At 43.6% G+C, this 144,179-nt stretch overlaps 1 long non-coding RNA gene across 1 annotated transcript; it reads right to left on the bottom strand.

Moving 5' to 3' along the window:
• Positions 1–75,823: 75,823 nt before the first annotated feature.
• On the bottom strand, positions 75,824–140,460 carry LOC102131647 (uncharacterized). The gene is made up of 3 exons (XR_006691060.3): positions 140,274–140,460; positions 93,759–93,901; positions 75,824–75,970 (listed from the first exon to the last, which is right to left on the bottom strand). It is a non-coding gene; the product is annotated as an uncharacterized lncRNA (long non-coding RNA).
• Positions 140,461–144,179: the final 3,719 nt, after the last annotated feature.

Here is a 144,179-nt window from a genome sequence, read left to right as displayed (position 1 = left end):
TGCTCCTCTGAGAATCTAAAGCTACTCTTGATCTGATAGGAGGCAGAGCTCAGCTTTGCTTGCTGGCCTGCCCGCTGCTTACCTCCTGCTGTGTGGCCTGGTTCCTAACAGGCCATGGACCGGTACTGGTGGTTGGGGACCCCTGCTACAGTGGACAAGTTTTGGTTTTGCCTACTTTGCATCTGTATTAGTTCATTCTTGCATTGCCATAAAAAACTACCGAAGACTGGGTAATTTATAAAGAAGACAGATTTAATTGACTCACAGTTCTGTGGGCTGTACAGGAAGGATGGCTGAGGAGGCCTCAGGAAACTTACAATCGTGGTGGAAGGCTAAGAGAAAAGAGTCATGTCTTACATGGCTGTAGCAGGAGGAAGGGCAAACTTAAGGGAAGTGCTACACACTTTCAAACAACCAGATCTCGTGAGAACTCTATCACAAGATAGCACTAGGGGGATGGTGCTAAACCATTAGAAACTACCCCCATTATCCCATCACCTCCCACCAGGCCCCACCTCCAACACTGGGCATTACAATTCAACATGAAATTTGGGTGAGGACACAGAGTCAAACCATATCAGCATCCATTTCCTTTCTAGGAGAAAGCCTCCCCAGTTTTGTTCTGGGAAACCTCTGCTCTCTGGCTGTGTATAGTCTTAGAGGGACAATCTACCCAGTCCCTTGCTCTCCCAAGCGAAGGGGTGGGTGTTGGACTCAAGCTCAGAGAGACCAGTAGATCTCTCTGCCTGGAATTTGCAAGAATGGAAGAGTGTTGGAGTTCCTCCAGCCCACTGTAGCAGTGTCGATTCAGGGCTGATACCTAGAGCTCACAGCTACTCTGGCTCTGTGCAGTCCAAGCCTTGGTCTAGAGTGTTTCCTTATACTCTCTGAGCTACCTCATTGCATTCAGCTAAATTCCCTTTGATTCAAGTTAGTAGGGTTAGTTTCTTTGTTTGCAATCAAATAATTCTATTAAACATAGACAGGCACACTTTGGAGATATGGTGGATTTGGTTCCAGACTAAATACTAATATTAAATACTAATTACTAATACTAATAATAAATAGTAATATTAATTCTAAAGCAAATATTGCAATAAAGGGAATATCTCAATAAAGCAAGTCACACAATTTTTTGGGTTTCCCAGTGCATCTAAAAGTTATTTACAGCTGGGTGTGGTGGCTCACACCTGCAATCCCAGCACTTTGGGAGGCTGAGGTGGGAGCATTGCTTGAGCCCAGGAGTTCAAGACCAGCCTGGGAATATGGCAAAACCTTGCCTCTACAAAAAAAATACAAAAATAAGCCAGGCCTGATGGCACATACCTGTAGTTGTAACTACTCAGGAGGCTGAGGCAGGAGAATCACATGAGCCCAGGAAGCAGAGTGAACCAAGATCACGCCACTGCACTCCAGCCTGAGTGACAGAACGAGACCCTGTCTCAAAAAAGAAGTTGTTTACATTATACTCTAGTCTATTAAGTATGCAATAGCATTTTGTCTAAAAAATGTACACATTTTAATTTAAAATACTTTATTGCTAAAAAGTGTTAACAATCATCTGAGCCTTCAGTGAATCATGTTTTTGCTGGTGGAGGATTTTACCTGAATGTTGACGGCTGCTGACTGATCAGAGTGGTGGTTGCTGAAAATTGGGGTGGATATGGCAATTTCTTAAAACCAGGTAACAATGAAGTTTGCCACACTGACTGACTCTTCCTTCCATGAAAGATTTATCTGTAGCATGCATGGTGTTTTATAGCATTTTGCCCACAGTAGAACTTCTTTGAAAATTGGAATCAATTCTGTCAAACACTGGAGCTATTTTATCAACTAAGTTTATGTAATATTCTAAATCCTTTGTTGTCATCTCAACAATGCATTCACAGCATTTTCACCAGAAACAGATTATATATCAAGAAACCAACTTTCTTTGTTCATCCATAAGAAACAGCTCTTCATTTGTTAAAGTTTTATCATGAGATTGCAGCAATTTAATCACATCTTCAGGGTCCCTTTCTAATTCAAGTTCTCTTGCTATTTCTACCACATCTGTAGTTATTTTCTCCACTGAAATCTTGAACCCCCCTCAGCCATCTATCAGGGTTGAAATCAACTTCTTCCAAACTCCTATTAATGCAGATATTTTGACTTTCCATGTATCATGAATGTTCTTAATTGCATCTAGAACTGTAAATCCTCTCCAGAAGGTTTTCAAATTTACTTTGCCCAGATATATCAGATAAATGTCTGTAACAGCTATAGCCTTACAAAATGTGTTTCTTGAGTAATAAGTCAAATTAACTCCTTGATCCACGGTCCATGGAATGGATGTTGTGTTAGCAAGCATTAAAACAATATTAATCTCCTTGTACATATCCATTAAGCTCTTGGGTGACTAGGTAAATTGTCAGTGAGCAGTAATATTCTGAAAGGAATCTTTCTTTCTGAGCGGTAGATCTCAACAGTGGGCTTAAAATATTCAGCTAACCATGCTTTAAACAGATGTGCTGTCATCAGGCTTTGTTGTTCCATTTATAGAGCACAGGCAGAGGAGTTTCAGCATAATTCTTAAGAGCTCAAAAATTTTCACAATGGTCATGAGCATTGGCTTCAACTTAAAGTACCCAATTGCATTAACTCCTAACTATAGAGTCAGCATGTCTTTTGAAGCTTTGAAACCAGGCTTTGACTTCTCTTTGGCTATGAAAGTCCTAGATGACATCTTCTTCCAGTGAAAGGCAATTTCTTCTATTAGGCTGGTATAAAAGTAATTGCAGTTTTTGCCATTGAAAGTCTATTGTTTAGTATAGCCACCTTCATCTTAGCTAGATCTTCTGGATCACTTGCTGCTTCACTTTGCGCTATTATGTTATGGAAATGGCTTCTTTCCTTAAACCTCTGCTACCTTGTAACTTTTCTTCTGTAGCTTCCTCACTTCTCTCAGCTTTCATAGAATTGAAGAGAGTTAGGGCCTTGCACTGGATTATTAGGCTTTGGCTTAAGGGAATGTTGTGGCTGGTTAGATCTTCTATTCAGACCATGAAAACTTTCTCCATATCAGCAATAAGCCTGTTTTGCTTTCTTATCATTTGTGTGTTTGCTTAAGTAGCCCTTTTAATTTCCCTCAAGAATTTTTCCTTTGCATTCACAGCTTGTCTGTTTAGTGCAAAAGGCCTAACTTTTAGCCTTTTCAGCTTTTGACATGTCTTCCTCACTAAGCATAATCATTTCTAGTTTTTGATTTAAAATGAGAGATATGTGACTCTTCTTTTCACTCAAATACTCAGAGGCCATTGTAGGATTATTAATTAGCCTAATTGCTAATTAGGGAATAGGGAGGCCTGAGGAGAGGAAGAGATATAGTGGGGGGGTGGGGGTGGGGGACAGCCTATTGATGGAGGAGTCAGAAAACACACACGACATTCATCAATTAAGTTTGCCATCTTATATGGTCACAGGTCTTGGCACCCCCAAACGATTACAATAGTAACAACAAAGACATGATCACAGATCACCATAGTAGATATAACAATAATGAAAAGTTCGAAATATTGAGAAAGTTATCAAAATGTGACTCAGAGACATGAAGTGAACCCAGGCTGTTGGGAAAATGGCACCGATAGACTTGCTCCGCAAAGCGTTGCCCAAACAGTCCTTTTGCAAAAAAACACAGCATCTGTGAAGCACAGTAAAGCAAAAGGTAGTAAAACGAGGAATGCCTATAGGTAGTTTCTTTGCAATTTCCTCCTCGTAAAGAGAGAATGATAAAAAGCACCTACCTCACAGAATTATTGTGAGGATTAAATGAGATCACACAGGTAAAGTGCTCAGAATGGTGCCTGGCACACAGCAAGTGCTGTAGGAGCTTTTTGCCATCCTTCCTGTTTTCTGGCTGGAGCCCTGGACTAGAACATTATGCAGCTCTGGCCCCCGGGTTTTTTCTCTGTCAACTCAGTGATGGGAGATCATGGGTTCCTAGTCCAGGACTCCAGCAGTGTGAGATTCAGTCACTCACTCTGTCTCTACTTTTATTCAGTTTTGTTTGCTTTACGGGTGCTTTACTACATTCAAATCCTGAGAGAAAGGGCTTTGATTGGTCCAGCTGGTTTCTATCCTTATCCCTATTGGGTGAATGCTGTTGACAGGCCAGCCAATAGATCAGCGACCCTTTTGTTAGGTCTTCTCCTCGTCCAATCAGCTCTCAGGAGCCACAGAGTGATCAGTAAGGGGCAAGGAATCACCCTGGGCTGCCTCCCTCCTTATGCAGAGGTATTTGTCGGGTGACTAGGACATCTCCAGGACCGCAAGGACTAGAGTTCCCATTGCTGCACCATCAGCCCCCAAGAAACAACCCACTTTCTTCTGCTTCCTCCGGTACCGCCCAGAATCATCAGAGGAAGCCAACCCATAGGGTTGTCTGAAAGCCAGATTCCAGGAGTTTCTTCCAAAACGCTTATAGAAGGCACCGACAGCAGGGCTGCTTCTCGACTCCCTGTTCCTGGCATAGCTGCAGGCACATTATGTCAGGGGGAACTTTTCCAAAAATTCACATGGAAAATGAGCTTTCATGTAGAAGATAATGTGCTTAAAAGGAGTTTTTATTTTCCCCATTTGCTTAATGTCGCTGGCTTAGCATACTGAAGATTGGGCAGTTTTATAAGTGTTGAGAAGATGAGTTTAGGAATCCTGAGTGATAGTATCCGGACTTCATGCTGATGGTTGCAAATGTTGGGACATCTGCAATTTATCAGGCCCTAAGTGAAGCAGACGCGTCGCAGCACCTGCCTGATAGAATTCTTTCAGCATTGGGACATCTGGGACTAGGTTCTGCTGACACCACATAAATTTCATCTCTCCATAAAGCCCTGCCCTGTGGAGAGCTCTTGAAAGGAATAAAGACCAGGAAGCCACATAAAATGTGAGCTTCAGCTTCTGTTAGCCAGGGCTGAGAAAGGAAGCAAGCAGAAACAGAGAGTTCAAAACAGACAAGGCCCATCATAATGAACTTATCAAGAGACAGGGCTAATATCTAATAATGGACTAGAGAGTTCATCCATCCCCCTGTCCAGGACATGATTCCCAGATAATGAACCCCAAATAGCAGGCTGCATTATAGCATTTCTACAATTCAACAATTAAGGTGTTGAAAATTATAATCTCCATTTCTTGGTCTAGGGTAATCTTTTGACTTTGTTTAGTTTCTGCATGGAAGTTAGGAGCTAGAGAAGTGAGGAGAAAAATGTATGTGCTTCCCAGATAGCATTTGGAGAAGGGAAGGTGGAAGTTTGAATTGGCAATGCAGAAAGTTGGAAAAGGTGCACTACAGTTCCTGAAGCTGCAGGAATGAGGACCATGTCAAAGACATGGGGGCACCCAGGTGGGAGCACATGCCCACCTCCCATTTCCTAGGAGAAAACCAGTCAGATAGAACAGAGAAGGCACACATAACCAGCTCTGGCACATTGTAAAACTTATGCCTCAGTTCTATTTTTTTTCTGTAACTATGTAAAGATCATAAAGATCTATCAGGATAGAAAGTCAAGTAAAACAAACTATGTGCCCTCTCAGCTGCCCAAATGTCTTAATCATGCTAGGCCTCTGCTTGCGCAGACTCTCCTTCCAGCACCATCGATTCCACTCCAATCACATCAATCTCTTTACTGCCCCCAAACAAGCCATAATTTCCTGTATATTTCTCCCACTTGTGTGCACTGCTCCTTCCGCCTGGAATGCTTCTCCCTGCCTTTTCCACACCCTCGGGCCTCAACCCAAGTATTTTGTTCTTCTGGGAAATGTCTTCTGATGGTCCCTTTCACCTCTGCATTTCGGTCATTGTTTGCATGTAGCACATACTGCTAGCTAGCCCCTAAAATCCATTCTCCCTGGCTGGTTGCCATGGTTCATGCCTGTAATCCCAGCACTTTGGGAGGCTAAGACGAGTGGATCACGAGGTCAAGAGATCGAGACCATCCTGGCCAACATGGTGAAACCCTGTCTCTACTAAAGATACAAAAATTAGCAGTGCATGGTGGCAGGCAACTGTAGTCCCAGTTACTCGGGAGGCTGAGGCAGGAGAATTGCTTGAACCCGGGACATGGAGGTTGCACTGAGCCAAGATCACACCACTACACTCCAGCCTGGTGATAGAGCAAGACTTTGTCTCAGAAAATAAATAAATAAATAAATAAATAAATAAATAAATAAATAAATAAATAATCCATTCTCCCTGTCTTCCATAACAACAGGGAAGTAGCTAAATATATGGCCACACTACCAGAGACTGACTTTCCCACACCACCCCCACTCCCAGCTCTGTGTGACCATGTGGGGAACGTGAGCTGATGTGATTTGTGCCACTCCCACCTCACTGCATTACTTTTCTGCTCTCTGTCCCCTTCCTGTGAGCTGGAACATGCATGTATTATGAAATCCAGTGCTCACCATTGCATCAATGAGCTAGCACTAGGTAACAAGCCACCCTAAAACCCAGGCTTAAAACGAGAATCATTTCTTCTCTTGGAGAGTTGGCTAAGTGGCTCTACTTCAAGCTATGGGTCTGGCAGGGCCTGACTCTTGCTAGGGTTGAGCTCTGATCTGTTCCACAAGTGTTCATTTTGAGACCCAAGCCGAAGGGGCAGCAGCTACCTAGGGGATCTTCTTACTGTGATGGCAGGGATGGCAGAGGATGAGCCTAGCTGTACAAGCACATGCCAAAATTCTGCTTGAGCCACACCTGCTCCCAACCTTGCCTTGGCCAAAGCAAGTCACATGGTGGAGGCCAAATTCAAGGGGAGGAGCAGAAAACATCTTTTATAGAGGTTTAGGGGAGGAAATAACTATTTTTGAGCAATAATCTAATCTACCTCAATCATGCAGAGAAAGACAAAGTCTTCCGGTGGAAGGGAAGCAATATGGATTCCTCAATGACTGTGTACACACAGCATCCTGCCTACCCACCCTCACTGTTAGGCAAGATAAATAAATTCATTGTTTCTTTAAGCCACAGAATTGTTGGGTATGTTTGTTAAAGCTGCTTAGCCTTTTACCCTGATGAATGTAACATAGTTTCCACTATAGCACATATTATTTGTTCTTTCTTTGGTTTGTTTTTCTTTTCCTAGAAGTTTTTTGTTTGTTTGTTTGTTTGTTTGTGTGCTCGTTTGTTTTTGAGATAGGGTCTCCCTGTAGCCCAGGCTGGAATGCAGTGGCACGATCAGGGCTCACTGCATCATCAACTTCCCCTGCTCAAGTGATCCTCCCACTTCAGCCTCCCAAGTAGCTGTGACTATAGGCACGTGCCACCACGCTCAGCTATTTTTTTTAATTTTATTTTAGTAGAGATGAGGTCTTGCTATGTTGCCCACGCTGGTCTCAAACTCCTGAGCTCAAACAATCCTCTTGCCTCAGTCTCCCAAAGTGCTGGGATTACAGGTATGAGCCACCATACCTGTCTCTGAAATCAACAATTATGTCTTAATTTTTGAATCTCTAGACCTACATAGGATCTATTGTAGAATGAGTGAATATTCAATGGAAGTTTGCTAAATGATCAAATGAGTTTCCTATTTTCTGTTACTTTCACCTGGAAATAAATATGTGTTTAAAAAAGCATTGCTTGGGGTAGTTATGAAAATAACAAAAGCATATTACAGGCCCCAGATCATGGGTATCAAACATTTTGGCTTTCCTGGGCCACATTGGAAGAATGTCTTGGGCCACACATAAAATATGCTAACACTAACAATAGCTGATAAGTGGGAGGCCAATGTGGGCAGATTACCTGAGTTCAGGAGTTTGAGACCAGTCTGGCCAACACGGTGAAACCCCATCTCCATTAAAAATACAAAAATTAGCTGGGCATGGTGGCTTGTGTCTGTGGTCCCAGTACTTGGGAGGCTGAGACAGAACTGCTTGAACCCCAGAGGCGGAGGTTGCAGTGAGCTGAGAGTGTGCCACTGCACTCCAGCCTGGATGACAGAGCAAGACCCTGCGCATAATTTTCATCATTTCCTCCACAGAGATAAGCAAAAAATCCTTGCATTCAAAGGGCTGGACATGGTTGCCCTAGATGCTAACTTCCTCAAATGTACAGATGATATGCAGATATGTGATTCCTCACAAGGAAAGTGGCTTTAGGAGGACATTCATTCATTTATCTAGTCATTGCATAAATACTTAGTGCCTACCCTAAGCCTGGCACCAATCTAGGATGAGGATATAGCAGTGAAAAAACAAGATTCCTCAGGAAGCTCACATTTCAGGGGAGAAAGAAAGAGATGATAAATACATAAGTGAAAGATCAAGCAAACTGAGTGGAGGTGTCAGAGAATTGGGGAAGGATGGAACTGTCAGTGATGATAACATTTGAACAAAGACCTAAGGAGGTGATGGAACTGTATATTGCTATCTGAGAGAGAGCTTCTGGATAGAGGGAATGTCAAGTATAGAAGCCCCGGTTGGGAGCCACCCTGGTTATGTTCAAGGAACAGCGAGGATGCTACTACGGCTGGAGCACACAAAAGGGACAGTGGTAGGAAATGTCCTTGGATATTGAATTTACCAGAGAAGGCAGAAAAAGCCCAAATAGGTTTGACCAGCTAGAGGATTCTTAACACATATTTAGTCAATGAATATTCAAACAACAGATTTCTGTGGCTGTCCGTGGTTGTGAAATCCATAGTGTTGAAGTAGTACCTGTCTTTGCCTAGGTGTCTTTGTGACAGTGTCTTTGTGCAGTGTTCAGAAATCAGGTGCCCATAGCTCAAACCCATTGATATCCTTGGGTTCAGCTGGGTGCAGTGGCTCACGCCTGTAATCCTAGCACTTTGGGAGGCCGAGGCGGTTGGATCACCTGAGGTCCACAACTCGAGACCAGCCTGGCCAACATGGTGAAACTCTGTCTCTACTAAAAATACAAAAATTAGCCAGACACGGTGGCATGCGCCTGTAGTCCCAGCTACTCAGGAGGAGGCTGAGGCAAAAGAATTGCTTGAACCTGGGAGGCAGAGGTGGCAGCGACCAGAGATCCTGCCATTGCACTCCAGCCTGGGCAACAGGGCAAGACTCTGTCTCAAAAAAAAAAAAAAAAAAAAAAAGATAAAAAGATATCCTCAGGTGGATTTGTCCACCCTCCTTCTCCAAAAGATAAGTTGGGAAAATTAACATCAATACTCAATCAACATCAAGTTCAGGTTACTGATGGCATTCCTGCCTCTTCCCCACCGCTAGGAGCTAGATGGCACTGAACAGGAGAGATGGGATAGTAGCATATTCCTGGCTGCCCCTCTGTGAGTCCGTATTGGCCACACATGTCTTCACTTAGTTTCAAGCCCACGTGCCTCTCTCTGGCCCGCCCTTGCTCCCACCCCATTCTTTTTCCTTTTCAAAGAAAAGCCATAGCCATAATATAATTGTTGCTTTTCTGTTGGAGAAGTGATATTATAGATTGGGGAGAAAATGTTCAAACAGAATTTTAAAAATTGAAAGCTTCTGAACATACTGTCTTAACACAGCCTCTTGAGACCTATTAACTGACTAGAAAGGAAGGAAATTAGCAATGGGAAGGTGGAGTTGAGTGCAGTTTCTCCTGCATATTTATATATTCTAGATGGAATTGCTTGGATAATAAAAGTTAAATGTTCTAGGGTAATTGCCATTCCAGTCAATCCTATAAAAACATCATCAGAACAAGGGTTCTGACGTTGTTCCAGATATGGTAAATACCAGAACAGAGGAGGAATTTGGGGAAGGGTGAGCGCCCTTTGCTGGATTTTGACCTGTTTGTTATCTGTTGTTATGGATTCTTCAGTGTTCAAATCAGTCTTTCGACTCAGAACTCTGAATCACAGGTCTCTAGACTCCCTAAAGAGAAACAGCCCCATTCCTTTTGGTGTATTAGCCTAGTAAATTATAATTTTATTTGTTCTATTAAGCAGCTGAAGTTCAGCACATTTTTATTCATTTTGTACAATAGGCATTAAATGATTCTGAATGCCAGGCACCTAATCAGATTAAGAAAATCTTCATGTTGGCCAAAGATTTATGCTTTTATACTGCAGTGAATTTCCCCATCACCTAATTCTTTCTATTCTACCCCAGCTCAGGGAAGAGAGCAAAGCAACCCAAGGCTTTCAGAGACGCTTCCTCATACAAGGCCTTATCAGGTGCTCCCCTCCCCTCTCCAATCTTTCATACTGTTAGTGAGGGTGGGAGAATGGGCCCAGTTACACAAGATTAAAATGGAGACTTAATTGACCAGGCGTGGTGGCTCATGCCTGTAATCCCAGCACTTTGGGAGGCCGAGGCAGGCAGATCACCTGAGGTTAGGAGTTCGAGACCAGCCTGACCAATATGGAGGAAACCCCATCTCTACTAAAAATACAAAATTCACCAGGTGTGGTGGCACATGCCCATAATCCCAGCTACTTGGGAGGCTGAGGCAGGAGAATCGCTTGAACCCAGGAGGCGGAGGTTGTGGTGAGCCGAGATTGTGCCTTTGCACTCCAGCCTAGGCAACAAGAGCAAAACTCTGTCTCCAAAAAAAAAAAAAAAAAAAGAAAAAAAGAGACTTAATTTAGAGACCAGTTGGCTCACTTCATAATTGTCATAGTCCTTTCAAGCTCTTATAACAAAATACCATTGGCCAAGTAGCTTATGAAAACAGAAATTTATTTCTCATAGTTATGGAGAAAGTGCCGGCAGATTCTGTGAGGCTACTAATCCCATCGGTGATGGCTTTACCCTCATGACCAAACACCCCCCAAAGACCCTACCTCCTCATACCCAACACCTTAGGAATTAGGATTCATATGAATTTGGGGGGACACATTCAGACCATAGCATTCAGCCAAAAAAGTTTAGCAGCCAAATTATATCTTAATATGGCAAAACTGGGCTTAGCTCTCAAGCAAGCTGGATGCGATGGCAGAATCACCATCTATATTCACTCCACCGAGAGGATACAACTTTAGTCACCTTCTGGAGGGAAGTCAGTTCTAATCCAAGGCTGTTGAACCCAGGCACCCAGGTGACCTGAGACTTGCACTGGTAGCTTCAGTTTTTGCCCTGATCATATGTTAAGGTTGCACTTAGCGATTTATCATATCAGAAAAATAATAGATCTAAAGACACAAAACATTAATAATATAAATTTCAGTAAAGATTTCATAGGAAGACCAAGAAGATTTTCATTTCACACCACACACTGAAACCTTTGTAAGAGTCTTCTTTAAACATCTATAGTTTTGTCTTAAAATTTTTCTCTGAGGACCATCATTTCACTTTCCATTCTCTCTCTCTTTTCCCTACACAGTTCCTAAAATGCCAGAAGAAGTCAGTTCTGGTGCTCAGTTTGCATATCCCACTTGGCAAAGTAAAATAATGGTGGTCTACACTAATGCCATGAAAGATTGCTCAGCTCTAAAAAGGCATGAAGTGCTGATACGTGCTGCAACATGAATGAACCTCCAAAACATTGTGCTAAGTGAAAAAAAGCTAGACACAAAACGTCATACGTAGTATAATTTCATTTGTGTGGAACATCCGGAACCGGTAGATCCATAGAGACAGAATGCAGGTTGGTTGTTGCCAGGGGCTGGGGGAAGGGACAATGGTAGTGGCAGCTTAATGGGTTTGAAGTTTCCTTCTGGAGTGAGGAACATGTTTTAGAATTAGAGGTGGCTGTTGCACAACATTGTAAATGTACTAAACACCACTGAATTATTTAATTTAGAATGGTTAATTTTATGTTATGTAAATTTCACCTCAGTAAAAAAATAGCAAAATAAGAGCATGATGGTAAGTTCCCCCAGCACTTCCCTTAGAAAACAGTTCAATAAACCTATTGTGTGCTCAAACCTATTAGTGCTCAACATCTCTTGGAACTTTACTCCCCATTCTAGATAGCTTATTAGAGTATTTTCTCAACAACACTGGTAAGGGGGAAAGGGGATGTGAATTCTACAGCTAAGAGAATAAGATTTTACTTTCTCCGCTGGGCATGGTGGCTCACGCCTGTAATCCCAGCAATTTGGGAGGCCAAGGCAGGCAGATCACGAGGTCAAGAGATCAAGACCATCCTGTCCAACATGTTGAAACCCCATCTCTAACTGAAAATACAAAAATTAGCTGGGCATGGTGGCATGCGCCTGTAGTCCCAGCTACTCGGGAGGCTGAGGCAGGAGAATCGCTTGAACCCGGGAGGCGGAGGTTGCAGTGAGCCAAGATCACGCCATTGCACTCCAGCCTGCTGACAGGGCAAGATTCCGTCTCAAAAAAAAAAAAAAGAAAAAAGAAAAAAAAAGATTTTACTTTCTCTATCCACTCAACAAAAAATCCTAGGTGGATGCATAACAGAGCAGGCACTGTTGAAAACCCTTGAGTTGGACCATGAGGCTTCTGAGGGGCTGGCTGCAGTCCCTGGGAGGACGTGGGAACAGTCCGAGTTGGGGCACCCATGCTAAGCTGAGTCCCTTTGGTGACGGGCTATGCATGAGGCCACAGGATTTGAGGTCACAGGATTTGGAGAACTGAGCTTATCTTGGCCATGAGCACCAGTCAATGACCCCACACTATGGGGTTAACGAGGTGAGGCAGGCAAGACGGAAGCAAGGGGAATGGGCTAACCCCAAGCACTTTACAACCACATGCCAGCCGAGCCCACCTGCACTCTTTCTTCCTATGTTAAAATCATTATAGGGATCCTACACACTCATCTGTTTCTATAGTTTTGCATAATGGGTTGTCTAACTTTATTCCTGGGCAGATTCTCTTTAGAAAAATCCAATTTTGTCTTAGATTTACATCACACTGCCTGTTTTGGCTACTTCATTGCTGGTGACAGACGCCAGGGACCAGTTAGCATTGTCCCACCTCTTAGGGTGTATGAGGGGCAGGGGTGGTGGTGGGAAGCAATAAGAACACCAGATCATATTGTATAGTCTGGCCTCATATTTACAACACTGTAAAATAAATATCATGGCCCCTATTTTACACTTGAGGAAAGAAAACATAGAGATTTAGAGAAATAAATAGACCATAGATTCCAGGGAAAGTCCAGGGGCACTGGGTCTGACAATGAGGTGAAATGAGAAGGAGGTACTATAGGTGGAATGTGTGTTCCCCACAAAAAGATATATTGAAGCCGTAACCCCTACTACTTAGAATGTGATCTTATTTGGAGATAGGGTCTTTACGGATGTCATCAAATTACAATGAGGTCATTAAAGTGAACCCTAATTCAATATGACTGGTGCCCTTATAAAAAGGGGGAATATATGCCAGGCGCAGTAGCTTACACCTGTAATCCCAGCACTTTGGGAGGCCAAGGCAGGCGGATCACAAGGTCGGGAGATCGAGACCATCCTGGCTAACACAGTGAAACCTCGTCTCTACTAAAAATACAAAAAATTAGCCACGCGTGATGATGGGTACCTATAGTCCCAGCTACTTGGGAAGCTGAGGCAGGAGAATCACTTGAACCTGGGAGGCAGAGGTTGAAGTGAGCCAAGATGACACCACTGCACTCCAGCCTGGGCAACAGAGCAAGACTCTGTCTCAAAAAAAAAAAAAAAAAAAAAAAAAAGAAGCGGGGGTGGAATTTGGACACAGAGATCAACACCCACAGAAGGAAGACTATGTAAAGAGACACTGGGAGAAGAAGGAGAGTGGTGTGGGGCAGATCCTTCCCGCACAGCCCTTGGGAGGAGCCAATGCTCCTGCACCTTGATCCTCCAGCCTGCAGCACTGTGAGGTAAAAAACCTCCTGTTGTTTAAGCCACCCAGTTTGTGGCGTTTTGTCACGGCAGGCCTAGAAAACTAATGCAAGGGGGAAAGAATGGTGGGAATGTGGACACGGATCCTCTGTCGTGGGAAGGGCAGCATGTGGACATTTTTGGGGAAACTTCCCAGCCTCCCAGCCGCAGGGCTCAGATCCGATCACCAGCCAGCACCCTGCGGGAGACTGCACAGGTGGCTCTGAGTTTCACATGGATGAAACGGTTGCCGCCCTGGGAGGGAACTCCAGCTTAAGAGACAGCCCCAGGAGCCCCCTTGTACCTGAAAGGCGCTGGCCATTGTGGGAACAAGGACATAAAGGTGAGCTGCACGAGGGAGGGGTGGGTGTGCTAGGGCCAACTTGACCAGGCATCTTGGCCTCCCACCCTATGACTCCATCCCTTCCCTCACTCCAACTGCCTGGGATCACTTCCCAAACAAACTGGCATGAAACGTGGCTATTCTGAATTGAGCTGTGCTAGAAATAAAAAATATGCAACACATTTCAAAGAATGAACAAAGAACACAAAATCCCTCCTCATATTAGTTTTCCAGGGCTGCTGCAACAACCAGAAATTTGGTAATTTAAAATGAGAAAAGCTTATTCTCTCCCAGTTCTGAAGGCCCAAAGTCTGAAACTAAGATGTTAATAGAGCCTCCTAATTCTTGGACGCCCCCAGGAATTCCTTGGCTTATGGCTGCATAATTCCCATCTCCCCCTCTGTCTTCACGTGGCCTTTGCCCCTCTGTCTCTGTATTTTCTTCTCTTCTTTTACAGGGACACTTGTCATTGGACGTAGGGCCCACCCTGCTAATCCAGGATGATCTCATCTTGAGATCCTAAATTTATTTACAACTGCAAAGACCCTTCTTCTAAATAAGGTCATATTCACTGGTTCCAAGGGTTAGTACATGGACACAACCTTTGGAGGAGCACATTTCAACCCATTATACTCCTTAACATATATATATATATATATATATATATATATTTTTTTTTATGTTGACCACATGTCACATTAGTTTACTAGGACTGCCATAACGAAATACCACTGATTGGCTGGCTTAAACAACAGGAATTTATTTTCTCACTGCTTAGGAGATTGGAAGTCCAAGATCAAGGTGCCAGCAGGGTTGGTGCCCCCTGAGGCCTCCCTTTTTCACCTGCAGATGGCTGTCCTCTTGCTACCTCTTCACATGGTCTTTTCCATGTGTGCGTGCAAGGCTGCTATCTATTGTGTGTCCAAATTTTCTCTTCTTATAAGAACAGCAGACAAATTGGAGCCAGGCCCACCCTAAGAGCCTCATTTTACCTTAATTACCTTTCTAAAGGCCCTATCTCAAATACAGCCACAGTCTGAGGCACTGGGGCTTAGGGCTTCAGCATATGAATCTTGAGGGAACACAATTCAGCCCATAACACATGGTAAAATTATATTTTGATTATGTTGGTTAAATGCAATATATTATTAACTTTTGAATCAAAAAGTGAGGCTGGGGGCATCTTTAACACTCCTTCACAAATTTGCCCAGGGTCTACCCTTATGTTTCCCATTGCTCACTCTCCTCCCCAAACCCTGACCAGGGCAAGGGCTGTTAATGTGAAAACTTGGGATCTGGGTTTTCTGGGCAGTTTTGAGGAGCACCTGGTAAAAGGAAGCTAGGGAGAAGGTCCTGGTGCTGTTATTACTGAGGAGCTTTCCAGGACAGAAAAAGGATACCTAATAATTCGAATATAAGTACCTGTTATGCAACCAAAACTTCGCTCCAAATGCACCCTGTATCTGCAAGTGTTGAGTGAAGTCTGCTACATGCCCACATGTCTTATATGAGCAGTTTCCTTAAAGAAATCAAGGAAAGAGTCTGGTTGGCATGGGCTGAAGAGGAGAGCAGCCAGAGGTGGGGTGTGTGTGAGCCCAAGGCCAGCTGGAGGAGGCCTTGGAACCACAAGTGACCATGAAAGCCCTGAAGCTTTGCAAAGATCTTTGGGAGGAGGCCTCCAACTTCCCACAGGATGTGTGACGGGGGCTTGAGCTAATTTTATTTTAAATCTCAAAGGACAGGGTGACGTCAGCTGACATCTGGGCTGCACTTGTTATCAAGGAGTTGAAATGAAGACACAGGAGGCATGCTTATCAAATTTGGGGAGGACAGGAAGCTGAAAGGAACAGCAAACACCCAATTAGAATCCCCAAAAGTCTCAACAAGCTAGAATGCCAGCCCGAATTTAATAAGAGAAAACTTAATAAGGATGAGGGAATGTCCTGTACTTGAGAGAATAAAATAAATACATAAACCAAAATAAAACAAACTGTCCATGCAAAACACATGAAAAAGGGTCAGGGGTTTAACTCAGATGAGGGCACCTGAAAAGCTAAATCTGAAGCTGTTCGGATAGAAAAATGAGATACAAAGGAGCGAATAGGTAATCAGTTCCATTTTTCGTGGTTAGACTCCTGGAATATCAACTTCAGGTCTGCCTACTTTCCGTTTAGAAGGATGCAAACCAGAGTGCATTCAGAGAATAAATGGCTAGTGTGATTCACAGAGCCCTGGACCGCACAATGTAGGAATAGTGCTGTTTAGCTGGAGAAGACAAGAATATTAGTCTATTTTGCATTGCTAAAAAGGGATGCTTGAAACCAGGTAATTTTAAGGAAAGAAGATTTATTTGGCTCACAGTTTTGCAGACTGTACAAAAAGGATGGCACCAGCATCTGCCTCTGGAGTGAGGGCCTCAGGAAGCTTACAGTCACAGTGAAAGGCAAACAGGGAACAGGTGTGTCACATGGTGAGGAGAAAGCAAGACAGAGGAGGAAATCCCAGACTTTGTAACAATCAAATCTCACACGAAGGGAAGGCATTACCACTGGGAGGGCACACCAAGTCGTTCATGAGGGATCCAACTCCATGAAGCAAATACCTCCCACCAGGCTCCAACGTGACCTCCAACATTTGGGATCACATGTCAACATGAGATTTGGAGGGGACAAATATCCAAACTACATCAGTAAGCTTCATGGTGACTCAAGAATTCTCTATAAACATCTACAATTCTACCGCAATGGAGAAAGACTGGGCTTATAATGTCTGGCTCTGAGGATTGAACTCAGGACAGTGAGTGGATACTTCAGGGATATATTGGAGAAATGTAAAATGTAAAATGTATAATGAAGAAACCCAACGTGCCCATTAGTATTGGTTTAACTGCAAGTAACAGAAAACCTGATTAATAATGACTTCACCAAAGAAAAATTTTTGCTACTTAAAAAGAAGACTGGAAGTAGCCTGTGGTTAAGGTTCTAGGCTTTCTCCAACCTTCTTCTCCACCATCCTCAGTGTTGGCCTCATCATTCTGTCTGTGGCCTCATGGTCACAAGATGGCTGCTGAAGTTCTAACAACACAAGCCTGCACGCAAAGTGAGGGAGGAGGGTGACAGCGAGAGGGTAGCCAATGTAGCAAAGAGGACCTTTTCCTTAATGGTGCTATCATTTTGTCAGAAAAGAAAATAAATGGGCCAGGTGCGGCAGTGGCTCGTGCCTGTAATCCTATCCTTTTGGGAGTCCAAGGCGGGTGGATCATCTGAGCCCAGGAGTTCAAGACCAGCCTGGGCAACATGGCAAAAACTTGTCTCTACACACAATACAAAAATTAGCCAAGTGTGGTGATGTGTGCCTGTAGTCCCAGCTACTGGGGAGCCTAAGGTGGAAGGATTACTTGAGTCCAGCAGTTCAAGGCTGCAGTAAGCTATGACTGGGCCAGTACACTCCAGCCTGGGCAATAATAGGATCCTGTCTCAAAAGAAAAAAAGAAAAGAAAATAATTTCTCAAATGTCCTTGTATATCTCATTGGCCACATTGGGTTATATGGCCAATTCTGGCTGCAAGAGAGGCTAGAAAAAAAATGATCTGGCTTTTCCAGCCTATACAATAGAAGACTAGCAAGGATAAGGAGATGGCTTTTCAGTTGCCCCCAACAGTGTCTACCACAACAAAATTACCTATGATTCAACCCATAGATTAGCTTAGTCTTTTTTTTTTTTTTTTTTTTTTTGAGACAGGATTTCACTGTGCTGCCCAGGCTGGAATGCAATGGCACAACCAAAGCTCACTGCAGCCTCAAACTCCTGGGCTCTAGTGATCCTCCCACCTCAGTGTTCCAAGTGCCATGTGCCATGATGCCCAGCCAATTTTTAAATTTTTTGTAAAGATGGGGTCTTGCTTTTTTGCCCAGGCTCATCTTCAACTCCTGGTCTCAAATGATCCTCCTGCCTCATCCTCCCAAAATGCTGGGATTACAGGCATGAGCCACCACATCCAGCCTGGCTTAGTCTTTCTACTGCAAATATACATATGTTTCTATAAGCCCATATACCCACACACAAATTTTCACAAATGTGGAATTGCGTATTATAAATAGTTTTAGTTCCTGGTTTTCTCATTTAGCATGTATAGTATCTTTACATGTCATTTTCAAACTCCTTGAAGATATTATTTTCAGCAGCTGCATAATATCCCACATGGATATTACACATTCAGCCATTCCCCTACTTTTGGACTTGTAGGTTATTTCCATTTTAACAGAAGCACTTTCTAGCTATTGTCTCCAGAGATAGACGGCTATGGAAGGTATTGAGTTGCCCACCCTGGAAGTATTCCACCACAGGTATGGAATAGATAGGATACAAGTATTGGGTAGGTTATTGGACTATATGACATCTCAAGCCCTTCCCTGCCTCAAGCTGCTGATGATAGGGTATAAAGAGATGGAGGTCATCAGGGAGGATCACTGTGCCCTGACCAACCACATCTTCATCTCTGTTTATCTTCCCTTTGCCTGCTCCTGAGCACACAAGCTGTACAACATTCCTACTCCAGATACCCTCAAGGTCAGCCCTTCACAGTGCCTGCCACACTGTCTTCCTGACAACCTTCTATGAACAGAAAGAGCCTGAATCACTCCTGACTTGCCTTAAAATTGCCGCCATGAAGACAGCAGCACCTCTGGCTCTTATCACTGGGGCCACACTTGAGAATCAGCTTGAAGGACCCAAACCTGGATGGAGGGGCTGAGGATGGAAAGAGCTTGAGACACCAAGAGTGATGACAACATTGCAGTGGCGCTGTTCTGCTGCCTCTTGCTGCTATGAAGGCCTATTTGTGGCTTTCCAGCATGCCTCCAGGACAGGCGGGGGACAAGGATGATGGCCCATCTCCAGGATCAGCAGACACCTCTGAGGTCACTTAGGTGAACAGGGTAGTGGAGTGAGCGAGACGTTGAGCATTTCCTTGGGTTACTGTGCTAGGGGTTCCAGATGCAAGAGTGGTGCTGAGGACAAGACAGACACCTGCCTTATCAGCACAGAGCTTGATATCAGCCTTTTGCTAAATATAGTTATGTTCAGGGGCTGTGATCTGACCTAAGGCTGTCTGAATCTAAATTTGCCTTCTGTGGAACTGATATACATTCATTCTCTTGAACAGGGTCAATAAGCCAAGCCTACAACTCAAATATTAGAATTTGAAACAAAGGTTTTTGACAGAAGCAACCTGCAAGATGACCACCCAATGAAAAAAAAAAATAGCCATCAACACTTTATCAGTGTATTCTCAGTTATATGGAGCTTAACTCATTCCTCTATAGTCTCCTGCTCCTTTAAGTGGTTACAGGGAAAAAATATTTAAGGTCAAATAACTTTGGTCACTTTAGTGATATAATATTACTTGCTGCAATAATTTGGTCTCTTTTCTAAAATGGAACTCTTTTTGCCTGGTGGTTGTATCGTATTGGAAGGGTCACACAGTTTGTAAGAGCGAGTGGCCCCAAAGTTGATTTTCTTGCCTATGAGGGCATTGTGTCTATGAGGAACATCTCACAACACAATCTTGTCTGTGCTGATACCCATAAGGGGCCAACCAGAGGCGAGCACAGGATCTGAGCAGAGGATCTCATTTGTGTCTCAGCTCTGCCAACAATTCCCCCAAAAGCATGTCTCTTAGTTTCTTCATTACTTAATTTCTCCTGGTATAGGTTCTTATGTGAGGTCCTTGAACCTGGCTGCCACAGGGGGAAACTCATAACATTCTTACTACTAATAGCTGCCCTTTTCCCCTAGGTTAGTATCAGAGAAAGCCTCTTACAATATTATTGTACTTTTGGATTAGGAACAAGTCTCACCCTTATGCAAATCGCAAGTCTCTTAAAATTCTACTGACTCTAAATTTTCTAACAGAACAAGATGTGTCTAATCTTGGTGAAGCACAAGTTTGAAAAGATGTTAAATATCCTGCTTATATTCTCTATTGCAAACTCTCATAAGATGCAGAACATTGTATAAGTCAACCTGCTGGTTTCTAGCACTAGACAGACCAAATCCCTGGCCTCCAGGAACTTTCGACATGGAGGAGAAACCAGCTGAACAAATGATTAATGTGGGTATTAAGAGAGAAAGAAAAAGGCACACAGAGGTTACATGTATTTTTGAACAGCTATAAAAGACACATCTGGGATATCTCTCCAGCCCACGGTGACCTGCTTTCTCTGAGAATTACCTCCTCCTCCCACAGCTATGGCAGCCGGTGGCCATATTTACACATCATCACCCATCCACCACTCTGCCAGAGACAGTTGGACCAGGAGTGGACACCTAACCAAGCAGAGCCAAATTGTCTCTCCTGAGAATCGAATTGTGATTCAGAGCACCTGTAAATCCAGGCAATGTAGGCCATCTATATCTCTGAAGAAAAAGGAGGACGAATAGAACAGGAGACAAAGAGTCACCAGACCCTGTGTGTCCCTATCCACAGAGACTGAGAAGATGGCTGCCCTGGCCACGGATGCTCTGACCGTTCTGGTTCCAGACTCCTGTAGGGCCTCGACAACATTCCTCCCGTCATGACACAACCTTGTGTCCTGTGAGACATTCCCCCTTTCTTCTTTCCCTGGCTCAGGTACATTGCTGTTACATCCCAAACAGTTCTGATGAGGACTTGAGCACAAACGTGCCCCGGTTCATATAAAAACAGATGTAGATAATCAAAAACAGTCAATAATCCATAAGCCATTTCTGGCTATGGAAGATATTGTAAAACAAGTATGTTTAAATTGCTGGAGTTCATAACACCTCTGATGAAAGTACAAACCCACAGCAACATTAACCTGATTTGCCCAGATCTGCAAAGCCCGTCCATTACCCTTGTTCTGCCTCAGTCTCTGCTCCTCTCTGCTCTCTGGTCCTTACAAGGCCTGAGTAGCATCGCCTCTCCCCTTCCTCATTCTGCCTCATCTCCCCAGAATGTCCACAGCCACTCCACTGATGCCAAGCTCAGCCTGACACATCGTTCCTGGGAGGTAGTATTTTTAAAGGCCCTTCTTGATAGCAGCAAGCAAAAGAGATGGTAGCCAGAGCAAATAGTCACTAGAAGAGGCAAGACTGCTTTGGGAAGAGTTTACCATTGCACCTCAGATGATGCGGAAACAAACAGAGCCTGCAAAAGAAGCCAGAGGGGCCCTGAGTGGCTTCCTGGCCGATGAGGGCCTCAAGTGTGGTTCCAAGATTTTCATGGAAGAGCCACGAGAAAGGAACCTGTTTGAGTATCCAAAGGAATAAAATTGTTGAGGGGACAAGAGGTAATTGTCTGGGTGACAAGAGTGTGTGAGCAGGGTGGAGGTGGCAGGAACTGGAGCAGGAGCTACAAAGCCTGGGTAAGGCCCTGTATTCCTGGAAACAAAATCCAGCAACTGCACTCAAGCTCTCCTTGTGGCAAAATAATCCTTCCTTCTTCCTATTGGCAGCTCCTCATGAGCAAAACTAGGTTAGAAACACACACACACGTCCACACACACAGTCACACACACTCACAGACACACATAGATTCACAAACAGCACCGCCCACTCTACCGCATGTTCTGAGGGTTGCCCTCATTGCCTCCCAACACGTGTCCAAAGAAGTGTATGGTGCCTATTGCATACCAAGGTGCCCTGAGATCACGTTGGGGACCCAAAAATGTGCACATGAGGAGCAGCTTCCAGTTCACCAAGGACTTTGTCCTGCTTATTTCATTCAATCACAGAACAAGACGGCATGGAGGATCCTCAAGGGCGTTCCCTTCTAATACAGTTCCCTCCGTGTCCATATGAAACCAAGGCCTAGTGTAGTTGTCAAAAAAAATGACCGTAGTCCAAAGTAAGACCTTCTAGCCTTGGCTAGATTTTTCTTTGTCTCCCAATCTGATAGAACAGGCTAGCCTGGCCCAGCTCCCAGCCCCAGCACGTGAGGCTTTGCCAATAGGCCTCATGAGTGCCCAGCAGAGAGGCTGCCAAGCTCAGACCTCATCCTGGCTCATTATCCACAGGCTGGGCTCTCCCATGACTTTCTGGCTGCCCTTGCTGCCACCTCTCTTTGTGGGACAGCTGTACAAGTTCGGCCGCTGGTGACTTCAGTCACAGGTCTTGCTTTTGTTTGGCGGATAAACATGATTGAGTTCCATGTCCTCCTACTAAGACAGAGGGTATTCTGATTCTCTGTGACACCTGCACCATCTTAACATTGTCTGTGTCACCCAGAGCCTGGAGTGGCCCATGCCTCAGGCTTGAGGACAAGGGACCACAGGAGAAGAGGAAGCTGTAGTCATCAGAGAGTCCCAGCACCCTCTTCTCTTTACAGAATCACCTTCCATGTTTGCCTGCCAGTGGATCTTTTCAGTTATTCTTTTTATTTCATTATTATTTTTTTGAGACAGAGTCTTGCTCTGTTGCCCAGGCTAGAGTGTAGTGGCACGATCTTGGCTCACTGCAACCTCTGCCTCCAGGGTTCAAGTGATTTTCATGCCTCAGCCTCTCAAGTAGCTGGGATTACAGGCATGCACCATCATACCTGGCTAATTTTGGTATTTTTAGTAGAAACAGGGTTTCACCACATTGGCCAGGCTGGTCTTGAATTCCTGATCTGCCTGCCTTGGACTCCCAAAGTGCTTAGATTGAAGGTGTGAGCCACTGTGCCCAGCCTCAGTTATTTTTTTGTGCCTCAATTATTACAGTTCTTCCATTTCCTGAAAAGCTTCTCTCCTAGGAAACACTTGGACCATCCAGTAGCGTCACTGACTCTAGCTTAAAAGACCTATGTCAATCTTTCTAAAAGTGAGGTAGACATCAGAAACACTGGGTCTTTGTTAAAAATGAAGGCTGAAGGCCCTATCCCAGCCTTTCTGAATTAGAATCTCTTGGAGTAGTGACCAGAAATCTGATGTTTTACAAAAGTCCCCCAGTGAATGTGATGTACATCAATGTGAGTCTGACTCAATTATGCCTTGCAGTATGGAATAATTGTACTCCCTGTGTCCTCTTGGTCTTGTCTTCTAGATTTCTGTCAAAAAAAGGTAAAAGAGGGGGTGCGCCCAAGATGGCCAAATAGGAACAGCTCCAGCCTCCAGCTCCCAGCGTGAGCGACACAGAAGACGGGCGATTTCTGCATTTTCAACTGAGGTATTGGGTTCATCTCACTGGGGCGTGTCAGACAGTTGGCACTGGTCCGCAGGTGCAGCCTGACCAGCAAGAGCTGAAGCAGGGCGAGGCATCACCTCACCTGGGAAGCACAAGGGGGAAGGGAATTCCTTTTCCTACCCAAAGGAAATTGAGACACACAACACCTGGAAAATTGGGTAACTCCCACCCTAATACTGCGTTTTACCAAGGGTCTTAGCAAATGGCACATCAGGAGATTATATCCTACACCTGGCCCAGAGGGTCCCACGCCCATGGAGCCTCCCTTATTGCTAGCACAGCAGTCTGAGATCTAACTGCAAGGTGGCAGCGAGGCTGGGGGAGGGGCGCCCACCATTGCTGAGGCTTACGTAGGTAAACAAAGCCACCCGGAAGCTTGAATTGGGTGGAGCCCACCACAGCTCAAGGAGGCCAGCCTGCCTCTGTAGACTCCTCCTCTGGGGGACAGGGCATAGCTAAACAAAAAGCAGCAGAAACCTCGGCAGAGGTAAATGTCCCTGTCTGACAGCTTTGAAGAGAGCAGTGGACCTCCCAGCACGGAGGTTGAGACCTGAGAATGGACAGACTGCCTGCTCAAGTGGGTCCCTGACCCCTGAGTAGCCTAACTGGGAGACATCCCCCACTAGGTGCAGACCGACACCTCACACCTCACACGGTGGGGTACACCCCTGAGACGAAGCTTCCAGAGCAAGAATCAGACAGCAGCACTTGCTGTTCAGCAATATTCTATCTTCTGCAGCCTCTGCTGCTGATACCCAGGCAAACAGGGTCTGGAGTGGACCTCAAGTAAACTCCAACAGACCTGCAGCTGAGGGTCCTGACTGTCACAAGGAAAACTAACAAACAGAAAGGACACCCACACCAAAACCCCATCAGTGTGTCACCATCATCAAAGACCAAAGGCAGATAAAACCACAAAGATGGGGAAAAAGCAGTGCAGAAAAGCTGGAAATTCAAAAAATCAGAGCGCATCTCCCCCTCCAAAGGAACGTAGCTCATCGCCAGCAACAGAACAAAACTGGACGGAAAATGACTTCGACAAGTTGAGAGAAGGCTTCAGTCGATCAAACTTCTCAGAGCTAAAGGAGGAACTACGTAACCAGTGCAAAGAAACTAAAAACCTTGAAAAAGGAATGGATGAATGGATAACTAGAATAATCAATGCAGAGAAGACCTTAAAAGAACTGATAGAGATGAAAACCATAACACGAGTACTATGTGACAAATGCACAAGCTTCAGTAACCGACTCAATCGAGTACTATGTGACAAATGCACAAGCCTCAGTAACCTACTCAATCAACTGGAATAAAGAATATTAGCAATTGTAGATCAAATGAATGAAATAAAGTGAGAAGAGAAGTGTAGTGAAAAAAGAGTAAAAAGAAATGAACGAAGCCTCCAAGAAATATGGGATTATGTGAAAAGACCAAATCTACATCTGATTGGTGTGCCTGAAAGTGATGGGGAAAATGGAAGCAAGTTGGAAAACACTCTGCAGGATATCATCCAGGAGAACTTCCCCAACCTAGTAAGGCAGGCCAACATTCAAATTCAGGAAATACAGAGAACACCACAAAGATACTCCTCGAGAAGACCAACTCCAAGACACATAATTGTCAGATTCACCAAAGTTGAAATGAAGGAAAAAATGTTAAGGGCAGCCAGAGAGAAAGGTCGGGTTACACACAAAGGGAAGCCCATCAGACTAACAGCAGATGTCTCAGCAGAAACTCTACAAGCCAGAAGAGAGTGGGGGCCAATATTCAACATTCTTAAAGAAAAGAATTTTCAACCCAGAATTTCATATCCAGCCAAACTAAGCTTCATAAGTGGAGAAATAAAATCCTTTACAGACAAGCAAATGCGTAGAGATTTTGTCACCACCAGGCCTGCCCTACAAGAGATCCTGAAGGAAGCACTAAACATGGAAAGGGACAACAGGTACCAGCAAATGCAAAAACATGTCAAAATGTAAAGTCCATCGATGCTAGGAAGAAACTGCATCAACTAGTGAGCAAAATAACCAGCTAATATCATAATGACAGGATCAAGTTCACACATAACAATATTAACCTTAAATGTAAATGGACTAAATGGTCCAGTTAAAAGACACAGACTGGCAAATTGGATAAAGAGTCAAGACCCATCAGTTTGCTGTATTCAGGAGACCCATCTCACATGCAGAGACACACATAAGCTCAAAATAAAAGGATGGAGGAATATCTACCAAGCAAATGGAAAACAAAAAAAAGCAGGGGTTGCAATCCTAGTCTCTGATAAAACAGACTTTAACCATCAAAGATCAAGAGACAAAGAAGGCCATTACATAATGGTAAAGGGATCAATTCATCAGGAAGAGCTAACTATCCTAAATATATATGCACCTAATACAGGAGCACCCAGATTCATAAAGCAAGTCCTTAGAGACTTACGAAGAGACTGACTTAGACTCCCACACAATAATAATGGGAGACTTTAACACTCCACTGTCAACATTAGACAGATCAACAAGACAGAAAGTTAACAAGGATATCCAGGAATTGAACTCAACTCTGCACCAAGCGGACCTAATAGACATCTACAGAACTCTCCACCCCAAATCAACAGAATATACATTCTTCTCAGCACCATGTGGCACTTATTCCAAAGTTGACCACATAGTTGGAAGTAAAGCACTCCTCAGCAAATGTAATGTCTCTCAGACCACAGTGCAATCAAACTAGAACTCAGGACTAAGAAACTCAATCAAAACCGCTCAACTGCATGGAAACTGAACAACCTACTCCTGAATGACTACTGGGTACATAACGAAATGAAGGCAGAAATAAAGATGTTCTTTGAAACCAATGAGAACAAAGACACAACATACCAGAATCTCTGGGACACATTTAAAGCAGTGTGTAGAGGGAAATTTATAGCACTAAATGCCCACAAGAGAAAGCAGGAAAGATATAAAATTGACATCCTAACATCACAATTAAAAGAACTAGAGAAGCAAGAGCAAACACATTCAAAAGCTAGGAGAAGGCAAGAAATAACTAAGATCAGAGCAGAACTGAAGGAGATAGACACAAAAAACCCTCCAAAAAATCAATGAATCCAGGAGCTGGTTTTTTGAAAAGATCAACAAAATTGATAGACCACTAGCAAGACTAATAAAGAAGAAAAGAGAGAAGAATCAAATAGACGCAATAAAAAATGATAAAGGGATATCACCACTGACCCACAGAAATACAAACTACCATCAGAGAATACTATAAACACCTCTATGCAAATAAGCTAGAAAACCTAGAAGAAATGGATAATTTCCTGGACACTTACACTCTTCCAAGACTAAACCAGGAAGAAGTTGAATCCCTGAATAGACCAATAGCAGGCTCTGAAATTGAGGCAATAATTAATAGCCTACCAACCAAAAAAAATCCAGGACCAGACAGATTTACAGCTGAATTCTACCAGAGGTACAAGGAGGAGTTGGTACCATTCCTTCTGAAACTATTCCAATCAACAGAAAAAGAGGGAATCCTCCCTAACTCATTTTACAAGGCCAACATCATCCTGATACCAAAGCCTGACAGAGATACCACAAAAAAAGAGAATTTTAGACCAATATCCCTGATGAACATCGATGCAAAAATCCTCAATAAAATACTGGCAAACCGAATCCAGCAGCACATCAAAAAGCTTATCCACCATGATCAAGTGGGCTTCATCCCTGGGATGCAAGGCTAGTTCAACATATGCAAATCAATAAACGTAATCCAGCATATTAACAGAACTGAAGACAAAAACCACATGATTATCTCAATAGATGTAGAAAAGGCCTTTGACAAAATTCAACAGCTCGTCATGCTAAAAACTCTCAATAAATTCAGTATTGATAGAATGTATCTCAAAAGAATAAGAGCTATTTATGACAAACCCTCAGACAATATCATACTGAATGGGCAAAAACTGGAAGCATTCCCTTTGAAAACTGGCACAAGACAGGGATGCCCTCTCTCACCACTCCTATTCAACATAGTGTTGGAAGTTCTGGCTAGGGCAATCAGGCAAGAGAAAGAAATAAACAGTATTCAGTTAGGAAAAGAAGAAGTCAAATTGTCCCTGTTTGCAGATGACATGATTGTATATTTAGAAAACCCCACCGTCTCAGCCCAAAATCTCCTTAAGCTGATAAGCAACTTCAGCAAAGTCTCAGGATACAAAATCAATGTGCAAAAATCACAAGCATTCTTATACACCAGTAACAGACAGAGAGCCAAATCATGAATGAACTCCCATTCACAATAGCTTCAAAGAGAATAAATATACCTAGGAATCCAACTTACAAGGAATGTAAAGGACCTCTTCAAGCAGAACTACAAACCACTGCTCAGTGAAATAAAAGAGGACACAAACAAATGGAAGAACATTCCATGCTCATGGATAGGAAGAATCAATATTGTGAAAATGGCCATACTGCCCAAGGTAATTTATAGATTCAGTGCCATCCCCATTAAGCTACCAATGACTTTCTTCACAGAATTGGAAAAAACTGCTTTAAAGTTCATATGGAACCAAAAAAGACCCCACATTGCCAAGACAATCCTAAGCCAAAAGAACAAAGCTGGAGGCATCATGATACCTGACTTCAAACTATATACTACAAGGCTACAGTAACAAAAACAGCATGGTACTGGTACCGAAACAGAGATACAGAGACTGGAACAGAACAGAGCCCTCAGAAATAATACCACACATCTACAGCCATCTGATCCTTGACAAACCTGACAAAAACAAGAAATGGAGAAAGGATTCCCTATTTAATAAATAGTGCTGGGAAAATTGGGGATCCTTTCCTTACTCCTTATACAAAAATTAATTCAAAATGGATTAGAGGCTTAAATATTAGACCTAAAACCATGAAAACCCTAGAAGAAAACCTAGGTAATACCATTCAGGACACAGGCATGGGCAATGACTTCACGTATAAAACACCAAAAGCAACGGCAACAAAAGCCAAAATTGACAAATGGGATCTAATTAAACTAAAGAGCTTCTGCACAGCAAAAGAAACTACCATCAGAGTGAACAGGCAACCTACAGAATGGGAGAAAATTTTTGCAAACTACTCATCTAACAAAGGGCTAATATCCAGAATCTACAAAGAACTCAATCAAATTTACAAGAAAAAAACAAACAACCCCATCAAAAAGTGGGCAAAGGATATGAACAGACACTTCTCAAAAGAAGACATTCATACAGCCAACAGACACATGAAAAAATGCTCATCATCACTCGCCATCAGAGAAATGCAAATCAAAACCACAATGAGATACCATCTCACACCAGTTAGAATGGCAGTCATTAAAAATTCAGGAAACAACAGGTGCTGGAGAGGATGTGGAGAAATAGGAACACTTTTACACTGTTGGTGGGACTGTAAACTAGTTCAACCATTGTGGAAGACAGTGTGGGCAATTCCTCAAGGATCTAGAACTAGAAATGCCATTTGACCCAGCCATCCCATTACTGGGTATATACGCAAAGGATTATAAGTCCTGCTGCTATAAAGACACATGCACACGTATGTTTATTGCGGCACTATTCACAATAGCAAAGACTTGGAATCAACCCAAATGTCCATCAGTGACAGATTGGATTAAGAAAATGTGGCACATATACACCATGGAATACTATGCAGCCATAAAAAAGGATGAATTCATGTCCTTTGTAGGGACATGGATGCAGCTGGAAACCATCATTCTCAGCAAACTATCGCAAGAACAGAAAACCAAATACCACATGTTCTCACTCATAGGTGGGAATTGAACAATGAGATCACTTGGACACAGGAAGGGGAACATCACACACTGGGTCCTATTGTGGGGAGCGGGAGGGAGGGATAGCATTAGAAGATATACCTAATGTAAATGACAAGTTAATGGGTGCAGCACACCAACATGGCACATGTATACATATGTAACAAACCTGCACATTGTGCACATGTACCCTAGAACTTAAAGTATAATAAAAAAAAAAAAGAAAGAAAATTAACACAGGTGTCTGGGTGATCTGACTCTGTAAGGCTCTCTTAGTGGTTGACTATATCGTTAAGACCAAAACAGTGATTCTTAACCCTCATTGACCATCATAAATCTAGAAAACTATTTTAACAAAAAATAATTGTATAGGGAAATTTAATGCCTCTATAAAGTAAATTAAAACAAAACCAAAAAAAAAAAAAAGGTAAAAGATAATGAAAATGCTAACTTACTGACTAAGATTATTATTTCTTGGAGTCAGGGGTCCATTTCTTCTGCCCTGACTTCACCTCACCTCATCAAGCCCCAGTAGTAGATAGGATAATTGCCCACAAAGGATACCTAAAGCCAGAGGCTCAAGGACCACCTTCCACCACCTTTCCATATGGAATTTTAGTCCCCCCAACTCCCACCCCATCAAACCCTGTGAGATGGATTTCAAAGTTTAGTGACCCCTTTGGGAGCACAAATATGGGGTGTTTTTTAAAATTTGTTTTATTTTTATTTATTTATTTTTTTAGACAGAGTTTTACTCTTGTTGCCTAGGCTGGAGTAGAATGGCACCATCTCGGCTCATTGCAACCTCCGCCACCCAGGTTCAAGCAATTCTCCTGCCTCAGCCTCCTGAGTAGCTGAGATTACAGGCACCTGTCACCACACCCAGCTAATTTTTGTATTTTTAGTAGAGACAGGGTTTCACCATGTTGACCAAGCTGGTCTCGAACTCCTGGCCTCAGGTGATCCTCCTGCCTCGGCCTCCCAAAGTGCTTGGATTACAGGCGTGAGCCACTGCACCTGACCAGGTGTTTCCTTTTGTGTGGCAAAGATCCCTGGAGCCATTGACCTCCACTTTACTTGTTTAGAAAACAAAATGACATGAGGATTCTGAGACTTCATTTCAGCTTGACTTTAAGAAAGAAGCCCACAGAAATGAAGAAATCATCCCTTCCTTTAAAAACCAAGTGCCATCTAAAATACCTAGATAACTAAATGAATCTTGTTCTTGTCCCCAAGATGACTCTTCATCCATTGACACAGGGATGAAACTTGATTATTAAGTCTGCAGACTTGTTCCAATCATGAGCAAAAAGCTGACAACGCATCCTATACATATTTTGTGTCTGCATCTTCCTTCTGAAGAATTCAAAGCACTTCCACTTGTCTCTGTGTGTCCTCTGGCATGGAGGATGGCAGACATCCACCCTATTTCATAGATGATCCTTTTTAGGCCAGAGAAGTATGTGATTTGTGAAAGTAGAACATTTCAGTAACAACAGAATTCTAGAAATTGATTAAGGTGATTTACTCCTTGGGTCAGAGACCTGAGCCACCCTCTTTCTGCATAAAGTCATCTTTTGGATGTTCAGGATATTTTAATCTTTTTGGCATTCGGTCTGCAAATAAAGCTGACTCACAGGTAAAGCCATCTCCAGATGCTTTTTCCCCACATTTTATACCCTGCTTACTGACACGAGGATTTTCACCTGTTCCTGTTACTATAGGAGAAAAATAAATCTAAGTAGTTAATTAAAATAGAATGTTAACTTATATTATTTCCCTGAGATGCAACTGGATTATGGAAGAAATGATTAGAAGAGGATTGCTTTACCCAAATAAATGACTAGTTGGTTTTGAAATTTTAGACATCAGCAGGATAGGAAACTTCCAAGTATTCTTTTTAAACTGTGTTTAATGGGTTCACTTGTGAGTCAGCTTTATTTGCAGACTGAATGCCAACAAGATTACAATGTCCTGGGTACCCTAAAGGTGACTTTATGCAGAAGGAGGGTGGCTCAGGTCTCCGACCCAAGGGTCAAGTACCTTAATCAATTTCTAGAATTCTGTTACTACTGAAATATTCTACCTTGATCAAATCATATACTCCTCTCATCTCAGAAGGGTCACCTGTGGAACATGGTGGATGTCTGCCCTCCTCCATGGCAGGGGCACACAGAGACAGGTGGAAGTGCTTTGGATTTTTCTGAAGCAAGCAGAATGCCAAAACCTATCTGTAGGACAGCAGATATTAGAATGAAGAACCTGTCAAACACAAAATTAAAAACATAATTTAAGTAACCAAAGTCTATCTAAAAATCACCCAAAGAAGTTGATTTTGGAGGTTTGGAATCACAATTTGAAATGAACTTGTAAGAATTATCCAATCTGGAGATGTCCATTATAGACCACGATGAGGATCAGAAACTGAATTTATTCTTCTACTCAAAACAACTAAAAAATCAGACAAAATATATGCAACAACAGTTCTCAAAACACCGGACATCAGGCAGTGTAGGGCAGCGATCCCTGAAAGATGGGATAACAGATGAGGTGAGCCCTAAGATTGTCCCAGCTTACTGCATTGAGAGAGTTTCCAGGCCACAGTGCAAGGAGGGGAAATCCAGATAGAGTCAGCTGTCTCTCTGAGTAGAGGAAACTGGGGAGGCCGAGGTAGTTAGAGCTTACAGGGTGTAATACTAGAGAGGAGAGAGCTGCAGAGAGAGGACTCTGGAAATCTGCAGAGGATCCCCCTAAATATTCAGTTGACTGTTTGTTTGATATACATGAGAAGAAACTGCCTGAGAGTAGGAAAGAATTACCTGAAAAAAATTAAGAAATAAGGAGTACAGGGAGCTCACCTAGGGCTGGGAACAATGCCTGTTCTTACCAGCCAGACCTCATAACTCACAGGGTATCAGGTAGACTACTGAAAAGGGCCTTCACTTGGCACTGGGTGAAATTAACCGTAGACGAAATACTGCCCTACTCCCACTTAAAAAAGCTTACTCAAGAAGAAACAGATAACCTGAATAGCCCTGTTAAATAAATTGAATTTGTAATTTAAAATCTTCCCACAAAGAAAGCTCCAGACTCAAATTCCTTCACTTGGGGATTTTACCAAACATTTAAGAAAGAAACAATACCAATTCTACACAAACTCTCCCAGAAAAGTAAAGAGGAGGGAATACTTTCCATTATTCCATGAGGACAGAATTAGTACGATAACAAAATCCAGAAAAAGACATTGCAAGAAAACTACAGACCCATATTCTTTATAAATAAGACTCAAGAATTCTGAACAAAATTTTAGCAAATTGAATCCAACAACATATAAGAAGGACAATGCATTATGACCAAATAGGGTTTATTCTGGACATGCAAACAAGTCATTCAGGCAGTTACTACGAATCAGAGTTAGAGCTGGAGGAAGGAAAAAAAATTTTTTTTTTCATCTCTGATCCAGGTCAAACATCTTGTTTTATTAAGCTGAGGCCAAAGTGCAGAACAAATTGTACTAAACTAAAACTAGTATTAAAGTCTCCTGGTTGCTAATCCAATGTGCTTTCTACAACACAAGTTTAAGAAAAAGTAGAAAACAACAAAAGCTGGAGTCTAATAAAGAGAGGATTGTACAAAACTATGAAGAAAAAAAAAATCAAGAATTTGAACGGGATATCAGATGTGAACTTTTGAAGAATGTCAGTGATGTATCATGGGGCTAGTTCTAAATGCATCTATTTTTCATGAGACTAATAATAGTTTTTGTGCAAAGGAAAGAATTATCCACGATAAAATAGATGAAATACTTATTTTAAAAATATTTTTCATAATAAAAGTGTTAAAATGACTCAAACTGTTTTTGATCTAACACGAACATGATTCTTATGACCAGAAAATTGCCCTATTTACAAAGAAGGCCCAAAAAGCAAGATGATGTAAGATTATACAAAATGTAAGCCAATAACGTCATATGTAGATATACAGAAATATTATTAATCTTGATGAGAAAATACATCATTGGTTTGAAGCACAAATAAATATTTCTCTTAAAAAGCAATGACTTATTTAATAGCTGTCTGTAAGCCATGTGTTCATTTAATAAGAATCACATGTGCCTATTAAAATAAAGATAGACTACCAGCTAATGGCAAACTATGAACAAATCCACAGACTGTGGATCTGCCTACCTTTCTATCCCTATGTGAGTTCCCCATGAGCAGGAGCTAGGTCTTATTCATCGTCATATTGCTGGGGCTAGCAGAATCCCTGGCATGTACTCAATCCTTTCTTGCTCCCAGACTTGTGTCATGTGAGATAATGAACGCCCTTGCTGTTTGAGTTAGTCAAATGGAAGTTTCTTACTTGCAGCCGAGAGCATTAGCATTGAGACAACCACTGCATGAGTCTCCATTTCCTGAATTGTAAAATTGGGAATGGTAACATCTGTCTGATAGGGTTTTGAGAGCAGTAAATGAGATAATCTACTTAGAACCCTTTGCACAGTGCCTGTCTTAGGAAATGTTAAGTAAATGTGAGTTTCCTTTCCTCTCTTATGGAATTTGCCATTTAAATACTAAGGAGACAAAGTTCAACACATTCAAAGTTCATAGAACTGTTCATGATGTCACCTGCTAAACTTGATGCTGCCAATTTTGAGATAATTATTGCATTAACCATGATTTTCTCTCTAATTATTGTTATTGTTAAATTTATCAAAGGATATGCTCCAGGAAATGATTTTAAAAGGGTCTGTGAATGAAAACCTAAATTTGTATCAAGCAAGTAACAAAGAGAATGGCTCAGAACACTCTTCCCTCCCAAAAACAAGCCATCATGCTGGTAGCCCAGCAGCTGTGGCCCACTTTCATTTTATCGTGATTTTTGAAAACTTTTTATTGGAAAATATCAAACTTACAGAAAACTTGCAAGCACAAAGAATAATAGCACTAAGTACACATGTGCACCCTTTCCCAGATTCACCTACCATTAACATTTTGCCCACTTGCTTTCTCATTTCTTTTCCTTTTTTTTTTTTTTTTTGAGACAGCGTCTCACTTTGTCACCCAGGCTGGAGTGCAGTAGTGCCGTCTTGGCTCAATGCAGCCTCCACCTCCTGGGCTCAAGTGATCCTCCTGCCCTCAGCCCTCCGAGTAGCTGGGACTACAGGTATGTGCCACCACACTTGGCTAATTTTTTATACTTTTTGCAAAGATGGCATTTCACCATGTTGTCCAGGCTGGTCTCCAACTCCTGAGCTCAAGCAATCCACCTGCTTCAGCCTTCCAAAGTGTTGGGATTACAGTCATGAGCCACTGCAACCAGCCTCATTCTCTTTCTCTGTGTATGTGTATATGTATCCATAGGTACATAATCTTCATACACATTTACTATTCTTTCTGAATCATTTGAAATTTGCAGCTATCATGCCCATTATGTATAATTTTTATTTAAATTTCATTTTATAATTTAAACACTTAAAAAATAGATACTTGTATATGATTTGTACATGGTGCTAAACCCAAAGTGTACAAAAGGGAATACTGTTAAAAGTAAGTCCTCCTTTCATCCTTAGGGCCTATACACCGGTGTCTTGGAATAAGAAGGGAATGTATCTTGGGATTCTCCGAATCCATTTCTTTCCCAATTATATGAAAACTTTCCTGTATCCAAAACAATTGAGAAAATTATAGATAACTATCTAAAAGAGAAAATTCAAGAAATCTAGTCTAGAATCCCTCAGGAGCCACTGCTCTTTCTGGTGCTGCAAAAGTTTTAGACATTTGGCCTTTTCTCCAGGGATTCTTACTTTTAGAACCCAGACACTACTGTGTGAGGAAGCCCAAGCTGCCCTGTGAAGAAACCCATATAGAGAGAAACTGATAACTTGCAAAAACTTGCTAGCCAGGTGGGTAAGACATTTTGAAAGCAGATACTTCAGCCCTACTGGAGCTGCCCCAGCTGACGCTGCATGGAGCACAGATGAGCCATCCCTGCTGAGCCCTGCCCACATTATAGATTCATGTACCAATTAAATAATATTTTTTGTTTTAGGACACTAAGTTTTGAGTGTTTTTTCCCCCTACAATAATACTTAACCAGAATAGCTAGTTATGGAGGAATGCAATGATAGAGTGATCTATTAGGGTAGGGTGCCTGCCTTCAAAGAGCTCATGCTCTAGTGGAGAAGCCACTAGAAGCCAAACAAAAATTAATTAAATACAGTGCTGTCTATATAAATACCATTTTCACACAAAATTTTAGGAGAAGGGACAAATTAACTGAGTTTGACAGTGTCTCAAAAAAAGTAAAGAAAATAAAAGTTGAGTTCAGTCTTGAGAATGAGTAGGAGTTCACCAGGTAGAAGAAAGAGGGCTCTCATCACTTTAATGACATGTAACTTTGTAGAACATAAGGACGGATGGTAAGATGGGGAGGGCCAGGAGTAGGATGAGATCAGAGAAAAGGAAAGACCCAAGTTAAGGGTTCTTGTTAGACTAAGAACAGGGACCAGGGAGGAAGAAGCAACTGGGAGGCAGGGGCGAGAGGAAGAAAGCAGGAAATAAATGAGGTTGCAGAACAGCCAGAGCTGCTTGGCAGGGCAGGACACCTAGAGGGCCCAGGACCAAAATCTGGGCCTGATTCTGCCTCTGGTGAGCAGCAGGAGCTGTGTGGGCTATAGGAGCCTGGGAGAACCTCTTCAGGTTTCTGGACTAGTCTTCCCTCTGTAGAATGAAGGGTGGGACTCAGGAGCTTCAAGGCCGTTTCCAATTTTGTGACACTTATAAGGGTCAGTGTTTCTCCAAATGGGGTCCTATGGAATCAGGATGCCTGGGCATCCCAGGTAATCCTGATGCCAGTTATGTTTAAGAAATACTATTGTATGAACTGAATGGGATGGAACTTCTCTTGTCCTTGGTTTCTTTACATTAAGTAAGAAACAAGAAAATTTTTGCATTCTGTAAGCAATACTGTAAATGCAACATAAAACTCTGCAAGATGTAAATACCACATTTTCCCCAAACTGCAAACTGAAGATTTATTTTCCCATCAGGTAAGAAAGTGGTGCATTGTTTTTCCTTTTTTCTTAAGGAAGCAAACTTACTTTGACTAGTAAAATACCCTACTTGGCCTCAGAAGCTGAGGTTACTGATAAGAAGATTGGGCAGCCCCAGAGAGAGAAGGTGAACTATAATTCAAGTTGAATTTGTTGAAACTTACTCCAAAACCCCTCTGGGCAGCTGCTGAAAGCATTGGCCTTTTGTTTGTGGTAAACACCACAAAAATACAAGCATCTTCTAGAATCTTCTAGACTGTCAGTGTACAAGAGATGAGGGCAATTAATTTTGTTGGCAGATGCAGAAACAGTCACGAGAGGGGTCTTCTGGAAGAGAAAGTCAGGGCCTGGATAAGCTTCTTGAAATCGGACATGTAGAAGCCCAGTGGAGACATGGATTTGCTTTTCAAATGTTAATGAGTGTTTTTAATCAAATATGGCTTTCACCGCAAGTTCTGCTCCCACACACTCTGGTTTGAGACTGAGCTAGACTGGAGTGCACTTGATTAAACTCAGCAAGGATCTTATCCAAGGGCAGTCTTTGTGTGTTTTTCTTCTCAAGCACCAGGAGGATTGTAAATAAAACATGTTGAGGAAATATAAATTCCCCATCTCCCCCAGTCTCAACAAAACTATAGAGGTATACATCTATTTTCCTTAAAGGATTCAGCAGTTAACTGAAAAATGTATTTATTAGATCTTATAAAAAGCAAGGAGAGGGAGGAGGAGGAGGGGGAGGGAGGGGGAGAGAAAAGGAGGAGGAAAAAGAGGAGGAGGAGGAGGAGGAGCAAGAGGAGGAGGAGAAGGTGGCAGAGGAGAGAGAGGGAGGGAGCTCATGGAGTGGAGCCCAGGCCATTCCTGGGAGGTGCAGCCTGTGAGGGCTCCTTCCCGCCTTGATCAGGTGAAAATGGACTTCAAGCCCTAATGGGAAAAGAAAGGAAGCACCAAGGGGAGGAGAAGGAAGCCGAGGCAGAAGGCAGGGAGCCCTGTGTCCTGGCAGAGGGCCACTCCTTTGCTGGGAGGTCCGTGGCCTCTGCTTCTCCCGAAGGTCACTGATCACTGTTGGCAGCATCATCCTTTCCTCCCTTCAGTAGTGCACACGGCTCCCACCAGATAAAAGGACCAAGGAAGATGACCCTTTTATAAGGCATTCCAGGAATTTGTGATTTACAGGAAGGAGACCCCGCTTGTAGGTTTGGAGATTCTATCTCCAAAGAGAGAGAATTGGCAGCATATATTTTAATTCCTTCTTTTCCCTGAGCTATAGCACTTCTAAGAGGTCTATTAAAATCTAAATTGGAAGATTCTCATAGCTTAGAATTCAAAACACAAACCAAAACAAAACAGCAGTAGAGAACCACAATAGTTCATTGCCTAATCTAGCTTCCCCCACTCATTCACTCCAACTTTTACAAGGATTTATTTCCATTACATTTAACTCCTAAGTTTTCACTCTTCATAATATATTTGTCCCGCATTGATTTTTACAAACCCACGTTCATGTTAATGTCAAGAAAAAAAATCAGCCAGGTGCAGTGGCTCATGCCTGTAATTCCAGCACTTTGGGAGGCAGAGGTGGGTGGATCACTAGGTCAGGAGTTCGAGATCAGCCTGACCAACATGTTACAACCCCGTCTCTACTAAAAGTACAAAAATTAGCCAGGCGTGGTGGCGTGTGCCTGTAATCCCAGCTACTCAGGAGGCTGAGGCAGGAGAATCGCTTGAACCCAGGAGGTGGAGGTCGCAGTGAGCCAAGATTGCACCACTGCACTCCAGCCTGAGCAACAGAGCAAGACTGTCTCAAAAAAAAAAAAAAGAAAGAAAGAAAGAAAGAAAAAAAAAAGAAAAAAAAATCCTTACAACCAGTAGGACACCAAAGGCAAGACTAGCTTTAATCCACTGGACGGTAGACATGGCACGAAAGCTGCTGCTGGGTTACAGGCTCAGGGTGTGTCACCAAGGGAGGGGAACAATGAGATTCAGCCATTACTCACCACCTGAGTCCATTCCGCTTAGAACCCCGGCCAAAAGATAAACAGCAAGAGGGAAAAGAACTCTGTGTAAATATCCCCATGAGAACAATGAACAAAGTTCATGTATTTTATCTGCCCGTGTGAGTGCAGGCATAAAGCTCCATTGGCGTCTTATTTTTCTCATTGTTCCAAGAGACAAGTCCCATACCCCCAAGCGAGGGGAACCCAGATACCCTATTAATGAAGAGGTTGTAAGATAGCAAGGGTCAGTCTGCGTCCTCCAAGAAGTGGAAGCAACCAGATCAGGGAATTAAAGAAAGGAATCTTTTCTTTAAAGTTCTTACAGGGATCTTATCATGTAGTCCATGCAAGTGGCTTAGAAAGTCCAATAATCCAAGTCTTATCACAGAAAAGACAAAGCCAGTCTCCTGCTTTCCTCCCCTGACCTGTCCCCTTTCAGCTGTTTCTTATATTTTCCTTCAAATTTCTAAATAAAATGCTGGTGCTGCTGTTGATTTATCCAGTAGGGACATCAATAAGCTTCCCATTAAGCTATGAGACTCTTTCTTACACTTTCTTCCATATTTTGCCTCCCTCTATTCTCTCGATATAGATAAATTATAATTTTTGGTTAACTCTGTACTCTGTTTCCATTATTAGATAATTGCTCAATGCTGAGGACAGGAGCGCACTATAATTTTACTTCCTTTGTCTTCTGGTGTGCAGGGTTGCTGCTGAGAAATCCTGTGCCCTTCTACTTTCTGTTCCTCTGAACAGAACCTGTTTTATCCCTCTAGGAAAATGTTTAGGGTCTTCTCTTCATTCATGGTTTCTGAAATTTCAAAGTGGTATAAGCTGGCGTGGGTCTTTTCAAATTCACAGGAAATATTCTGGTAATATTTCTTTGCCCATTCACTTTCATTTTCTTTATTCTGTCTTTCTGGAATTCCTCTTAGGGTGAATGTTAGCCCTCCAGGACCAATCCTTTCATTTTCTTATCATTTCTTCCCTGTTGTCCTGTTTTTTGTTCATTTGTACATTTTTCTGGGGGAGTTTTCCTTTTTTTTTTTTTAGGGCTTTTAAGACCTTTCTTTCTTGTTCTTTGATGATTTCTGAATTAAAGCATCCTGTTCTGGATTCACGGGTACAACACCCTCTCTTATCTCCCCACCAATATCAAAGAAGCTTTTGCATGTTTATAAAGGTTAATTCTGTTCCCTTTCATTGCTTGTTCCTCCTAAATATTTTTTCCCAGTTGAATGATTTTGATCTCTTTTATGTTGAAGCCTTTCCTCCAGAATCAGGTGGCCCTCACATGCCATTCATATGGAAGACAAAGATCCAAAACTCTGATTCATGGGTTTGCTTTGAGACACGTGGGCAGGCTTGTCAGCTGGTGAATTTCACTGACAGAAACCTAATACTGAGGCAGTCTTTTCAGAGTAGGGCCCCAAATGGACTTTGGTCAGTGTCTCTGCAGCTCAGTTCCCCCAGAGCAGACAGAAACCCTGCTCTCTGGCTGGAGAGGATGCCTGCCTGGCTGCCAAAGAGTCAGGGGCTGGCTGGTGTCATCACCTCCATTCAATTGTCAGTGTGGACTTTCACTTTCTCCCAGTACCAGCTCCAAACCTCACTCCTGCCCTCCTCTGTGCTAATGGGGCTATGTTCACAGCCTTTTTGGTTCCACATCTCTAGAGAAAAACTTCCAGCCTTATGCAAGCAGGTGGTAGAGGAAGGGGAGGGAGAGGAATTGTGTGGTTGCCCAGTTGGGGAGAACACTTAGGGATCTAATTCCAGACTTCTAAGCAGCCCCCTGCATTCAGTTACCCAACTCCTTCCTGCCTCCTGCAGCATCTGGTGCCCCAGAACCTCAACCTTTCTGGGGTTCTGCTGGGAGGAAAAGGGGTGGGTACAGCGCACTCCTCCTTGGAATGTCCTCTGAAGACTAAACCAATCACCACCCCTCCACCTGCTTTCCATCTGTCTACACCATGGAGCCAATTCAAAATCTGTGTAGCCCCTCTTCCAGTGTATCTGGTTTTGTGCACTGGTACCTTTTTATTCCTCTACTATAATTTTTAGTTGGGGTTTGGGAAGGCAGAAGCTTAGGTCTGCCATGTTTAATCAAAAGCTTTGTCCCACTATGTAGATTTCACACGTGCTCTGCAGAAATCTGCTTGCCTGTAGTCCATAGAGTCCACTGGATTTTCTGGGCTTATACAGGTGGATGGCTCTAACCTTGGATCTGCCAGGCACCAAATGTGTGGCCTTAGGTTAACTGATTCACCTCCCTGGGCCTCATTTCTTCATGTAAAAATTGGGGATAAAGGAGGGCTTCTGTGTATTAATTTTTTTTTTTTTTTGGTAAATTGTTAAATTATCATTAACAGAATCAAATTGCCTATTGTGTTAAAGATAATGTTCATAATAATAAGCAAGTGGCGTAGGCACATAGTACCCCATTTTTCAAATGAATTCTACAAAAAAGGGGCCTAGCCTCTCTAAGGGGGCAGGGGATACTTGTTCGGTGCCTTGTGATTCAATTCTCCACTTATTATGTTTCATCCTCCATGCAAAATTCAGATTTTCCATTAAATGGTTGATTCTCCCATTTGAAAAGTTAAATGTGGTGATTTGGGGTGGGGGGAAGCAAAAGAGTTCTATCTGGTTATTTATGTTATTTATTTTTAGAAATACAGAAAGAAGGAAAACTAAGGTCCCTAACTGTGAAGAGGAGGCATTCTTGGGCCCTTGCCTTACATTTATTTTAGAGGATCTTTCTTTACTTAGATGATCAATCTTTCAGTATCCAGTGTCAAAGGTATTTAAGTTTGTATTTTAAGTCAACAATTATCGGGGGAAGTGAAATATTTTCCTGTAGTGTATTGCCTCTTTGTAAACTAAATAAGGTTGTATGCGTATTTCACCTGCTGAACATTAACCTGTATGAAGGCCTGGGATTGTCCCCACTTTTCTGTTGGCACGATGCCCAGCACATCCTACATCATAGCCCTTAGGAGCTACAGGAGATCTTAAAGTATAGCTACTCCAGCCCCCTTGTTTTACAGATAATCTTAAAAAGCCCAAACAAGATGAAATTATTTGCCTGAGGACTCTGAGGAAGAGGCTAAACCAAAACTTGACATGGGCCTCTCAGCTCAGAATTAGTGCTTTCCACTATACCAGGCTGCCCAGAATAGGTGTTTAGTAGGAATCTGGTGTTCTCAACACAGCCTAATCTTTTGTGTTCTCTCCATTATAGCCCAGCTTTTTCTTTTCTTTAAATGCTGGTGGATTTAAAAACAACAATAACCACAACAAAATAGCCATAAGGCTTAACATAAACCTAATAGCTAATTACATCAAAGGAAAAGAAAGCTGGGACCTTACACAGTAGATGATTTAACTATGTACTCTAATATAATACATAATCAAAACCACTCTCTTTAGTAAAAATATTTCCACTAATTTATTCTTTCACGAAGCATGCACATTTTCTGCCTTGGATACTATTTTGTGTACCTTCAGAGTCTTTACTTCTTTAAACCTGACAAAACCGGCCCCAAGTGACTTCTGCTCTCTGATCTTAATGCTGCCTTCATTAGGGTCACCTGAATGAGTTCAGATGGGCACACCTGACTTAATCAATAATAGGGAGTCATTTATTGTAGGGATACAGGAGTGTATCCTGGAACCTCAGGGCAGGAAGACCAGTCAGATGATCCCAAGGAGCTGAAAACCTAGAACCAGAAAGCCAGCAGGAGGCACGGGAGCTCCCTGCAGCCTTACTCCCGCCCCTCACACCCTCCCTCTTGGTGGGGCCCCGTGGTTTCTATCCCTGCCTGCATGTGCGCCCCCTCTTTTTCTCTCTGCAGACCATCTTTCTTCCCTGGCCATCCATATGGCCTCCTCACCACTCTTGGGCTTACATTCCCTCCACTTCAGCAGTAAGTAGCACCTGAGACTCCTGTTTCTCAGCCTGAATTCCAAACTGGCAGGAGAAAGAACCCATTGCCACTGCTTAGGCCAATATCCCCTTCTGCTCTAAGTAATCACAACTGTGGGACAGTTGCCTATCCAAACATGGCGACCAGGCTGCTGACAACTGACCTACGTCAATTTGGCTATTCACATCTGTCAGGTTCATTTTTGGCAGATAATGGCCATCTTCAATAGCTAGAGGTCTATAAAAGCCACAGTTCCCCTCCCCAATGACCTCCCTGTGAGGAGGTGTGTGAAAATGAAGGCAGATTTCATTCGGAATTCTGCCACACATACCAATATTTATGAATAAGCAGGCGCAAAAACGTATAAGCTCCAGCAGCAGAATCAGTTCAAATTCCAGTTGCATTAGTGACTGAATCCTCTGCTATCTGTTGGGGCACAGAACACAACTAAGGCCCCATCCGCACCACCACTGCAAAGGGGGTTAAGCTGGCCAGCTCATTCTAACACCACATTAATGCAAGGGGAGAGGTGCCTTTCCCTTTACAGTACCTGTAGCCAACCCACATTTTGTCCACGAAAATCTCTTATGTTAATTAACAGACCAAGTGAAGATTCAAGTGGTGGTCTTCAGCCACGTTTGGAGAGTGGACTCCAAGCAGAGCCCTGCAATGTACTCACCATGCCCTGGAAGATAGGCTCCTAACTAGGGACTTCAAAGATTAACCAACCTGCCCTGTGTTTAGATGAAAGCTCACACACACACACACACACACACACACACACACCCAGATGGTGGTGGTAGGTTGGTTGCAAAAGGACCCTGTCAAATGAATAGGCTTCCTTTAAAGAGTGGTCTTGGAAGCCCACATCCCTACTGCTTGGATGTCACTAGCCAGCCCTGCTAGCAAAGGCATCTTGGACTACTCAGGGGTCCTGTTAACAAGGAAAGTACAAACTGGGTGGGCAGCCAGCAGCCTCTTTTGTACTAGCTGGGACTACAGGCGCCTGCCACCATGCCCAACTAATTTTTTTTGTATTTTTAGTAGAGACAGGGTTTCACCGTGTTAGCCAGGATAGTCTTGATCTCCTGACCTCATAATCTTCCTGCCTCAGCCTCCCAAAGTGCTGGGATTACAGGCATGAGCCACTGTGCCCGATCCCAACTGGCACTTATTCTTGATCCCAAAAGCTTACTTCTGTTTTCCAGACCAGCATGAAAGTCATTTTTTTCTTGTCAAGGATCCTATGGAGCACTGACTGGTTTCTATGAGGCTGACTGCACATATCTGGAGGCTGTTAGAAGATTATGTAACATTCATTGCGGCTTGTTCTGTGCCAGGCACTGTTTCATGTGTATCACCCCAGCTAATCCTCACATAAACTCACAGGGCAGGCCGGGCGCGGTGGCTCATGCCTGTAATCCCAGCACTTTGGGAGGCCGTGGTGGGCGGATCACAAGGTCAGGAGATCGAGACCACGGTGAAACGCCGTCTCTACTAAAAAAAAATACAAAAAATTAGCCGGGTGCGGTGGCGGGCACCTGTAGTCCCAGCTACTCAGGAGGCTGAGGCAGGAGAATGGCGGCAACCTGGGAGGCGGAGCTTGCAGTGAGCCGAGATCGCGCCACTGCACTCCAGCCTGGGTGACAGAGCGAGACTCCGCCTCAAAAAAAAAAAAAAAAAAAAAAAAACTCACAGGGCAGGCACTACTGTCCTCCTCACCCTGCTGAGAAGGAAACAGATTGAATGTAATCAGCAACTAACCCAGGAGGGTAGGGAGACAGGATTTGACTCTTGGACACGTTTGAAATTATTCTTCAATTCTAAAATGCCGTGGCTCTTTAGAAATGTTCTGATGTGTGTACTGGGTGTAACTGTCTCCCCCACCCCCCGCCACAAGTTATGTTGACAGCCTAACCCCTGGTAGCTGTGAATATGGCCCTGTCTGGAAATGGGGTCTTTCACATGTGATCAGGTGAATTTGAGATCACACTGGATTAGCATGGGCCCTAGTCCAGTGGCTGGTATTCTCATAAGAGGGAAATTTGTAGAGACGTGTGGAGGAGAAGGCTGTGTGAAGGCAGAAGCAGAGATCAGAGTGGTGCAGCTACAAGCCGGGGAAGGCCAAGGGGTGCCAGCAAACACCAGAATCTGGGAGAGAGGCCTGGGGTGCTTTCTCCCTCAGAGCCTCCAAAAGGAACAAACCCTGCCAATACCTTGATTTCAGACATCTGGCCTCCAGAACTGTGAGAGAAGAAACATCAGTTGTTTTTAAGCCACCAAGTTTGTGGTGACTTGTTATGGTGGCCATAAGGAATGAATCCACTGTGTAAATACGTGAAGTATTTACCCAAGTATGTACCCAAGAGCCTGGTGCGGCCTGCTGCTGCCTCCACCCCGGCGCACACGAGGATGGGCTAAGGTAAATCCAGGAGCCACCAGAAGAGGGGCCTCAGCTCCTGAGTAGACAGTCTTCACAGAACAAGCCAGTCTCTCCCCGGGCATGCAAATGGGGCCTGGGAAGGGATCCCCAACGGTGCTGGGTTTGGCCAGTGTGGCTGAGCCACAGCCATGGGAACTGAGGCACGTGCTCAGGACACAGGATCTGTTAGGGCTGGGCAAAAGGGAACACCTTTGACTTTTCTTTCTATTCGTCTTTTGTTTGGATTGCACTGAAATTTTTGCTTGTGAGGGATTGGATCTCTCTGCTGAGCAAAGAATCACTTTCACTTTCAAAGACCAGGGTTTTCTACACTTTGGTCATTCCATCTTCAAAATGTCAAATGGACATAGCACCGCTGCCTTTTAAAAGGAGTTTTAGCGTCAGGTGCAGTGAGTCATGCCAGTTATCTTAGATCTTTGGGAGGCTGAGGCAGGAGGATTGCTTGAGGCCAGGAGTTCAAGACCAGTCTGGGCAACATGGTGAAACTCCATCTCTACAAAAAGTTAAAAAATTAGTCCAGCATGGTGGCATGCGCCTGTGGTCCCAGCTGCTCAGGAGGCTGAGGCAGGAGGATCGCTTGAGCCCAGGAGTTCGAGGTTGCAGTGAGCCATGATTGCACCACTACACACCAGCCTGGATGACAGAGTAAGACTTTGACACACACACACACACACACACACACACACAAAATAAAAAAGAGTTTTGTGGTCAGGCATGGTGGCACATGCCTGTAATCCCAGCATTTTGGGAGGCTGAGGTAGGAGGGTCACTTGAGTCCAGGAATTCAAGACCAGCCAGGGCAATGTGGTGAGACCCCCATCTCTACAAAAAATAATTTTAAAATTAGCTGGACATGGTGACACATACTTGGAGCCCCAGTTTCTGGGAGGCTGAGACTGGAGGACTGCTTGAGCCCAGGGCTTTGAGATTGCACTGAGCTAGGACTATGCCACTGTAGTCCAGCATGGATGACACAGTGAGATCCTGTCTCAAAAATAAATAAATATATATTTATTATTTTTTAAAATTTATTATTTATCAAAAATAAATATCCATAAATAAATGGAGTGTTATTTACTCTTCAAAATGGAAAGCCAGAATCATCTGCCATAAATAAAAAGTAAAAATAAAAAGTATTTGCCTGGTTATTATGTTTATATTAATATATCAGGGAATGCTTTGGCCAGGGAAAAGCTACCTGGTAAACAGGGACAGGATCAATGCTACTCTGATAGGCAAGAGAGTTTTTATGAATAGAACTATTTTGAAAACTATTAGAAAAGCTGGCTTAAGTCCCAATATGGAAGAAATTTCTATTGTAAACTTTATTGTACTGCTGTGAGGATTCTCCAACCACCACAGACCCACCTGTTTGGCACAACATTCTGTAGACAGAAAGTTCTGGAATGGGATATGTTGAACAGGCTTTTAAATACGAAGTGCCACACACATTTAAAAGAACAGATGGGGCCGAGTGCGGTAGTTCATGCCTGTAATCCCAGCACTTTGGGAGGCCGAGGCGAGCAGATCACAAGGTCAGGAGATCGAGACCATCCTGGCTAACACAGTGAAACCCCGTCTCTACTAAAAATGCAAAAAAATTAGCCAGGCATGGCGGCGGGCACCTGTAGTCCCAGCTACTTGTGAGGCTGAGGCAGGAGAATGGCGTGAACCTGGGAGGCGGAGCTTGCAGTGAGCCGAGATTGCACCACTGCACTCCAGCCTGGGTGACAGAGCGAGACTCCGTCTCAAACAAAAACAAAAACAAACAAACAAACAAAAAGAACAGATGGTGGCATTTCAACTCAGAAAATAAGAGTGTGGACATCTGCCATTTGTATGACCTTGCCCAAGTGTCACTTTATCACCTCTTACATTAACTGGTGATGTGTCTTTTCCTGAGTGGAGAAAATAAATGAGACTACTAAGCTAAGAAGAGATCTTTTCATTCTCTACTGGTCAGAAGAGAAATCTGGAAACCCAGCCAAAGAATACAGTCTAACCTTTGTTCAGACACTAGTGTGAAGGAGAGAGAAAAGGGCTGTGGGATAAAGAGATACTTGTGTTTTCAACTTGCAGGGGCCGTTGGAATGCAACACTCCACAGCATACAACAAGCCCTTCTAATACACTAAGGCTGGACACAGACAAGTGTGTCTAGTTAGATCTAATATTGCTTTTCCTGGAGCTTAAGGTGAAGGCCCCTCCACGGATGTGGTCCCAATATGGAGATGGAAGCACGAGGGCCTAACTTGCCCAGGAAGTCACCCAGACTGTAGGCATTAACGTGCAAGAGTTTCACCACCATGGTAAGCCACGGTAGGGTTGTATGTGTGTTTTCTACTGCCACCTCTTGCTCTGGATTGCTGCCATTTACAGTAGTTGTAGGCTAAAAAAAAAAAAAAAAATGCAAACTGTTCTTTATAATAATACTCCCAAGTTTACATAAACAACAATTCCAATACAAAACAACTCAGATAAGCATATAAAGACCAGGAACATAACATTTCTCATAAGGGAAGACAGGGGCCCACACTGCTCTAGAATGACCTCATCTTAACTAACTACATCTGCAACAACCCTGTTTCCAGATAAGATCACATTCTGAGGTACTGGGGGTTAGTACTTCAACATATGAATTTGGGTGGGACACAATTCAACCCATAACATACCCGTAAGCCTGAGAGGAGATGGAAAAGAAGGTGTTGTGGAGCCTACTTGAGCCCTGAAGCCCAGCAACAGCTGTCATCAGAAACCGCCACAGCTGTGCCAGCACCACACCAAAGCAGGCAGAGGCTGGTGAAATAAACATGACTCCGATCTCTCTCTCATCCCACTCTCCTGGCACCAAACCCAATCAGGACAGAGGACAAGGGGGCCAGCTGATACCACTTGGGATAGTCAGAGAGAAGGGAAGAGAATGCATAGGGTGGGTGTTTGTGTGTGTGTGCGTGTGTGTGTGTGTGTGTGTGTGTGTGTATTTACGGGTGCAATTAGAGGAAACGTTCCAATCTCTTTATTTGAATCAAGAGATACAAATGGATTTGGGATAGAAGTTGATATATTTTGGAAATCAGAGTATTTAGATAAACGAAGAGAGAAAATCAAGATGTACGTTCTTTTCCAGGAAAGCCACCTATAAGAAAATCCTTCTCTTTAATTGAGAAGTCTGGGCAGAGTTGAAGGTCCAAATTTCCAACAAATGCAATGAAGGCCCCCCAAGAACACATCACCCTTGGGGTGCACATAAAGAAAAGCTCTTCCTTAGAGCCCCCTCAGATGACCTGGTCATGTACCTCTCCTCCTGAAACCTAAGACACCCCAGACGTCCCCTTTGCTTCACAGCCAGTTCAACCCCATGCCTCCATCTCCATTCTTGCCACCTTGGTTCAGGACCTCCTCACTTCTGCACTGGGCCCAGTCTTCCAGCTTCAGCACCACCGCATCCATCCTTCACGCCGTGGGCTGCAGAATGAAACTCAGACTCCCCAGCACGGCCAGGGGAGGCTCCTTGTGATTTGGTCCCTGCCCATAGTTCAGGCCTCAACTCCCTCTCATCCCCTCCCCACCCTGCCCTCTGATTCTCCAATATAAAGAACTCACTCTGTCAGGAAAAATCATGGAAGACTTTGAAGTGTGAAATTGAAAAGATTCCTGGGTGTCCGGTCCAATGCTCCCTCCTAGGCCGTCTTCAATTTCCCTTGTTCTGTGCCATTTTATATTTTATTACTAGAAGTTATAAATTAGTGAAAGTGATGCAAATGATTTTTGGCCTTAAATGTGTAAATGCATCCCTCACGATGCAGTAAATTATTGCCCCGTAGATATGGACCACTTTTGCATCTATTTTTAAATTCTGTTCAGCATTTCTGATCACTTATATATGAGCATTCTTTGGATTTTTCTTTGAATTATTTCTAACATCTTACTTCTTTTCTCATGAATTGAGTTAAATAAAATATATGATACACAATTTATAATTCTATGAAAATCACAATTTTATCCTTAAAATTGTTTTCTTCTATCAGTTCCTACAGTTTCCAGATTGGGTCATGCTCTTTCCTGCATCTTTGCCTTTGTAAAAGCTGTTGTCACTGTCCAGAAGGTTCTTTCAGATCTTTTTCCATCTGGTGAACTCCTAAGCACCCTTCAATGTTTAGCTAAAGGTTGCCTCCTCTGTAAATCCCTCCTCGATTTCTCCATGAAGTTGGATACTCAAGTTAGAAGGGATTGTGTACTTGCCTGTATTTCCAGGCTTAGCATCCTGTGTCAATACCTGTTTTTCCCATTAGACTTGGAACACCTGCAGATAGAGACTATATTCTCCTCTACTACTCCTAGCACAGAGTAGGCACTTACCATATTACTGAATAGTCATTCAGTATCTTTTCTTGGGCTTTCTTTTATTCCTCACAATGACCTAATGAGGTTGGTCATATTTGTGTCTCCCGTTTACAGATGCAGAAACCGAGCTTCGAGAAAGTGGAGTAACTTGGCCAAAGTCACACAGCTTTGGGAGGATCTGAACCCAGTTGGTGCATCTCCAGACTGAACTATCTTAACTGCAATATTATACTGTTTGTTAATTCAGCAAATTCATGGTTCTCAGGCCCTCTTTAAGTGATACCTAAACAGACAACTAAGGGTAAACTTTCGGGTTGTGTTTTCTATCAGAGGACAACATATCTTACCAGGCTGGGACAATAAAGAGCAAATGATTGTTAATATCATAATTTCTGTCTCCCCATAAATTAGCCAGTAGGTATCAACCAAAGAGAATTGGCTAGTCAAACAATTTCCTCATTATTCCCATACAATGCAGCTTAAATGAAAAGTATAGTTTCTCGCTCACAAAATGGACACATTACTTGGCACATGTAGGTTGCTTAGCAAACACCTGTCCATGGTGTACAACTTGTTGTACAAGAGTGCTCACAATACAGGCAGCAGCTGCCCTGTAGAGTGGCCAGGGAAGTCCTGCCCTAGTTTTCCCCACCCCATCCATCTCCCTGGGCACACCTGCTCCTGCCATTGGCACTCCTACTATCAGGGCTGCAACTGGGGTTTAGAGTTCACAGAAACCTCTTAAGGCACCCACTTGCTCAACTTTGCTAAGCAGGTGAAGAGTGAAATAAATGTTGCTTCACCAGCTGGGTAAGTGTCTAGCCTCCTGAGGGGTACTGGGGACCATCTGACTTCCTGCCACTCACAGGGTGGAAATAAACAGAGCAAATTGCCATTATAAGGGACATGAGAAGCAGGGTTGGGCTGGGCTTTGATAACTGGAGTGGTGTGATTAGGGTAGCTTTGATGTTGATAAGCTGTTTCGACGGCCTTTCATCCTAGTGCTCCTGCCCTTGGAGTATCAGGCTCCAGTAAGCCAATGTAATCATTACCCAGGCCTCCAGTGCAAAAGCCAGGCTCGCAGAGAGCAGGCTGGCATGGCAGCTTGCCTGGGGAGGCTTGGGGAGCAGTGAGACCAGGCCAGCTGCAGATGCATTTCCTCCCCATGCCAGGAAAGGTTTTAATTCAAAAACAAATGTATTTATCACTTCCAGCCACTCCGCAGGGCAGGGCATCCTGCCTCGGGAGGAGCGACAGTGTGCAGTGGGAACAGTGGCAGGCAGCCAACGGAAACTTCACGTTTCACGAAGGTTCCTGCCACTTCGCAGTGGTTATAAAGGCCAGCATCACATCAGTGGAGACAGTCCAGCCTCCCAGCCAGCCCTAAAGACACAGGCACAAGACGAGGGCCAGGCCCTCCAAGCCCCGGCCAGGCAGCTCTGGCCCCAGTAGGCTGGATGGTGGGATGCAAGGAACCATCCCCACTTGGTGAGTAAGGCTCTTTCTAGCCCTGGAGTGTGGACAAAGGGAGTCTTTTGTGAGCAGACAAAGGGTAATTTGTCTGTGAATCCCAATGACACATGCCCATAGGCTACCTGTTTCAGGAGGTTATTCTGCTCTAAGAATCCCACCTTTGCATTTTGGTCCAAGGGCCATACTGGACATTTTCCAGAGAGAAGGAAGGAATTGCAGACAGTTGTGGTTTCCAGGCTTACCTGGCCCCAGGCTGTTGAGTATTCCTTCCCCTCCAATTTAGGCTTCGGCACTGTTGGCAGTCCTTTCACCCTCCAACTAAAAAGTCTCCTGGAAGAAGCCCACATCCATAGGGATGCCAATCCAGGTTCTTCCCGGCTCTTCCAGCCCCTATCTGTCCAGTCTCATCCCTCAACACTTTATGCACAGGCCCACAACTCCCCAAGCAAGCCCTGTGCTTTCATACCACCTCAGGTAACCTTCTCACCGTGTCTGCCTTCTTCTGCTCATGTTTCAGGACCCAGCTGAAATGTTACCTCCTAGGTGAGAACTCTCCTGCCCTTTCTCCCCCATCCACATGGAATTGAATGTCTTCCTCCCTTGGGCTTGCAGAGCTTGCTGTGCATAACTTTCCTAAAACATTGAACCACACCGTAACCAACTTACTTCATTCTATGTTAGTCTCTCTGACCTGATTATTCACTCAGTGGAGTAAGGGCTCTCCTTTAATTCATCTGTCTATTCTCAGTGACTAGTATAGGCCCTGGCACATAGTAAGTGCTCAATAAATGGGAAGAACAAATGAACAATAGTCTAAAAACTCCCCCTTCCTCTTCTTAGCCAGAAGTAATGCAACTGTGAGCCTTCCAGGGCCAAAGAACATTCATCTGTGGGAAACTGCTCTGGACAAAATCTGCCCTCCCACCTTCCCCCAGAGAAACCCCAAGGCAAGGAAGGCAACGTGCAAACTAACCACTTCCAGACAAGTGAACTCTCAGATGCTAACAATTTTCCTGTGTGTTAAGAGCAAAGCCAAACCACACACAAAAGTGAAACTTCTGAACATCCCACACTCAAGCATTTAGTTTATTACTTGGTTGGAATTTCAATGACTATAGCCATGTGAGTAAAGATGCTCCCTGCAAGAACAGAAAGATTCTGGTGGTTCTTTGATGTATAATCTTTGGCCTTTATCTTCTGGATGCATTGCACCCTAAAATATGATTAAATGGTACAATATCCTTGCTTTATGACCTGGGCTATACTATCCCTAGAGAATTCTGGACCTTAAATGTCTGCCCTGTTACTCCTTTTGGATTCTTTTGCTTCAAAAGGATGATGATGATGAAGATGAAGATGATAATGATGGTAATCCTTGTTAAGAGCATTGTTATTGCAAATCACACCTTCTCTGAAAATAAAATAGGCTAAAATCTGGATATTCCAGATTTTAATTAATTTTAATGAAATAAAATTAATTTAAAATTAATTTGAATTTGAAATTAATTTTAATACCTTATTTAATCTAATATATTCAAAATATTAATATATTTGGAATATTCCAAATATTCCAACTTCCATAAATATAGAATTCATCTCATTGGTAAGAATTGCTCTAACTCATCAGTTCTACCCTTGGAAAAAGGGGCAACAATTTAAACACTTTCAGCCACCCTCAGTACTGCTGAGCATTTCCTCCCCAACTCGGTTGCCCAGGCCAGGTGGAAAGGAAACCAAATATCCATTCATCTCTAACAACTCCAATCCCATTTCCAGGAAAAGGGGATCATAGCTTGCCCCAGCAGAAAGAAACAGAGTTCCCCATCTGCACGACCTGGCCCCTCCTGCCCCTCCAGCCTATTTCTCCCCACTTCCCCTACACTCCATGACAGCCATGCTGAACTGCTTACAGCTCCCCAAACACACTGCATCCCACTGCCTCCTACACTCCTCACCATCTCACTCTTCACTTCACTCCTACTCATCATCTGGAGTAGATATCACCTCTTCACGGAAGCCTCTCCCTAGCTGCCAAGGCTGAGTTAAGGCCCTTTCAAACTGCTCCTAGCTCACCCTCTCCTTCCCTGTCCCAACAGTAATCACATTGCTTCATGACCATCAAGGACTTACCTTTCTCACCCTCTAGACAAGTATGGTCTAATAGTAATATAGTGCCAGTCATATATTAATTTTGAATTTTCCAGTAGTCTCATTAGAGAAGAAAAAAAGATGAAATTATTATTATTATTATTTTTAGATGGAGTTTCACTCTTGTTGCCCAGGCTGGAGTGCAATGGTGTGATCTCAGCTCACTGCAACCTCCACCTCCCTCGCTCAAGGGATTATCCTGCCTCAGCCTCCCAAGTAGCTGGGATTACAGGCATGCACCACCACACCCAGCTAATTTTGTATTTTTAGTAGAGACAGGGTTTCTCCATGTTGGTCAGGCTGCTCTCAAACTCCTGACCTCAGGTGATCTGCCCACCTTGGCCTCCCAAAGTGCTGGAATTACAGGCATAAGCTACCGCACCTGGCCTGAAATTAATTTTAATAAAATATTTTATTTAATCTAGTATATCCAAAATATTATTTCAACATGTAATATAAAACAATTGCTCATGAGATATTATACATGCTTTTTCATCCTACTAGGTCCTCATTATCCAGCGTGTATTTTACCCTTACTGAACATCTCCATTTGGACTAAGGATATTTGAAGTGCTCCATAGTCACACATGGCTGGTGGCTACCATATTGCACAACAAGGGCTGAGATGAAATTCCTGAAGTCAGGGCATGGGCTCAACCTCTCACACTAGTGTATCTTGCACCTTGCTTGGCACAAAAGCAACAACACGAACAGCATCTATGAATGACTCATCTCCCAAGGGAGGGAGGTATGCAAGCACTGCCCTGTGGCCCAGAACAGTGGGTGTCTGTAACATAACCTATAAGCACTATGGTTTCAGCGAAAATTTCACTGTTCCAGCAAAACTCTCTAAATAAAAGAAAGATGGCCTGGCATGGGCTGATTACATTTGTATTTCTTTATTTTTTTATTTTTTTTTATTTTTTAGAAAGAGGGTCTTGCTCTGTCATCCAAGCTGGAGTACAATGGCACAATCTCAGCTCACTGCAACGTCCACCTCCCAGGCTCAGGCAATCCTTCACCTCAGCCTCCCGAGTAGCTGAGATTACAAGCATGCACCACCATATCCGGCTACTTTTTGTGTGTTTTGTAGAGATGGGGTTTTACCACATTGCCCAGGTTGATCTCCAACTCCTGGGCTCAAGGGCTCTGCCCACCTCAACCTCCCAAAGTGCTGGAATTACAGGCATGAAAGCCTGGCCCCACATTCATATTTCAAGCATTACTCAAAATGGCAGAAATAGCCAGTTCAACAAAGCAAATTGGACATTTGGAATTCAGAAAAATGTAACTTAACCTTCATGTAGGCTGAAAACTGAATGAAAATGCAGCATCTCCAGGCAATTTCCTTGAAATGGATCAACTTGAAACATTCTCTATCATGGGACCAGGAGACAGGAGAGGAGCCAAAGAAGGAAAGGTGAGTGTAGAATTATCAGTCGTACTACTCTCTGTTTCAAGATTCCTAGAGTTTTTATCCTAAAAGTTGTTACTTTTTTTTTTTTTTTTTTGAGACAAGAGTCTCACTCTGTCGCCCAGGCTGGAGTGAGGTGGTGCCATCTTGGCTCACTGCAACCTCTGCCTCCCAGGTTCAAGCGATTCTCCTGCCTCAGCCTCCTGTGTAGCTAGGACTACAAGCACACACCACCACGCCCAGCTAATTTTCATATTTTTAGTAGAGACAGGGTTTCACCATGTTGGCCAGGATGGTCTCAATCTCTTGACCTCGTGATCTGCCCGCCTTGGCCTCCCGAAGTGCTGGGATTACAGGTGTGAGCCACCGCACCTGGCCAAAAGCTGCTACTTTTAAAGGTGTTTCTTAGAAATAGCAAAGCAGGGAGGCCGAGACAGGCGGATCACGAGGTCAGGAAATCGAGACCATCCTGGCTAACACGGTGAAACCCCATCTCTACTAAAAAATACAAAAAATTAGCTGGGCGAGGTGGTGGGCGCCTGTAGTCCCAGCTACTTGGGAGGCTGAGGCAGGAGAATGGCATAAACCCAGGAGGCGGAGCTTGCAGTGAGCCGAGATAGCGCCACTGCACTCCAGCCTGGGCAACAGAGCAAGACTCCGTCTCAAAAAAAAAAAAAAAAAAAAAGAGAGAAATAGCAAAGCAGCAGAGCCAGGAAAAACAATTACATCAGCCACAAACTCCAAAGCTGCAACCTCCAGGAAACGCCTCAAGGACATGTGAGGAGCGGATACTGCAGAGCTCAGGGAGTGGATGGATTGCTTTTTCTCGGTCCAGTCAGATAGTTCTAGATTCCCAGAAGGACAGATCCAAGGCTTTTTTTTTTTTTTTTCAGATGGAGTCTCGCTCTGTCACCCAGGCTGGAGTGCAGTGGTGCGATCTCAGCTCACTGCAACCTCCACCTCTCCTGAGTTCAAGCGATTCTCCCGCCTCAGCCTCCTGAGTAGTTGAGACTACAGGCACCCGCCACCACACCCAGTTAATTTTTGTATTTTCAGTAGAGACGGGGTTTCACCATGTTGGTCAGGATGGTCTTGAACTCCTGACCTCAGGTGATCTGCCCGCCTCAGCCTCCCAGAGTGCTGGGATTACAGGCTAAGCCACCACGCCCAGCCTTAGGGACATCTGATGGAACAGTTGCCACACCAGCAGTTCTTAAGCTTTAGTGGGCACTAGAAGCACCTAGGGGGCTGGTTAAAAATCCAGATTGCTGGACCTTACCATTCAAAGAGTCTGATAGAGTTGGTCTGAAGTGAGCCCCAGGAATATGTGTTCTTAACCATCAAGTATCTTAGGTGATTCTGATAGGAAGTTCCACAGTTTAAAAATAAAAAACCCTAAACAATGGTAGTTATAATCTGCTCCCCATAATCAGTTCACTTTTCTCTTACCTTTCCTTTCTAAATGTCCCCAGAGCTACCATACCCTGTAGGCCACAGGTATGGCTGTGCAGTTGATGTGCTATATAATGGCTACCAACTGAAAAGGCAAGTGGGAGCCAGGATCTAGGTGCCTGGTGGCCTGGGGCTGTGTCTACCCAGAGTAATGAACCTTCTTTCTTTGGACAGAGGTGCTTCCAACTTGCAAGCCTTGTGCTCTAGGGGTCCTTTCAGTCCAGAGGGCTGTTTTTTTTTTCTGATTTAATCAAAGACACTATATAGGTTAGTAGTAGTCCTGAACCTGCTGTTCAACTCCTTGGCCACCTTATCTTCCCCAGACCTCAACAGCAAGCACCCTCTACCGATCCTTGCTCCAGAATAGGTTTAGTGGCTCATCATTTTCCTTATTCATCAGTCGGTCAACCGCCATCAGGTCTTCCTGATCACCTAGGATGCTCCCGGCCACGGTCGGCCCCCAGGTGGGTTGGTCCTCCCTGGGCAAGCCTGGTCAGTGCCTCTGTGTGAACGAGTGAGCCATTGCCTCACTGAGTCTTTCCTGGAAAGTCTCAGCCTCGCTGATTTCATATACTCGTCGCAGGTTTCTACTGGGCCTGATTATTGTTTAAAGGCAAAGACGGCTCCATGGGAATAGCTCATGAACAAGTCTCTGGGTTAAGAGGTTCACCAAGGAGGCAGACTGCTGAGTGGGACAGATGCCCAAGTGACTGACTCTATTTTCACAAGTTCCCTTCTCTTTCTCTTCTCCCCGGCTTTTTCAATTTTCTGAACTGGATGAATACTTCATGACAGACTGTGCGTGTCGAAGCAGACTAAGAATTAATAAAAGGGTCATTGGACCTGCTCTGAATCTCAGATGCATCCTTCGTGAAGTGAAAAAAGATTCCCCTGAGCTGCTAAGAGCAAGGAAACACAATCTGGGCTGAGCTGGGAACTCTAGATCTGCTACAACCTGGTTAATTGCTACTAGGCAGAGAGGCAAAAAATAGATAAGAATTTGCAGCTGTAAAAAAAAAAAAAGAAAGAAAGAAAAAAGAAAAGAAATCTGAAAGGGATAGAGCAGCTTAGTAAAAAGACAGCCGGAATCTGAAGCTACCTCCATTCATTCACGGAAGAGCCATGAGGCACCTCTTCCCATTGTGCTACAAGCACTGACTGTCTTAGGTCCAGGGAGACACAGGTCCCTCAAACAGCTTACTCCTAGAGTAGCAGGTTTATATTTGTAATTATAAATAAATAATTACAGTAAAATGTGGCAAGTGGCAAGAAAGAGAAAGCACAAAGCACTATGGGTGCACCCAGGACAGGAAGGTCCTGGGGGTGATGGGCAGCTCCCTGGCTGCAGCATGGGGAACAGCAGAGGGAACAGCATATGTGAAGGCAGAGGGGCCAATCATCTTGACTTGTAAGGTGAATCACAAGCATTCCTACCTCGGTGAAGCACGGCGTGAAGGAAGGGAGAGGCCAGAGACAGGGCTTGGAAGTCAGGTTGAAGCCGGTTGTAAGGGACCTTTGAATCATGTGCAGAAGTACCTGGGATTTCTCCTTGAGGAATCATCAAAGCCTTCTTCAAGTAAGGGAGTAACTGAGATCAAACCTGCGGTTTAAACAAAACAAAACAAACCCATCATTTTTGTTTGCTTTCCTTTTGTTTATTTAAATAAACTAGTTTTGAAAAGCAATTTGTGAACATAGTAACAACATTCAAACACTCTCCAAATGGGGTATGGAGAATAAGCCTCCTTTTCACCTCCTACTACCAAGCTCCCAGTCTTCCCTTCCTAGAAGCAATCTTTCTTTCCAGTTTTACATATATCCAACCAGAAGCATCATAGGCAGGCATATATATTTATACACAAACAACCACAGCATCCTATTGTGCAAGTTGTATACTGCATGAGGCCACCAGTCAAGGGGACTAGAGGAGGTTAAAATCCATTGCACACTTGCTTGCCACTGGCATGGGGCTGCATATACCAGAGAGGACATTTTTCCTAATTTGTCCAAAGGTACTACATGTGGCTGGGCACAGTGGCTCACGCCTGTAATCCCAGCATTTTAGGAAGCCGAGGCAGATGGATCACCTGAGGTCAGAAGTTCGAGACCAGCCTGGCCAACATGGTGAAACCCCGTCTCTACTAAAAATACAAAAATAAGCTGGGTGTGGTAATGGGCGCCTATAGTCCCAGGTACTTGGGAGGCTGAGACAAGAGGATCGCTTGAACCTGGGAGGCGGAGGTTGCAGTTAGCCGAGATCGCACCACTGCACTCCAGCCTGGGGGACAGAGTGAGCAAGACTCTGTCTCAAAAAAAAGAAAAGAAAAAAACACAGAAAACAAAGGTACTACATAGGCTAGCTGAGGCCATTTATACACGTCACACACATACACGTGTACACATAGGCACTCACCCATTTTCACAGCTTTCTATTTATGTAAAAGAGAATATATTCTATATTCATTGTATAATACCTTTATTTTATAAAGTATCACAGATACCATACACATGGACACAAGAAGATCCACCTAATTTTCTTTCACGGCCACTTTTTTGTTTGTTTGTTTGTTTGTTTGTTTGTTTTTAGCACTTAGGGTCTTTATTGTGAAAGACAACTCACTTCTCACCAGTTAAAACCAAAACCAAAAGGGAATTCACCCAATGTCAGCATGCCACCCAGCTTGACATCAGCAGGCTATGATTCCATGAGTGTCTCCATCTTCAGGCCTCCCGGAAGCTCCAGGATTTACCCATTGGCTACAACTGTTTCAAGCCTCATATCCATTCTGATAAATTCTAATTAGACAACATGTCATTATATATGAAACAGTTACTGTGGCCAGGGAAATATGATGGACTGAGTGAGTGGCTTCCACCAGTTGGTGTCCACCCCTGGAGATAAGAGTGAGGTCAACACCAATCAACCCTTAGGAGGGGCATGAGGGAATGAGTGCTAGAGTAGCAACCAGTAGACGGCCTTTGCAAATTCCATTATCCAACTCAGTAGCTCCTACCAATGGTCCTTTACCTTGTTCCCAATATCTTGTCATTATAAACAATGCCGTAACAAACATCCTTACACATACATCTTTTCAGGTACAAGAATATCTGTAAAATAATTTCCTAGAAGTGGAACTTTGAGTCAAAAGTGCCCGCCCATACTTGTACCTTTGATAGACATTACTATATTGCCTTTCAAAGAAGCTACGCTAATTCATTCCCACAACATCTATGAGATTGCTTGCTTCTACACATCATTGGCTGTGTGTCGTCAACTTTCTTAGATCTGTACTTTCAAAGTTCAGTTTAACAATACTGTGGTTGATGGATAGGAAGGAGAATGAGAATGGAGGTAAGAAAAGTAGCCATGTAATTACAATAATGAAAGAGATGATAAGAACCTGAACCAAGGTAGCTGCCATGTGTTGAAAAGTAGAGGCAGAGTCAAGACATGCGTGTTCTCAGCACAATGTGGCAATGGAAAAGATAGCTATTTTTCTGAAAATTTGCATTGAAAAAGCTTAATTTTGATTTTTTTTTAAATAAAAGGAAGATAAAGAAAAGATTCTGCTAAAAAGACTTTTCCAGTTGGAAATAGAAAATAAACATGCAAAGACCTTAACACAGATCCTACACAGAGAAATTGAGTTAAACATGCTCAGATCTCAAAAAGAAACCTAGAAATGGAATAATGTGTTATCAGAGCACACATTAAATGTGTTATTAGAAGCACACTTTGTAAATTATAAACAGTCCACAGTGTAGGAGAACATGGCAATAATGGTCTTATTAAAGCAGAATCAAGCACTGGACCCAAGGACCACTGTTCAACTGGTGAAAAATCCTTCCTCTCTGGATTCTTCCCCTTGGATCCTATAGATCAGAGTATTCTCCGTTCTGACACCAACTTTGCCACGTACACTGTAGACATCGTAGCAAATCCCAGCTAAAATAGTGTAAGACCCATCTCTGGCACATTTTTCTCATTTCAAAATGATATTCCTGATTACTTATAAAATCTTCTGGTGAAGATTTCTACAGTATACCTTATAAGGTATGTATAGGATGCATCCTGCTACTGAGCTACCTAAATCCCTCCACATTGCTCATATTTCTCGGAATGCCTGTAAACTGTTTCTCCATTGGCTGTAATGACAAAGGGAAAAGAAGTATTTCTTCTTCCAAATCTCCTGACGTTGTAACAAGCTCCCAATGTTTTCTCATCTGCACCAACCATTCCAAGATCCTTCTTTCCTATAAATTCTTAAAGGAGACAACAAAAAGGAGAAAATTTTTAAAATAGCTACAAAAGAGAAAAAAATCAAATACGTTAATATTTCTGGGAGGTTTAATGTCCCCGTGGGAAGAAGGTCAGATAAACAAGGTGGGTGGAGTAGGAGGTGAGGCCCAGAGTAGAACAGTCCAGGCCACGTTATGCCGCCTCTAGTGGAAGCCCTTGAAGGAGGCAGTAAGAGGGTTACAGACCTGGAAATAGGAGCTGGAGAGGTTTATCAGGCATCCCGAAGCCATCTGGGCACCAGCAGAACCCACACTTTCAGAACACTGCTGCATACTGAGCCCAGCCGATCGCAGCCCCGCCTGCACCACAACCACCTGCCCTCTGCTCAGCACAGCTTTCCAGCAAAGGGTCTGGGCAGAAGGCTTTGCACTTGTGGTATGTGCAATGCTTATTTCTTCAACCAGAAAAGTCTTTCTGAGCTTTGCTGAGGGCATCACATCTCCCTCCGTTGCACTTATTTTTCAATATAAATGTATAAATGGTACTTCTGTAACAGGATGCCAAGAAGCCCAGAGTCCAGAGAGTCTCCTGGGCCCTCAAACCCAGGCGGGCCCAGGCCCTTCAGTTTAGCCTTGAGTCCTGGGGCCAGTCGTGTGCACTGATTGATCAAGGGCCAGTAGTCCATGGTGAAAGAAGGATCTCAAGGCAGAGTTAAGCTCTCCCTCAGAGACCTTGCTACAGCCACACTCAAAACCAGCTCTAGACAGCTGTGCACCTGGAGATCCTCTCCCTGGCCGGGCACCGCATCCCATTCCATGTCTGTCCTGCCATTCTTGGAGGCCAGGGGAAGACCTGCCTCTCTGTGAAGCCTCTCTTGACCACCCCCACCGGAGGCTCTCACTTCTATCACCCTTCAGTCACTGCCGTGACTGTTACTGTGGACATTGTCTCCTCAGCAAGAGCGTGAGGCACTCAGCTCCTTGGTCTCTTCTCGCATGAAGCATGGTGCTGGCATGTGGGAGATACCAGGGCTGTTGAATCAAGAGAGACTGTGCTGTTCCACCCTCCCCTAGACACCACAGTCCAATTCCAGAAAGAACCCAATGTTTCCCATAGCTGATCGCAGGTAGCTGAGTGCCCAGAGGATGGTAAAATAATTTCCAATAAGTAGGGACTTCCAGTAAGGATGGATTTACTGCAGTCCATATGGGGTCAAACTCTGAATATCAGCAAGTCCTGCCTCCTTAGTCTCCCCCGCTACTTTCACCCTCAGCCTTGTTCGTGCCTACCTACCTTATCACCAGCATCACCAAGACCTCACAGCCATGAGGTCCCTGAAGCCTGCCCTTTGTTCTGGGAAAGGGGCATTTTTTTTTTTTTTTTTTTTTTTGAGACGAAGTCTTGTCCTGTCACCCAAGCTGGAGTGCAGTGGTGTGATATCAGCTCACTGCAATCTCAGCCTCCAGGGTTCAAGTAATTCTTCTGCCTCATCCTCCTGAGCTGAGATTACAGGCGCTCTCCATCATGCCCGGCTAATTTTTGTATTTTTAGTAGAAACGTGGGTTTTACCATGTTGGCCAGGCTGGTCTCGAACTCCTGATCTCAGGCAATCCACCCGCCTCGGCCTCCCAAAGTGTCAGGACTACAGGTGTGAGCCACCGCGCCAAGTCAATTCTTTTTTCCAAGTAAAGCCCTCATTAGAAAAACAAACATCTCGCCTGCTCATCTTATAACCTTTCACAGCATAATTCAATATATTTTTATGCTTTAAAAACCTCTTCCCACCACAGATAAAGAAGAGGTGGAGCAAAGGGAGTGAAGAGATGGATATTTCTGTTACAAACAGGCAAGTCAATCCCTCTCAGAAACCACTGAAGGGGCCTGAAAGGCCTTGAAGAGTGAATGGACCTCCCTAAAGGTACCAGGCCGCCCAGAAGGCAGTGGCCATAGGCCAGCCACTCACAAGGGCCTGGCACTATACAACTGGCCCTGAGCCCATAAGGGCAAGAACTGGAGGGATCCTCTTCCCCTTGGTATCAAGGTAGTAGCCAATTTGTAGGCAGCCACTTGGGCTCCGTTGGGCCACTGAGTACCTTGTCTCACTCATATGTTTTCCCTTTCCTTCCAAAGCTGTTTCCTCAGAGGGTTCAGTGAGGAAACCCCTGAATAAACAGAGAGCATGCAGTTGGCCCGAGGTTTTCTGAGGTACACCCCAGGGACGCAACCCTGGGCTGAGCCCACTTCCTGGACTCTTGCCAGCCCTCCTGCCAGTCACAACTGTTGTTTCCATGAAGTAGTTTCTTTCAACTCCACTTACTCCAGCCTCTGAAGGAAAAGCTTATGTCTCCAAACAGCAAGGCAGAGGAAATCTCTGAGGCAAATGTCTACCGAAGGCGCTGCAGCCCTCTGCCCTCTCTTCCAGAATGCCCTCCCCAGCAACCGAACAATGGCTCCAATCATGCCAGCGAGCTCCGCAGACTCCAGGTTGGCTTCTTTTCAGTGTCTGTTTAGTTCAGGGGCCTCGTCTTGTGTGAGGGGTTTGGGGTAAGCTAGAGGCCATAGAGGCACAGACATGACGGTTATCTCTATTTTATAGATGGTAAAGCTAAGGCTCAGAGGCCATATAGCTGAGAATGGACAGAACCAGAAGTCCAGCCCAAGTTTGTCTGATTTGAAATCCCGGATCTTCACCGTGACCCTCTATCCACGGTGGACCGTTTGGATACATGGGGCCAGTGCCACAAACCAGGTCCACCATGTGGACAGGAAGGGCCCTGCCAAACTCAAGGACTGGCTCAAGAAATAAATGGGCTGCACCTCAGGAGGGGGACCAGGGAAAGTGGGTTTTGGCGGCAGCAGATGACCCCATTCTTTGCCAATATTATCATTGCTGTTTTGCTCTTGAGTTTCAGAAACGCAATAAATAGTAGACGATCTCCACCACTTGCTGGTGCAATCTTGAGCAATTTACCTACTCTCTGCATGCCTCATTTTTCCTCATCTGTAAAATGGAAATATTAAGAGCCCCTATCTTATAAGGTAGTTGTGAGGATCAAGTCAATTAATATGTGCAAACACCCAGAACAGTGCCTGGCACCTGGAAGCACTGTATATTGCTGAGGAGATCATGACCATCCCCATCTTTATCCACATTACCATCACCTTGGTCTAACACCTCCCTCACATCTCTCCAGGCATTATCAAGCCCTCTTGCTTATTGCTCCCAGAGCCGTTAATGGCACCTGTAATAGAGTCCTCATCACTTTGTATCGACGCCCTGAATATGAGAAGGATCCTGATTTTCCATCTCTGTATCTCCAGTGCCTTCTATGGTGCCTAGCATATAGTAGGCATGCAATAAATGTGTTCAGTGCATGCAACTTGGTGCTTAATTCTAAAAATATGGCTTTCAGACAAGTCACAAAACCTATCTGCTTTTTTTTTTCTTTTTGGGATAGGGTCTCACTCTGTCGCACAGGCTGGAGTATGGTGGCGTGGTCACAGCTCGCTGCAGCCTCAAACTCCTGGGCTCAATCTATCATCTCGCCTCAGCCTCCTGAGCAGCTGGGACTATAGGATCATACCACCACACCCAGCTTTTCCTTTTTCTTTTTTTTAAATAGAGATGAGTTCTCACTATGGTGCCCAGGCTGGTCTTGAACTCCTGGGCTCAAGCTTCAGCCTCCCAAAATTGTGAGGCACCACATTTTGCCAAGGTCATCTGATTTTTATAAGATTTAAAAATATGTCTCCCCAGATTATGCCATAGAGATCAAAGGTACACATGACAATATGTGACAATAAAATTGAAAGGTTTTTAAATTGTCAAGTAGGCCAGGCATGGTGGTTCATACCTGTAATCCCGGCACTTGGGAGGCCAAAGCAGATCACTTGAGCCCAGGAGTTTGAAATTAGCGTGGGAAACACAGTGAGACCCTGTATCTACAAAAAATTTAAAAATTAGCAGGGCATGGTGGTATGTACCTGTAGTCTCCAATACTTGGGAGGTTGAGGTGGAAGGATCTGTTTGAGCCCAGGAGTTCAAGGCTGCAGTATGCCAGGATCAGGCCACTGCACTCTAGCTAGGGCCACAGAGCAAGACTCTATCTCAAAAATAAATAGACAAATAAATAAGTAAAAATAAATAAATAATAAATTGTGAAGTGTTGAAGATATAAGAAATTTCCATTGTGATAATCATTATATCAAATAATACTAACAAACCCCATCTGAGGTCCTGAGTGTCCTGATGACCTAGAGATCCCCTCCCACTTCAGCATTTAAAGATTCAGAAGTAGATAATTCCTGAGAAATAGCCCCATGAATGTTGCCCTAAATAAAAAACTTTTCCAGGCTAGAGGCAGTGGCTCATGCCTATAATCCCAGCACTTTGGAAGGCCAAGGCAGGCGGATTGCTTGAGCTCAGGAGTTTGAGACCAGCCTGGGAAACATGGCAAAACCCTGTCTCTACAAAAAATGTAAAAATTAGCCAGGCATGGTAGGAGGATACTTGAGCCCAGGAAGGTAAGGCTGCCATGAACTATGATTGCGCCACTGCACACCAGCTTAGGCAACAGAGCGACACCCTGTCTCAAAAGAAAAGGGAAAACAGCCAGGCACAGTGGCTCACGCCTGTAATCCCAGCATTTTGGGAGGCCGAGGCAGGTGGATCACGAGGTCAGGAGATCGAGATCATCCTGGCTAACACGGTGAAACCCTGTCTCTATTAAAAATCCAAAAAATTAGCCAGGTGTGGTGGCGGGCGCCTGTAGTCCCAACTACTCGGGAGGCTGAGGCAGGAGAATGGCTTGAACCCGGGAGGTGGAGGTTGCAGTGAGCCGAGATCGCACCACTGCACTCCAGCCTGGGTGTCAGAGCAAGGCTCTGTCTCAAACAAAAAAAAAAAAAAGAAAAGAAAAGAAAAGAAAAGAAAAGGAAAGCAACTCTTCTAAGGAATCACTATCATTTGGAATGTTTTAAAATGAGCTTTTGAAAGACAGACTCCACAAATCTATTGATGAACTATTAATTGAGCACCTATGTGTGTCTGGCACTGGATCTACAGATATGAGTTAACACCAGGTGCCTACCTCTAAGGACTCTGCTCTCTAGGAGGGGAAACAGACACCTGATCTGATCATTGTCATACAATATGGAGAGTGATAAAGACACACCCACTGTGTTCAGGCCGTGGAGGAGGGACCCAATTTGGAGGTCTGTGGATTTTGAAATGGAAGTAGAGATTGGCCTAGGACAAAGGGTGCATGTTGAAGTTCTTTTCTGGGCAGCTGTGGTTCAGAGACACCCAGGATTCCTAAGCACACTGCTGCACATTCTAAGAAGGCACAACTATTGCTATGGCAAGCCATGTTTAAGATGCCAGCAAGGCCGGGCGCGGTGGCTCAAGCCTGTAATCCCAGCACTTTGGGAGGCCGAGACGGGCGGATCACGAGGTCGGGAGATCGAGACCATCCTGGCTAACACGGTGAAACCCCGTCTCTACTAAAAAAATACAAAAAACTAGCCGGGTGAGGTGGCGGGCGCCTGTAGTCCCAGCTACTCGGGAGGCTGAGGCAGGAGAATGGCGTGAACCCGGGAGGCGGAGCTTGCAGTGAGCTGAGATCCGGCCACTGCACTCCAGCCTGGGCGACAGAGCGAGACTCCGTCTCAAAAAAAAAAAAAAAAAAAAAAAGATGCCAGCAAGAGGAAGCCTTCCTCCCGGGCCTGAGCTGGAGCTGTGGCCTGGGGCGGGTACTCCATCCCAATACCCAGCACATAGGCATCTTTGCTCAAACAAAGCCCGTGCTGTCCCCGACTGCCACAGGATTCCCAGCAGCCCCAAAGCCCTCGCCACTGGGTCTATAAATAATAACTGAATGTTGTCCACCTCACCTTGAAAATGCTCACCACCACCCATGCCCTGAGGGAGGAGCATTATCCTGTTGCTTCTGATGATTTCCTTCCTTCAAGCCCAGGCCTGTGCACCCGCTGGTCATTATGGATGTGCGTCTGGTTTTCAAGAGGATGGCTATTCTTTGTACTTAGATCATTATTTTTAAATAAATGAGGTGCTGTGGCAAGCGAAACAATAGTGACTGTTCTGAATGATAACCCTTGGTTCACCTTGTGCAACTGGGTATTCCACACTAGGAAGAAATGCGAGGGGGTCCATAAAGCGAACCCTAAGGTTTTGAGCCGAGAATCACTTCCCTTTTAAGGAAAGACTCTTTCAGTTCACAGGGCCGTAGGGATACGTTTTCCTCTCAGGGCTAGCTGCGGATTCCTATGTAGGTGGGACTTTTTGGAGGTAGCTCCTGTGATAAACTCTCTTCAGGAATTAATGCATTGTCCCAAATCAGGCTCCTCTGTTTTCAGCTAATCCCCTCAAGTAACCTTCACTTTCTGCCTTGGAGGCCTGAGGGACTTGAAAGGCCACTCCCTCATCTCCCCCAGCACCTGGCACTGCAGGTAGCAGGAAGGAACTCCAGGAAGAGGCTGGACTGGGGAGGAGGAGGAGAAGGAAGGCTTGGCAGATCTCTCTGGCGCTGGGCCAAACACACTACATGCAGAGAGTAATAAGCCTCTTTTGCAAATGACATAGAGCCCAGAAAGAAATTCCGCAGCCTCGAGGTGCTTGAAGTGGAACAGGCAGAGGAAGGAAGTACCAGGAGGCAGTAGCTGATAAAATATAGCTCTGTGGAAGAGTCACCAGATTTGTCAAATGGAAAAAGTGAGAACTTCTAAAAAAAAAATAGAATTGCAGCTGGGTGTGATGGCTCATGCCTGTAATCCCAGCACTTTGGGAGGATTGCTTGAGGCCAGGCATTCAATACCAGCCTGGGCAACATAGTGAGATCCTGTCTGTAAAAAATTAAAATTAAAAAATTAGCAGGGTGTAGTGGTGTACACCTATAGTCCCAGGTACTCAGGAGGCCAAGACAGAAGGATCACTTGAGCCCAGGAGTCAGAGGCTGCAGTGAGTTCTGATCACATTGTTGCACTCCAGCCTCTGTGACAGTGCAAGACTCTCTCTTAAAAAAAAAAAAAATTGTTCTACAATCTTGAACATTTGGTCAGCATAGGTATTAGTGATTTTTGTAAATAATGGAATTTTAAAATAATAAAAACATACTGATTTCGCTCTCATTATAACATATTTACCATAAAAGTTTCAAAACTGTAGAAAAGTATAATGAAAAAATCAAAATAATCAACAATCCAGCCATCCAAGAGCAACCACAGTTAACATTTGGTATATCACCTCCTCGTTCGTCTGAATGAGGTTTTTGTACAAAAGTCTTAGACTATGGTTGATCATAGTCACATATCTTGTCCATCTATCTCGCAATATTGATTGATGGCCTACCATGTGCTACAGATACAGCAATGAACAAAGTTCCTGTCCTCAGAGAGCTGCACTCCTCATGGGAAGATAGAGGACAAATGAATAAACACGAGTGTATGTCATGTGCCAGGCAGCAATAAAGGGTATCGATAAAAATGAGGCAGGGTAAAAGGGCATGGAGCATGGGGTACAGCAGGTCAGGTGAGGCGAGGTTACTATCTTTATATGAACTAGTTAGGGACCATCTTGCTGATAAAGTGAGATGCAAACAGAGACTGAAGAAAGTGAAGGAGCAGCCATGCAGTATCTCAGGGCACTGTTTCGGACAGGGAACCAGCAAGAGCAAAGTCCCAGGGCTGCAAAGACTGGACATGTTGGAGAAACATTCAGGAGTCTAGGGTGGCTGGAGTGGAGTGAATAAGGGGCAATGTGGTCGGAAATGGGGTCAGAGTAGGGGGTTGGAGAGACTCAGCTCACAGAAGGCCTACAGGCCCCTGAATATTCTCCTTTGTTGCACTTATTATTATATTGTGAGCATTTCCCTACTTCAATACATTTTCTTCAACAGTGTACATTTTTAATGGTAGCATGAAATTCCACCATGTGGAATCGTAGCTAGTCATATACCTGGGAGGAAGAGAAGACCAGATTGGGTGGACAACTACCAATACTGGTTGTGCTGTGCCCCCTCAAGTAAAAAATGTCATGAGAGGGCCAATTACTTAAAAAGGAATACGTCGAATCATACACTTACACGAGTTCCAAAACGCTGTTTCTTCTCCTTCAGGTCACTATTGCTCTTAAGGTCGTGATGCACCAGCATATGCGACTGACCATTTCCTTTACTCTTGGGAGGTGCTGGAAGATTCATAACGACCAAACCAAACTAACAAGAACAGCCACTGATCTTTGTATTTGAAGACAATGCTACTTTTGGTGCATTGCAGGCTGTGACTTTTTCCCAACACTGAAACAGGTATTCAAGTAAATCCTTTCTATCCAACCAGACTAGACCATCTGCCTCTCTGCCTACTTGGGTACATGCATCTGAACTACATTAGGTAAAATCAGCTTGTGGTGGAAATGGCAAGTTGTTCACAGATATTTATTCTCCCTTTCTGTGGAATAATCCATAACTTGGATCATTTAATTGGTACTGGCCATCCAGAACAAAAGTACACATCTCCCGTCTTCCTTTGCAGCGAGGAGTAGCCACATGACTAGGTTCTGGCTAACTGGGTGTGAGCAGAAGACATATGTGCACCTCCAAGGTGTGCCCTTAATACAAGGATCATGTCCTTCCCTTCCTCCTCTCCCCGTTCTTTTTGCCTAGAATGTGGATGTGATGGAGCAATTTGTGGGTAAGGCGACACCCCCTAGGATGGCAGAGTCACAGAGTACAAGGAGCCTAGGTCTCTGAAAACTCTAGCAAGCCAAGCTGCAGACTGCCTCAGACTTTGACATGAAAGAGAAATAAACCTCTATGTTGTATAGGCCAATTGTCTGTGACAGCACCTGGGTGTGGATCGGAGTTAATGCCGAGTTTCAGAAACTCAGCCGGGGGCAGTGGCTCATGCCTGTAACCCCAGCACTTTGGGAGGCCGAGGCAGGCAAATCACCTGAGGTCAGGAGTTTGAGACCAGCCTGGCCAATATGGTGAAATCCCGTCTCTACTAAAAATACAAAAATTAGCTGGGCGTGGTGGCGAGCACCTGTAATTCCAGCTACTCGGGAGGCTGAGGCAGGAGAATCGCTTGAACCCAGGAGGCAGAGGTTGCAGTGAGCCAAGATCACACCATTGCACTCCAGCCTGGGTAACAAAGTGAGACTCCATCTCAAATAAATAAATAAATAAATGAACAAATAAACAAAGGAGTTTCAGGAATTCTTTCCAGCCTCCTGCCACGCCAGCACCGGGCAGTCACGTGGGTGCCCTGTCTTGCCTGTCCTGTGCACGGCTGCCCCACAGCAGTCACCACATGCAGCATTGAGGAATTCATTCCTTAGTCCCTCCTAACATCTGCTACTCATTCCCCAAATGTGTGTGAGCACCTGTCCCGTGCCCGGCAGGGGACACAGGCTTTGGGGGCCTAACAATGAAGAAGGCTTTTTCTGAAGAATACCAGTCAAGTTATAGAGTTTATAAGTACAAGATGGTGGAGAAATTCAGAGAGCTATGAAATTCTGCTGAAAGGAACTGATGGTAAACTTGAGATGTAGCCATGTCTCTCAGGGTCTGTGAATGGACACACACAATGCCAGCTCCACAAGACGTGATGGTGGCTCTGGGAAAGGACTCCTAAGATGATAACGTCTTTTGCTACCTCCTGAATTGCTTTTCACATAAGGTTCTATAAAGTTCGAAAACCCTACCCAAATACAGTGATACAGACTTTTTACTAACATTGTAAAAGGTGATTGAAGCAAAAATGATTTTACTGACTCCCACACGTTTTTTACCTGCAATCCCTGTAACCTGAGGTGCCCACATACCTGGTCGCCATTACTGCTATTTCATAGAAATAGCTGGATGGTAGATGCAGCTGGGTCCAGTCCAGCTTCACCTCCCACAGCCCCTCACCCAACCTCGCTCCAATCAAACTCAACTCCTGCCTGTACCCTAAGCATGCCTTGTGCTTTCCAGCCTGTGTGCTTTTCTTTCTTTTTTCTTTTTCTTTTCTTTTCTTTTTTTCTTTTTTTTTTAGATGGAGTCTTGTTTTGTCACCCAGGCTGGAGTACAGTGGTGTGATCTTGGCTCACTGTTACCTCCGCCTCCTGGGTTCAAGTGATTCTCCTGCCTCAGCCTCCCAAGTAGCTGGGACTACAGGCGGGTGCCACCACACCCAGCTAATTTTTGTATTTTAGTAGAGACAGGGTTTCACCATGTTGGCCAGGCTGGTCTTGAACTCCTGACCTCAGGTGATCCACCCACCTTGGCCTCCCAAAGTACTGGGATTACATGTGTAATTACAGTGCCAGGAGTACTGCACCCAACCCAGCCTGTGTGCTTTTGTTCAAACAGTTCCTTGCCCCAGGAAACTCTTCCCCCAGACTGCCTGATGGGCTCTCAAACATCACAAGAACTTTCTTCATCCCCTGAGCAGAACATGTCCTCACACACACATCCCAAACCCCATAGCTTCTTTTTCTCTCTCAAAGTCCGAAGTACCTCTCCCTTACTCCTGACCAGATTCTAAGGTCCCTGGATCAGTGGCTGTGTCCCTGTGTTTTACTCACCTTGGCGTGCCTGCAGCACTTATCACAGAGCTTTGCATATGGGAGGTGCTTAATAAATACTTACTAGATTCGATTAGGTTTAATTATCTGTCCATGGCATGGTCACACAGTAAAAGGGCACAACAGGAGGAGCCACGGCATGGAGATGACTCGCTCACCTTGTCAGTATGGCATTGGTTTTCTTCTATGTAAAATCAAATACTAATGATAATTCCTGCTTTGTAAGGCTTTGGGGAAGAATATTATAAATGCCAGCTCTCCATACAACCTATAATTCACTAATCAGCTGTGTGATCTTGATAAAGTGTCTTAACCTCTCTGGGCCTCATTCTTCTGGGGGAAAAAAAGAAAAATATTGGGTACTGGAACAGTTGGTAATCTGTTTTTTAAAAGTATAATTTTTGACCATAATGAGAATCAACTCCAGGCAGATTAAAGACCCAAATGTAAGAAGCAATACTTCAAATGCTTGGAAGAAAACAGAAAATATCTTTGTGACCTCAGTAGGCTAAGCTGCAATAACTGAGAGACCCCATAATCCATCAGCTGAAAAAACCAGGTTATGTCCCTGTCCCAGTTCAGCAAAGGCCTCCGGGCCAGCAGTTGCAGGTAGTGGCAGATCCAGGTGGCCAGGACCTCTGAGCACCTCAGTGTGAGGTTTCCCAGGTTCTCTGGTTGCTGCCATTTCAGGCCGCTGCAGGGAGAAAGAGTGGACATTTAGAAACAGATTTCCTCTGATACAAGTGAGGTAGACTTTGCACACATTCCTTTCAGACATACTCCACAGCCACAGTCCACTTCACTCTACTATAAAAGAAAGAAGGGGTGAATTTGAGTGGACACCAGTAGTCTCTGCCATAGTAAACAACCCCTAAAGGAAAAGACTGATATATTTAATTGCATCTCAACAAAGACAACAAAAAAGTAAAAAGGACAAGCATCAAACAGGAAAAAAATGTTGGCAACATACGTAACTGACAAAAAGTAGTGTGCAGGATCTATGAATAATTCTTTCAAAAGAATAAGAAAAAAATTGTAATAGAAAAATTTGCAAAATATATAAGCAAAAATTGCTCAGAAGAAGAAACCCAAATGGCCAAATGGGAGGAAAAAAATTGCTGGGTCTCATTAATAGTCAGGGAAAAGGAAATTAACACCATAAATAGATACCGTTTCATATCCATCAGCTGTGCATGAAATTTTTAGTTTAACATTACTAGAACGAAGAGCAATGGATTCCATCACTATTGGTAGTCGTACAAACGAGTGCAACCATTTTGGAAAACAAACTGACACGACTGAGTAAAACTGAAGCTGTGCATATCATATGATCCATCCATTCCATCTTTAGAACTATACCCTAGAAAAACTCTTGTACCAGGGTACAAGGAGAGTTTACAAGAACACTTGTAGTAATTATTGTGTGTAACTGCAAAAACAATTATATTCAACCTGAATGTCCATCAGCTGGAGAATGGTTAAACAAATTATTATGTGTTCATACAATGAAATACTATATAGATGCTCCTCAACTTATGATGGGATTACATCTTAATAAACCCATGATTGGGTTGAAAATATCGTATATCTGGAGGGCATTTTCAACTTACAATATTCTCAATTTATGATGGGTTTGACTAGATGTAACTTCATTGTAAGTCGAGGAGCATAATGAATGTATATTGCCTTCATACCATCCTAAATTTAAAAATCCAAAGTCAAACCACTGTAAGTTGGGGACCACTTGTATAGTCATTAAAATAAATGAATTAGCTTGTAGTCCCAGCTACTTGGGAGGCTGAGGAAGAAGGATTGCTTGAGCTCAGGAGTTTGAGGTTGCATGAGCTATGATCACACTGCCGCACTCCAGCCTGGGTTACAGAATGAGACCTTGCCTTTGAAACATAAAAATGTAAATAAAAAAATACATTAGAGCTCTACAGATTAGCATAGATGGATATCACAGATATAGTTCTGAATAAAAAGAGAAGGTTGCAAAAGAATCATACAGGATGATGCCATACAGAAAGTTTCAAAATATGCCAAACACCACCACATATAAAGATACATAAACTTGTAGTGGAAGTATAAAAGAATGCATAGCAGCCTAAACACAAAATTCAGAACATGGTTTCCTAAGGATAAAGGGATGGAGGAAGAGGGAGATGCAATCAGGGCAGGTATATGGGGGGGTCAACTGAATTGATACTCTTTTATTTCTTGAACTGGGTGGTGAATATATATGTATCTATTTTATTTCTTTTACCCTTTTTATCTGTCTTAAAATATTATGTTCCATGATATACTTATGTTATGGAACATTATTCTGCCACAAAAAGAAGGAAATCCTATCATTTGTAACAACATGGATGAGCCTGGAAGGCATGATGCTAAATGAAATAAGTCAGAGAAAGACAAATACTGCATGATCTCATTTATATTTATAATCTAAAAGAGTCAAACTCATGGAGAACTCACATACAGAAGGTACGGGGAATGGGGAGATGTTGGTCAAAAAGTACAAACTATCAGTTATAAGATGAATATGTTCTGGGGATCTCATGTACAGCATTGTGACTATAATTAATAATATTGTATTGTATACTTGAAATTTGCTAAGAGAGTTGCTCTTAAATGTTCTCACCACACACGCAAAAATAATAACTATGTGAATGATAGATGGGCTAAGTAACTTGACTGTAGTAATCATTTCAAAATATATACACTTATCAAGTCATCACATTATATACCTTAGATAGACACAATTTTGTTTGTTAATTATATCTCAATAAAACTGGAAGAAAAAGAAAGAGAAGGGGTTGTGGTAGTCAGCCTCCAAGACAGTCCTGGTGATCCTGGCTTGGTGTTCGCACCCTATGTAGTTCCCTCCCGCATCATACCAGGGCTGCCTGAACAACAGCAGGTTGCTTAAGTGATGGCATGTGACATCCAACACTGGGTCATAAAAGGCATTGCAGCTTCTGGCTTGTTCTCTTGCATCACTTGCCCAAGGGAAAGCTGTCTGCCACACCAGAGGACACCCACAGCCCTATGAAGAGGCCCACATGGAGAGGAGCTGAAACTTCCCACCAACAGCCCATGCCAACTGGCCAGCTGTATGAGTGAGCCACCTGGGAAATCAGAGCCCCCAGCCCCAGTCAAGCCTTCAGATGACTGCAGCCCAGCTAACATCTGACTGTAACCATATAAGAGACCTCGAGACAGGATTATCCAACCAAGTTGCTCTGAAATCCTGACCCAGAGAAATCAGGAGAGAAATAGTAAATGATTATTGTTGTTTTGAGCTACTGAAACTTGAAGTGATCTGTTATGCAGCTATGAATAACTAGTGCAGGGTTGTACTGGGTGACCACGAGGTTCCCTTTTAGTTCCAGCATTCTAGGCTTCTAGGCATCCTCTCACTCTTTATCCCATTCATTCATTCACTCAGTCATTCAACCATCATGCATGAGAAACTTCAAAAGCCTCACGATTACCTCTGACTTCCTTTAGGATATAAGTCCTTGGCTGGAAATGATCTAAATAGGCTAATAGTTCAGCAGTTTGGTACCTCTTAGTTTTAACTAGAAGAGATCCCTCTCACAAAAGAGATCTTCCACACTTAATTTCATACCACTGCAGAAGGTACCAGAACAGCCTCAAGAGGGGGAGAGAGCCTTGGGCCTTTTCATGTATATTCCTAAGCACAGAATCTGGAATTTTATTTGATATGAAGCAGTAGAAAGCAAAGTCATATGTTTTAGCATATATGCTACCTAAAAAGATTTCTCCTACCTGCCAAAATTTTACCTGCTGCTAAATTTTTGATAACCACACCCACCAACCTCCCTCCCTCTCCATTTGAACTGTACCAGCTACTTCTGATTGTTTGCCAAATCAATAGAGTCAAGAAAACACAAAGACAGAGTCGTAGGTAAATATACTTAAGGATCAGCCTACCAGCAAACACACATCCTACGAAAGCATAACAAGAATAAAACTGAAAAGAGGCTTGGCCTGACCATGTCGGCTGTGGGCGAACTTGGGTACATGCCAACTCACACAACTGCCGTTAAACATGAATTACATTCCCAGGGATGAATCCTGACCTGATGCCATTGGGAAAGATGGTTGGCTTCTTTTAAAAAAAAAAAAAAAAAAAAAAAAGCTTCATTGCTCAACTTCTCAGTTCTCTCTCTTTCCTTCCTTAAATTTCCCATGCGACTTTGCGTTTATCTAGTATCATGAACAGTCACTGACTTGGGATAAGAGGACCTGGGCTCAACACCTGGCAATTTGAAACTAAAGGGGGTTTATAATTTGGGTTTCTTTGGTAGACAGGAGCCCATACGAACTCAGGCAATTTTACTGGAAGGAAACTAAAATAACTCACAGAATGGAACGAAGAGCTGAACAGCCAGGCTCTGGGCATTCTCTTTACACAACTCCAATATCTTTCTCCCCCAAGGCATCTCTCCATAAGATTCAAATCCCCAGCAAAAAGAATTCAGTGGCCTAGCCAGAACCACATGCCCAACGTTGGGGGTGGGGGATGGAAGGGATCCGAGAGGTGCGACTGTCCTGTGACTGGCAGCCCCACCAGAACACAATGGGGGAAAAGTCAGGATCCAAAAGAAAGGAATACTGGGCTGGCAGAGTAAGAGGCGTTCATTCACTGTGCAGCCTCATCTGCTTGTCGTGAGGCTCAAATGAGATCATGCACCTACGATCCCATTTTAAATCCCTAGAAAGTGTAAAGTTTATTTTTACTTATTTGTTCACCTCTCTTTCTTGAATTAGGAGTTGAGCAAGAGCTTTTCCTTCTGACACTCCTATTCCCAAGAGGCCTGGAAAAAGCTCCCGTCAAGCTGCTTGTTGGCTGCTGCAAACTCACCTGCACCAGATCCTGAAGGTCCAGCAGGGGGAGGGGGGCGGCTGAGCTCCGGTCACAGCTGTCGGTCATGAAGAGAAACCAGCAAATCACTACTAGCACCCAGACATGTTGTTTGCACTAATGATCTTAGAACAAATGCATTATGCAACTGCTTGGCCCAAATGAGAGAAATAGATCCAAAATGATCATTTGTGCCTCCCTGAGTGTTTTTGAGACCCCCTTTATGAAGCACCCATGCTATAATGCACAATGATGTAGCTCCCAGCCTCGGCTACAGCTCAGTAGCAGCTGTTTATGCTGCCAAGTCAAGTAAAATTAATCTGCTGCCAAGGCAATTACAAAAGAATCATAGCAAACCTAATATTGGGGCACAGAGTGCAGACCCCTCTTTTCCCTTTGTTTACCCCAAATGAGAGTTCCAGAACTTTGACAGACTGACCTCTCCCTTCTTCTCTCCCATTCTCCACCCTGCCTCTCCCACTCTCCTCTTTAAGGATTCTCAGTTTATAATGTCTTTGTCAGGTTCTCTCCCTCCTGTAGCATTTGGCTATTGGCTTCATTTCATCTAGATCACAAACAGAACTTTGGCAAACAGAGACGACAGGGAAACAGTGTGATGGAGACGAGTAGGCAAGTAGAAAACAGAAGGTTCTTTGGGAAGTCAAACATATGCTTCAGTAGCCTGTGAACCAGCTCTTGTTCCTTATCATGGACATGATCCCTGGAAATTGTAAACAATATAAAGAAAACTGACCCGATGCGGACATAGCCCCACCTGGAAGTTCACAGGTGTATTCCCATGGTAATCTTCAACAGTTTCTGTTCAGCTACCCGCATCTCCTCCTCTGTGTCCTGGAACGGGATTTTTCTTGTTCCCAGTTCTTGAAATGGTAATGAAGATTTTCCTTGTCATCTCTGAAACCTGCGATGTTGTCATGGGAGACAAATGCATCAGTGTTAGTAATCCTTAGATAAAAGGTGCTTTACAGTTATGAAAGAATTATCTTTAATTTTGTCTCTGGGGTATATGGTGAGGATTAATTAGTTAATCTCAGTAAAGTGCTATAATTGGTGGGAGGAATTATCAAAACCCTGGGGAAGGAGTAGCTTTGAGTGTAGTCACTTAGAAGTGTTCTGATGTTAATGACAGCTGAGGTAGCCGTCCTTGTCTCTCAGATGTCACAGACCGGCTGGGTTTCCAGCAACATCCCAGACCATACACCACCCAACCAGGGTGAAAAGGATGAAAATAGCTCCAGGTAAGCAGAGCGGGAGGAGGGATGTCAATGTTCAAATGGGACCTGAATCAACCGCAGATTCTGTTGTCATTGGCCTCACCTGGGGACCCAAGGACATTTGTGTGAGATGGAGAGGGAGGGAAAGAATTCCCACACAGCTGCTGGGTGGGTGCTGACTAAGCACAGAGCTGCCCTGGGAGAACACGCGGTGCTGGCAAGGAAGAATCCCCGCCAGGCCAGGCAGCAGACAGACTTTACCTCTCCATCTCCATGTCCTCATGTGCAAAATAAAAAGAGGGAGCCAGACGTTTAGGTATTATAAGTAGATATAGTAACAGCAAATGCTTTCATAGTGCTTACAACAGGGCAGCCACCATCTGGCTGAGTTTTTATTCACTCAATTATCATGACAGCCCTAGAGACGGTAGGTTATTTTCCCCACCTTGCAGAGTTGATAAAAGTTGTGTTTAAACCCAGATGGTCAGATCCTATAGCCCATGCTTTTAACCATTACATCCTGCTGCCTGCCTAAGTATAAAACCTCTACATGAGGCTCTCAGTTCATGAACAATCTGGGGTGGGGGAAGTGTTTTTAAAGTGTCAAATGAAATTCTTCGAGGCTCTCCACAACTTAAGCCTGGGCTCATAGAAATAAATAGCTCTGTTGTTCTTTCAGGTGTCTGAAATCCATGATAGGATACAAAAATAACAAGATCGAGAGTACAACAGCTCTCTCCTCTGAGCTTTTAACAATCTTAAAGTGAGTCACATGTTGGCTTTTAAATCTAGATTGTATCCTTAAACTAAAAGAGTTGTTTAGACAATGGGGCTTTTGGCAGTCTCCTAGCAAAACCGGCCAATTACGTGAACCCCAAATGCCAAGCTTATCTGGTTTGCAAAAGCCATTCAGAGACTTAAGTGCACTGATTTAGGTAATTTTACAAGGGAATCTTTTTTTTTTTTTTGAGACAGAGTCTCGCTCTGTCGCCCAGGCTGGAGTGCAGTGGTGCGATCTCAGCTCACTGCAAGCTCCGCCTCCTGGGTTTACACCATTCTCCTGCCTCAGCCTCCCGAGTAGCTGGGACTACAGGTGCCCACCACCTCACCCAGCTAGTTTTTTTGTATTTTTCAGTAGAGACGGGGTTTCACCATGTTAGCCAGGATGGTCTCGATCTCCTGACCTTGTGATCCGCTCGTCTCGGCCTCCCAAAGTGCTGGGATTACAGGCTTGAGCCACCGCGCCCGGCCTACAAGGGAATCTTAAGATGAAATGTAAGCATGAGAATTTCTATCCACTCTCGTCTGGTTCCCCATCCTAATATATCAATCAGTCAATGAACTGCTGACATTTGCATAATACACTGGATAGATCATGAGGACCAAGACTGTACCATAAACAGCAATTTTTAAATTTCAGTACCTAATTTTTACTTGCTCTCTTTTTCCCAATTCAGTTTCTTCTAAAACAAACAATGAATTTAATAAGCATACTCTTAGGTGAATTTTTTTAGTTCATAATGACTCAGAAATCCAACTGCTTAGATTTTCTGGGTCAGTGTTTTGCAAGCCTGTGATGTATATAAGAATCACCTGGGCACCCTTGTTAAACTGCAGATTCTGGTTCAGTAAGTCCAGGAGGAGGTGGGAGGCAGGGAGCCCAGTGTAGGGTGCTGAGATCCTACATACCTAGTAACTCCCAGGTAATGCAGATGCTGCCAGTCCCCTAACACATTCTGCATGTCTAGCTCTTAGACCACACTGAATAGACAGGAAGAGACAGGGAGGAGACAGTTCCCGGCAGTGGCTTTAGTGACAAACCAACTTGACTAGGAGTCCTTTGTAACGTGATTTTAAGGGCTTAATTTGGGAAGCATCCCCAACTTACAAAAACGAACGCTGCCACCTAAAATTTTAGTCAGAAAAATTATCCCTTCATCTTCTCAAATAAGAACACCTCAAGAAGAGAGGCAACAATTGATTCCAGGATTTGGCCAGGACCAGAATTGAGAGCACTCTGCAGTGTTTGGGAACATTGTGGAGGGAACTGAGGGATGTGGAATGGGGAGGGACCAAGAATATCTGGAATGAGGACTGAGCCTGGGGGCCAGAGGAGACTCACAGGTGTACTGAACCTTCCACAGGTGACAGGAGGACCCTGGCTGAAGGGCAGTCACACTGTGGGCTCATAGTCCTGCCCAATTTTCCTGCCTTTTGGAGGTGGTTGAACATGAAGCCTCAATCAGGCTTTCCTGATACAGAGGGAGAACTAAATTTAGAGCCAGGGAGACTGCATGAAGCTTCTGATAAGAAGGGAAAAGCAGCAGCAAGGGAATGAACGCCAGGGAGGACAAATGGCACAGCACGTAAGAGCACAGGCTCTGGATGCAGGCTGCCCAGGGCCACATCTGCCTCAGCCACCAGCAAGCACACATCTCTAAAAGGCTGGTTGTCAGCAAGTGGATAAAGAAAATATGGTACACATACACCATGGAATACTACTCAGCCTTAAAACAGAACCAAATAATGGCATTTGCAGCAACCTGGATGGAGCTGGAGACTATTATTCTAAGTGAAGCAACTTAGGAACGGAAAACCAAACATCGTATGTTCTCACTTCTAAGTGGGAGCTAAGCTATGAGGATGCAAAGGCAAAAGAATGATAGAATGGACTTTGGGGACTCAGGGTGCGGGAGCGGAGCAAGGGATAAAGACTACATATTGGGTACTGTGTACACTGCTTGGGTGACGGGTGCACCAAAATCTCAGAAATCACCACTAAAGAATTTATCCATGTTACCCAAAACCACTTGTTCCCCAAAAGCTGTTAAAATAAAAAATAAATGAAAGTAAAGGGCTAGTTGTTTAGCCACTGTGTACCCTGCCTTCTCAGTGGTCAAAGGTAATGTGAAGAAAGAAACTGGTGGTATCTACTCTAATATCTACTCTCATTTTTTTTGTCTTATGACAGAACTCAAATATTTGCCTGTGCTACATGGTGACTGGGAAACAATAAGACTGCATTTCCCAGCCTCTCTTTGCAGCTAGATATGAATATGTAACATGTGAGTTCTGACCAATGAAATGTAAGCAGAAGTATTGGGATTTCTAGGAATAAAAGAAGATGGCCCTTTTACCCTCCCTTCCTGCTTTCTGCTACCTGAAACAGAGATGTGATGACTGCAGCTACTGCTGCTATCTTGGACCAAGAAGTAACCTTGAAGTTACGTGCCAAGGATGGTGAAGGAGAAAGGTAGACGTCTTGTTGACACTGTGGAGCCATCGAAACAACAGTGGCCTGGCCCACCTCCAGACGTTTTGTTTTTCACATAGGAGAAAAACTCTTTTTTTTTTTTCTTTTTAAATAAAAAACCTCCAGTGGGCAGAAAAAGAAACCCTTAGTCTTATCTAAGCCACTATTGTTCAGGGCATTCTGTGTAAGCAGCTGCACCAAATACTACCTGATACATGGGTATAATGTGAAGTAACTGCTTCTTCTTTTTTTTTTTTTGTAAGAACTAAGTGAAAGAATGTATGTAAAACTCCCAGTGCCCTTCCTTCCAAACACACAGTAAGTCTCAGTATTGTTCATCCTTACTTTTAAGTGATGGAGAGGGTCAGAGCTTAGAATGACAACTTTGAGAGCTGAAAGGGAACTTCGTCACCAGCAATCCTCACCCCTCAGTTTTAAAAACGAGATGCCTGAGTGCTGGAAAGGCCAGGGGCTTGCACAGGGCACCCCGCCTGGTAGAGGCAGCTCAGGTCTCCTCATGTCTGTTCCAGGCCCTTTCTCAAAGCAGAGAGTATGGAGCGGCTGACACGAGAGGGAATCGATGAAGTCAAGAGGCAACCCCTAAGTAATAGGACATCTCCCACACAAAAGCCCTGAGGGGGAGCAAATGTTTAATTCTGAGGTTCCTCATTCAAACAAAATCCATCTAAATTTGATTATATACTAAACTATCAGGAAGCAGGGAGTCGGGAGGAGGCAAGGCATAAAGAGATCAGGCTTGGCTTTACAACCAGTTTTGCAGTATTTGTGTCTGGAAGCCTGCTGGGTAAGTCAGCCATTGCACTGCCGTGGATGGAGGCCTGGGGAACTGGGAATAGAGAAAACAGCCTTTCCCGATGGTATTTCCTTGGTTGGCCCCTGCTCAGGACTCAGGAATAAATGCTTTCTGGACCCTCTGAAAAGTCCCCTTAGGGGCTGTCTGACTCCAGAGGCCTGTGGTTATTCGCATGCCTTCCCAACTATGGCCCAAGAGAATCGCTTCCCTGCCTTAGAACTAAACAAGAAGTCATCCTGTGTCCAATGGAGGCCTCTCAGGGGAAAGGGCTTAGAGCAGGCTCCTTGGGTTTGTAACAAGACCACAGATGGGGGAGTTATCTTGAGGACTTGAGGGGGAGCTGCTTCTAATCTGCTCAGCAGAGCACTCTCCGTCCCAATTTTCACACGTGCAATAAAATGCTGGCTCCAGTAGCTCAAGGAAGCTCCATGATAAGTCACCCCAGAAGCCTCTCAGGCAGGGGTGGCAAATGGGTTTCATTTCATGTGCCACCTGCTCAGCGCTGGTGGCCTGGAACACTGTGTTGAGAAGGATCCTGAAGCTTAGTAGGAAGGAGTTCTGCAGCATATTAGCAATGTCTGCAAGGAGCCAGGCAAGAGATAGATTCATGGGTCCACACATTGACCATCTTTAGCCTGGGTAAGGCAGATGTGCAAGAGCCATGTTAGACCATCAGCCTCAAACTAGACCAAAATCGATCTGTCTTACGTGGACTTTTCGAAGACCATACTGTGGCTTGTGAATACATCCCTACTCCCTTCTAACAGATGTTGCTTACGGAAAGAATACATTTTAAATTGCATTCATTTTTACCATTTTTGCACTTGGAAGCATTTAATCTGCAGAATCTGCTGAATGGGACATTATCAGGTATTTACTCTGAACAATTCAAGATTAAATAAAATATAAAATGCACACACTATTACACTTTGGTTCAAGAGCCAGCACTGCAGTGTGGTAGGTCCCTCTCCTATGTCCTACAGATACAACTCCACTCCTCTGGGAATCTTCACTCTCCACTATCAAGGGTGGGCCCCTAGCAGGTGCTCACACAAGATCCTGGCCCCTGGGTTTGTTGCTTGGTGCTGAAATGGATGGATATCTGCCTCAAGCTGAGTCAATCTGATTCATCATCCTGGGAAGGTAGAACTTGAGCTGGAAGTTGAAGAGGTTGGGAGTGGAGTCTTAATAACAGCAAAGAACTAGAGCAAGTGTCTCAAACTCAGCAGCCTATGGGAGTCAGCTAGGCAAGCAGGCCAGGCATAATAAAACAACAACAACAACAACAACAAAAATAGCACCGCTGTGATTTAAAAAAAAATGTTGACTAACAGTAAGTCTTACTGTTGCGGGGAGGTAATAAGGAGTGGTGGGGACTATGTCCAATTTGAAAGACATGCTCAGGCCAAAGAAGCTGCTACTCAGCTCCTGCCGATTGTTGCCATGCAGAAAAGGAATCTGTGTTGCCATGTTGTCTGACTTTTTTCTTTTTTCAAGAGAAACCAGAAATCTAGATATTCATATGAAGGTCTCTGACTTTTAAAAGTGATCAACTAAATTTCAAAACTGTACAGGCCAAATAAATTATGTCCCTTGGTAAAATATTGCCTAAGGGCCAATGATTTACAATCTATGCTTTTGAGATAAGACATTTGTATCAATCAGAGTCCTATCAGGAAACAAATTGCTTGCTCAGAGAGGAGTGTTTTGTTTAGTTTTTTTAGAGATGAGGTCTCGCTTTGTTGCCAAGCCTGGGGTACAGTGGTATGATCATCGCTCACAGGACAGAAGGGTTTTATAAAGGGATGATTTACAAAAGTGCAATGCCAGTCTGGGACTACAGTAAAGTGAGTGGTGCAATTGCCTCGAGGTAAAAAATTTTAAGGGGACACCAAAAATTTTAGTAATCAAGATAAATAATATTTCAATGTAATAATTTTTTAAAGTCAAAATTACTATTAAAAGTCTATGATTAACAAAATATCAACATTTTAAATAAAGGATTAGTATTACTGATTGTACTTGTCCATTCTCACATTGCTATAAAGAAATACTTGAGACTGGATAATTTATAAAGAAAAGAGGTTTAATTGGCTCACAGCTCTGTGGGCTGTACAGGAAGCATGAGGCTGGCCTCTGCTCAACTTCTAGGGAGGCCTCAGGAAACTTTCAGCCATGGTGGAAGGTGAAGAGAGAGCGACGCCCTTCACAGGACCAGTGCAGGAGGAAGAGAGAGGGGAGGTGCCATACACTTTTAAACAACCACATCTCATAACTCACCCAGTCACCGTCACAAGAACAGCACTGAGGGGACGGTGCTAACCCATTCACGAGAACTCTGCCCTCATGACCCAATCACCTCCCACCAGGCCCCCGCTCTAACACTCGGGATTACAATTGAACATGAGATTTGGGTAGGGACACTGATCCAAACCATACCACTGATATTTCTTTTTGCCTCAAGCTCCAACATAGCCCAGCATAGAACTAGTCAAGGTGTAGAGAAACCACAAGGGATAGTACAGTACCCTGGGGGTGGGAAAAGCAGAGCTGTTACCACATCTAGGACCAAAGGGATAAAACACAGGAGTGGTTACTAGAGCTTGGAAGGAGAAAGTCATGCCCAGAAGGCCATCTGCAGACAACCTGTGACTACTGGCCAAGGGACTTGATTAGCCCAAGGCATTACCCAAGGTAGGATATGAACTGCTGGCCTCACTCCCCTTGCTTCCTCTGATCTCCTGACAAAATACATCACTGCCCAAACACAAGCAAAAGTTAAAGGGCACAGGAGCCTATTGCTACAGTTCATAACGCCCATCAATACAGTCCATAGAAGCACAGAGCAGGAGAGAAAGAGAGTGAAGCTGGAGGGACAAATGGAAGAGACCCGACAAATGCCCAAAACTCCTGCCCCGGTCCTCAGCCTCCTGGGGGCCTGGGACTTTAGTGATTCCTGGGATTCAGTGAGATTTCCTGGTATCCTCCCAATATAGTCCTTTTTCTGCTTAAGCTAACTGGAGTTGATTTCTGATATTTGCCACTCAAAAACTCTTACCTAACACACACAGCCTGAGTGGCTAGTCTATGGACCAGTCAAACCCCAGGTGAATTCACCTAGTATTCACCAGACCTGCCCAGTCCCTGCTCACAAACAGAGATAATGAATCATGCAGGCCACCAACATTTAGTGACTGAGTGACATAGCATTTCTTAACTGAATTAGTTAAGAAATCCATTGAAAACATGACTACTTATGGTTGTTATCAATAATAACATAATAAAGCTGGACCCAACAAAAAAGTTTAAATGTATTAAAATGACCCTGCCCCTAAATTTAGGTATTAGGTTACCATTTGAATGGTTAAAAAAAAAAAAAAAATCAATTTCATGGATTTTTTCCTCTGGGGAAGATACCATTGAATCCATTCTATTCAGCATCCATAGAATGTTTGTTTTCTTTTTAACAGATAAGCTCTCACTGTGTTGCCCAGGCTGCTCTTGGACTCCTGGGCTCATGAGATCCTCCCACCTCAGCCTCCCAAGTAACTGGGACTACAGATGCCAAAACTGTACCCAGCTCAGCATCTATAGAACTTTGACCAGGATACTTATTTAGATTTTTAAAAATAGTTTAAAAGTAGGAGATAATATGAGAAAGGCAGAAAATGTACAATGATTACTCAAAAAAGGAAAAAACAGGCAACTCTGTAAGAACAAAATTTACTCTGAAAGTGAGTTTCACCAAAAGCCTTGCTTAGGCACTATTATGGGCTGAATTATGCCCTCCAAAGATTCATACATTGGGGTCTTAAACTCTCGTACCTCAAAATGTGACCTTTTTGAAGACAGGGTCGTCACAAGTGAGCCCAAATCCAATATGACTGGTGTCCTTATAAGAAGACGAAATTTGGACACCAATGCATGCAGAAGAAAGATGAAATGAAAAGAAAAGGAAAGATGGTCATCTTCAAGCCAAGGGGAAAGGCCTAGAACACACCCTTCTCTCATGGGCCTTTAAAGGAACCAACCCTATTGACACATTGATCTTGGATGCCTAGTCTTCAAAACTGTGCAGAAACAAATTTATATTATTTAAGCCACCTAGTCTGTGGTACTTTGTTATGGGAGCCCCGGTAAACTGATACCAGTGTCATAACAATAATAATAGCAAATACATATTGACATTGCTAAATGGACTCCCCTGTCCATTAAAGGTGTCCATTTCCAGCTGCTCCAAAATAAAGGCGTTGTGATTTATTTTGCAGGGTACTATGCCAGCACAACCCAGCACATAATTTAAAATCCTGGTTATCCTCTTTGCACAACAGTTTGGACAAAACAAAGCTGGAATGAGTAGGGTCATGGACTTCTGTACCCTATCAGCTAACATATAGCCAATAAAGGAAAAATAGAGACTGGCTGCCCAGGCACTGCTTTAAATGCTTTATATACATTAATTCATTTAATATTCATAACTTCTATGGAAGATAAGCACTATATATATCATCTCCATTTCATAGCTGAAGAAAGTGAAGAAAGAGGTTAAATAACTCACCTAATGTCACACATGAAATAAGTAAGAGAATTTGGATGATAAATCTCAATCTGAATCCAAATTCTATACCCCAAATCTGTGCTTGTAACTGCTATCCCTTACTGCCTCTTAGGTGTAGATCTTTTCTGCAGAGGATGATTTTTTTCTCCCACCCCTAAGCTGTTATCAGCCAGACAAAATGGAAAGTCAGGTTTTATGGGTGCATCCATACTCAAGTGTCCAAGCCCCTTTGATGAATCTGATACCCTCAGAGACATTGAAACCTGGTCTTATTTTAAAAATCATGGTGTTGGCTGGGTGCGGTGGCTCATGCCTGTAATCTCAGCACTTTAGCAGGCTGAGGCGGGCGGATCACCAGGTCAGGAGATTGAGACCATCCTGGCCAACATGGTGAAACCCCATCTCCACTAAAATACGAAAAGTTAGCCAGGCATGTTGGTGCGCGCCTGTAGTCCCAGCTACTCGGGAGGCTGAGGCAGGGGAATCGCTTGAACCCAGAAGGTGGAGGTTGCAGTGAGCCGAGATCGCGCCACTGCACTCCAGCCTGGCGACAGAGCAAGACTCTGTCTCAAAAAAAAAAAAAAAAAAAAAAAACTGGTGTTACTGCAAGACACAAGTGATTGAATCAACATTATCCCTCAATGTAGGCACAAAATTGAGTCCAACGTAATTAGATGGAGTTATACAGGTGTCATGCTGGTACCCTCGACCATCACAGTGCTGTTGGCCATACCCATTTATCCAGAGATGACTCCCAGGATGACTCGGTGGCAGGCAGCCGTAGCACTGCCTTTGAAACCCCTTTCCTGCTGCTTGCCAGTATCAACACCCATCATCACCACCACCATTTGGCACAATGCCCAGAGGAGCTAGGGGACAGGACAAAATAGTACCTGTCTCATAATGTTCTGAGACTTAGTGAGTTCTCAGTATAAGTGTTAGTCCTTTTCACCTTTACAACTAAGTGATAAAGCCTTGCTCGATGCAGATGAAAGTGTTGGTTCTAAACTTGTCTTTGGGAATTACATTTTAATTTATTAAATTAAACCTCCTCTCATGACTTTTGCAGAGCTAATGACAAATTGGCCTGTGTGCACACAGACTGGAAAGATACAGACTTGGCCCCGTCTGTGCAGTCAGCACGCAGATGAGAGGAGGACGCTTGCTGCACAAACACCTTCAGCTCAGCAGCTGCCTATAAGGGAAGAAAACTCAGGATGTATAAAAACAGAGAAGTGATATTCTCCCTGCAAAATCAGCATTCTAGAATGATGATCCTGTCTCATCCCAGTCCTGTTTTGGCCAGACTCCCCTGTCCATTAAAAGTGTCCATTTCCAGCTGCTCTAAAATAAAAGGGTTGTGATTTGTTTTGCTGGGCACTGTGTCAGCACAGCCCAGTGCGTGATTTAAAATCCTGGTTTTCCTCTTTGCACAAAAGAGTTTGGACAAAACAAAGCTGGGATGAGCAAGGTCATGGACTTCTGTACCCTACTGGACAACATATAGGTGATAAAGGCAAAATAGGGACTGGCTGTCAAAAAAGCTTTGTGGACCATGGGAAGTGATGTTGCCAAGGTGATGATTTAGAACCAGACCGGAGAAGCTGGTGCTAACAAGGACAGGAGACCCAAGGAACATTTCCTGAAAGGGACAAGAGAAACTCAGAGGGAATTCACCAGCAGTTGGTAGGATTTCCACGTTTTGTCTGAAATATGTATTTCTAGCCTTCCTTATGTTGGAAAATTGTGTTCAGAACTCTGAACTCTGAACACAGTAGACTTATCACATCCTGACTGTCAGAGATAATTTAAAATCAGATGAGAGGGAAGGAAGGAAAATTGAGAGTCATGATTGTCATCCAATCCAAGCCCGGTGAAAAGCATTTGATAATGGTCTATTTATAGAGACATGTAGGATGGTCATTAGGAACAGAGCCCAGGGATCAGGCCCCAGCTCTGATGGATTTTGTGAGACACTCACCAGTTTAGGAAAATCATTTAATCTATTGGTACTTCAGATTGGATCACCAACAAAAACGAGTAAGACCCATGGACTTTTATATCAGAGGGAAAAATCAGGAAGAGTTCATACATTTAGTTTGAAATAGTCATTATTTCTTTTTGATTTAAAAACTAAACCACATTGTCAGGGAACAATAAATCAGTCTATTTATTTATTTATGCCTAATTCATGTTGCCTACTGAGGATCAGTAGGTGTTCTGATTTCTGAGCTAATACTCCATCTGAATGAAAATTTGGATTTTGCTCATGGAAAGTCAACTCCTGGCAGGCCTGTACTGAACTCACCTCTGTGCCCCTCAAGTCATTTGCTCACTTCCCTTGTTATAGAAACAATGGAAGTTATTTATTAGCAAGTGAGAAAAGTTCTGAAATATAAGTTGTGTACTGTGGTTGCTATTAAGCCATGAACAATTCGTCTTTAGAAAGTGGAGGAAGGACATGGAAGAAAGGGAGAGCCAAGAGATCAGCCAAGAAGCACAGTCACTGCTCCAGTGTAAAATTGGGATCTAAAGAGTTTCTGAGAGTTCATTAGAATCACAGCACAGAATCTCAGGAGCTAAATGCACACCCATGGTTTGTATCACCAAAATGCCAAAAATCTGCATGGCGCAAGCTGACTGAATATACAATTTAATATGACTCTCACTCCACCTTGGGAAGTCAACAGATAAGGTACTGACAGTTATGTCCATTTCATGGAAGGGGAACAGATGCTCATAGAAAACAGAAAGTATCCAGGGGAGCTCTATTTCCAGGGGATGATGCTTCCTATAAGGTTTCCTGGCCACTAAGTAGTGGAGCCAAGACCTAATCCAGGCCCTCTGATTGTTAGCCCTGTTCCATCAAACTGCAGGACATCACCACCACCATGCCCACCTTCCAAAATGAAAGTCTCTTTTCAAACATAAAAGCCACAATATGAGCTATGGCAGCCATTGAGAGGCACATCCTTTCCTCTGTGAAATTTCACTCAGACACAGCCCTATAACATCACAAAATTTAGGAATGAAAACAATCTCTAGTCTAATATACTTGTTTTATGAACAGATAAGGAAACTGAGGCACAGAGGGGCTAAGTAACTTGTCTCAAAATCACACAGCTGCATTACTTGTTGTGTTGGTTAACTGAAATGTTAAGATCAGTTCAGTCATTCCACAGTTTACAAGAAATAATTAGAAGGCATCCCATTTACAGAATATAAACCTAATCGGCCGGGTGCAGTGGCTCATGCCTGTAATTCCAGCACTTTGGGAGGCTGAGGCAGGCAGATCACTTGAGGTCGGGATTTCTAGACCAGCATGGCCAATATGGTGAAACCCCGTCTCTACTGAAACACAAAAATTAACCAGCCATTGTGTCAGAGGGGCAGCTGAGGCATGAGAATCGCTTGAACCTGGGAGGAGGAGGTTGCAGTGAACCAAGATCATGCCACTGTGCTCCAGTCTGGGTGAAGAGTGAGACAAGAGAGAGTGAGAGAGCAAGCGAGAGAAAGAGAGAGAGTGAGGAAGAAGGAAGGAAGGAAGGAAGGAAGGAAGGAAGGAAGGAAGGAAGGAAGGAAGGAAGGAAGGAAGGAAGGAAGGAAGGAAGGGAGGGAGGGAGGGAGGGAGGGAGGGAGGGAGGGAGGGAGGGAGGGAAGGAAGGAAACAATAGTGCAAAACAAGTTAAGTAATTTGCAGAGATGGAAAGGAAGGAAGGAAAGAAACAATAGTGCAAAACAAGTAATTTGCAGAGATTGAAAGGAAGGAAGGAAAGAAACAATAGTGCAAAACAAGTTAAGTAATTTGCAGAGATCACAAAAGAAGTGGAGGGGCAGCAGGATTTGAAACCAGGCTGATCTGACTCCAAATTCCCGGACCTCACCCAACACCAACAGCATGTTGTGGCAGCAGCCTTTTGTGCCCCTGTGGAAGCGCAGGATAGGGGCATTGCACAGGTTGCATGGTTTGGAAGGGAGAACTTCTTGCCCACACATAAGCACCTTGGACTCAGCTAAATCCAGAGAATTCTTAGTCTCGCCTAATCCAAAACTGCTAGATTTCAAATCCCAAAGGACTCATTTTGCCTCTCAGCAGCCCCAGCACAGGGACCTAGCCCTGACAGTTTGCACTGAGGATTCCAGATTCCAGAGTGGAGCCCAGCTGCGCAAAGCCACTGAAGCTGTGACTGGCAGCAGCGCTCACTGACATTCTCAAAGGCCTCTGTGCTCCCAGGCCTGGAAGAGCATTATTTTAGGGATAATGGCTGACAGCTGCTGCAGCCTCGTGGCTGCCCAGCCCCTGTCTACCACATCCTTAGGAATCTTGGTGGTTCCAGGCTTTCTGGCCCAGAGCAACCAGCTACGGGAATCCTGGAATTACTTCATTAAACTGCTTTGAAGTTACATGCTTTCTTTTATAGGACTGGGGGGAAATGAAACCTGCCAGCCTATTGTCTGTCTGTACATAACCACTTCTTCCTTGGTGAAATTTCTCCCAGCTCCTGTGTCCCCATCCTGAGTGCAGTAGGGAAGTAGCAAAATAATTTGGTTTTGCCAAATAAAGTTTAAAATGTTGGCCAAGGCCAGTGTCGTGCCCCTGTTACCTCAGCAACCAAGCCGAGGCAGGAGGATCGCTTGCGGCCAGGAGTTTGAAGCCAGTCTAGACGATGGAGCAGGACCCTGTCTCTACAAAATATTTATTAAAAAATTAGTGGGCATGGTGGCAGGCACTGTAGTCCTAGCTACTCAGGAGGCTGGTGTAGGAGAATCACTTGAGCCCACAAGTTCAAGGCTACAGTGAGCTATGATTGTACCACTGCACTCCGGCGTGGGGAACAGAGTGAGACGCCATCCCATAAATAAAACAGTCTCTACTTTCTGAGTATCTTGTTCCCCACTGCACTCTTGCAGGCTGAGTGTTTTATCAAGTTCCACAGTGCCTTTGCATTTCTTATGCATATCTACAGGACAAGACACCATAAGACAGTGCTTCCTGTTTTCAGTTTTTGTCATTATCATTAGCTTTCCGATGGTCAACTGCCAAATAGGCCAGTAAATTTGATTTACGAAAGGGAAAAAGGAGAAACACATATACACACAAACACCTTCATTTGGCCTGAAGTAGGTTTGCGCTCTTTCTCTCTCCTTTTTTAAACTCAGACGTGCACAGGTAGAATGGCTGAAATGACTCTGTAGAAGAATGTGTTCTCTCCATTCTAAACGCCTCAGATCTCAGCTCATCTTGCAGAGCTGGACAGGATCTTTGGACAGGTTAATATAGTGGTTGGAAAAATCTCCCCCTGGGGAAATTCCTCAGTCCTCTGACAGCCAGCATCTGTGCAGGCGAGGGCACATACCCCTTTGGGGCAGTCTTGGAGTGTATTCCTCCCTTGGTGGATTCACAGAGCGCAAGGGGTACCACAGAAGGGGCTAAAGGCTCCTGTCACTCTCCCATAAAGCCCCTCCACCGATGCAGCACGGGGCATGACATCACTAGGGGAGAAGGTGGGAATGGGATGATTTGGATTCAGGTGACTGGAGTCAAATCCCACCTCCACTGCTCACTCGGTAGGCAACATTAGTATATCCCTGAACCTCTCTGTGCCTCGGTTTACACATCTGTAAAACAGGAATAATAATACTTAGTGCACAATATGGCTACGGTTTTATAAATGACACAGCACTATTATCCATAATAGTAGTAACCTTAAGGAGATGCTGAAGACTCTTTTCAGATTTGTCCCAGTGCTTATATCTACTACATTTAAGGGGAGTAGGTTTGAAGATAAATTTCATTATCCTTGTCATCACCGATGCCTTCATGAGTCAAGCACCAGAAGTAGACTCGGCACCAGAAGAAACATGGTCATCAAAATTATCCCTGAAAGGCCAGTTGGTCAAGATATTTCAGACATCAAAAATACGCCCTCCAGCCCTACCCGCAAGGCCTCAGCTGCATCACATTCCTTCACTTAGACCCGCCTGCAGACCACACAGTATCTCAGGGCAATTTCGAACTCTCTCGACCGACTGCCTCTCACTATCTGGGTTGCACACTCAGGCAGCCTGATTCCTGTCTGGTGAACCACATAGAAACCAAGAGAATGAGAACTAATGTAATTGGTTGAAGTCATTTCCAGAAATACGCTATTGGGGACATATCAAGAAGGTATCTGGGTTCTAAACAGGAAATCATAATAATCAGACTAATGCAGCATCCAAATTACTTCAAGGAAAACAACTGTTACAAAATCAAATTACAGACACACCAAGCTCCTCATCAGAAATAGAAACAGGCTTCCTTTTTCATTACACCTCTTTTTTCCAGCAAATTCTTGCACATTCTAGAATGAATCTTAACTATTCACAATCCCTATCATTGTTCCTGAAATAACACCCTCATAAATTATGCCTACTCTGAAATACAGTTTAACCCATTTTATAGTTAACAGCAGCCTTAACATACAGTCCCAAGTGAACCATGTAGAGAGCCTCAGAATTACAAACGTAAAGTGACGGCAAAGGAAGAAAATATATATGCCTTCTAACTGACTCAGAAACGGGCTTCCCACACCCCCTGCAGTCATGAGCCACGCAATGACATCAGGCAACAACAGACTGCATGTATGACAGTGATGCCATAAGATTAGAATAGAGCTGAAAAATTCCTTTCCCCTGATGACATACTGATGACCCTGACCCTGATGATTAGGCCCGGGCTAATGTGTGTGTAGTTGTCTTAGTTTTTAACAAAAAAGTTTAAAAGTAAAAATAATAATAATAAAATTTAATGGAAAAAATGTATAGAACAAGAACATAAAGAAAATATTTTTGCATAGCTGTACAATGCATTTGTGTTTTAAGCTAAGTGTTATTCCAAAAGAAGTTTAAAACATTAAAAAGTTTATAAAGTAAAAAGTAAGCTAAGGTTAATTTATTATTGAAGAAAGAAGAGTTTTAAAATAAATTTAGGCCAGGCACGGTGGCTCACACCTGTAATCCCAGCACTTTGGGAGGCTAAGGCAGGCGGATCACTTGAGGTCAAGAGTTTGAGACCAGCCTGGCCAACATGGTGAAACCCTGTCTCTACTAAAAATACAAAACTTAGCCAGGCATGGTGGTGAGCACCTGTAATCCCAGCTACTGGGGAGGCTGAGGCAGGATAATCACTTGAACCCAGGAGGCAGATGTTGCAGTGAGCCAAGATCATACCACTGCACTCTAGCCTGAACGACAGAGTGAGACTGTCTCAAAAAAAAAAAAAAGAATTTTGTGTAGCCTGAGTGTGCAGTGTTTATAAAGTCTGTACATTACTGTACAGTAATGGAGAGTCATGTCCCAGGCCCTCATGTTCACTCACTACTTACTTACTGACTCACCCAGAGCAACTTCCAGTCCTGTAAGCTCCACTCATGGTAAGTGTCCTTATAAGTATATCATTTTTTATCGCTTATACCATAACCTTTTCTATGTTTAGATATACAGATACTGATCATTGTGTTACAACTGCCTACAGTATATTTAGTACAGTAATAAGCTGTACAGTTTTATAGCCTGGGAGCAATAGGCTATACCACATAGCCTAGGTGTGCAGTAGGCTGTGCCATCTAGAGCTATGCAAGTACACTCTATGATGTTTGCACAACAGTGAAATCGCCTGACAATGCACTTCGTAGAACATATCTACATTGTTAAGTGACACACAACTGCATTTCAGCACTCTATGCCCTAGTTATTTATATACATATTAATAGCTTCGAGGGAATGGGGAGTCATTTAGCATTAACGAGCAATGAAAAGTGGAACTTTTTCTTGTTTTAGAAAGTGACAGTAAGCAATCTAGAAAATGTGGACAAGATGGAGGAAAGCAAAGAGTGAAGGGAAGAAGGGGGAGTAGAAAGGAAAACCATGATGACGTTCCTCATGTCCTGAATCTGATGAGCTCAGACTGTCCGGCACATGCCCTTCAGATAGGTGATAGGGCAGTGTTGGGCTGATTCTGGGAAAACTCTCCTCTACCTACAGAGCTTGGGTGTCTTTAATACAGTGTAGTCCATTTTGTTCTTTTTTTCTTCTGTTTCTTAGCGCTGGGCTTGCCTTGTTAGTGGTTGGCTGGAAACGAGTACATTATCATCGACCACTGACAAAGCAACAGGACATCTTCTGTCCCTGGGCACACGCTGGTTACCCATCAATCACTTTCTATTGACCTTGAGCTAAGATCCATAAATTCAAAAACTGCAATTTAAAATTTTTATAGGCAAACTAATGGAATATCAACTTCTACAAGGCTGATTCTTCAATAACCCACTTGAAGGACATAGTCCCCTGTCAGAGATGGAGTTCTGTTTGCTGATTTTTCACCAAGAGAAGGGAGGAAGGAACACTTAGTGAGCCTCCAGTGTGTGCCAGGTACCGTATGGGGTGCTTTACATATATGATACCAAATCTAAGTTGCCACCAACTGTAACATGCCCAGCAAGAAAGCAAACCTACTGCCGATTAATTGAAGGATGCCATCCAGGGTGTATTTACTGGGAATCTAAGAGAGCTTCAGCCTCAGGGCCCCTCATTGGCGAGGGCCCTTCCAATGTTCTGGGAGAGAGGCCAGCAGTGTGTTCACGTGGCCATATATTTTTGTAAAATTTGCAAAAGATATTTTAACTGCAATCGGTTAGACCACTGTCTCTTTCCACCCTGACTTCCCCTCTGTCACACTTCCCCTTACATGGGTGGCACTGGAGTGGCCATGGGCAACTCGGGGATCCTATTAAAGGGGAAGTTGAGCTGGGGATACATTTAGTCTGGGTTTAGTGGGATGTTTGTATGTGGTCTCTGCAGTTGACTTACCGCTGGGTGTGCTGGGATAGAAATGGCTTCACGCTTCTCTCCTCCACCACACCAGTTCTCCTGGCAGTGAGATGCTCCGGTGCAGGGCTCCAGGTTGTATCCAACATAAACACATCCCACCACGCTCACCAGCAGCATATGGCCTGGGTAGCAGAAAATAAAGAAGGTGTGAAGTGTGTGAGCCAGAAGTTGGTCTGTGGAAAATTTTCCCAAATCTCATACTTCATATAGGAAAGACACTTCATAGAGTTTTTCCCCAAATTTGACAAAAACTCTCAAGATTTATATGACATTACCAAAAATAGTTGTTAAGCTGGAAAACACACATTTTACTGCTTATAGTAAAAAATAAATCTCCATCAACCATCAAGAAGGAAGACTGAACTGTCTATTCTCTCTATAGAAAACAGACGTAATGAATTCATTGTCATACAGCCCACTCCCCTCCAAAAATGCAGGGTAAACAAGTATAACAGAAGTGGGCCAGAAAGTTAATTTTTACAAATATTATGGTATTTTTATGGTATTTTATGTTGTTTGTGATTTATATCAGCTTTTTTGAAATTGTGGTTTGTTGTGATTTTCCCATTTAAACAAATATTCATGTTCTTACCTAATTTTGCACGTATTATTTTCTCTTTTTTAAAAAGGTCCCTGAATAATATAAAGTTCAGGCCCCATAAAACTGGGGTTGTCTAGACCCCTGAATACCATCCCAATTTCAGATAACTTTCTAATGTATGGGTGGAAATATGAACCTTAGACCTAATTAAATTCATAGCAGGTATTATTTCCTTAATTCCACATAACAACACTGGGAGGCAGGTGTGTCATTTTACAGATGAGGAAACTGGGCTCAGGAAGTTGAGAAATTTTCCCAAAATTATTGCCATGGCTACACTGGCAATATTCAAAACTTAAAGCCACAAAGTGAGGCCTGTACTTTTTGCAGAGCCCTGAAGTTCCTCTATCTCCACTGAATTAGTAAAATGCAGAATCAGGATTAGAACCAGACTTTTTACCTGAAACCTGGAAGTCTTACCACAACCTCTTTGGAAAAGAACATCAACTACCTCCTTATAGAAATTTATATTTCCTGTTAATACTCCAAAAAGGTATTTCATTTTCTTCCCTATGTGTAGTTTTGCAATTAAATGACTATCTTCTTTTCAGGAGTTTTAGGGATTTTACAAAGGACCCATCCCCAAACTCTGCTCCCAATTGCTGTCCCCTATGCCCAGACCAATCAGAGAGGACGTTGCCATTAGACATCCTTTGAGTTAAAACATAAAAGCTCCTTCCTCTCAAAATGCATATGTATACTTAGAAGTAGAAACTCAATGAGGAAGCTATTCTTCATCATTAAGAACTTAACAGGAATGTATATTTCAAAAGCACTTAACACCGCAGGATTCCTGGCGGGAAGGCATCGTAGTGGTGCTGGCAGGGTCCATTTTCTTGTGGAGGTGGGGCAGACATAGAGGGTCCCAGGCAGCCAGAAGGCAGCAGTGCTGTGGCCATTTCCACTTCCATTCTACCCAGCACACTATAGTTATTAAAAACTAATCAGACCAGCGCAGTGGCTCAGGCCTATAATCCCAGCACTTTGGGAGGCCGAGGTGGGTAGATCGCTTGAGCTCAGGCATCTGAGACCAACCTGGACAGCATGGCGAAACTTGTCTCTGCAAAAACTACAAAAAGTAGCTGGGCTTGGTGGCACATGCCTGCAGTCCCAGCTAGTCAGGAGGCTGAGGTGGGAGGATCACTTGAGCCCAGGGGGCCGAAGCTGCAGTGAGCCAAGACTGTACCACTGCACTCCAGCATGGGTGACAGAACTAGACCCTATTTAAAAAAAAAAACACTGATCGGTTAGTTCTTGGTACAAAACTTCTCCTGGCCATTAAGCTGGCACCACTGAATCCAGTATTTCAGGAGAGTACATACAAGCAGTCCCAGTGGGGACTTTCCATCCTTGCAGATAATCATCACTGACACCAGCCTGAGCTCCCTGTCTCCCTTTGCCATGATTTATGGGGAGAAAACTGAGGTTTAAGGCAGAAGTTTAATTGGGGGTCCTTGAAACTCCTTGAAATTTGTTGCAGGAGTAAGATGAGACTGCAATTTTTAAGGGAGAGAGTCAAATACTAAAGGGATTTATGAGCTCCCCAAAAGTTTAAGAACCACTGTTTTAGAAGAAAAGCACTGAAATAAAACTAGTACAAGTCTCAGAGGGATGCTGATACCAAAAACACAGTCAAGTGATGTCAGGTGGCACATGTGTAGGTATGTGGATAAGAAAAATTTGTTACATTTAACTGGTGTGCAATGTTTTTAACTTGCTAGATAATCAGTTAAGAAGTTCTGGTTTTTATTAAATCATTAAAATAATTAGTTAAGATTTTCTCTCTCGACATGCCTATATTATATACCTAATACTAGAAGATTCATCAGGCTTCCGTTTTTAACTTACTAGATCATTTTATTTTTAATAATGCAACTGAATGAGAATCATATTTTTGGCTCCAAGTCAGCCTATAAACAGAAAATATTGAGCTGCATAGAAATCATCTTACCACAGTTTCATTTTGACCTTCTATTCCACAGCCATTTGTTTAATACATTTTGCTCTGTGTTTAGAAGTGCATTATTTATTATCTGAATTAAGCTATAATTTGTTTCTGTTACAAAAAAATGCTCTGCCAACTCAACCAGCTTCCTGCATCGATGAAAATCATGATCTCATTAGGAGGTGCTTTAAGAAAAAATGCAGCTTTTTCTTTTTTATGGTTTTTTTTTTTTTTTTTTTGAGAAGGAATTTTGCTCCTGTTGCCCAGGCTGGAGGGCAATAGTGCAATCTCAGCTCACCACAACCTCTGCCTCCCAGCTCTGCCTCCCAGGTTCAAGCAATTCTCTTGCCTCAGTCTCCCGAGTAGCTGGGATTACAGGCATGCACCACCACACCCAGCTAATTTTGTATTTTTAGTAGAGAGAGGGTTTCTCCATGTTGGTCAGGCTGGTCTCAAACTCTTGACTTCAGGTGATCTGTCCACCTTGGCCTCCCAAAGTGCTGGGATTACAAGCATGAGCTACTGTGCCCGGCAAGCTTTTTCTTAAGAAAGCAGCTTCTCTGCCCAACCTTCATCTTGCTTCCTTAACTAACCATCTTCCTCTGGACATGCCAAAATGTTCCCATCTCATACTTCTGTCCTGTTGGACCTTCCAATGCTTGGTCCACTACCCCACAAACAAACCTAATTTGGGCACCTGAGTCAGGGCTTTCCAGTTTGTGTCTTTGAGAGAAAGGATCTACCCTAAGCTTGAGAGAAACTGTAACCTGGAACAACGCACCCTTTAATAGGGATGTTTGTCCAGCGTTGGTTGCACATTCATCCAAACCCACTGCACAGCTCCCTTGAGCACCACCTTTTCAGAGTGTTTGTTAGACTTGTTGCAAATAAATGGACAAAGTTTCCAGGAGGTAGCATTTTTTAATTTCCCAAATGGTTGGGTTTGGGGTTTGGCTATTTGAGGCTTGTTTATTCTTTTTTATTTCTACAAAGATGATTGACCCTCTCTGCCCCCTCCAGCCCTCGTGACCACAGCAGACCATGTGATGATGTGAAGCAGTTAAGCCCAAAATCCTTGACATCATTCCCATATTTGGGGACTTTGCCACCTTAGGGGTTCTTACCTCCCCACAGCTGAAGCCAGAAAACTGACTTTCCCTGATTCCCTTGCAGCTAGACCTCACCATGTGATCCAAGCTCTGCCAATCAGATAGTCTCACAAACAGCTTCATTTGGAATTGAGCCCATGAGCAAGCCAACTGTGCAGAATCCATTTGCTAGAAAGGGTGGCAGTGGTGGTATCCAGCTCCTAGGGGCAACAGTGGCATGAGCTGTGCTGAGGGGGTCTAGACTTGGAGACAGCTGCAGAGACCCTTTCTGATTCACTCCCAGGGTGTGGTTGGTTTGAGCCTTGTTCTGACCTCCTGGCCTACAAGCCTGACTTTCTGGCCCTCTGGAGATTTTGAAAGTATCTTCATATCCTCTAATAAACTCCTTTTTCTGCTGAAACGACTGCAAATGGGTTTTGGTTTTGGTAATAGATCCTTGATGGATACAATGCCCACGAAGACCTACATGGTCTCCAGTCAGCCTGCTTCTCCTATTGGACCTGTTAATGTTCTTGCCTTCTCACTGGGCCCTCGTCTCCTCCACCAAGGAGTTAAGCTCTCTCCTGCCTCAGCCTTCGCAGGTGCTGTTTCTCAGCTGGGAATGCTCTGCTCCTGCTCTAACCTTGGCTCCCTCCTGAACTCCAAACACACCTCAAAACTGACTAGGTTAAGTCTTCCCAATACACCGTCCTAGCATCCTAGACTTGCCCTGCATGGTACTCATCACAGTTGAAATTAAATACTGAGTTGGTTAGTGTTTTTCTCTCCGAAGAGACTGTAATAATCAAAATAATAACATTTATGCACTCTTTCCAAATGCCAGGAAGACTTCTAAGCACTTTACATGGATCACCTCATTCCATCTTCACTAAAACACCGAGGAAAGTATCATTATAAAACCCATTTTACACATGGAGAAACTTAGACTCTGAGCACTTAAGAAACAAATCCTAGGTCACACAAAAAGTATGGACTGGAGCCAACATCGGAATCCAGAAAATCTCACATTGGATCACACTATTAATCCTATCTGTCATCTCTACAGTGGGTGCCTGCATCCCAGAACTTGTGCAAAATAAGCCATTAGAGGGTAAGAAGAAAATATTAGAAATTTATAGACATTTGCAGTTGTATCTCCTCTGGATTAATTTATTTTGCCTGTCTATTTTGTAATGTACACAAATCATTTTACTTGATGTGCATAATATAGCAATATATTACATAATTTATAAATAAAAAACAGAGTAGTTCAGCTCAATGTTTTTCCTATAGGGATGTAAAATGACTAAGCGTTTGGAGACTACTGCTCTCAACTATGAGCTCTGTGAAAGCAGGACTGTCACTCACAGCACCTCAGCAGCTAGTACAGAAGCCTGACACATAGCTAGTACCTGATAAATGTGTGTTGACTGAATAGTGTCCCTTCTAACACTGGGAATACCAACACTAAGAGAAATAATGCTTCAATGTCCACTACTTAAGTTCGATCAGGTTCCCAACATTTCTGTGTCTGTGATGACTTCCTTTCTTGCTTCTTCTCAAATTCTGAATCTGAGACAGGATGTTTTCATCCATGCTTGTGGACTCCCCGCTCCCAGCAGAGAGTAATGTTCATTTGAGCAAGAGGCAGCAGCAGCCCCTGGGCAGCCTGTGGTTCCTGGATTATTTTGCACTGACCCACTGTCATTGGCAGTGAAGCATAGGTAGGGGATCGCTGGTGCAAGGTGCAGCTCAGGGATGTGCAAAGCCACTTGTGGAAACTCTCCCCACCACTGTTCCTCTTTCTGCCTCTGTTGACCTGCCAAACTAATTTGAGCTCCTCCTTTCTCTGCAGATACAAAGATTCCTGAAGGCTTGGGAGGGAGCAAGGACATGGCTGAGCAGGGGAGAAAGGGAAGGGGACAACAGGACTTTTGTGAGAGTGAAAAGGAAGGACAATTTGAGAACATGACCTGTCTTCCTTCTTCGACATGGAGGTTGGTGAAAGAGAAACATCACTGAACAAATTCTTGCTAGGTTAAAAACAAATTAAAATCACCATGTAATGTGGGTAAAGAGATGCAACTAGCTAACTGTGGGTGTGGAGTTCCCACAGGGCCCTTGAAAGCACTGTTTTGGACAGGGCTCATACCCCATAAAGGTTATTTTTCAGTCATTTTTAGAATTTGCATCAGTTCAACTGTTTTTAGATAGGTTTGTGGGTTGTTTGTTCTTTAAAACTCTACACAAAGCAGCCTGTGGAAATGTCAGAGGCATGTGAACCAGAACAACTCCATCTTGAATAGGAGCTGGGTAAAATGAGGCTGACACCTACTGGGCTGCATTCCCAGATGGCTAAGGCCTTCTAAGTCACAGGATGAGATAGGAGGTCAGCACAAAATACAGGTTATAAAGACCTTGCTGATAAAACAGGTTGCAGTTAAGGAGCCAGCCAAAACCCACCAAAACCAAAATGGCAAGGAGAGTGACCTCTGGGCATCCTCACTGCTACACTCCCACCAGTGCCATGACAGTTTACAAATGCCATGGCAACATCAGGAAGTTATCCTAGCCGGGCGTGGTGGCTCATGCCTGTAATCCCAGTACTTTGGGAGGCCAAGGTGGGTGGATCACCTAAGGTTAGGAGTTCAAGACCAGCCTGGCCAACATGGTGAAACCCCATCTCTACTAAAAATATAAAAATTAGCTGGGCATGGTGGTACGAGCCTATAATCACAGCTACTGGGGAGGCTGAGGCAGGAGAATCGCTTGAACCCGGAAGGCGGAGGTTGCAGTGAACCAAGATTGCGCCACTGCACTCCAGCCTGGTGGACAAGAACGAAAATCCATCTCAAAAAAAAAAAAAAGAGAGGAAGTTATCCTATATGGTCTTAATAGGGGAGGCATGAATAATCCACCCCTTGTTTAGCATATCATCAAGAAACAACCATAAAATTGGGCAACCAGCAGCCCTCGAGGCTGGTATGTCTATGGAATAGCCATTCTTTTATTCTTTTACTTTCTTAATAGACTTGCTTTCACTTTGCACTGCAGACTCACCCTGAATTCTTTCTTGCATGAGATCCGAGAACCCTCTCTTGGGGTCTGGATCGGGAACCTTTTCCTGTAACAGAAACATCAGACCTAACCACCAAAGAACATTCCGGTTAGAGGTCTACAGGTCAGGGAGTTGAGCCGTGTGAAGACACCAGCAGCTGTATTTGCAGGCACAGGTGTGGCCCTTTGCAGGGCAGCCACAGAAGGTCAGCCTGACCTGTGGAAACCATTCCTGAGGCTAACAGAGACCCATGAACCAGTCTCCCACTGACATACTCACTGTCAGTCTTGCTTGTTAGACCTCCACCACCTTAAACAATGCCCATGTGGGTGGCATGGGGGATGCAAACAGCAGATGGGCTCAGTCTATTGTGCTGTATTATCTAGACAGGAAGTGGCAATTAACTGCTGCAGAGTGGGCCTGGGTGTTGATAAAGGCCCCTCCTACAGCTGCATCCTTTCTGTGTTCAAAAACAAATGAACTACCCCATCCAAGTCTTCTTTGAGGAGACAGCTCTGAAGCTGGCCTCCTCCAAGGGGCCACCTGCCAGACTCTTCAGAGGCACAGTTCTCATTTATTTAAGGCATATGAAATTTGATGGAAACATTCAATACATATTTAAATTTTTATTTTTAATTGACAAGTTATATATATATATATATATTCATGGGGTACAATGCAATGTTTTGATATACGTATACATTATGGAAGGAGTAAATCAAATTAACAGCATATCCATCACCTCATCTGCTTAGCATTTTTTTATGGTGGGAACATTTAAAATCTACTCTCAGCAATTTTGAAAATTACAATTCATTATTATTAACTATAGTTACCATGCTTAATACATTTTTAAAGCTAAAGATATCTTGAAATCATTGTTAAAGTGACCATACTGTCCAAAGCAATCTACAGATTCAATGCAATCTCTATCAAATTACCAACATCATTTTTCACAGAATTAGAAAAAAGAATCCTCAAATTCATATGGAACCAAAAAAGAACTCAAATAGCTCCTAAGCAATCCTAAGAAAACAGTAAAGCTGGAGGCATCAAATTATCTGATTTCAAATTATACTACAAGGCTATAGTAACCAAAACAGCATGGTGCTGGTATAAAAATAGACACATAGATCAATGGAACAGAATAGAGAACCCAGAAATAAAGCCACATACCTACAACCAAATGATCTTTGACAAAATCAACAAAAATATACACTGGAGAAAGGACACCCTATTCAATAGATGGTGCTGGGACGACTGGATAGCTGTGTGCAGAAGAATGAAACTGGACCCATACCTCTCACCATAGACAAAAATTAACTCAAGAAGAATATAAGACCCAAAACTAAAATTCCTAGACAAAAGTTTAGGAAAAACTCTTCTGGACATTGGCTCTAGGCAAAGAATTTATGACTAAGTCCTCAACAGCAAACACAATAAAAACAAAAATAGACAAATTAGACTTAATTAAACTAAAAAGCTTCTGCACAGCAAAAGAAGCAATCAGCAGAATAAACAGACAACCTACAAAATGGGAAAAAATATTTGCAAACTATGCATCCAACAAAGGGCTAATATCTAGAATCTACAAGGAACTCAACAAGAAAAAACAAATAGCAACACTAAAAGGTGGGCAGAGGACATGAACAGACTTTTTTCAAAAGAAGGCATATAAGCAGCCAACAAATGTGAAAAAACGCTCAACATCGCTAATCATCAGAGAAATGCAAATTAAAACCACAATAAGATACCATATTACACCAGTCAGAATGACTATCATTAAGAAGTTGAAAAAACAACAGATGTTGGTAAAGATGCAGAGAAAAAGGAACTTTTACTCTTTTTGTGGGAATGTAAATTAGTACAACCTTTATGAAAAACAGTATGGAGACTTCTCAAAGAACTAAAAATAGAATCACTATTCTATCCAGCAATCCCTATACTGGGTATATACCCAAAAGGGGAAAAAATCATTATATCAAAAAGATTCTGCACTTGTATGTTTATCACAGCCCTATTCACAATAGTAAAGATATGAAATCAATCTAAGTATCCATCAATGGAGGACTGAATTTTTTAAATGTGGTATGTACTCATATTCTCACTTACAAGTGGGAGCTAAACAATGAGAACATATGGACACAGGGAGGGGAACACCACACACTGGGGCCTATCAGGGGCTGGGGGAGAGAGAGCATCAGGATAAATAGCTAGTGTAGGCAGGGTGCTTAATACCTAGGTGATGGGTTGATAGGTGCAGCAAACCACCATGGCACACATTTACCTATGTAACAAACTTGCACATCCTGCACATGTATCCCAGAACTTAAAATTAAAATAAAATAAAATAAATTTTAAGTGTTTTATATATAGTGTTATATATACACCATTATATATAACATGTATATAACATATATGTTACATATGTATATATGTGTTATATATGTGTATATATGTATATTACATGTCATATATTATATGTATATATGTTATACATGTCATACACATTATATGTATATATACATATATAACATATACACACATATAACATATACACATATATGTAACATATATAATATATATATTTGTGCTATGGAATACTTACTTGGCCATAGAAAAGAACGAAATCACATACTTTGCAGCAACATAGATGGGATTGGAGGCCATTATCCGAAGTAAAATAACTGAGAAACAGAAGGCAAATACTGCATATTTTCACTTGTAAGTGGGAGCTAAACGATGGATATACATGGACATGCAGAGTAGAATAATAGACACCGGAGACTCCAAAAGGCAGGAGGGCAGGAGAAATGTAAGAAATCTGCACATGTAAGAAATCTGGCCAGGTGCAGTGGCTCACATCTGTAATCTCAGCACTTTGGGAGGCCAAGGCGGGCAGATCACAAGGTCAGGAGATCGAGGTCATCCTGGCTAACACAGTGAAACCCTGTCTCTACTAAAAATACAAAAATTAGCTGGGCATGGTGGCACATGCCTATAGTCCCAGGTACTCTGGAGGCTGAGGCAGGAGAATCACTTGAACCCATGCAGCAGAGGTGGCAGTGAGCCGAGATCATGCCACTGCACTCCAGCCTGGGCAACAGAGTGAGACTCCGTCTCAGGGGGAAAAAAAAAAGAAATCTGCCATTATACTCACTAAATCTATAAAAATTAAAAATAAATTTTAAGTCTCTTTGTAGGTCTCTAAGGACTTGCTTTATGAATCTAGGTGCTCCTGTATTGGGTGCATATATATTTAGGATAGTTAGCTCTTCTTGTTGAATTGATCCCTTTACCATTATGTAATGGCCTTCTTTGTCTCTTTTGATCTGTGTTGGTTTAAAGTCTGTTTTATCAGAGACTAGGATTGCAACCGTTGCTCTTTTTTGCTTTCCATTTGTTTGGTAGATCTTCCTCCATCCCTTTATTTTGAGCCTGTGTGTGTCTCTGCACTTGAGATGGGTCTCCTGAATATAGCACACTGATCGGTCTTGACTCTTTATCCAGGTTGCCAGTATATGTCTTTTAATTGGGGCATTTAGCCTGTTTACATTTAAGGTTAATATTATGTTTGAATTTGATCCCCATCAAGCTACCAATGACTTTCTTCACTGAACTGAAAAAACTACTTTAAAGTTCATGTGGAGCCAAAAAAGAGCCCGCATTGCCAAGACAATCCTAGGCAAAAAGAACAAAGCTGGAGGCATCATGCTACCTGACTTCAAACTATACTACAAGGCTACAGTAACCAAAACAGCATGGTACTTGTACCAAAACAGATATATAGACCAATAGACCAGAACAGAGGCCTCAGAAATAACACCACACATCTACAACCATCTGATCATTGACAAACCTGACAAGAACAACAATGGGAAAAGATTCCCAATTTAATAAATGGTGCTGGGAAAACTGGCTAGCCATATGTAGAAAGCTGAAACTGGGTCCTTTCCTTACACTTTATACAAAAATTAATTCAAGATGGATTAAAGACTTAAATGTTAGACCTAAAACCATAAAAACCCTGGAAGAAAACCTAGGCAATACTATTCAGGACATAAGCATGGGCAAAGGCTTCATGACTAAAACACCAAAAGCAATGGCAACAAAAGCCAAAATAGACAAATGGGATCTAATTAAACTAAAGAGCTTCTGCACAGCAAAAGAAACTAACATTAGAGTAAACAGGCAACCTACAGAATGCGAGAAAATTTTTGCAATCTACCCATCTGACAAAGGGCTAATATCCAGAATCTACAAAAAACTTAAACAAATTTACAATTAAAAAAAAAAAACCTCTTCAAAAAGTGGGCAAAGGATATGAACAGACACTTCTCAAAAGAAGACATTTATGCAACCAACAGACACATGAAAAAATGCTCATCATCACTGGTCATCAGAGAAATGTGCATCAAAACCACAATGAGATACCATCTCACACCAGTTAGAATGGCAATCATTAAAAAGTCAGGAAACAACAGATGCTGGAGAGGATGTGGAGAAATCGGAACACTTTTACACTGCTGGTGGGAGTGTAAATTAGTTCAACCATTGGGGAAGACAGTGTGGCGATTCCTCAAGGATCTAGAGCTAGAAATACCATTTGACCCAGCGATCCCATTACTGGGTATATACCCAAAGGATTATAAATCATGCTACTATAAGGACACATGCACACATATGTTTATTGCGGCACTATTCACAATAGCAAAGACTTGGAACCAACCCAGATGTCCATCAATGATAGACTGGATTAAGAAAATGTGGCACAACCATCCTGGCTAACATAGTGAAACCCCGTCTCTACTAAAAAATACAAAAAAATAAGCCGGGCATGGTGGCGGGTACCTATAGTCCCAGCTCCTCGGGAGGCTGAGGCAGGAGAATGGCGTGAACCCAGGAGGTGGAGCTTGCAGTGAGCCGAGATCGTGCCACTGCACTCTGGTCTGGGCGACAGAGCGAGACCCTGTCTCAAAAAAAAAAGAAAAAGAAAATGTGGCACATATACACCATGGAATACTATGCAGCCATAAAAAAGGACGAGTTCATGTCCTTTGTAGGGACGTGGATGAAGCTGGAAACCATCATTCTCCGCAAACTATCGTAAGGACAGAAAATCAAACACCATGTGTTCTCACTCATAGGTGGGAATTGAACAATGAGAACACTCGGACACAGGGCGGGGAACATCACACACCAGGGCCTGTTATGGGGTAGGGGGCTGGGGGAGGGAAAGCGTTAGGAGAAATACCTAATGTAAATAACTAGTTAATGGGTGCAGAAAACCAACATGGCACATGTATACCTATGTAACAAACCTGCACGTTGTGCACATGTACCCTAGAACTTAAAGTATAATTTTAAAAATATATAATAAAAATAAATAAACATGACACCTGGTTGAACCAATCTGTGGGCCCTACGTAAATCAGACACTGCCTCCTCAACCCTGCCTATAAAATCTGCTGCGGTTTGCCACTTCTCCTTATCAGACGGCTCTCTTTTACAAGAAAGAGAGCTGCTCTCCTCTCTCCTTTCTTCTGCCTATTAAACTTTCTACTCCTTAACTCACTCCATGTGTGTATGTCTGTGTTATTAACCTTCTCTGCACGAGACGATGAACCCCAGGTATTTACCCCAGACAATGATGCCGCTTCAGTGAGGGCTCATGAATGGATTAGTGCCCTATAAAGGGCTGAATGGAACTAGCTTAGGCCACTTTTTGCTCTTCCACTCTTCTACCAAGTGAGGACTCAGCAAGAAGATCTTCACCAGACACCAAATTCACTGCTGTTCTGATCTTGGACTTCCCAGTGTCCAGAAATGTGAGAAATAAATTTCTGTTCTTTATAAATTGCCCAGTCTCAGGCATTTTGTTACAGCAGTGCAAATGGACTAAGACAGTCATCAATTCAGCAATCTTTTAGTTATTGCTTGCTATATGCCAGGGAGTATGCTAATTTAGAAAATCTACAAATGAGTATGCTATGAAGTTTGAACTAAAATATTAGCCATCTAATCTTCACACCAAAAATTATTTAACACCCAAAATGATAGAAAATATGTATTCCCATTGTTGTCTCACTTGTAATTCTTAATCAAGTGCATTCACCTGAGTCATATTGGGAGATTGTTGTTGTTGTTGTTATTGTTGAGAAATGGTCTCATCTGTCACCCATGCTCGTATGCAGTGATGCTATCTCAGCTCACTGCAACCCTTTTGCCTCCCAGGCTCAAGTGATCCTCCTATCTCAGCTTCCCAAGTAGCTGGGACTATAGGCATGCACTACCACACCAAGCTAATTTTTTGTATTTTTAGCAGAGATAGGGTTTCATCATGTTGCCCAGGCTGGTCTTGAACTCCTGGGCCCAAGTAATCCTCCCACCTTGGCCTCCCAAAATTGCTAGGATTATACATATGAGGCACCTCACCCGGCCTTTGGGACCTTTTTAAAAGTACAGATCCCAAGGTAGCACCCCAGACCCATGAAATCAAGATTTCTAAGAATGGGTCCCAGGAAATGTGTCCTTTGAAGATGCACCCAGGTCATTACAAATTTTCTCTCTCATTCAGAGCCACTGATCTGGATGATCTAAATAGTAGCTGAATGGTTGAGATCCACAGTACCTAGTTGCTAATAGCTGACTAAAAACAAAATTTCTGTATTATTTTAAAATAATTGCCATTGGATGTGACCACATTTATTGAGCAGGGGCCCTGTGGTTGGTGGGGTGACATTTCAGCTAAAGGGGGATCCAAAGCTTGACAAACACCATGACCCAAGATGTCCAGAGTAAAAAAGGACAAAGGTCTCAGAGAGGACAAGAGGGAAGTAAGACAAGGAGACTACATAAAATGCTTAAGTAGGTGCCCCAGAAATAAGATCCATCCCAGGCACCCAGGGAGTGGCATGGGGAACCACAGACTGTGTCCAAACCTTACTCCCTAGAAAGAGCATCTGCATTCCACCACTGGTTCAAGTACCAGACCCAATCAATAGCAGGCCCTGACAGCTTATAGATAGGCAAAATAGGGGCCAATGTTCCCTACGTTCAAAAACTGGGGAAAAAAACACTCATGGGGAATTCTATTAGTGTCATTTATATAGAGTTTCATTTTACTGAGAAAAGAGTGAGTAATAGTGAATGCTTATAAAGTGTCTACTATGGACACTGTTCTAGGTGCTGTAAATGATAGAACCCAATGCTACTATTAGATACCTACTATTACTAGAACCCTGCAAGTGAGGGGAGCTGGGTCATAATTAAAGCAGCTCCAGAAAGGTTAAAATCCATTGCTTTCATCAATAAGACCCTCTGTGTTTCTGCCGTAGTGGCATGACCCTGACCTTCAGTAAATCGACTTTCAGGCATTCTAGACATGCTGTAGGCCCATACTACACATGCTTGTGTTGATGTTAACAAAGGAGAAGCATTCCCCTTAAGCATGACTATGAGTGATTATTAATAAAGGACTCTAAAGCAACGTGTTCAATAAGAATATAACATAAGCCACATAAGTAATTTTTACATTTTCTAGTAGCCATATTAAAATAACTTAAGGGGTGAAATTAATCTTAGTATATTTTAATCCAATATTTCTAAAATATTACGTTAACAAATCCACATGAAAAAATTATTGATGAGACATTTTACGTTCTTTTTTTCATGGTAAGTCTTTGAAATCCAGTGTGTATATTATACTCACAATGCACATCAATTTGGAGTGCTCAATAGCTACATGTGGCTGATGGCTTCCATAACGGATGGTGCAACTCCAGAGAAAGGGGAACGTTAGCTGCTGGAATCATCTCTCAATGCTGACTTGGGAGAATATAAGCTTTTTTCTCTTCTTCTTTTTTTTTTTTTTTTTTAAATAAAAACCACTTTTTCTTATAGAATGTCTTCTTGTCCAACCTCCATAATTATTTGGGATCTTTTTGTTTACATTTGAGCAGTCTCTATGCACAGAAACTTTTTTTTTAATTGGCTGAATCTAGTCCCATCAGAACTCAAGGACTTTCTTGCTTGAGTCTTCCGGAATTTGGTGACTAAGAGCCTGCCAACTTTTCCAGGGCCTTTGGGGTAACTGATTTGCTTCATAGCCTCTAATAAGTCCAGCAATTTACCCTGTGAAGAGGCCCAACTTTTCAGAACTTGAGTTTATACTAATGCCACCCCTTTTGTATATACCAAACCCTCATGGCCCCTTTGGCTCCAGGCTTGTCTTTCTCTAGAATTTTTCTCAGTCTCTCCTGACATACAAAGACCAGAGTCCAACCCAGCCGTCCAACTGCAGATGGTGCACAAGTTAATGCAGAGATGATGTTTGGGGTCTATACCTATATTTGTCATGCCTACCTTTTCCTTGCACTCCCCTTCCCTTTTTCTCAATTGTTATTATACCTTAGTAAAGAAATTACATTCAAAAAGTTCCCAGAATCCTTCTCCATTGACCTTTTTAGTTTTAAAGCAAACAAAAAACCTCTTTGAGAAAGTAGATCAGAATTTCAAAACCTCAAGCTTCAACAAGGAGTGGCCAGTCTGACACTTACTCCCATGTATGAACTTGTCTAATATGTTTTTATATCCTGAGACATCATTTGTGTGACTAATATCCCCTGGGATAGGCCAGACATTTGGTTTCTTCGAACCCCACCCAAATTCTCAAGTGGGTCTCAAAAACATGCTGTAGAAAAGCCTGTGCTGATTGCTTTTAATATTCCAGAATCTTTAAAGCTAAAGACAGGTAACCAGAAAGTATTTTCCTCCTTCTGCACTAGCTGACCTTGACCTAGAGGCCTTGGAAAGACAACGGATGCAGAACTTGATGTATTGGTCATGGGCAGCTGTGGTCCATGGAGAAGGAAGAAAGCCCTACCTACTAGTGAATATCCTAGCCAAGGAGGGATGTAACTGTCAGGATTTTGACAAGGACTTGAAAAGAAGGGGTGGATAAATGACAACAGGGAGAAATGGACATGGGTGAGGCGGGCACAGTTGGCTGGGGAAACAAAAAACAATCTCTCCAGAGAGTGAGATTTACACCATCGAAAGTACAGAAAGCAGGCCTTAGGCCCCCTTTCAGGATGCCCTTTTTCTTGTTGCCTAGACAGTCATCCCTCACTATCTGATTGTTTCCTGGACCCGCAACCTCCGATACCAAAATTCAAGGATGCTCAAGTTCCCTCTATAATATGGTGTAGTATTTGCATATAACCTATATACATCCTCTCATATCCTTTAAATCATCTCTAGATTACTTATAATACCTATTACAATGTCAATGCTCTGTAAATAGTTGTAGTATTTGTTTGGGAAATAATGACAAGGAAAAAAGTCTGTACATGTTCCGTATAGACACAATTCCCTTTTTCAAATATTTTCAATCCTTGGTTGCTTGAATCCAGGGACGCAAAACCCAAGGATATGAAAGGCCAGCTACACTGATTTTGGCTCCCTGCAGGCTGCCCTTTCTTGTTCAAGTCTTTAAAATGCTAAGTATGGAAAAGCTGAGACAAGCTGGGGAGCGAGAGGGGGCAATCGATTATTCTTTGTCAGGTTTCTTCTCTTAAACAATGCTGAGGGCCACTGAGGTCTCAGCAATTTGACATATCTTCCTGCTCCCAGGGCTTGGCCTTCCTTCACTCCCTGCCCCACCATGGGACTCAAGACTTTAATTTTAGGGAAGGTGAAGATTTTGCATCTGTCTGGAAAGCAAGTCAGGCGGTTTTTTCCCTGCTCCTTTTAAATCCTGGGATTTTCCATCATTAGCCAGCACATGAATTCTTAGAGTTTCTTGCTAATCCCTGTCTAGATGGTTCTAGACACACACACAACCACAGTAAAGATCTAGGTTGAAGTAAGCAGCCAGCAATATCTTATTCACAAGAGAAATTCTTAAATCTTTTGTTCAAAGAGGAGGACATTTTCTGGGTTGTTTTTTTTTTTTTAATGATACACAGAAAAGGGAAGCACTTTTCTGCAGTTAACGAGGGAGCCAGCATCACCTGTGGTGCCTGTGGCTGCCCCTTCCCTAAGCTGCCCTGTAAGGAGTGACCATTCTGCTCCATCTGACTCAAGACTGAGGGGATTATTTCAGCAGCTTGGGTGTCTCAGGGTCTATCACCCAAGAGGGGCTCCTGAGGAGGTTAGCGGTGTAAGAAGACAGATCACTATTATCAAAATCCTAGAGCCTCTACATTCTTGTCAAGTGCTTCTGCCTTTTACCTTTCAGAGCACTATCAGCTGTTAGTAGCAGGGACCTGATGATTTTTAAACAATTTATTTTTTGGCATACTTAATTGCTGACCTAAGGAGACTGTTGACAGTTCATGATTCTGTGATTTTAAAACTCCCATATAGGAGACTCCCTTCAATCCAAGGTTTATAGCAATATTTAGAAATAGGCCACCGACTGATGAAAGGATTTTACAAGGTGGTTATCCATGCCACATTTACCCACACTATTCAGCCAGGAAAAGGAATGAAGTGCTGATACATGCAACAACATAGATGAAGCTTGAAAACATTGTGTTTTCAAGTCACAGAAGGCCACATATTGTGTGACTCTGTGAAATGTCCAAATCGGCAAATCCATAGAGATAGAAGCAGATTCCCGGTTAACAAGGACTGAGGGAAGAGAGAAATCAGAGTGACTGCTAATGGATACAGGGTTTCCTTTTGGGGTGATGAAAATATTTTGGAACTAGATCACAGTGATGGTTGCACAACACTGAGAATGTACTAAATGTCTCTGTAAATTTTATGTCATATGAATTTTATCATATTTTTAAAGAGAGCCTGAGGTGTTTTTTTTGGAAAAAAAAGGAAACGATCCTAACCCTCACTTTTAGCAAAGGCTGTCATTCCCGAGTTCAGCTTATAATCTTGAGCTTCGTTAAATGCTTCTCAGAGTTAACTGACCACCAGTTTTCCCCAATCAACCCCATAAGGGTTATGTTTGATTAGGTAATATCATGTACCTTGCCCTTGGTTGATATTAGTCAGCAAAAGCCTGCTGTCTCAATACAAGCCCATGAAGGCTTCTCACAAAGGGGATGGAAGAAAGCAGTCACATGCGATGTTCATCAAGCCAGGGAAAACTGCAAGGTTCATTCCGCCCTGGGAATTGCCCGTCACTGGACCACAGCGTCTGTGCTTTTTCTTGCACGGCTCCTTTTGCTAAACGTGGAGATGGTTATGGCTGGTATATACATAAATGTGTTTCAGGACAGAACACAAAAACCTGTTAATGCTGTCACCATTGACAAAGGAACTTCTCTTGTTACTTTGTACTTTTAAAAATCATTTAAATGTTCTTATCATGTACTTATATGAATTTTATAGTATATCATTCTACATTTATATTTGCATGTAAATAATACATATATAATATAAAAAACGCCAGCTAGGTCACTTGACTGTCTCAACTGAGTCTCATGAATTTAACGTTACAAAACAGTCTGTTGAATCCAAATTGAGAGACATGCTGTAAAGCAACTCACTTGGACACTTCAAAAATGACAGTGACTTCAAGAACGAAAAAGAATGTCAAGAAATGTTCCAGATTAAAGGAAGCTAAAGAGACCTAAAAATAACTGCAATGCATGACCCTTGATTGGATCCTGGATCAGAAATTGTTTTAAAATTCCATAAAAGACATTGGGACAATTGGGAAATTTCAATGTGTGCCATATATTGGATAATGGCATTCTATCAATCATCAATGTTATATCGTAAGAGATGACAAGATAATTACTTGCTTTTAGGAGATATATGCTGAAGGGGTAAAGTTTTAGCATGTCTACAACTAACTCTTGCGTATAAGTGTGGAAGGTGGGGGAGAGAGTTAAAGCAAATTTTTTTTTTTTTTTTTAAGACGGAGTCTCGCTCTGTTACCCAGGCTAGAGCGTAGTGGTGTGATCTTGGCTCACTGCAACTTCCACCTCCCGGGTTCAAGTGATTTTCTTTCCTCAGTCTCCCAAGTAGCTGGGATTGCAGGCGCACACCACCACGCCTGGCTAATTTTTGTATTTTTAGTAGTGACAGGGTTTCGCCATGTTGGCCAGGCTGGTCTCGAACTCCTGACCTCAAGTGATCCACCCACCTCGGCCTCTCAAAGTGCTGGGACCACAGGCGTAAGCCACTGTGCCTGGCTGATATGGACTTTTTAAAATTTCTACCTAATAACTGTCCTTAAAAAGAAAAGAGACACTTTGGGAGGCCAAGGTGGGCAGATCACGAGGTCAGGAGATCGAGACCATCCTGGCTAACACGGTGAAACCCCATCTCTACTAAAAATACAAAAAGAAATGAGCCGAGCATGGTGGCAGGCACCTAGTCCCTGCTACTGGGGAGGCTGAGGCAGGAGAATGGCATGAATCCAGGAGGTGGAGCTTGCAGTGAGCCGAGATCGTGCCACTGCACTCCAGCCTGGGTGACAGAGCGAGACTCTGTTCTCAAAAAAAAGAAAAAAAATTATGATTTTTATTATACTAGCTGCAGCAACAACAAACAGAAGCAGTGAAATTCAAATTCTGAGCCACCAAGCAGAATTTTCAGTATAGTTTTCCTTATCCTTAATTTAATTACAAAACCAGCATTCCCAGCAGACAGGGATTTGCTCTTCCCAGGGGCCTCCCCACAGCCAACCCTGTCTGTCTGCCGAGAGAAGCTGCCAGCTGCCTCCACCCTCTCTGAGCCAATCTGTGCCCTGGGAAAAGCAAGTCACTTGGAGAGGCAGCTTTTCCAGTACAGTTGTATTTTATAAGGTCTACCAGATTTCCATTCCTCCCACCCCATTTATCCTTCACTTTTTTACACACACACCCTTTTTACTATACATAACTGATGATTCAGGGGGTTAATCTGACATGTGGCAAATCCAGACCCTTGCAGTAATTTATCTCATTAACATACTTTTCTGGCTCATGGAACAACCTGTTAGAAATTTTTGTTTCCAAATAGGAAGATCTGGCTTTCTTAACCTCTTTAAACCTCAGTTTCTCCATCTCTAGTATGGGGTGATAATAGTGATACTCACTCCATAGGGCTATTTGCAGAGTTAATAAGATTGTGCATGCACAGTGGCCAGAACATAGAAAGGCACTATCTAAGCACTATTTTAGGACTGACATAAATGAGAGTGCAATTGCCATTAAAAAAAAATCTTGTTTTGAAGGAATCTGACTCTAATGTATGAAAATCAAAGATCACTTTAAGAAGTCACCTTAATCATAGAAAAAGGATTCAGTGAAGAATTTAATTTTTTCTGAACGATTCACTATGAACAAAATCATTGAAAAGTGATACTTTTAAAGGGCAAACTTATTACACAATGACACTTCCAAGATTTATTATTCCTAGTATTTAACTACTTATCTCTTCAATTTTCACACAAAGCTAATCATTAATATTATCGTGTTCTAGAAGTAATTATTTTAAAAGCTTTTGCTGTAATAGCTGAAGCCTCTCTGGCTATTCCTGGTACCAAAGAAGGTAAAAGTGTTTATTTTTTTAGGACTGACATGAAAGAGATTGATTTCTGATGCCAAGAAATCACTTAGCATTCATGTGACTCCAACTTCACAGCATCTTGGAATATGTTTATCCTTAATCAAAATTCTTCCTAGAGGCAAAATGCCAACAATTTCACTTCTTTTGTACCTTCCCTCAGAAAACCCGGAGAGAGGTTGGAAACAAGGTCACGACCGAATGCTCCTCAGCCGTGCAGGTCAACGCTTTGGGGCGTCATCAGCTGCCCACCGTGAGCAGGTCACCACTTTGAGTCCAGTTCTCCCTGGCACCTCTTGCCTAATGGATAATATTATACCTCATTTTCCAGCAGAGAAACCGAGCTGCAGAAGTTGAATGAAGGTCTCTAAGGATGCTCTTGGGTCCATCATTCATTATATGAAATATGAAAGGTCAGTAACCTATCTACCTACTTTCAAAACAACCTCTTTACCAAATTTCGACTTGATGATATTTTTTACAATCAGATCTAAGTCCAGCACAAATGAAAATACAGAAATTTTTATTTTTAAATTGTTATCTAATGGACATTTATTTAGGGGAAGAAAATTTCTATAAGAGTTATTGTGAGCTTAACCATGGAATAGTGGTAGTCACTATTTTAAGCACTTTACAAATATTAACTAATACAATCCTTAAAATGATCTTATATTATTATCCCCATTTACAGATGAGGAAATTACGGCATGAAGGGTTAAGTAACTTGCCAGAGATCATGGAAAGATCCCTAAAACATATCGTTAAGCAAATCGCAGAATAACATATATGATCCCATTTCTAAAAAAAATTTAATATGGGGGTGTGCGTGTGTATTGTAAATATATAGAGCTTGAACAGATACACTTCAATGACCATCAGTGATTGCTTTTGGAGAAGGGAGTGGTGGGGTGAAGGAGGTTAAGAGGGCTTTCAATGTACCTCTTTTTATTTATCATTTGATTTTTTCTTTTTTCTTTTTTTTTGAGACAGGGTCTCACTCTGTTGCCCAGGCTGCAGTGCAGTGGCGCAATCATGGCTCACTGCAATATCCACCTTCTGGGCAGCTCAAGCAATCCTTCCACCTCAGCCTCCTGAGTAGCTGGGACTACAGGCGTGCACTATCACACCCAGCTAATTTTTTGTATTTTTTGTAGAAATCAGGGTTTGGCCATGTTGCCCAGGCTGGTCTTGAACTCCTGAGCTCAGGAGATCTGCCTGCCTCAGCCTCCCAAAGTGCTGGGACTACAGGCATGAGCTACTGTGCCTAGCCTGAATATTTCATATTGAGAATATTTCAGACATTACATGCATAATTTTTTACTTTAGAAAACTCAAACAAAGGACCAGTTCTAACAAAATAGCCACAGAAATGAGCTTCCCCTTCCTTTGAAGGCACACAGTACCCTATTTGTGATTTGTTGTTTCAGGAACCTCCATCAAAATGTTCATTCAAACAAGTATTGCTCGCACACCTACCAGGCATTGTGCTAGGGACTGTTGTATATGCACCTCACCGAATTTTCATAATTCCCCACAAGGGATGGATTCAAAATTTTATTTCAAATTTTAGAAGAGTATTTTGGGGTATGTGGGTTATAAAAATGGAATAAATTATGTAGCACTTTCTGTAGCACGTTTCTCTTATACATCTATTAGCATTTCTTTCTTCCTCCTAAGAATATGGTGAGGTAGGAAGCTCAAGAGATTACTACTCCCAGTTAATATATGCGGGAACTAAAGCTAAAAAGAATAAATAACTCACCCAAAATCACAAGCAAATTAGGAATGCGAACTAGAAATGAGAACCCCTCATCCCCTAATGTTCTTGCCAGCAGGGCTTGGCTCAACCAGCCCAATCAGTCCTGTCATCTTCATGCCAACAGCTGATCGCAAAGTGATTGGATGTTAGGCCCCTGTAGTGGTCATCTCATCCAGCGGCCCTCATTCCTGGCTACACAGTGGAATCACCTAGAGAGCTTTTAAAATTTATCAATGCCTGGGTCTCATCCCAGAACAATTAAATCAGAATCCATATGGGTAGGATGCAGACACCTGTATTTGGTAAAAGCTCTTCAGTGACTAATTTATAGGCAAAGTTGAGAACCAACATATCAGCTTTTAGGATGGCAAATAGGTGTCATTTCAGATGCTATCTCCAATTAATTGAGAATAGAAAGAGAAGGCCGTCTAAGAAGGACCAGGAGCTGCTGTGTGGGCTCAGAAGGCAGTGAACATTATTGCCTCAGGAACTGCAGAGGCGGGTGGCGCAGGAGCCGTGTGCCGGCCAATCCTGATCTAGCCCAACTCCCTCACTTTAAAGACAAGGAACCCAAGGCCAGAGAGTTTATGTGATTTATCATGGTAACAAAACAAGCTAGTGGCAGATCAAAGTCTAAACCAGGTCTCCTAAGGTCTAGATCAGTCCTCCATTTGTTCATATAACTGAGTGGCTCCCAACCTGATTCACGACCCCAGGAAGATGTAAGACCACCCTGTGATTGATCTGCTCTTGTCACCATGCACCAGCAGATTCAGAGGGCTACACCCAGCACCACTCACATCACCAGGGTGTGGAGAGGCTCCTGAAACCGGTGCCACTCACAGTAGCCCAGGGGCCACTGGACGTTTCCAATACCAACTGCTCTCCCCTCCTGCCACCGTTTAGATTGTCCTTAAAAAGCCAGAGAAACAGCTATTGCTGGGCCTGGAGTTGGGGGCTGTGGCCACAGCTTCCATTTATTACTAAACCATGGGAGAGGCTCCCCAGGAATGTGCCTGGCAATGGGCCCCAGGCTGCCTCCTGCCATGCCCCAGGCACATCACATCACTCTGGCATCTAAATCACTGCCTGTCCTAGAAGGCTGTAGGGGTGACTAACGTGTGTGTGTGTGTGTGAGTGACTCAAGGGTCTGTCATAAAGGACCTATGAGTCACCTACTTCCCGACCAACACACTATGGCGACAGCTTCAGAATGCACAAAAGCACAGGAAAAGAGCCTGTGGGCCAGGAATGGGTTTTGTGTTTTCAGGAAACTGGTTACTTTTAATATAAATACACATACACAGAGAACACCCAAGATAAAAGTCAACAAGCTAGTGTCTCCTCATTGAGACAATGCTCTGGTCATAATGGTTTCTGAAAAATTTTTTATTATGGCAAAATATACACAACACTCAATTTACTATTTTAACCATTTTTAAGTGTATAGTTCAGTAGCATTAAGTCCATTCACACTGCTGTGAAAACATCACCACGATCCATCTTCAGAAATTTTTCATCTTCCCAAACTCAAAGTTCATATTCATTAAATAGTAGCTCCCCATTCCCCTCTCCCCCAGCCCCTGGCAACCACTATTCTACTTTGTTTCTTTGAATTTGACTGCTGTATCTATCTGTAATGTTTTATTTCATTAATCTTTTAGGGTTTTAAAATTTTCATTGTTATCTCTTTTTCTAAGGACAAACACGGATCATCCTTTGTCTTCTTATACATTTCTTTTAGAATTCCCTAAATATAAATAGAAACGACTCTCTGGAGTTTTTATTCTCATGGGGTGGCTATAGATGGAGAAGCAGAGATGACCAGGGGCTGTTTCAATGGAGCAAAGAAGTTTGCCTTGGAGCACCAAACCCAACACACCTTGGTCGCTCACACAAAGAGCTCCCATTTGCCACAATCCAGTGCTCTCCCTGGGTGGGTGGTGGTGGCTGTGAAAGGCAGCCTGCTTATGAGCCAAATTGTGCATCTGGGGCTCCCGCCCTCAGCAGCTTTCCTGGGAAACCAATGAAAGAGGAGAGGGAAGAATGCTGGACTCTGGGCACTGGTGTGGTTGGCCCGCGTTTCTGCGGTTGTTCATACTGTGTCTCCAAGTGCATGCGCAGACCAGCTCCAGCTCTGTGTGCCTCAGCAGGAAGCGGGAGACTGGCAGCCCATGAGGACTGCAGCTACTTCCACTCACTGTCCCCATCGGTGACCTCACAAAGCACACTTCCTGTGCCTGCCCACTGCTCTCAGGGGCAGTGTGGATAACCCCTCAGTGTATAGGCTCGAGAGAATCAGAAAGAGGTCCGCTGCTGAGCAGCACTGTTGGGAACTTAGCCTAAGCAAAGTCCTTAGCCTGGGGTCCATGGACGCCCCACCCAGTGGCGACCATGACCACAGAAAGCCAACAGTCTCAGGATTAGTGAATATTCTGAGCTCAGACTATGAATCCACTGACCTGGGTGTTTAAGGAATATGAAGATATAAATGGAGTGAGCCCTTCCTTCAAAGGCTCACAGCCTGGTTAGGAAGCTAGGACTCAGAGCCTAGGTCTCCAGCTAGGTGAAATTGTGTGCCGGATACCGTGTTCATACATGGTGAAGAAGGTGCTAGCAAAGTTGCCTAGCTTCAGGAGGAAGCTGAGTCCTGAGATTCTCAGGGGCAGCTTCCTTTAAAAAAGGTGCGACCTTTTTGGAGTACAGTTGTACATCTGACAGGTTTTTAAAATTTCTGATTTTTGATTTCTTTGAAACAGGCCTCAACCATATGTTCCCAAGCCCCTGGGTTGCTGACTGGCAAGAGGAGAGAAGCCACTCCACCAAGCTGAAACAGCACCTGTCCCTCACGGTGGGGAGCCGAGGTAGCCCAGCAACCAGTCAATTTTTGCAGGACCAGAGCACCATCAGAGGCCCTGCTTGCTGATTCACTTCCATACCTCATTGATCTCCACCCACAGAACAATACGCAGAAGCATTTTCAAACGGTTCACACCAAATGCCCTCAGTAACATTCCAAAGCAGCTAGAGAGGAAATTAATGGTTTCCTTCAGAGGCTTTTATTTATACAAATGCAAAAACTCCTACTTATACCTTCCCAGATTTGTAGACCTCCTGTTGCTGTTGTTTTTTCCTCCTGTTGCTTGGAGTGAAGAAGTGGGAATGATGCAAAAATGAAACCACTTTAGTAATACAGGAGAGTGACCATTTGGTGTCAAATTGTGGACTATGGTGAGTACATGCATGGAGTCAGGAGACACAGAACTGCCAGTGACCCTAGTGCAAACATGATCAAATCCCACACACACACCTTTCCCATCCATAAACCTTTGAATGCCTTCCCATTGCTTTAGGAAAAAGATTGAATTCTTAATGGGGCTTGCCTGTCTCTCTCTGGTGCTTCTCTAGCCTCATTTTGCAGCCATTTTGCCCCCTTTCCAGTCACGCCCCTTTTGTCTTTCAGTTTGGTGATTGTATCATGTTCCCTCCAGTCTCAGTACATTTACACACGCATTCCTCCTGCCTAGAATACTGTTCCTGCTCAGCCCTTCATCTAGTTTAACCCCTAACATTCTTCAACCCCCAACGCGAATATCACTTGCTCAAAGCAACAGTCTGGGTCTTTCTGTCTCCCTGCCATTCTCTTCTGGCCTCATTACTCCCCTCTTTATTCGTGTGCTGAATGGGGCTAACACCTCTCCTGTCACTCTCTAGATTTTCTGCAAATATTAAGTGAGATATCTATGGGATGGCAGATGCAGAATGTATGTCTGTCTATTCCAACTTTCTAGTGTACCTTCCTGTACTGAAGAGACTAGTAAGCTAAAACCTAGTTTCCATACTCCCTTGCAACTATGTCTCCTTGGTGATTTGGGTTCTACCAATCAAATGTCCTTGAACAGGGCTGGAATATAGATAGCTGAGAAGGGAGAGGGGCAGGGATGAAGTATACATTCTGCTAGTATAGATCAGAGCTGTAGTCACATGGCCATGGAGCCAACAGCACTGATCTCCAACTCGAAACATAGGTAATGCATTCTTGGACTCAACATTTCTGGCAGTGGCTTCCTGATTGTGGCAGAGGCAGATGCTGTCATGGCAGGCCAGTTCTGGAACACAGCTGTGGGAATCCTCCTGGAGGCCTGTCCTGAAGCCTGCTCCTCCAGCCCTTCCAGCCATGTTGTTTAGTACCTAATTCCTTATATATCAGTCCTTTTCTGCTTAAACTACTTAAGTGATCTCCATTATCTGCATTTAACACTGCCCAGTAAATATGAGAAAGTACTTCTAGAACTACAAACTGCTATGGAAATGTGACTTACGGTTACTCATCAAGGGCCCAGAGCTTCCAGCCAATGAGGGGCCATGAAAAGAATCATCAGTCATGGAGTTTCAGGAAGAGCAGACAAGTGGCCATACTCTATGAACAGTCTCCGCAGAGTCAACAGCCTTTTTATTGTTGTTGTTGTTGAGACAGAGTCTCACTCTGTCACCAGGCTGGAGTGCAGTGGCGTGATCTCAGCTCACTGCAGCCTCCACCTCCCAGGTTCAAGCAATTCTCCTGCCTCAGCCTCCCGAGTAGCTGGGACTACAGGCGTGTGCCACCACATCTGGCTAATTTTTTTGTATTTTTAGTAGAGACAGGGTTTCACCGTGTTGGCTAGGATGGTCTTGATCTCCTGACCTCGTGATCCGCCCACCTCGGCCTCCCAAAGTGCTGGGATTACAGGCGTGAGCCACCGCACCTGGCCAACAGCCATGTTTAAAAGAAGAGCTTTTGATAAATTAAATTTAACAGAGTTTTTGGAAGCAAAGAATGATTCATGAATTGGGCAGCACTCAACTAGAAGAGATTCGGAGAAATTCACTCTGCAGTGTGGGCAGTATTTATAAACAGAACAGGAAGTAAAGGACAGAAAGAGCTTTATTGGTTAAATCTCAACATTTGTCTTATTTGGACATGGTCTGATCAGTCAGCTTCCTGTGATTGGCTAAAGCATGGCTGTTTGTGATTGGCTGAGACTCCGTTATGCTCCTATTAGATTTCCAATTTGTTTACTTACTAAACTAGGTTGCAGTTTGTTAATTAGAGACTCAAAGTACAGACTCAGCCTCAAGCCAATAGCCTCCTGCTTATTTCATTTAATACCATTTTAATCCAGAATCTGCACTTGAAAAATGCGTCTCAGTATCATTTTAGAATGCAGCTCGCCTTCTATATCCTTGGTTTTCCCTACTTGGAAAACACACACAGCCTGGAGTTTGCCACCTGTGGCATTTGAGGAGGGTTTTCTAGAGTTAAGCTCCCCTAATACATATCCAGGAAGGGCCGAGACATTCCTTTATCAGGCAGGAATCTCATGAGTCATTCCAAATGGCCTGTAGGTACCTTTCTCACTTTGACAAGTATATCCTGTATCCTGGATAGTTGCTCATTCTGCAGTCATTCTCAGCTCCAGGATGGAGTGAGAGAAAGGACGTAGGCTTTGTTGTTGCTCACTCCAACATTTTTCACTGCTCAGCACAGACCATCTCAGCACCCGCTAAAGCTAGAGCTGGCTGAAGCTATTGGGGTGAGTCCCAACAGGATGACAGCGTGGAGGTCTTGCTTCTTCAGCACATTTTTTTCTCCAGCTGTCTACAAACTCTGGCTCAGCTAGCTGCAGAGAACTCAGCTGGAATGCCCCGGGTGTGGCATTTGTGAGGTTGAATGGAAAACCTGAAGCTCCGAGGAAGTGGGGGTGAGACCCAAAACATCACCTAAAGCAGCCTTAGGGCCTCTGATTATTTCCCCGGCTCATTTTACCACCCCTTAAAGGCTTGTGGTGATCACCTGCCAGGAGGAAAGAGTGTCAGCTAAAGGAGCTGGAGGGGAGGTAGAAGATGAATAAGAGATTAAACCCACAGAAGCTGGAGACTCAACTTAAGCGAAGTGGCCCGGGAGAGAGAGAAAATCACCACCAGATAAAACTGGGTTTCTTGCTGGCCTTTGTGAAAATGAACTTGCATCCCTTCTGGGTGGGAAATGTACCCTCTGATGTACCCGGGAGCTCCCCTGTGTTCTGGGTGAGACTGGGTGCTCTGGGAGCTGTGTTTTGGCCATCCTTCCCCAGAAAAAACTCAGGGTCCAACTGCCCAGGGAAAGGGTGGCTGAGTTGTAGGAGTCCTCACATTGACCCTGTTTGCATCCAGAGCAGCTCTAGCCGTATTTGTTTTACATGCTGGACTTCTTGATTTCAGTTGAAGAAAGTAATATATTAAACTAAAAACAACAACAACTGGAAAACCACCAGGGGGTTCCAGGCTTCCTGATCCCCAGCCTAGTGCTTCCTCCTTCTATCGACTTTGTAAGTGTCAGGCCTCTGAGCCCAAGCTAAGCCATCATATCCCCAGTGACCTGCACATATACATCCAGATGGCTGAAGCAACTGAAGAGCCACAGAAGTGAAAATAGCCTTAATTGACAACATTCCACCATTGTGATTTGTTTCTGCCCCACCCTAACTGATGAATGTACTTTGTAATCTCCCCCACGCTTAAGAAGGTTCTTTATAATTCTCCCCACCCTTGAGAATGTACTTTGTGAGATCCACCCCCTGCCCCCAAAACATTGCTCTTAACTTCACCGCCTATCCCAAAACCTGTAAGAACCAATGATAATCCCACCACCCTTTGCTTACTCTCTTTTCGGACTCAGCCCGCCTGTACCCAGGTGAAATAAACAGCCATGTTGCTCACACAAAGCCTATTTGGTGATCTCTTCACACGGACACGTGAAACAGTAAGGTTATTGCAAGGTGTCTGTAAGGTCAAGGGGCAAAGCCTATAGCCCGTGTAGCCAATGCCTGCCCCCAGCATATCATTACCAATAGGTCTCCCAGGAAAGAGTCCACCCAAAGAGAAAGAGAGTCAGGCATATATAACCTGGATCAGGGACTGAGACCTGGAATCAGAGGATACAGTGCCCTGGACTCCCAGCTGCATTCTAGGAACACCAAATAAGATGGAAAGAGTGATTGGCCTAAAAATTTGTAAGACATTGGGAGCCAAGTCTCACCGCTCTGGATCCAGGAAACAAAGAACAAAACAGAGGTGAAGATCAGGGGTTCCCCTGACCCAGCTGAGAGGTCAACTTGGGTCAGCTTACCAAGGGATTGCCGCAGCGTGAGCAGAACAGGCAAAGCAGCCTCAGCTCAGTGCGGCCCTGGTGGAACTGGGCTTGACAGCCATCTGGGCAGCAAGTTCCCAGAGCTCTGGGAGCAGGGGGGCCTCAGCAGGAGCCCCCACCACCAGCCAGAGTCAGGGCAGGAGAAAGGGAACCCTGCGCAGGCCACACATGAGCCACCCCAGGGACTCTCGGAAACAAGGGTGACCTCAAGGGAGGTACAGGGACCTGCCTCAGCAGGAGCGAGCCTAAGAGCCTAAGAAATACAATACGCATTGTTCCCTTTCCACAAAAGCCCCATGGCTGTGGCCTGGCAATCGCAGGCTACAAACACAAGGTACAAGTGATGGCTTAAGAAAAGAATGTGAGAAATGATTCAAGGTTCATGCTGTGACAGCTTATATAGAGTCAGGTACCATCCTAATATGGAGGAAGAGAAGAGCACTTTCCACTGGAGTAGTTACAGAAGCTGCTCAGAGGATGTCAACCCTGGCTGGGCCTCGCAGGGTGGGTAGAATTGAAAAGCTCCCAAGCAAAGCAAATGGCAGAAAGCACAAAGGCAGAAAAGTGGGAGGCACTTTAGGAAGAGTTGGAAGCCCGGCCAGAAAATGTAACCAAGAGTTTACGAGTAGAGATGACAGACCCTGGGCAAAGAGCAGTTTCAGAGGCAGGACAATGCACCAGGATTCCTAGTTGATACATTTTGGATCTCTGTTCCCTGCAAATCTCATGTTGACAGGTAATCCACAATGTTGGAGGTGGGGCCTGGTGGGAGGTGTTTGGGTCATGGGGGCAGATCCTTCACAGGCGGCTCGGTGCCCTCCCTGCGGTAATGAGATTGGTTGTTTAAAAGAGGCTAGCACCTCCTCCCTCCCTCTCTCCATTCCTTTCTTGCCATGTGACATGCCTGTTCCGCTTCCCTTCCACCGTGACTAAACGCTCCCTGCGCCTCACCAGAGGCCAAGCAGATGCTGGTGCCTTGTTTGTACAGCCCTCAGAACTGTGAGTCAAATAAACTGCTTTTCTTTATCAGTTACCCAGAGTCCGGTATTCCTTTAGAGCAATGCAAACGGACCAACACACTGGTGCTGAATCCTCTTAACCTCTTTGCACTTCCATTCCTTGTAGAGCAAAATGAGAACAATGACAATTTCCATTTACCTCTAAATAAATTTTTAAATAAAACTTACATGTTGATGTTTTGGAAAATGGCCTAGGAAGGAAAAGGGAGGATCTACAGTTGGTTTTCTGGAACAGCACTAAACATTTCTAGGCAACAGGCACAGATGGACCCTTTTACAACTCTGTGGGAAGTTAGGGGCTCTGATCATGAAAAAACAACTCCAGATATTAACATAAATCCCAAATGTTATGTACAATTTTCAAGGATTCTTAAGATCTTCATGCCTGGGTAGAAAAACTCCTATCTCAAGGAAACTAGCAATCTTTTATAATTTTTTTTTTTTTTTTTTTTTTTTTTTTTTTTGCCATTTTACTTGACAGTGCCCTGGACTGAATAATCAAAAGTATCCTAGGTTATTTTTATCACCAAGCAGGAAAATGAGGTGGCTGAGAACACACACTTTGAAGTCCAGCAGGCTGTGTTTCCCCTTCCAATTCTGCCACATGCTGTGCAACTTCAGGAGAGAGACACAAAATGATCTAAGGCAATCTGCCATTCAACATGTGTTCTGGGTACCAGTGGCCTGCCATTCTCAAAGGTGGGTGCAAGCTTTCTGTCTCTTCCCACAATAACCTGCACAAACAGCGTTATGTTTCTATAAAAGCAACTCTCAGAGAGACACACAACATTCTTTGCAAACTGCACAGAAGCAGTCATATACTCTGTTCCTGTAAAGGTGGATGATGTCTCTACATATTGTCATCATTTGATGATGTCTCTACAAATATTGTAGGTACACCTACAATATTTTTGCAATGAAACTTCAGTCAAGGCAAACTCAACAATGCTCTGAATCTGGGATCAGCCAGTTTTCTTGTGGACTCAGGCACAGTCTTCCATTAATATGCGGACAGCATCTTCCTGTGTCTTCACATGGTCTTTCCTCTGTATGTGCCTGTGTCCTAATCTCCTCTTCTTAAAAGGACACCAGTCATACTGGACTAGGGGTCACTCAATGACCTAATTTAACCTTAGTTACCTCTTTAAAGACCTATCTTCAAATACAGTCTTATTCTGAAGAACTAGGGGTCAGAACTTCAACATATGAATTTTGGGAAGTACACACTTCAGTCCATAACTCCCAACAGAAACAAGTTAAACGAATGATGGCACATTCACGGAATGGAATACCATGTAGCTGTTAAAAAAAAACAAACTATAAATCCTGGATTTATCTCCTATATAAAGTAGTAAAAACAAAAATGTCAGTATAAAATGATGTACACAGCATGCTGTCATTTGCATTTAAAAGGAGAAGAAAAAGGACATACATGCTGGTTGATACATGAACTATCTTTGGAAGTCAAGTGGAAAAAAAAAAAAGTTGTCTCCAAAGAAAGATCCTGATGGGCTGGGACGTAGGAGTGAAAAAGTCATTTAATATTCATGATAAACACATATAAATATTAAATGCTGTACCAAGGATATATGACCTATTTTTTAGCATGAAATATTAAAAATCAAAATGCTATGAAAGTTGAGGTTTTAGAAGGGTGCACCAGCACACTGAGGTTTGCTCTGCAAAGCTGAAGCATATTAAAGGGTTTTGCTTTATCCTCAAGGATTTCTCCAACCCTTGGGCTGTTTCTTCACAAATGCCTCTTCACAAATGTCTCTCTCCGTGGCAGCTGGCCAGTGATGTTCTCTCTAGCTCTCATTCAGTCTCATTCTCTCTCTCTCTTCCTGTCACATGCACACTCAAATGCAACTGAAGAAGTGGAATTTTCCAGAATTCTGGAGAACTTTGAGTGGCTGTACCTTGAAAGGATTCCTCAATACACCCTGTCAGGTTATCTCCCACTGCCAAGTTGAAGGAAGAGGGGAGGTGTCGGAAAAGAGAAACTATCACTCCAAATAGAATGGAAATGGAAGCACTGCAAAGTAAATAGCCGAAAATTTCACAAATGTCATTCACTATTCACAAAGACTGTTTTTAGACAACATAATAATCCACTACAACACTTATTCTGTCTGCAGGATTATTACAGCACAATTTTACCTTTCCATCTTCCATGGCATAGTGAGATTTCTTTAGTAGTCATTCTTTGTCTTTTCTGAGTTTTCGGGTCAGACTAATCCAAATGATGACTTGGGGAGATGGGAGGGGGGTTGTTGTTGGCAGCCAGAAGAATCAAGAGAGGACTCTCAGGCCTTCAGCATTCCCAAGCAATCTCAAATTACTGTGTCTAACCAGCCTTTTCCTTGGCATGACCCGGGATCTCAGGTCTGGAACATCTCCCCCTTCCCTTCCCTTCCCCTGCCTTAAAGTTCTAGTTCTTCTATGAAGCCTTACTTGACCACAGCAAATTACATTGTTCTTTCCCTTAAAAAAAAAAAAAAAATCCCTATGATATTTACAGATTTTACCAGTTCAATTCAAGAAGTACTATTCAGACCCCTACTATGGGTCACATTGTTGGGGTGGAAAGAACAGAGATCCACTGAACTTGATTGTTGGGGCAGAGGGGTGAAGGGAGGAAGGGGCAGAGTTGCTCTGAGAATAAATAAGTAGTAAGGAAGAAGACAGGGATGTCACAGGATCTGGCAACTAAACCATGGCACAGCCAGTCCTCATGGGAACTAGAGCTTCAGCATGTTCTGTATCTAGGTGCCCTTAGAGTCATTAGTAGCAGAAAGTCTCAAGCTTCCCTCTGTTTGGTCTCTGCCACTAAATAGAGCTGTTCCCCTCCATGTTTCTGCTGCTTTCTCCATCTCTGTGAGCTGGCCTCCCCTGCTCACTCATAGCTTTGCAGGCTTTTAACTTCAGCAATTTATCCATGATTTAGCAGGCTAGGGTCCTGGAACTACCACCTAGCATCTTTCCACCTTTTCCCCCTGCTCCAACTAGTAACTTCTTACAGTGTTTTGGACTTCAAATTCCCAAGTAACACGTGATAGATCCAGCTAAACTTTTTGAGCAGGCTGTATAGGTCATAGTCAGCCAATGACTTGATTGAGCTTAGGTCAAATGTTTACCTCTGAGAGCTGGGCACAGTGGCTCCCACCTGTAATACCAACTACTTGGGAGGCTGAGGTGTGAAAAATCACTTGAGGCCAGGAGTTCAAGCCCAGCCTAGGCAATACAGTGAGATCCCACCTCTAAAAAACAAAAAAACTAATGTTCACCTCTGGCCTTTCATTAGCTTGGGGATATTTTTCTGCTTCCCCTTCCCTTTTCCGGGCTACTATGAGTTTACTCAGTGCCTTTGCACAAATTTAAAAAGAGTATACCCTGTGGGTACTTGGCTTAGCAAACCAACTTTGAAGAAATTGAAAAGAAATTGCCTTTCCTTTGGGCTGAGACAGCCTCATGCCATTGCAGAGCCCAGTAAGTGGAACCAGGCTGGATTGCACTTTGTACTCACTACCTCAGCCTGGGCCTCTGTGCAGTACACAAACTGCCCAACCTGCCATGCAGCCTTCGCTCCCATCCAGCAAGGTCTCTGCAACAAGATTCTTTTTTTTTTTTTTTTTTTTTTTTTTTTTTGAGACGGAGTCTCGCTCTGTCGCCCAGGCTGGAGTGCAGTGGCCGGATCTCAGCTCACTGCAAGCTCCGCCTCCCGGGTTCACGCCATTCTCCGGCCTCAGCCTCCCGAGTAGCTGGGACTACAGGCGCCCGCCACCTCGCCCGGCTAGTTTTTTGTATTTCTTAATAGAGACGGGGTTTCACCGTGTTAGCCAGGATGGTCTCGATCTCCTGACCTCGTGATCCGCCCGTCTCGGCCTCCCAAAGTGCTGGGATTACAGGCTTGAGCCACCGCGCCCGGCCTCTGCAACAAGATTCTAAGCAAGGACCATAAGAAGTACTTGTAGTCACTTTTAAGTTTCCTTGTGATTTAAAGTATTTGAAAGCAGCATTTCCCAGCCCTGCCCCTTTGGTACCAGATTGTGATCTGGCAAATTTTCCTTATAATAAATAGTTCTTCAAACTTGCCTCTTAAGAACTGATAGGTGGGTCATGATGGCCCATGCCTGTAGTTCCAGCTACTTGGGAGGCTGAGGTGGGAGGATCACTTGAGCCCAGGAGGTCACAGCTGCAGTGAGCCATGATCACACCACTGCACTCCAGCCTGGGCAACAGATTAAGGCTCTGACTCCAAAAAAAAAAAAAAAAAAAAAAGAGTTGAAAAAAAAATACATAAAACCAGTCTCTCTCACAGACATTCACCTCCAGGTCCTTGTCCCAGATTCTAGTGAAGAAAAAGCATGGAATCTTCTCTTTCCAAAGTTGTCAGCTCTGAGATGCCAGCATCTTCATACCCCTTGGCTTGAGCATGGCCTGTTCTCAGACACATGCCATACCTACTCCATATCTCTTTCAAGCCAATTTTCAAAGCAGCCTCCTTTTTGCCTTTGTTCTCTGTCCTTTGGGGATGTTCTCTCTTTGAAAAATTGATTTATATTATTACCGGACATAACTGAAGAATTTTCTACCTTTGAGATCCAACAGTCATCTTATCTAAAGGGATTTATTCATGTTGCATATTGATGTGGAGTCTGCACATTAAAACCCTTCAGGCAAAGTCCTTGCTTTTGCAAATGCTCCACCATGTTTAAAATTATGGTGTAAATAATTACAAGTTTCATTTTACTGATATTATTAATCATAAATTTCTGGTATGAATTAGACTCTCAAATGCCTGAGGAAGTTTTGAATGGAAAAAAGAAAGATTAGAGGGAAACTTCAAAGAAGATAGAATACTGGAATCAGTAAACTCTGAAATCGGAGCAAAAGAAAAAAAGGTTCTCCTCAGTTGCATTAAAAGCATAGAGAATATTTGGACCCCAGTTAATTTCATTACATTGTCACCTCACATCTGGCACAAATAAAAGAAACTCATCCCAGGTCCTGCCAGATATCAAATTAATTAGTTTCATTTTTCAGTGTTCCCTTCTAATCTTTGTCTATGTGTATATAAAATGAGTTCATAGTTTTAGTCACAGATCTTGGCTAACTTCACTAGATTTCAACCTCTCTGCTATGAAGTTGAATTCAAATCAATAAGTATGAATGGGGGATTCACTATCGTGTAAATTTCAGCCATGGATACAGCTACCAGGCAAGTTGTGCCCTGTAGTGTTTATTATCTCTTACACAGTGTACCAGAGACCAAAAGCAAGCTAGAATATAGAGGAGGCAGCTGGGAGGAAAGAAGACCAGCACTAAGAGTCAAGAGGTGTAGGTTCTGATTCTGACACTAACCAGCCAGGATCTTAGGCAACTTTGCCTCTCTGGATGCCTCAGTTTCTTCATCTGTAAAATGAAAGGATTGGATTTAATCAATAGTTTTTAAACTCTACTCTTCAGAGGGCTGCAAGAAGATACTGGAGCAGGAGGTGTGGTACTAACGGACTGATCTCTGCTCACATCCCTGCAATCAAGGCAACTCCTTCTTGGTCTCTTTTTCATGTCAGGCATCTGAGTCCAAAGAGTCTAACAACAGGGGACATCATTTGCATTCAGGGCTCTCTCGAAGCCAAGACAGAGTATCCTGGTTACCAACAATACCGGCTGCCAGAGTTCAGAGGAGGGGCTGTCAGGGAAAGCAGGAACATAAAGGGAAAGCTTCGTGGAGGAGGCAAGGCTTGGGCAGACCTCAAGAGGAGACAGTATTTGGAATGACAGAGGGAGGAGGAAAATGAGGAGAGTATTTCAGGAAAGACACAGTGATGTGTTCAGGCTCCCAGAAGCCAGGACCCACTTGGTTTGGGGTTGGGCCCGGGGTGCAGAGGAGAAGGTTGTAGAGTACGATGGAAATAAGGGCCTGTGTCCTTAAAGGCAGGCAGACAAATATGGGGTTGATGGGCACACACAAGATCTCCTGAAGATTTCTCAGCAAGGGAATGACATGCTGAAATTGGTGTTTAAGGAAGATGAGTCTGTCAGGTTTTCACAGCGCAAATATTTCTTGATGCTTATGAGGTGCCTGTAAGCGACTGAGAATACAAAGCTGGAAAATGCAGCAACTGCCCTTGAGGAGTCTGGCAGAGGGGAATGCAGAATGGGATGAAACAGAGGAGAGAAAGCATTGGGCTGGATTCAAAAAGTGGCAGAGAGAAGTGGGGAGAAAGGAAAGATGACAGAAACATTGCTAAGTAAAAACTAACAGGACTTGGTGGCTGGCTGAATACAATAACTCAAGTAGGGGAACAAATAACAATGACTACACATACCTCGCTTTAGTTCCTGCTCCTTCCTGGGCCCACAGCAAGGACACTTCTTCCAGCCTCCCATGAGGTTGGATGTACCATATAATTGAGTTCTGAGCAAAGATTGTGAACAGAAGTAATGTGCTCCCCATCCACGCCGGGTACATGACACCCTCCCACACATGCTTCTCTGCTCTCCTCCCCCATTCTCCTGATGAAGAGGTTGCTGAGGCTGAAGAGGAGGCCATATCCACAAGACTGAAGGAGCCTGGGTTCCTGAATGGCTACGTGGAGGCCTGCCCACAAAACAGGAACACCACGGAAGCTTTCCATGGCTTACTGTGGTAAGCCACTCACTTTTTGGAGTCATTTGTTTTGGCAGTTAACTTATCCTAAGACCAAAACAATAGTCATGCCACTTTAACAACAAATATAGGGAGTTGGGATGGGTTTAGAGGAGAAACTAAAAAGTTCAGTGTTTCAGCTACAGTTGTTTTGTTTTGAAGTAATACAAAACTGGACCTAAACTAACTTAAGGGGGGAGAAAGGAGTTATGGACAATGCTTCTCGCTTTAGCATGGCTTTGCAGGAAGTCTTTTCCACAGAGTTATGAGATGGGCTCTGATTGGCCCAACTTAGGTCATGTGCCCATCTGGGAACCAATCAGAAAACCAGGGACTGTGACGCACCTCATTGTGTGTGTGCCAAGTGACAGTGCATTACTTCAATACTGGGAGAAGAGCCAGCTCCACCCGGAGTGAGGGTGAGGGTGATTCTCCAGAGGGAAATCAGGGTACGGACACTATAGAAGGAGAAATGAATGCTGAATATTGAAAAGCAGTAAAAGTGCTTTACTTTCTGCATTGGACGTACCCTCGTTATTTGGAATGTCCAGATGGAGAACACTTCGTAAGTGGTTTGAAATATGAAATTGAAGCCTACGTACAATAGAACTAGACATGCAGTTTAATCCAGGCTGTGCCAATAAGAGAGCTCCTTCCTTTTTTTGACTTCTCAAATTGGAGAAGATTGAAGGTAAAAAAAGAGAATTACTTTTGTGAGCCCCATTTTATAATGTGGCTGCACTGTGTCCCTTCCCTGTCCTTCCTAGTGGGTCTTTGAGAAGTTTGGAAAGTAAGGAACGTATTTTACGGACACAGCTGAGGAACATAAAAGAGACTATGTAATTTTGAAGACTGTACTGTAAACTTCACACTCCATAACCTTTTGTAAAATGCTCGTTCTCAGACTCAGTCAACGTGGGCTGCCGAGGTGGGCTGCACATCTCCAGGGACCAGCTTTCACTGGAATTCAGAGAAACTGAAAATCGTGCCCCTAGAGTTGTACTAGATACCAGCCCTGGATTCAGAAATTCTTCTTCACATAAGAAAAGGTGTGGCCAGGCACGGTGGCTGAAGCCTGTAATCCCAGCACTTTGGGAGGCTGAGGCGAGCAGATCACTTGAGGTCAGGAGTTCAAGACCAGCCTGGCCAACATGGTGAACCCCTGTCTCTACTGAAAATACAAAAATTAGCGGGGCATGGTGGCAAGCGCCTGTAATCCCAGCTACTCAGGTAGCTGAAGCAGGAGAAACACTTGAACCTGGGAGACGGAGGTTGCAGTGAACTGAGATCATGCTACTATACTTCAGCCTGGATGACAGAGCGAGACTCTGTCTCAAAAAAGAAAAGAAAAAAAGTCTTTACCTAGGCATAGAGAACCTGGCTATGGTCTGAACTCCACTTCCACAGCCTGGAACATTCAAAAGCCTTCCCATGCTTTTATAAACTGCCTCATCTTACTTCAGGCACTTACTTACTGTGGTATTTATACTTCTGGATCTTATTATGTCCTCTTGATACTCCCTGCCCCTCAATCGCCCTTCCTTCATCTGAGTCTACCATCTTGGTTCTGCCTTCCTTGGATTTCTATGGAAATTTTACTTAACCTAAGCATCCTCTGACCTTAAGAACTTTACTGAAGATTTAGGTTGCCACCAGAGGAAGAATTACATCACATACCAGAGACAGCAAGCAAATTAGTAAAAATCCCCATTATGCCTTTCTGTTCTCCCCACAAATCCCCAGCCCAAAGCTGCTATTTTGATTCTCTCCCATAGAACTTCTGAATCTTTTCCTCCTCCAGCTCTCCTCCAATACCTTCTGTCTAGACTCTCTTTGTACCAGAACCATACCATTTTTATTATCATAGCTTTCTGTCTTCAGATTCAGTCCTGTAAATCTCCCAACTTTGTTCTTTTCTATCTTGACTATTTTAGATCCTTTGGTTTTCCAGGTAAACTTTAGAATCAGTTTGTCAGTTTCACCACACACACACACCAAAAAAATCTGAGGAGAAATGACATCTTAAGAAGATCAAGGCAAGGTGCAGCGGCTTATGCCTGTAATCTCAGCACTTTGGGAGGCTGAGGTGGGTGGATCATTTGAGCCCAGGAATTCAAGACCAGCCTGGGCAACATAGTGAAATTCCATCTTTACCAAAAATAAAAATAATTAACTGGGTATGGTGGCACATGCCCATGGTCCCAGCTACTCGGGAAGCTGAGGTGGGAGGAGTGCTTGATCCCGGGAGGTTGAGGCTGCAGTGAGCCATGATAGTGCCACTGTACTCCAGCCTAGGAGACAGAGTGAGACCCTGTCATGGAAAAAAGAAGATTTAGAGCCATGTGTGGTGGCTCACACCTGTAATCCTAACTACTCAGGAGCCTGAAGTGGGAAAAATTGCTGGAGTCCAGGAGTTTGAGACCAGCCTGGGCAACATAGCAAGAACCCTCTCTCAATGAGTAAAAAAACAAAAAGAAGATCAACTTTCCAATTTGTGAACACAGTATATTTCTCTCCATTTATTTAGGTCTTTTAAATTTTTTCTCAGTAGTATTTTGTCATTTTCAGTGTTCAGAGCATATACATATTTTGCTAAATTTCACCCTATTGCATATTTTTATGCTTCTGTAAGTGGTGCTTTTAAAAAGTCCATTTCTGAAATAGACAGTTCATAGCTATCTATAGAAATAGAATTGATTTTTGTATGTTGACCTTGTATCCTGCAGCCTTGCCAAACAGGATGCAAAATGTCAGTCATTTTGGAAACACTTTGGCAGTTTCTTATGAAGTTAAACATATATTTACCATATGACCCAGCAATTCCACTTTTAGGAAATGGAAATGTATCCTCAGAAAGCTGGTATGTAAATGTTCATAACAACTTTATTCATAATAGCCAAAATTGGAAACAACCCCAATGTCTATCAACAGGTGAGTACCTAAACAAACTGTGATATATCCATACAAAAGAATATTACTCAGCAATAAAAAGGAACTCCTGATACATGCAACAACGTGGATGAATCTCAAAAACATTATGCTGAGGGAAAGAAGCCAGATAAAAGAATAAATATTATATAATTTCATTTATTTAAAACTCTAGAAACTAAAATTTAATATATAATGACAGAAAATAGGGCAGTCTTGCCTGGAACAACAGTTAGGGAGAGGAATTGTCAGAGGTATTTGAACCAGAGCAACTCCATCTTGAATAGAGGCTGCGTAAAATGAGGCTGAGACCTGCTGGGCTGCATTCCCAGATGGTTAAGGCATTCTAGGTCACAGAATGAGATAGGATGTCAGCACAAGATACAGGTCATAAAGATCTTGCTAATAAAACAGATTGCAATAAAGCAGCTGGCTAAAACCCACCAAAACTGAGATGACTAGGAGAGTGACCTCTGGGAGTCCACACTGCTACACTCCTACCTGTGCCATAAGTTTACAAATGCCATGGCAATGTCAGGAAGTTACCCTATATGGTCTACAAAGGGGAGGCCTGAATAATCCACCCCTTGTTTAGAATATAATCAAGAAATAACCATAAAAATGGGCAACCAGCAGCCCTCAGGCTGCCCTGTCTATGGAGTAGCCATTCTTTTATTCTTTTACTTTCTTAATACACTTGCTTTCACTTTACGGACCCACCCTGAATTCTTTCTTGTGCGAGATCCAAGAACCCTCTCTTGGGGTCTGGATCAGGACCCCTTTCCGGTAACAGAACGAGTGGGAAAGGACACAGGGAATATTTTGCTAAAATATAAATCCCTGTGTCTTGATGATGGTGGTGTTTACACAATTGTTCACTTTAGTCAAAACTCATTGACTTGTGCATGAGAATGGATGCATTCATTGCATGTACATTTGCCCTCAATTAAGCTGGAAACTACTCAGGCTGTCTTTTAGAAAGTAAGAGGTACACATGCACCGAGGAACACATGAACTGCAAGGACGTAGCAAACAGGACAGAAAAGAAGTGAGACTGTCTTTAATCTTCACTAGATTGTTAGCCTCTAGACACAGTGCTGTTTGGTAGAAGTTTCTGCCCTGCCCAATACAGTAGCCACTGGGCACATATGGCTTCTGAGCCCTTTAAATGTGGCTAGTTGTACTGAGAAACTTAATTTTAAATTTTACTGAATTTTCATTACATTTAAATTGCCATGTGTGGCTAGTGCTACTATGTTGAACAGCACAGCAAGGGTAGGGAATATATGTCTCATGTCTCTATGGGCCTATTACCTAATCTGGTAGTAGCTACTGAATAAAGGCCAAAAAAGAAAAAAAATAAAATCCAAATAACCTGATGTGCAGTTGTACCAAGTACTGTAGTGAATGGAACATCAGGCATGGGGTCAGTAGACCCCAGATTCAAGTTCCAACTTAGTCCCTTGGTTCCTTTTCTGTTAAAATAGGGCTTTTACTCACTACACATTTCACACTGTCTTTATAAAGCTCAAATGAGAGAAGTAAGCAAAACTACTTAACCTTAAATCACAAAGCTTTGCACAAATGGAAGGTACTGGACTTATCAGCAATGTGGTGGCCACATCTGGCACCAGCGTTTCATTTTAAACTGAAGGCTCAAGAGGGTCGTGCCAAGCTTTCCCGGGGCTCCAGGAAGAACCTCTGTGCCTGTATACCTTGGTTCCATTTTGTCTTTGACATGCTAATACCACAATCTCCGCGGAGCACGACCACCTGCGCCTCATAAACCTTTCAATTTACAGATACACGTGCGACCTTTCCTATCTTGGAGCCACTTTGCCAGTATTGATCGCTGATTGCAAGGGAGCACGCTTTGCAACTGCATAGGAAATGTTGTTTGCTGCCGCGAAGGTGGTGGCCTGCTAGGATAAAAGAGGTCGCGCTCCCTGCCAGGAAAGGAAGGAGACCCCTGCGGTGAGGGACCATCAAGGCACATCCGGGATGCGACTTGGAGTCCTCGTTTGCACTCTCCCGCGTTGCAAAGTGGTCCTGTTATCTCCAGGCGCTGCTGACTCCTCCCTCCGCGGCTGCCTTTTGTCTTTGAAGCCGGGGACCGACAATGGATTATTATCTGCGCATGCAGGTGTTGTTAAAGAGAACAATTTGTGAACAATGGCCCTTCCCACGTTGTCCAAACATAACGATTGCTCCGCAGCTGTTATTTGCAGAACTAGGCACCGTTCTCGATGCTGCCGTTGAGCCGCCAGCTGTCCCCGAGCGCGGCTCCCCCGGCGCCGCCCACTGCTGACAGCGCGACTGCCCCCACTGCCCCTCAATGTCCCCCACTGTCCCCCGATGCCCGCCGCTGCTTCCCCCAACGTCCCTCGTGCCCACCGCTGCTCCACGACACGTGCTTCTTTTGGCCGCCCTGGCGCTCTCCGCCGCCCCCAGGTGACAAGACCCCCGGGCAGCCAGGCTGTGCCAGGTCTTCCTCCCGTGCGTTGTCCCAGAGTCAAAGCACGCTCCCTGGGAACCTCCTGTCCCATTCAGTATTCTTCGGGGAAAACAGAATGGACCCATGGGGTTTCTTGTGGACCTTGTTTCAAACACGTGACACACATGTCAGGTGTGGATCTCTTTGCCCTGCAAGATCTGGGTGAAATTGTCTTGAATCCACCAATTCTGCAGTCTAGGAATGTCCGAAACTCCTCCTCGCTCCCCTACCCCTGAATCGTGCCAATTCCCAGGCCCTGCATCTGCCTGTGATTCTTTCTTTAGTTTCCCCACCGACCCTAATGCAAAATGCAGCCCTTTCACTGGTTCTCAAAATCTGCTGCCATGAAGCAGTTCCTGAGGGATGTCACCGAAAACAAGGAGAGGGTTTCCACCCAGAGAGGACACCTCTTGACCGACACTTTCAGCTACTCTCCCCACTCCCTTCTCCTCCCTACATCCCTTGGTTTCACCCAGGAGAAGAAATTCCTCTCCCCGTTACACATAGTGCTACTCACTAGTCTCCAGGCCCTTCCCCCAAGCTTCACTACCCAATTCCTACCAAGGGTTTTCCAAGTGCCAGGGCTCCCTCTTCTTCAAGGAAGAAGCACTGTTTTATTCCCGCTACAAAGACCTTCAGTTCCCACTGGTGTCCTGCTGGCGCCAGAATGTCTGCTGGGCTGCCAGCTTCTCAAAAAGTTCACTGGCCTGCTGCACTCTGTTTTCTCACTTAGGGACAATTCACATACAGTGGATGGTGAGCTACCAAGGAGCAGAATTTCATGACAGCGTTCAGTCCTGGATGTCCAACAACAACCTAAAAACGTCAGCTGCAAAATCTTGCAGGATGCAGTAGCCATGCTTGTGGCAGCAACACATAGATTGACATACTTATAACACCGAATTAAAGCCGCCATAACCTTTTCCCAAATCCCTGAAAGGTGACTTCAGTCTTCCTTAAGCCTGTCCATGAATCTGTGTACCCAATTGAGGATTAGACATGAGCATATTGTATTTCTTAGGTTAAATACTATCAATACCTTATGGTAAAGAACATTTTGACTCTGAGATGAAAATATTTCTTAAATTTATTCAGATATCAATTTCTAAGACCTCTACTGTGCTCCAGTAGGGAGCCACAAAATAAATTGAACAGTCCCAGACCTCTTCCTCACCCCATTTTATGCTAATAACATACTCTAAAATAACCAGTCATATCTTTTATGGGATAACCTTGGGTCTACTTTCCTAATTTTTAGTTAAATACAATGCATATAGTATAAACATGAAACACCCTGCAATTCCTTGTCCCCTCACTTTAAACCAAGAAAGGAGACAAAGACCAATCAAAAAAATTGTTTAAACTATGTCTTTGGTAACATTTCCTGGTTTGTTTTGGATTAAGGGTCTGAAAGGAAAACAAATGAAGAGAAAGTGTAAATCAGCTTCCCAAAGAGAACAATGAGAATTCCAGAGATTTGCATTTCTCAGGACACTTGAGAATTATTTCCACTGCCCCCGCATTCCATAACACCAGGGCAGCCATGCGGATTCACACAGGACTTGGCTTCATGAACGCAAGGTAAACCATCAGATTCAAGCTGGTCCACTCCACCAACTACCGCGTGTGGTTGCTTGGAACAGCAACAAGCCAACGCCTGCACTAGCCTTTAGGCTGGTCAAGTGGCTGCCCGCCCAGGCACTGTCTCTGAAGTAGGGTTAGAATGTCACAGTCCGCCCTGGGAAGACAGGGGTCCTGTGCATGTTGACAAGCTCAGTGAAAGGAGGCAAACCACTTGCCTCAGCACCACATTAGGCTGGGGAAGTATAAACTGGAAACCATGCAAATATTTATCTTCAGGGACCTCCAAGAGACCTCTGGGAGAAGGAAAATAAATCTCTACATGTGTTTACTCATAATGATTCCAACAGGCCCATCTAAAAACGAGTCCAGCATTTCATTAAACAGACTTCTTCAATGGTCACCGAGCTGTGTAAATACAATATAAATAAAGGCACAGATCCTCTTTTCTGGCTGGCTGGAGGTGTCCAGTTTGGATACACAATCCCCTTCTCCCAAACCGATCCCTTCTCTGAGGGCCCAGAAAGCAAGGAGTATACTGAAGGATGTTGTTTTCCTTTCCAGTAGGGTTATTTGTGGAGACCCTTTCATTTTGAAGGCATCTATGCTCATTTTTACAGTTTTGGAGAAACAGAAATTTGAAAAAAGGGCAAAAGTCCTGTGTGAAGAATTTAGTACACTTCATGATCACCTTTGATCTGTCAAGAAAGGTGCTCGGATTAGTAAGCCTAAGAACATGGTGAAAAATGACTTCCAAATGGTCTCCTTCCTCATCTGCTGGAACAACAAAGCTAATGTTGGACTCAAGCCTGACAACAAGAAGGAAAAGAGCATGACCTCAGAACATCCTCCTGTGGCAAGGGCCCCAGGTGATGCTGAGAAAGCACTTGCTTTTGGAAAAGGCCCCAGCACGTACACACACACACATACATACACACACACATACATACACACACACACACACACTCTCCTTCCACACAATGACTCGGTGTAAAGAAAGCAGGAAAATCGCTCTCCAGGCTAAAGATTCCCCCCCTGCTTGTTATTAGTCACCTTTCCCTCCTCCCAAGTCTTACTGGCAGCTAGGCCAGGCAATGACTCAGGAGGGCAGGCGGCAGGAGAAGCTGCTTCAGCACCATGGCTTAAAAAACACCAAGGCCCTTTCAAGTGTATTTCACTCACAGATTTACTAATCTAGTCACCTAGGGAGAGAAGAAGGGAGCCAAAGAGAGGTGCAGGTGTGTGTTTGGGACAAGGTGGGAAAGGAGGGCATTTGGGCCATGGTTAGTGGGAAAATGTTAGCCCCTGCTTTCCTAAAGATGGCTCATGGAAACCAGGAAGGAATCATTCAGATAACCTCTGCAGGTTTCGCCATGAGCCATTCTGCTATGGGCGACTCTTCTGCCTCCAATACAGCTCTGATATCACTGGTAAAATGAAGGCCCTCTAGCATCACACATTACCTACTGGAGGAGGATGTCAGCAGGTCATGGAGTATAACAGGTTCTCCAGGTGAAAGGGACAGATGGGAGCAACATGAAATTCAGACCTAGGCCAACCGTGAGAGCTGAGTGCCAGGACGCACCAAAGTCAGGCAGAGGGAAAAAGGAAGACAATGACAAACCTCTGTGCCCCAGGACTCCGTGTTCAAGATTTCTCCCTGAACATGGTGGGCCATTTCTTTGAGTATGATGTCTAATTTGGCCATCTTGACAGATGGTGTAAGTCCAAGGGAAACCTCACCTAGCACCGTCTGATGGAGTTTGAGGGTGGCACTTGTAACTGTCCTGCTCTTCTTCGTCTTTGTGCATTCAGCAAACTGCCTCTCCCATCTGGGTTCACTACTCAGAGACCAGGCCAAAAACAGCTTGTTCCCTGCTAACCCTCCACTAATCACATCACAGACCTCCAAGTGCTCCCCACCCTGAACCTTGCCTGTCCTTTCCTGTCAGAGCAGGCTGCTCACACCCAGCCACAATGATGTGATTGCAGCAGAGCAGCTCCTTAAGTGGAACACTGGGGAGGATAACACCCTGCCTGAGATTCTCAACACTCAATCACACACTCCCCAGCCCTGATGTTCTATACAGCACTTCCATTAGCATGATTTGCGACTGACTTATTAACCAAACCCCACTGCCTCTGGCTGGTATTCAGGCCCAAATACAAAGGAATGAGTAAAAGCTGTTTTCTCCCCAGCAGTATCTCGCCTCCTTGGCAGGTGGCAGAGGATGATGTATGGAATAGCTGGCATCTCCTCCTCCTCCTTGGAAAGGAATTCAGCACACAACACTGCTGTCAGCCAACCCACCAGCCAGCTGACTCTCTGGGGGCAGCGGTAGGCTGAGCAGCAAGGCTGGATGCAGCTGCCAGGTAAAGGAATAGGCCGATGAGGCCGAGGGACCTGCACTGGCACTGCCTCTCCCAGGGTCTGAATTCCTGGGCAGCCTCAGCCTCTACGGCCCACAGCCTATGCACCAGCCCCCTAAACAAGCCTCCCCCATCCTCATGTGTAATCAATTATGTGAAAATCTCACTGGAACTTTCTTTTAACATCCTTTCTAAAAGCCTATCCATTCCATTAAATCTGCCCTTTAATCTACCCATGCTTCCTTTATTGCAATACATACATCAACACATTCCATGAGGCACAGAGCTCTCTATTGAATATTAACAGTACCTTTTTGTAAATGCTGACACGTCCAGAATGGCTTCTGTATTTATGTGTGTTCTTACACAGTCTGTGCTCCAAAGACTTCGGGGGCTCCTGCCAGGAGAGGCTGCTCACGCTTGGTCTCTCAAGTACTTCTCATCTGGCCCAGTGGTGGCTCCCAAGATCTTTACTCAGGGACCTGGGGCTGCAGTCTGACTGGGGGCTTAGGGGCTTGTCTGAAGCTGGCTTTGCAGAGCAAGCATGCTGCGTGTACTGAGATTTAATGTTGATATGTAGAGGTTTAGAGTAGAAAGTCACAAAATAAAGAGGAGCCCAAAACCCTACCCCCATCTTGGAGCTGCAGCCAATAAGGTCCAGTGTAGCCATTGATTATGGTGCCAGGAAACCCCAGAGTCCTTCTAGAAGGAGCCTCAGAGGCCAGCCAGCTCTCTGTCAAAAAGGAGGCATGTAAGATATTCTATTTCAATGGGCAAGTGGCAAGATTTAAAAGACAAAATGAGCATGTAGGCGGCATGGAGTGGCTAGAACTCACACGTTGATGAGGCAGTAAGCACTGTCATTAATTCAGCTTATACCAAATAACACACACTATATAAAAGCCTTGACTATACTAGCTCATTTAGCCCTCAGCACAACCTTGTGAGGTAAGCATCACTAGCAACCCCATTTCAGAGACCAGAAAACTCAGCTCTTGTTCCAAGATCCAACAAGTGCTGGTCCCAGGCTTTGAAACCAGGTCTGTCTGGCTATAAAGTTTCCCTTATCATTACATCCTTCAGATCTCCCCGTTACACTAAACTTCACACAGGATTTCTGATTTCACTCCCTGCTATCAGCCCTCAAAACAACATTTTGGTGCCCCCACCCCCTTAGCTGGAAGCATGACAGCAGACATTATAGGAAAGTGGCTAGCACAGATGACAGCATGCCAGGCCACCAGACAACTGGTCAAAGCGACTGGAGCTGGTCCTCCAAGAAGGAAAGGTTGATGGTAAAGGCTGGATCCTCCCAGGCAATTTCCCATTGCCTGATGATGAAGAAATGCGAGGGTGCTCTTAATCAGGTTATTGGCTCCTTTCTGATTCCAAACAGCTTTCTGTAATTTAGCAGACTTCTCAGGAAGGCAGCTCCTTGGTGCCACTTTCTTATCACAAGCCATCATCAGAAACTGCCAGGAAATAAACCCTACTATCATCCTGGCATTTGCTACCTCACCCCAGCTCAGGTCACCTGGCCCCACGAAACTAGTGTTGCCAGATTCAGCCAAAACAAAACAGAACAAGACCCAAGTTAAATTCAAATTTCAGATAAACAATGGATTTTTTTTTTTTTTTGTAGTACAAGTATGTCACATGCAATCTTGTGAATGCTTATTCTAAAATATTACTTGTTGATTACCTGAAATTCAGATTTAACCAGGGTCCTGTATTTTACCCGGTAACCCCTATAAGGACCCCCAATATAGCACTTCTCTCTTCAAAAAACAAGTGTTCTAGTGAAGGTCAGAAACTATTACACAGAAGGTATTTAGGATTTAACAAGCCACCTAGGCCCCTAATTAAGACCCAGGGAAAGTAAGTATGCACTTCTAAAGCCCTTGCTTGGGGCTTGGTGAGAGCATCCTCCCACCAGGAGGAGCCTGGGCTAAACCCTAATTACCCCCAAGAAATTCAAATGTGTCCACATCACGTTGATCTCTGTGGTTGCAAATTCACAGTTCCTTTCTTCATTCCTGTTCACAGGTAAGTCTCCATGTAACACACTTCTCAGATGGAGACAGGGAAAACCCTTCCCTCTCCCACCAGCAGCATATTTTGAACCAAGCAACTAAAATCTCCAGCTGGAACTCCTCTTTCACAAAGATTTGCTTGAGGGAGCAGATGGGAAGAATGGCAGTTACGTGGCCAAAAATATTACACTAAATGCCAGAGCAAGTTCACACTTGTAAACACCAACTCTGTCCAATGTTTTCATTTTTCAAGTGTGAGCATGTTGCTGAAATCTAGATGCCATTTAAAAACAAAGTTCTGAAAGCAGTAAGCGTGTTTCCCTGGCACCAAATTCTTTCCCTTCCTCCCTGCTCTACAGAGAAACAAACCTCACAATGTTCCCAGCTTGCCTTCTTTTTTTTCTGAGACAAGGTCTCACTCTGTCACCCAGGCTGGAGTGCAATGGCAAGATCCTGGGTCACTGCAGTCTTAACCTCCTAGTCTCAAGCAGTCTCCCTGCCTTGGCCTCCCGACTAGCCGGGACTACAGGTACATACCATCACACCCAGGTCACTTTTTAGTTTTTGTAGAGATGGGGGTCCCACTTTGTTGTTGCCCAGGCTGGTCTCAAAGTCCCATCCTCAGGCAATCCTCCCATCTCAGCTTCCCAAAGTGTCGGGAGTACAGGTGTAAGCTCTTATCTACCTGGCTCTTATCTCTAAGAACATCCACACCACATACCCACAAAAGGCAACACTTGATTTTGCAAGAACTTAGGGCCAACAGCCTGAACCTGGTTTCCTCTGGACAAGCCAAAACTCCCCAGGCTACCTACGTCTGTAAAAGACAGCCCCCTCTAGTTTCCTAACAGATTGGTTTCGTTAGTTTGAGTTCCAGTGTTGGGGGAAAGTCCTGGTGACCTGAAAACTTGGATGACTCTGGAGGCAGTTACAGTTACTCTTATCCGGGCCCAGGACCAGTGATTCTCAAGCAAGGGAACCTGCCTCTCCTGCCAAGAGGAGCTGGTATGAGATTATCCAAAATGATGTTTCATTTGAAAAAGTGTAATTAATATACCATTTTATATTTGGAAAACCAAACACCTATTGCTTTTGCAGTACCAACTATGGAAGCAAAAGCTCAGTTCTTGGAATTTACAAGAATCAATTTTTCACATTTTATAAGAGCAATAATAGCTAATATTTGAGAGCTACCTTATGCCAGGCACTATGCTAAACTCTCTACATTGCATGACCTCGCTTACTCTCCTCAGCCATCCCCTGAGGTAATCTATTATTCCATTGCTCGAGTTAGGGAAGCAAAGGCATGTCCCAGTATGGGGTAGAGCAGCAACTGGAATCGAAGCACTCTAACTCCAGGATCAAACCCTAAATCACTAAATACCATGTCCAAGGATGAGGACCTCTGGTGTGGCCAAATTCACGGTCAGTCATCGCCTCAGATACCACTGGCTTTCTGTCCCGCCGCAGGGCCCTGAGTCTATAGTGGGAATTAGAAAAAACAATGATAGAGTTATTGGGCCGGGCTCGGTGGCTCAAGCCTGTAATCCCAGCACTTTGGGATGCCAAGGCAGGCGGATTACCTGAGGTCAGGAATTCGAGACCAGCCTGGCCAATATGGCAAAACCCCATCTCTACTAAAAATACAAAAATAGCCAGGTGTGGTGGCGGGTGCCTGTAATCCCAGCCACTAGAGAGGCTGAGGCAGGAGAATTTCTTGAACCCAGGAGGTGGAGGTTGCAGTGAGCTGAAATCACACCATTGCACTCCAGCCTAGGAAACAGACTCTGTCTCAAAAAAAAAAAAAAAAAAAAACTATTACTTTGCCATTTCCAACAGTCTGGTAGACTGTACACATGCTGCAGGGTGTTGATAGGACAACACAAATAAAATCATATGCCGATATGGCTCTTGTTAAATCCTTGCCAAAGAAAGAAACTTTTCAGGGAAGTCCAGGAAAATTCAATTTTAATGAAAAACCTGCAGCCACTGAAAGAAATCAGGATGAGACACATTAAATTAGTGACTTGAATGAAGTAGATACTAAACAAATGTTGTTCAGCTGAACTGGGATAACTTTAAAGAATGTTTATTACTCCCCACCCCCTCCACCCAGGTGAACCTTAAAATGTCATTCATTCACTAGACAAGCATTAGCTGAGTTCTGCCACTAGCCATCACCC

The sequence above is a fragment of the Macaca fascicularis genome, chromosome 12 (genome assembly GCF_037993035.2).
Source record: "Macaca fascicularis isolate 582-1 chromosome 12, T2T-MFA8v1.1".
In the NCBI taxonomy this organism is placed as follows: domain Eukaryota; kingdom Metazoa; phylum Chordata; class Mammalia; order Primates; family Cercopithecidae; genus Macaca; species Macaca fascicularis.
The sequence above is the reverse complement of the archived record's forward strand: the minus strand, read 5'-3'. Positions and strand labels throughout refer to the sequence as shown.